The 121,896-nt window shown below is 44.0% G+C and overlaps 2 protein-coding genes across 2 annotated transcripts; one reads left to right on the forward strand and one right to left on the reverse strand.

The window, feature by feature from the left end:
• The first annotated feature begins 5,456 nt into the window (after positions 1 to 5,456).
• Positions 5,457 to 120,730, forward strand: SHC4 (SHC adaptor protein 4). The gene is made up of 12 exons (XM_070423334.1): positions 5,457 to 6,098; positions 38,596 to 38,666; positions 61,335 to 61,398; positions 65,946 to 66,065; positions 76,950 to 77,003; positions 81,066 to 81,117; positions 93,277 to 93,400; positions 94,900 to 95,071; positions 97,105 to 97,165; positions 104,434 to 104,613; positions 115,322 to 115,575; positions 118,352 to 120,730. The coding sequence occupies exons 1-12, from the start codon at positions 5,514 to 5,516 to the stop codon at positions 118,505 to 118,507; spliced, it is 1,893 nt and encodes a 630-aa protein (XP_070279435.1). The 5' UTR covers positions 5,457 to 5,513; the 3' UTR covers positions 118,508 to 120,730.
• EID1 (EP300 interacting inhibitor of differentiation 1) lies at positions 71,202 to 72,918 on the reverse strand. The gene has a single exon (XM_070423344.1). The coding sequence runs from the start codon at positions 72,847 to 72,849 to the stop codon at positions 72,283 to 72,285; it is 567 nt and encodes a 188-aa protein (XP_070279445.1). The 5' UTR covers positions 72,850 to 72,918; the 3' UTR covers positions 71,202 to 72,282.
• Positions 120,731 to 121,896: the final 1,166 nt, after the last annotated feature.

The raw sequence follows: 121,896 nt of genomic DNA on the forward strand, positions 1-121,896 counted from the left end.
GATGTTGCTTTAATGGCAAATCTGGGGCGAACAGACCTGCTCCATTTTTGTGATACTAGGCCCTGACTCTCAGACTCAACCCTTCCACACCTCTCACATCCCCACCCTTAAAATGGTATTTTGATCTCTGGTACGTGCTTTATATAAATACTAGAGGCCCGGTGCACAAAATTCATGCACTGGAGGCGGGGGTCCCTCAGCCCGGCCTGCGTCCTCTCGCAGTTCAGGAGCCCTTGGGGGATGTCTGACTAATGGCTTAGGCCCACTCCTTGGGAGAGCAGGCCTAAGCTGGCAGTTGGACATCCTTAGTGCTACAGGGGAGGCAGGATCCTGCCACCTCCACTTTGCTCACCAGCCATGAGCCCGGCTTCTGGCTGAGCAGTGCTCCCCCTGTGGGAGCACACTGACCACCAGGGGGCAGCTTCTGCATTGAGTGTCTGCCCCCTGGTGGTCAGTGAGCATCATAGTGACCAGTTGTTCCGCCATCAGGCTGAAACTGGCTCTCTGACATCTCCTAAGGGGTCCCGGATTATGAGAGAGTGCAGGTCAGGCCGAGGGACCCTACTGGTGCATGATCGGGGCCAGGGAAGGACCGCGGGAGGGCTTCAGGGCATGACCGGCCTGTCTTGCTCAGTCCAAATCAGCCAGACCCCAGCAGCAAGCTAACCTCATGGTCGGAGCATCTGCCCCCTGGTGGTCAGTGCATGTCATAGCAAGCAGTTGAGTGGCCTTAGCATATAATTAGCATATTACACTTTGATTGGTTGAATGGCCAACCAGATGACTGAACACTTAGCATATTAGGCTTTTATTATATAGGATTGTATTGTGGCTTCCCCCTGAAATAGAGCTTCCACAGTGTTTTCATTCCTCACTGATGAGCTGTTGGACTCGTCCTCAGTGAAATTCTTCAGGAGTAGGTCTTGCCCAGTTACAGTTCTTCAGGAGTGGTCTGCTCTGTGATAGAGATGGACTTGGTGTCTGGAGTAGGAGTCCTTGTGCTTTAACACTCTGATCCTACCTACTCCACTTGGTTCCAAAGTAGCAATTGGCCTACATCCCCTCAGAGTTATTTCTGTCTTGTTCTGTTTCCACCTCCTTACACTCCTTAGCACACCCTTTCCTTCACCCCAAATCCCACCTTGGGCAACCTTCCAAAGCTGGGCAGGCATTTTTGCCCAGATCCCTTTCCCCCTCACTCCTCTGAGAAATCCTGGCGGGACCTGGCTAATTCTATGGTGGCCCAGCCTGACCCAACTTTTCCTTGAACCTGCCTGTGCCACCCAAGAAGCTCAGCCATGGCAGGCTGTCCCTTTAAAAGCTGGCATTTTGACTCATAGCAGGTGCCCTTGGCATGGGGATGTCTCAAAGCAAAGGAGGCATACCGCAGTGGTCTGAGCAGAACCCTGTGTTCTGGGGCAGAGATGTGGGTTTATGGTACTCTGATGGTTTACTGACACTAATGGCTTTTCTTCTCTATTATTCATGTTTTTACTCCGGGCAATCCCGGGAAGTATTTAGGGTGAATGTTATAGATATGATCTCCAAGGATTCGGAGAGGGAGCAAGCACTAACATTTAGTGGGTGCTGAGTGTGAGGTAGGTTCTTGCTTGGCTGGCTGGTATCACGATGAACAGGGACATGCAGTTGGAGCGAATCAGCACTTGGTTCTACCCTAAATCCACCTTTAACTGGCTGTGGGGCTTAGATGAGCCAGTAAACCAGGGTGGCTTACTGTACCCTCGGAGCCTAGGGTTCTGCAACGTGGAGATGACAGGCCTGGGATGTAGGCTTGGGCTCCCTGGTGTCCGTGAGGCAGCCGAGTGCAGTGGCTACAGCACAGGCCTCACAGCCAGGCAGAGCTGCTGGAGGACCCCTGCATCATCGTTCAACCAGCAGGGACCTTGGTCCAGTCACTGAACTTGCTCTGAGACGCTTTTCCACATGTGTAAGGTGGCGATGAAAGTAGTCCCAGCCTCCAAAAGTTATTATAATGATTAAATGAGAACGCAGGTGTTAAAGGGAAAAAAAACCCACAAGCCCCAAATGGCGTCACTTGAGTTAAAAGCCCATGATACCAAACCTAGATTTAAGACCTGATCTAATTGCAGTTTCAACCTCTCCCAGAAACAATCTTAATCAACCAGTAGGGAATTTTCTGGTCAAGGACCAGTAAGGTAATATGTCACATAGGCCCTCTCCATCCCCCATAGAAAGAAGAGGCTCCCTATATAATAAAGCCCTTCCCCTTCTCTTTCCTCCAAGGAAAAGGTACCCCCCCAAAAAAGTAATCCTTCCTTTTCTTTCTGGCTAATAGCTCTCTTGCCCCCGACCCAGCTTCCTATAAAGACCCTCCATTTTGTACAACCCCTTGGAGCACCCTTCCAATTGCTAGTTGGGATGCTTCCTGAATTGTTTAATAAAATCAACTAGGTGTTCAGATTTACTTGGTTAAATTTTGTGGTTTTCTTTAAATATGTTTTTTTAAATTGATATTTAGAGAGAGAGGAATGGAGAGGGATAGAGAGATAGAAATACTGGGGATCTAGCCTGCAACCTCGGTATGTGCCATGACAGGGAATTGAACGGGCGACCTCTTGGTTCCTGGGTCTACATTGAACTGCTGAGCCACACCAGCCGGGCAAGTGCTGTGTGTTTTGTTTGTTTGTTTTGTTGTTGTTTTAACACAGGTAAACTGCCTTGTGTTCCATAAATAGTAGCTCTTCTTAATATTATTTTCATCATTATTATTTGAAAAGGATATTCTAATGTCCTGGGGAAAAGGGAACGGTCCGCTTTGCCTACACACCTACCTGGAATGGAAATCCACTCAACTAATGAGCCTTTTCTTGGGCTGTTGGGGCAGCTTCTCAGCCCTGCCTTTGTGCTGAGAGCAGCCCAGCTGGGCTGGCGTGGTCTCTGAGGAGGTTCCCCCACCCCCAGTTGCCGGTCTGGTTTCTTTCACCCTCACAAAAGGCCTGGCAGAGCTGCCTAGCAGAGTCAATATCTCCAGGGTCCCGTGGGACAGAAGCAGCCCACGGTGGCCATGGCTGCTTGTCCAGTCCCACCTGGTTCCCCTCCCCTCCAACTCTCTCCTAGGACTCACTCCTCCCGAGCCATGTGGCTGGTCTGAGGCCCTGGAGTCTGACTGGTGAGGTGCACACCTGGGCACCTGGCTCTCCTCCAGTCTGAAAGACCTCAGCAAGGGCCCACACAGCCAGGTGGGCTGCTATTGTTCCAGCCCACACCATTGTGAGGAAGCTGTTTCTTTGGACAGCGTTGGCTTTCTTGGCTTCCAATTTGTGCTAGTTTTTCTTTCCATTGCCTAGAATGGAGTAGAGTGTAGGGGGAAGAGTACCAGCTTCAGGGGCAGGTGGTCTAGCAGGTATTTCCGGGCCAGGCACTGTATGAAGCATGGTGCCAAGTGCTTTGCAGAAATTAGAATTATCTCAGGAGCCCTCATAACATTGCCATTAGAGGCCCCTCCTAACACATGAGAGCACGCAGGTGCAGAGTGGTAAAGTAACTTTCTCAAGCAACATAGCAAAAGGGGGCTGGGATAGCAAGGAGGGAGTCCGCAGGAGGGGAGGAGAGAAGGGGAAAAGGAGAGAGGGAGATTGCTTCATAATCTTGCCCAGAGCCTGATTTACAATGGATTTAGCCACACTTTCCCAGGGAGGAGGTCAGCAAGGACTGAATGGAAGGTTTAGGAAGATGCAAGGGGGCCTTCCCAAGGAAAAACACATCCTAACAGGAGATGTGCAGAGGCATTATTTCTGTGGGGGAGCAGGAAGCCAGTGAGCATGCCTTTTTGGGTGGTCACAGCAACCATTTAGTTCAGAACCTGTGCTTGGATCCCAAAGGACCCCAGGCCACTGAAGTCATGCACACCTGGGCCAAACGCAGCCTAATGAGCAATAAGACCATGAAGGCGGTGTCTCTGATTCCTCTGGTTGCCAGTGAGATTTAGTTTTTAATTTTTGAATGAATGAATGGACAGTTTCACACGCAAGAGCCTTGGCCCACCAGCAAATGTCACCTTCAGCAGAGGTCTTCTTGTTTCTTCTGGCCTGTGATTTCCACATCCTCCCAGTGTTTCAGCAGCTTCCTCTTCCCTATTCCTGAAAGAACCTGCGTTTCCCTCCCCGGGCTTCCTTCCTGGCTTCCTGTGTTGCTAAGCCTCTTGCAGTTGTCATCACGTCTTCGGCAAGCAGTTGATAGGTACAGGAAGTTGCACCAGACGGGAGATGAAACCAGCAATCAATAAAAAAGGGCTAGGTTTCTAAGAAAAATGCATCACTGGCTTCCCGCAGGAGTTGTGTACCATATGTCCTAATATCCGTGGAACAATGCATCTCCTTTTTAGCTCTTCTGCTTGGCTTTCCTGAACATCTCGGCAAGAAAGAAAACGGACCTTTTAACCTGCTGCTGCCCAGCTTACCGGTGACTGATAGTAAACGATGGCCTCTCCTTTTAACCCTTTCATCAGAGATGGCAACAGAGACTCTCTCCCTCCAGCCTGCTTTCTCCTGGCTACTAGCTTTAGTATATTTATGGTGCATGAGTCACCAAGCTGCCGCCTGATTGGATAAAAACCAAGCACCCCTGAGACCATCAGTCAATTACAGCTATTCTCAGCTCCATTCAGATTTATTAGCTTGCACACACAGAGAAATTCATTCAGCAAAGTTCATTCATAAAAATTTCAACACTCTGCGTACCATCCCGCACATCTCAGCCTTCCGCCGCCACCGCCGCGCTCCCGAAAGAAGCTCCGAGAGGGAGGGATGCTCTGGGCCAGGGCGGGCCGGCGGGAGGGGATGCGAGGAACTCGGAGGGACCACAAGTCCCTGAAATAATGCCGAGCAGCTCCGGTCACTAGTTCTCCTGGCTTGTGGCCCAGACGGAATGCAAGACAAGATCTTCCAAGAGAGGGCAGCCATTAGAATCAAGAAACTCGGGCAGAAAGCCCTTTGGCTCCTATAGACCTTTGCTTTTTTCTTTTGCTTTTTTAAATGGACAATCACTGGAACAAAGGGTTAATAGGCCAGTCATTGCCCCGCCCTGTGGGAGCCTGAGGGAGCAGGTTTGAAAGTTCCTGTGTGCAGCGGGGCGGCTGGGGGTGGGGGTGGGGGTGGGGGCGCTGAATATTTCTGCAACCTCCTGCACCGCAGGCGAGGCTGCGGGACCCGGGGGCCGGTGCGGGGCCGCGTTCTGCTTCCAAGAGTTGGCCTTGAGTGGTCCCCGCCGCCGCGAGCCGGGACCCAACCGAGGCTGACCCGGCGAGGAATCCAGGCGAGGACACCGGGTGCTGCCGCCCGGTCCAGGGGAGGGCTGGGAGCTGGGGAGCCGTCTTCCCTCTCGGCTGTCACCCCCAAGGGCTCGGCCGCCGAGCCGAAGAGGTGGCCGCCGCGAGTCGCACGGGGCGTGGAGACATTTGCTTTCCGCACCGGTTATCTAGCAGACGAGCGGCGATTGATGCCACAGTATCCAGTCTCAGCGCTGCCAAGGCTATGCGAGAACGCAGCCCGGACGGCTTGGCAGGACTCGCGCTGCATGTAGGACTCTTCGGGCACCCCGGGATGCTGCACAGGGCCAAGTACAGCCGCTTTCGGAACGAGTCCGTCACGTCCTTGGACGAAGGCAGTCCCGGAGGCTCCGTCGGGAACAAGGGCTCCCCGCAGCCTCCCTACCCCGCCCTGGCCCCTCACTTGCCGGCTGAAGATGCCCCCTCGCCGTCCCAGGAGAGCCCCACCCCACTGTGCACCTTGATCCCGCGGATGGCCAGCGTGAAGCTGGCCAACCCAGCCACCTTGCTGAGTCTGAAAAACTTTTGCTTGGGGACCAAAGAGGTGCCCCGGCTGAAGCTCCAGGAAAGCCAGGATCCGGCTCCCAGCAGCCCAGCTTCACCCGAAAACAGTCAAAATAGGTCTGGGTCTGCACCTCCGCAGCAGCGGGACGTGGTGGGGCGCAGGGCAAGCGCCCTAACTCCGGATGCCTGCCCGCTCCCGGGCCCTGGGGACCCGACCCCCGGGAGCAGGCAGGACAGGCACTTCCTCCAGCACCTGTTGGGGATGGGCATGAACTACTGTGTGAAGGTGAGTCCATTTCCATCTCGCTCTCTGCACGCCTGAGGGCTGCTGGGGACAGACAGGGGCCTCTTCTCTGCTTTCTGCGAGGGGCCGCACATCACCGGGCTATGGTCTAGGTTTGGACAGGACATTGTGCAACTGGACCCAGGGCAGGAGGGGAGCCGGGCTTACGGGCTCTGCAAATACCTGCCTTGTACTGGAGTCGCACAACTTTGGTTCAAGGGCATGAACTAGTGCTAACTTAGGGTAGTTGCCAGGTGTGGGGGCAACTTCTGATCGGGACAGCGGAGACAGCCCCTTCTTGTCCCCACTGGACCTAGCATTCTGGCCAAGAAGAGTCCAGAATTTCAAATCTGATTAGTGATTGAGACCCGGTAGGTTATACCGACCATTGTACTTGGGGAGAGATTTCTGTGCTAGAGGAATACATGCTGTGTAAGGAACTTGAATTATACTTTAAATTTCAATTTAGCATTTAACAAGCACTTCTCAAAACATGGCCAAGTCTCTAGTCTTGTATGAGGAGCCAGTCTTAGGTCTTTGGTGCGCATTTTTGCATGTATTGCCTGCACTGAGGCAAGTGCGACTTGTCCAGGAGCTGTGTGCAAAGCCAAGGTCCCTGTTGGCTTTGCATCTGCTCTTGCCCAGGCCAGGTCTGGGTGAAAGAAGTAGATTTGGTCCTTGCCCTTCTGGAGCTCACATTTCAATTGAGGAGATAGACGAGTGCATGTGAAATAAAAAGAGAGAGATACCTAGTAATAGATATCTAGTGTGAGAAGGCTGAGGGAATTCAGAAAGATGGAAGGTTGTGATCTGGGATTTATTCACGAGGCCCCTTCAGGGGAAGGTGCATCTTGGAAGAGAGAACACATCTGGATTGGCAGAGGGGAGGAGATTCCTAGCAGGGCAAGAATATGAGCACAGCCTAAAGGCAGGTGTGACTGTGGTGGCTGCAGGCCAGCATCACAGAGGCTGGGCTTTCCTGAGAGAAGGGGCATGCTGTAATGAGGGGTGGTACATAGCTGGGGCTCAAACAAATATGAGTCAGAAAGAGGTCAGTATAGATCCTGGGTAGCTTGGGGAGAAGGGAGCAGTTGACCAAAGAAAGCTCTTAGATGCCAAATGAGGAGTTTTTAAACACTGACTAGATCCCTTGTAGGTTTGCAGGTAAACTGGACTTCACCAAAGTGGTTTCAAAAAGATCAACCTGTGGATTTATTTGTGATGAATTGAAGCCAGGAGCTATTGGAGATGGGAAGGTCAATAAGAAAGAAAGTTCAGGAAAGAAGGATGAAAACATGGATGAAGGTAGCGATGAGAGAAAGGAGATGAGTGTGAGAAAAACTGTGAGAAGCCTCAGCAGCTTTGGGTGATGGGTCAGATCATTTCAGGTCATAATACAAATCACGGAATAGTCAACATTTATTGAGCAGTGGGCAGATTGGTGAGTTTGTGCTGGTTGTTTATGGAAATTGAGGGAAAGGCTGATGAAGGGGGTTGTGAGGAGTGAAAAATACCTTCAGACTTAAGTCTCAGAATAAGAGTAGTGAAGCCAGTGATAGAAGCCAAGTGAATTGGGGAGACTCATGCTAAGTATGACCTTGACATGTTAAATTTAAAGTGATGTTATCCAAGTGGCACTTATTTGTAGGTAGGCTGTCACATAAGACTAGCACTCAGGTGAGGAGTCTCATGCGAAGGTGTAAATTTCAGAGCTAGCCCGATAACTGTATTATAAACAGGCAATTAAGATCTCTAGGAAGACCAATAATGAACATTGAGAGGGCTACAAAGAGAGCAGGCTTGGGGCAGCCTTGGAAGATGGATAATTAAAACCTCTAAGGAAGATGAACTTATGGGACACTCAGCTCTTGCACTCCTCCGCAATGACATGACTCATACTGGAAATAGCTTCATGTATCTACTAAAAGTTCATGGGAGCAGTCTCATTTGCCAAGCGTAAGTGTCTGCTCGGTCCTAACAGGAAAATGACTGACTCTCCAAACCCATGGTCTTGGCACCTGCCTTCCCATCACCGAGACATCCCCTACCTTCTGCCGTGCCTTTCTTCTCCTCTGGTACCGCCTTCCCCCTCCCCACACCCATGCACCACCTGTACCATTTTAAATGGCAAGAGTTGCTGTGTGCTCTCCATGGTCCCTGGGGAGTGCCTTCACTGGCATTTTGCATTTTTAATGAGAACCCCATCTGTCTTTCCCTGGGATGATAACCGAGTCCAGGAAGAGTGCTGACCCATGACCCATCCTATTTTGCCATTAGACAGTGATGTGAGGTACCAGTTGACACCTCTCTTAGGAAGTCAAAATACACAGAAGAGCTTACTTTAATAATTTTTATAGAATCCTAACTTTGAAAGATGGCAGGGGCTCAGAAGTGATCAAGTAATGCCTCTACAGAGAAACTGAAGCCCAGATAAGTGATTTTGTAAAGGTCACACAGAAGTCAAAAGGACAGATCTAGAACCCCAGTCCCTTGCGTGCCATTCTGGGCTCTTTTCACCGCAGGTTTTCATCGCGGTTGAGATTCTGTTCCTCAGGATTCTTTGAGATGTGAACCCATTTTTAAAAAAATGAAATGGAAACCTATTAATTTACAGTGAAAAATACCAAACCAAAATTGTGATCCCTATATAGGAACAGGTACATAGGAAGACTTAAACCAAAGGTTACTCGGTGATGGTGGAAGCAAGGTATAGAAGTGACAGGAATATTCTTAATGGCGAGTCGCATAGGGACAGATTTTATAGGCAAGAGGCAGCCACATATTTCACTTCCTCATCCACATCATATGACTGGCCCCCTCCCCCCCAAAACTTATTTGTTTATTCATTCACTCATTTATTCAACGAATATGTATTGTGAACCAATTTATGTGACAGGCCCTGGGGATACATATGTGAATAAAAGAGACCAGGTCTGGGCCTTGGTGAAACTTACATTCTAGGAAGTAGAGATGGGCCCTGGTTGAATATTGAATAAACAAGTCAATATAATATGTCATGTGTAGTAGGTGTTAGGAGAGCAATACAGCAGGGGAAGTAAGAAAGGCAGTGGCCTGGGTGGGGATGGCAGGTATATTTTGCGGGTGCTGACAATGGCATAGTTCATTTTGTTTCCTTGCACATTTTATCTTTCCAATAGGAACTGTATTTGCCCTCTAAGTTACAGTTGACTTTGGGTTAAATATCCTTTTTAAAATGACTTCTTTTGGTCTCTTGACGTAGAATCAGTTATACAGCTGAAAATACTTTAGAAATCCTGAGCACCTAATTTCTAGTCACTTTCATTTAAGCTCTGGCTTTGCACACCCTGGAGGTCACTCAAGGAAGATGGTTAGCAAGTCATCCTTTGAGAGGTACTGGGCCAGAAACAGCCAGCCAGGTCTGAGCAAAGTAGTGAGGTGAGTGAGGTCTGCTCCACGATGCCAAATGGTTTATTTTCGCCATAAGATTAAATCTCATTTCTTTCTGAGGTCTCCCCACGTCACTTCACCCATCAGCAGACATCCACCTGGAGGCCTCCCAGGTGCCCCACATGTGTGTGGTGAGTGTGGAAAACATACAACGTGACGGGTGTGCTCATCTCTAAAATGAGCGGCTTGGTCTTCATGGCCTTCACGGTGCCCCCCAGCACCAGCGTTGGATGACTCTAGGCTCCTTTCTCCAGTGGGAAGTGTTTAAACTTTCCCATCCCCAACCCCCCAAATTGCCTGTAATTTAGTTCAAAGACTATATAAAGCAAAGACAGAGAACAAACGCTGCTATGACAGGTGAACATATTAGTTTTCACACCAACCCTCGGAGGGAGGCTGCCTTCTCCAAGTGAGGGCACTGAGACCCCAGAAGTCGGTTATCTGCCCTTTACAACCCAAGTAGCAGACAGGATTCAAACCCAGGTTTGTCTCCCTCCACTGCTCATCTCCTTCCAGGCGTCCTGGAAGTGTGCGAGTGGAGTAGTGTGTGTGGAGGACCGCACTGTGCAGGGGAGCTTTATTACAGGAACGGCCCTTAGAGCTTGCTGGGTCGCGTTCATTTGCATGATTTCAGTCTCCTCACTTCAGCCCAGCCCAGCCCAACCAATTCCTTAGACCGTGTTAGTGTCCTAGGGCTGCAGTGACAAATATCACAAACTGGGTGGCTTACAACAACAGATAGTTATTCTCTTGCAATTCCGGAAACTAGAACTCTGAAATCAGCAGACCTTGGCATTCCTTGACTTGTGGATACATGACTCTAATCTCTGCCTCTTCACGTGGTTTTCTCTCCTGTGTGTCCACGTTCAAATTTCCCTCTTCTTATAAGGACACCAGTCCCTGGGGTAGGGCCCATATGGATTCAGCATGACTGCATCTTAACCTGATTACATCTGCAAAGACTCTACCTCCAAATAAGGTCACATTCACAGGTTCTTGTGGTTAAGACTTCAACCTACCTTTTTGGGCGATGTAATTCAATCATAACGGTCCCCCAGAACATTAACTGCAATGTGTTTGCCCACATAGACATTCTTGGGTATTGGGCTCATCAGCTTTGTATGCAAATACAAATTTGTATTGAGGTATTTTCTTTACTTCCTTTGTAAATATCACAGCATACTCTTACTGTCTATCCTCCTGTGTCTAATGTTGTGTCTTAACACTGAGCTAATAGGTTAGTGCTGTCTGTTGTCTAGATTAGATGTAGTCCACAGAGCTACAATGTTCTGTCTGCCCAAGTATCTTTTTCACAGGAGTGCACAGGTCTTGGTGTGACAAGATCTGGGTTAGAGTAATGGCCCTCACATTAAATAGCTGTGTGACCTTGGGTGAGTCACCTTACCTCTCTGATTTTCTCAGATTTAAAACAAGAAGTTTGAACAAAATGCTGCCTGAGATCCGGAGACGCCAGGTCTCCTTTCCCACTGGTCTTAAATATCCTTCTCTTAGGATCTCTTTTGGTGAGAAAACAGATTCAGGACAGTTTCCTGAAGGAAATAACTTTTTATGTCTCTTTGTTAATAGAGAGGAGAAGGAATGCCCTTGGCACCCTCTTACTAACACTGAGCTGGCTTCACCAGTCAAGCAGAAAGGGGTGTGTTATACTGGCACGGGCGCAGGTGGTCAATTTCAGCGAAATAGTGAGAGAGGAGTCAGGTTGTGGAATAGCATCTGCGAGTAGGATTATGGGGGTGAGGGGTGGGGGGCAGAGGACAGGCTGGTCCAGGGCAGGCCAGGGTGAATGATGATGCCTGGGATCCTGAGAACTTGGCATCACTCACGTGGTCTAATCAGCCAGGCCAGGTTGGGGCTCGGTGTTCAACCTGAGGACTGTAGAAGCAGCCGGAGTGAGTTAACCTTTCTCTATTTTCTATAGACAAAGTGCTAAGAGAAAAAGGCCCTGCTACACACACAGGCAGTCTGGTACCTCTAACCTTGAAAGAGGGAGATTTGTAACTCCAGGAAATCCCTGAAGAGACAGTCCCACGGTCCATGCAAAATAAAGGCAAACCTGAGAGGTGTGGGTCAGGCATTCACAGCCCACTGCTAATTTCCCTCTGTTCTAAGTCATTGGTGGTTAAAAAGGAGGTAGAAGGGGTGGGAGGAAATAATTCCAGCTAAAACTGACAGTTTGGCCTTGAGAATATTGTGTTGTTTTTCCTCTTTCTTTCTTGGAGTAGATGTAGGACTTGATTCTGCTAGAGCTTAGGAAAACCCTGGCAGATCTGACCTGTTGTTCCTGTTATTCTCTCTCTTTAAAAAAAAAATAAAAACTTTTTTTTTTTTTAATTTCAGAGAGGAAGGGAGAGGGAGAGAGAGATAGAAACATCAATGATGAGAGAGAATCGTTGATCGGCTGCCTCCTGCAGGCCCCACAGTTGGGATTGAGCTCGCATCCCGGGCGTGTGCCCTGACTGGGAATCGAACCGTGACCTCCTGTTTCTTAGGTCGATACTGAGCCACGCCGGACAGGCCTGTTATTCTCTATAAACCCTCACACATGGTTTGATCTGTCCAGTCCTTGACCACCCCTGGCCACTAGAATGTTAACTAGAAGAAAAGAGTCTTACAGATGACCAAGTTCAAAACCTTATTTATAGTTGAGGAAACAGAGGGTCAGAGATGTAAAGTGACTTGCCCCATGCACACAGCAACTTAGTGGTGGAGCCCAGACATGAACTGTGTACAATGCTCTATTTTCTACCCTTATCTTGCTTCACCTTCCCCCGCTCCCTGAACATGCAATGCAGATGTGTCTGCTTGATTAAAATGCTGTGCGTGTGCTTTTTAAAGGACCAGAATGAAAACATTTTTTCTAATAGGAAAACTGTATTTAAAAATCAGTGAGAAGGGAAAAGAGAGCAAGGAAGGAGCGGCAAGGAGCCCAAAGTGCATTGCTTTTACCAAGTCCACCTTTTTGTTTATGGATGGTAACATGTCCTTGGCGGACCAGTACTTGTACAACATTTCATTCATCTTCCACAACCCTTTGGGCTTGTCTTCTCAGTATGGCTTGTCTCATTTCCGTTTTCATACCACTTTAAAGCCAATATCATGTCACCATGATTATATTGAATCAGCCCTGTTCCCAATACAGTTCCCAATGTGACAGCCCCATCTCGAGGACAGTGTTAAAATGTTGCACACAGCTCATGAAGCAAGGTGACTCCTCGCCCCTTCCTACCAGCAGCAGGAATGTGAGGTAGCTGGGGTTTCCTCCCCTCTCCTAAAAGATACAAGCTTTGGAGCTCAGGGATCTGGTCATATTTGCATTGACGTATTAAGATCATGAAAACCAAAAGGTACAGGCCTCGTTGCTGCCCATATAGAGTCGGTACATGCAGTGGTAGAGTTTTGCAAGGGGTATTTGGAAAAGTCGACAGGTCTGAAAGAACTGGACTTTTGATTGAGAACATTGGTTGAGGTCAGAATAACAGAAATTTATTGATATCATAGCAATGATGCCAAGTACATATAAATTTGCAACCATAAACTTAGGTGTACAAGATGACATTAAAATATATATTTTTGTTAATCCTCACTTGAGGATTTTTTTCCATTGATTTTTTAGTATTTTTTTTTTTTTTTTAGAGAGAGAGTGGAAGGGAGGGAGAAAGAGAGAGAAACATCTCTCACATTTCTCCTACATACACCCCAACAAAAGCTGGGGATCAAGCCTGCAACCAGGGTATGTCCTCTTGACCGGAATCGAACCCAGAACCCTTTGGTCCATGGGCTGATGCTCTATCCACTGAGCAAACCAGCGAGGGCCATTAAAAATATTATGAAATCTGGGGACTCTTTCCCCCTCCCCACTTGGGTGTCTGTGCTGTGAGATTTTTTTTCCCCTTCCCCACGTGGGAGTCTGTACTTGTTCTTCAATAAATTTCCATCTTTGCTATACCAAAAAAAAAAAAAAATTATGAAATCTAACACCAAGTCATTTCCTGCTTTAATTTTGGTCATTATACATCTCCTAACCTCTAACCCAGCGGTTCTCAACCTGTGGGTCGCAACCCCTTTGGGGGGTCGAACGATCCTTTCACAGGGGTTGCCTAAGACCATCGGAAAACACACATATAATTACATATTGTTTTTGTGATTAATCACTGTGCTTTAATTATGTTCAATTTGTAACAATGAAAATACATCCTGCATATCAGATATTTACATTACGATTCATAACAGTAGCAAAATTACAGTTATGAAGTAGCAACGAAAATAATTTTATAGTTGGTGGTCACCACAGCATGAGGAACTGTATTAAAGGGTCGTAGCATTAGGAAGGTTGAGAACCACTGCTCTAACCAGTATCACATAGTGAACAGGGGGCTCATTTTATGTCCCTAAATGGGAAAAAGGCCTCTGGCCTTCAGTTCATTGTTAAAAATGTTGATAGTTAGATGGGAGGCGCCCCTGGGTCTAGGCTCCATTTTCACACTAGAATCTCTACCCATTCTGAGAGCCCTTTGCTGAGAATTTAGCCTGGCTAGCTGCCTCTCCAGCCACTCCCCTTAGGAGGCCTGGCCACTTGCCTGGGGCCTGGCCCCAGGGTGCAGGTTGAGGGTTCATCATGGTCAGACACCACCAATATCAGCTAGCCATCTTCTTCCCACTTCCTGCCCCTGAAGGTAGGGAGGACAGATGGCTTAAGCTAGTTAATGGGAAATCCGGAAGCAGCTGGCAAACAAAAGAGGTGACAATGGTAGAGGGACACAACAGGAAGACACAAAGGAAAGGACAGCCCACTCATGGAGACAGAACACAGAATTCTCAGGCCCAAAGTGTCAATAGTACTACTGAGGCTGAGAAACCCCGAGTCCGTGGGACGAAGTGCATAAGCCTGGGATGTGCATTAGGAGGAAACAATGAATAGAAGAATAGACAATTGATTAGTCTGAAAAATCAACCTAAGCTCCTTCTAATTTTCTTCTTTAAACCCACAGATTCTCTAAATATTATAGTTCACTCTCTTACCCTGACCCAAACAATACTCCTCAGGCTTCCACATGGGGATCTCAAGCGATGGGAATGACCGTGGGGCTAATTAGCCATGTGCTGCTAGTGTTTACTTGTCGATCAGGTACTGGCAGCAGTTTCCACCTCAGGTGCCCTCTGGGCTAAAGGTTGTTTCCAGGCTAGCTTGGTATCCTAACCATGGCATCCTACTATTGTCCAGACCTTCATTTCATAGGAAATGCATTAAGATTTTTAACAACTAACTTATAAGTAAATTTTTAGAAGGGTTTGTTTGGGGATTGGAAACACCCTCTAGTTAGAAGGGAAGAAGTGCTGGGAAGCAAGCAACCTGAGGAAAAAGCCCAAGGGCAATAAGGACAACCTCAGAAATTGGATTTTCCCCTCAGTGTCGTCAGATCATAATTTCTATGAATCATTCATTAGGAAATGGCGAGATGTATAATTCAAACTTGATTTTTGTGTGTGTGTGTGTTTTACCTTTGCCAGCTCTAGGGCCTTGAAAAGCATTGCCTCCTCCCCCCCTCTCCTCAACATGGTTCCTTTAACCCTGGACTCGGGACGCAGACTGATATATTAGGCTGCAAAGTTCTGTTTCATGGCAAGCTGAGCTATCCAAGGTCACAGGGCTCATCAGCGGCAGAGCAAGGACTAAGATTCAGGTCTCCTGACTCCCAGGCCGGGCTCTTTCAGTACCTTTTCTGAATAAGACATAATTCTTGCATGAGGAGGTTCTAATATGAAAGGTGAGAGGAGAACAAAGATGTCCACACACATGTCTGTGATATTGGTCAGTGTATAATAAATGACGCCAAAATGATGCAAGTGAAGCCTGTGGGAGTTGAGGGAGGAAAGTGAACTCCTTCCATTTGAGGTGGTTAGAGAAGGTTTCATGAAGGAGGCGGCATCTTCACTGAGTCTTAACTAAATCATTTGTGTTTTCACAGGCAGAGATGGAGGAAGAGCATAATGGGCAAAGACACTGACAGGAGGGGAGGCACGGAGGTGGGAAGTGGAGGATGCGTTTGGGAAGGAGTGAGCAATTTGACTTGGTGGGACAGGGCATGGGGTATCTGTAGGAGGTCTGAGGGAAAATAAGATGAACGGATGCTATTACAAAGTTGTATAATGTCTGAAAAGTTGGGTTTTCCAACAGAAAACTATGGATTTTTTTATTTTAAATAGGGGAATGACAAACTCAGAGGTATGTTTTTGAAAGAGTATATGGGCTGCAGTGCTCAGAGAGGATCCAAAAGGAGAGTGAGTGGGAAAAGGGAGCTCAGATGCGAAGCCGTTTGGGAACAAAGGCAGTGGAATAGAATTGGGGAAAGATGTGAGACCCATCAGAGGAGGAGGTGGGGAGCAGGAAGCATTTGGGGGTGAGTTCCATTTTGCATGTGTTGCATTCAAGGTGACTTCAAAGCATCCAGGTGGGAATCTCCTGGAGAACATCGAATAGGTAGGGCTGAAGAGAAATCATTTTTGCTGCTGTGATCATCAAGACACCGGGAATGAACAAGGCTACCCAAATGAGGGTATGGAGCAAGAAGAGGAGAGGCTTAGAGCATGCCACATTTAGGTATTTCATGGAGGCAGAGGAACAAAAGGCATCAGGGACAGAACTAGCAGCGTGAGGAGCAGGATGGAGAGAAGATGGGGAAGGAGGGGAGAGTTTCGAGGAGAAAGAGGTTGAACAAAACTATGTCAGAACTCGGGGATTATTCAAGGAAGATGAGAACCGAGAAAGCCATGGGTTTGGCCTTTTATCTTCTTACTGCCACTCTCCACTAAGATATTAAATTTAACTGTTGCAAGAAAGACATCATTGGATACTGGCCCTCCGCTCCCTCCTTTTGAGTTCTCAGTGAATGGCAGTTCCCAGCTGTTCGGTCAGAAATCCGAATGTCATTCTAGACCAGCGGTTGCCCACCGGTGGTCAGTGGACCACTGGTGGTCCGTGAATTCTGAAAGGTTGGCGACCGCTGTTCTATACCACTCATTCTGTCTTACCCTCACAGCCTCCAGTTTTCAAGTCCTGCTAATTCCACCTTTAGACATTTATCATACACATTCATTTTTCTTCATCCGCACTGAAATTCCTAAGGTGGGGACTAGAGCAGGCAGCATTTTCAAATTTATTGTTCAGCTTTTGTCTGGAACTACTGTTTTGTCAAATACACTTTGTGAAACTCTCAGTTGAAACTGGGAGATGACTAATCATAACACATGGTAGAAAATGATGTATACCTACAGCAAATAGTCAAATCCATCAGTGTAATAAACTCTAAGAGGTAGAGACAGCTTCTAGCTGGGCAATGAGAAAAGGCTTTCAGAGCAGATTATGGCATTTGAGATGGTCCCTAAAAATGGACAGCAGTTACACCACAGGACATATCTATATATATAAAAGCCTAAGCGACCGGAATGACCGGAACGACTGGTCGCTATGACACACACTGACTACCAGGGGGCCGACGCAGGAGCTGCCTGCCCCCTGGTGGTCAGTGCACTCCCACAGCCAACCTCCCCTGGCTAGCCAACCTCCTGTGGTCCCTCCCCCCTGGCTGGCCACTCTTCCACAGTCCCTCCCCCTAGCTGGCAGGCCCCGATTTGCCCGCTGCCTGCCTGCCGCAGTGATGGCACGGCAGAAAGGGAAGGAGGGGGTGAGACAGGGAACCGCATGGTTTTGGGGTCCGTTTCTTTCACGCCTGGCCCAGCCCTGATCGGCCTGGCCCTGATCGGCCCTGATTGGCGGCCAGGCCTAGGGACCCCACCCATGCATGAATTTCATGCACTGGGCCTCTAGTATATTTATAAAAGGGCATTCCACATGGAGGAAATATGGTTTACATACAAGGGAGAGCATTGATTTTAGTTTGGTTAGAGTAGAAGCTGCTTGGAAAAAAATGGTAGATAATAAACTAAGATCTGAGCCAGATTATAGCAGACCTTAGATATCAGGCTAAGAAGTTTATTAGATATTTGAGAAGAGGCATCAGGATTCATTTGTGTAGAGAAGGGAGTGAGTGTCTGGAGGTGGGGAATCTGTTCAAAGGCTGTTACAGCCATAGTCAAGGTGACAAGTGTCTATATCAGGGTCTTCATAGAGGAAGTGAAGTTAAGAAACATTGGTAGAGATATTATGGAAGAAAAATTTGATGAAGAGGGCAAAGAGGAAGGGCAGTTTCCAATCCAACCTGCCTGAGCTTTTGAGTAAAAGGCTTGGGTTGGGGTGGGAAAACATGCCAGTAAAAGACCTGGAGGACCACAGGAGGAGAACAGTGTTGAGAAGGTAAGATGTTTGCTTTCTGATACATTGAACTTGATGTCGCAGAGAGTCACTGAAGAGAGGATGGTGTCCAGCAGGCTGGCAGAGTTAGGAGAGCCTTAGGCCTGTGTGCACTTTGTGCGCCAAGCCAGGTGATTGGGCATCTTTCCTAACCTGACAACTGTCCCAGTAAGGCAGGTAGATGTTAGGTGATTTTCGAGGGTAGAAGAATGGAGCGTTACTTAATACAATATAGTAGAGGCCTCTTCTCTGATGAAATTGTTCCATATGTTCTTTTGACACTTAAGTTAAACATATATAAATGTGCTTTTGTTTTGTAGAGCCGAGGCCTTTCTCTCAGTTTTGTAAATACAATGATTAATATCCCCTTTCATTTCTCTTGCACGAATTCTACCCATAGTTTCTTATCAACATTCCTCCTTTTAGTTTTTTTAAAGTGAGATCTTGGAGACATCCTCAAAGCAACCTGAGTGCAGAATCAGTTTTATTTTAAAATCTTTTTGGAGTTGTCTTATCCACACCTAACATTATTTTTTAAAGCAACTTGCCTTCATAAAGTCTTTCCAAAGTTTTTGACTTAAGTTTTATGAAAATGACTGCCTTTAAGAAATCCACACTCATATTTTATCAGTTTGTTTAATATCTACTTAAATCATGTGATTTCATTGGCCATTACAATTGCCATATAAGGGTACTGGTGTGGCACCAATTCAGTGGGATTCCTGGTACGTCCACAATTCAAATGGTGGCAGCAGAAGGTGTGGGCGTTCTAGCCGCCTGGTGGCCGAAGCAAATTGGTTAAATGGAAACCCAATCACAGCTTTTGTAGTATTGGGTGCTAACAGTTCAGCAACTTGGTTCTGTTGACATGTTTCACAATACATTTCTGATTTTTGGCATCACGTACAAAAGCTTTGCTGCATAGTTGTAATCAGTGAGTGTGTTTTACATTCTACATATTTCCCCCCACTAAACTTGACAACAGCATCTAGTCCTTGAAGAGCAGACAGTGTTTAATGAACACTCTTGTTCTTAGTCTCCAAACAGTTTCTGTTTGGAGAAAGTGCTATATAGAGTGTCCCCAGCAAACTGGAAAATATAAAACACAGTTAGGGATACAGCAGGTATCCGACTGCCCTGCAGAATCCTGTCCAAGACCCTGTTTTCAGAAGATGAAACTGAATCAGCAACTAGAGAGGTTTAAATTTAGAAACTCATCTATGACCCCAAGCCTTTCCCTTTGCAAAGAAAACCCACAGCCAACATAGTTCTACCAGCTTCAGACTAAGTGAAGACCCTCTGTTTTTTGTTCCTTTTAACAACAATCTGCATTTTATAGGGTGCCATTTGTATCTTCACAACATTTTGTAAACATTAAACGAATAGAACAAGTTTGTTACAAGAGTAGATGTAGTTTGTTATCAGCAGCTTTTATCTGTCATTTGGAAAAAAAATGCATATCTTTCTCAGATGAGATAACATTAACAATTGGAAATATGCTCTAGCCAAAACCGATTTTTACATATCGTCTGCCAGAAACCAAGGTACTTTACTCAACAAAATGCATCCTCTCTCCCGCCCACTGACCTGCATGGCTTTGCCGGAGAGGAGAGAACACAGGCGGGTGCTTTGGCCAAGATGGGACCTGTGGGTGGGATGGAGGAGAATGCTGACCAGAAGCGAGTCTATTTTCATTCTGGTTTTCTTTTGGTTTCTGAAATGATGTTAAAGATACTAATTCTGGCTAGATGAAGAGATGCTTGGAAAGAGTGTTTGATTTGAAAAGAAAATATTTTAAGCGTACTGAATGTTTGAAATAAATACCTAAAACTTTTCAGAGTAGCTTTAACTGCACCCCACCCCCACTGCCCAACATATACATCCTGGGTAGACAGCCTGTCTGCATAATGCTGGACTCTCAGGACCTAAGTTATCTCACGGATCTCTTCGCAATCCCTTCAAATACAGAGATACGTTTAAAAAAATATGTTAACCTATCAGGGGTAGCTGTGAGCTGTTCACTTAGAAACAAAGACACCCTTATTCAGCACCAGATCTTCAATTCTTTATCTCGTATGACAAGCAGTAATAAGTTGCAAAGTTCTGTGAAAAGAAAGACTAAGACTGCAAGCACCGTACCGCTGCACCGAGTTCAGTGACAGGGCTTTGAGGAGGGAAAGTTCAGAAAGTATTGCACAGAGAGCAAAGATGATCATTGAGGAGGGAGAGCGCCAGGCAGCAAACCCCAACGGGAAACCAAGGAGAGATTCTGGGGAGGAAAGGAGGAGAGGGGGTGGAGGGGGAGGAAGAGGAAGGGTGGGTAGGATGTCGGCATTGCTGCGGGAGGCCCCTGGGTCTTGGCAAGGAGTGAGTATTGATCCTGGAGGCCTCCAGGAAGTGTAATGTGCACACTCACGGATAATATATTTATTTATGATTTATAGCCTGCTGACTTCCAGAAAGGTTTGATGTGGCTCACCGGCTGGTGAGTTAATGTTTCCTGTACACACTGAGCAACTCTGAAAAAAGTGAAAGGGCAGAAGCTCTGTGAGTCATCACCCAACTGTTTAAGTGAGCTGAGAGGGCTGTTTCTCCTGAATGATGTGCCCACAGATGCTGTCAATGCCCACTGGTAGGAACCCTGATACAGTCAAGCTCATTGAGCTGACATCGCCAGGACATCATGGGGTTTCTCCAGTAATGGAAGCTTCCCCCTTTAGAAGTCAATCTTCTACAACTTAAATTTTTTTACTGACATGGGAACCTCTGTGTAATGAAGATTATAGGCTTCTTTCTCTTCAAAGATGTTTGATAACTGATTGGGAGGGAAATGCCAATTTTTTCCTCTAGATCAGCAGTTCTCAACCTGTGGTTCGCGACCCCTTTGGGCGTCGAACGACCCTTTCACAAGGGTCGCCTAAGACCATCCTGCATATCAGATATTTACATTACGATTCATAACAGTAGCAACATTCCAGTTATGAAGTAGCAACGAAAATAATCTTATGGTTGGGTCCCAACATGAGGAACTGTATTTAAAGGGCCAGAAGGTTGAGAACCACTGTAAATCTAGATCTATGTTTTATTTTTGTAACAGTTTTATTGAGATATAATTCACACACCATAAAATTCACCCTTACGGCTCTAACTGGTTTGGCTCAGTGGATAGAGCGTCGGCCTGCGGACTCAAGGGTCCCCGGTTCGATTCTGGTCAAGGGCATGTACCTGGGTTGTGGTCACATACCCAGTAGGGAGTGTGCAGGAGGCAGCTGATCGATGTTTCTCTCTCATTGATGTTTCTGACTCTTTACCCCTCTCCCTTCCTCTCTGTAAAAAATCAATAAAATATATTTAAAAAATAAATAAATAAAAAATATTCACCCTTACGGTGTATCATTTAGTGGTGTTAAGTATATTCTCAGAGTAGGGCAACCATAACCCCTATCTAATTTTGGAACATCCTCAGCACACCAAAAAGTAGCCAAGTACCCAATAGCAGTCACCCTCTAAGACCCCCCTCCACCCCTGGAAACTACTAATCAACTTTCTGTCTCTGTGGATTCAATTATTTGGGACATTTTATATAAACGTAGTCATACAATATGTTGTCCTTTGAGCCTGGCTTCTTGTACTTAGCATAAATATTTTCAAGAATGATCCATGTGGTAGCATGTGTTATACTTCATTTCTTTTTTAAAAAAAATATACTTTATTGATTTCAGAGAGGAAGGGAAAGGGAGAGAGACATGATGAGAGAGAATCATTGGTCGGCTGCCTCCTGCATGCCCCCTACTGGGGATCGAGCCCGAAACCCACGCATGTGTCCTGATAGGGAATTGAATCCTGACCTCCATAGGTTGATGCTCAAACGCTGGGACCTTCATTTCTTTTTATGGCCGAATAATGGTCCATTGGGTGGATATCCCACATTTTATTGATCCATTCACCAGTTGATAGACATTTGGGTTGTTTCTACTTTGGGGTTTTTATAAATAATGCTGCTCTGAACATTCACGTATAAGATTTTGTGTGGACGCGTGCTTTCAACTTTCTTGGGTCTAGGAACCGCCTGTGAGTGAATACAGTTTGAATGAGCTTTCACTCTTAACGGCCATGGTGCTGTGCTGGGAGCAGGGCAGACTTCTGGGAGCTAATGAGTGCGATGGGCTGGTTACCCCTGAACTCTGGGTCCCCAAATAGGAGAGCTTGAAAAATGTATATGTCTATATTTGTGTGATTTTTTGGATTCCTTCTGCACAGTCAGCTGTCACTCCTTGCTTTTGACAGCGAGCCTATCCCAAGGAGAACCCAAAACTTCAATTTGGGCTTCTGAGTCCTGAGAAGACAACCTGTTAAAACCGTATCTAAGTCGAGAGGACATGGGCTCTGAATGAAGGACCAAAGTGCTCTCCTAGGGAAAAACACACACATTTGCTTTAGTTAGAAAATCTGTTTGGGCAGTTACTTCTGAATTCTCAGTCATGGTTAGGACACTTGAAGTTGTCAAGTAGGAGACCTTCAGTTAAGGTGTTATGATATAAAATCTCTCTTTCAGATAAAAGAGATGACCACTTTTAAGATGTTACTTTTGCTGGTAGGTAGGAAAATCAATTGAAGAACTGCTGAACTGATTCTAGTCTTAAACCTTTTCACAAAACTCATTTGGTAGGAAGGGAGCCTCAGAGGAGCCCTGACTCCCAGACCATCATCTGCAAAACACAGGTTAAAAGGCCTCTGTATCCCTTCGGAATAGGTTTTTACAAAGACTCAAATAACTGGAGTTTAAACAAGACAGAGGTTTGCTTTTTGGCTCACGTAAAAGAAGTTCATAGGTAGGCAGGCCAGAGCTACATAGTGGTCCCACAGTTATCAATAACCCAGGCTCCTCCCATCTTTTTGTTTGGCCATCCTTAACCCATAGCTTCCACCCTCAAGCTCACTCAAGATTGCAACACGGCCACTGGAGCATCCCCCATCATGCCCATTTTCCAGGCAGCAGGGAATGAACAAGGACAACAATGGTGCACTTCAGGGCTGAGTTAGCCCTGGTAAGTGACTTTCCTGGAATCCAACGACATTCTTTACATCCCATTGGTCTCCTGGCTTCACGGGAAGCTGGGAAATGGTAGTTTTTAAGCTGGGTACATTGGAGATTCTATTAGTAAGGAACAAAAGAGGAAAGGAAATACAGGGAAAGGATAGAGGTAGGCAACCCAGAATCTCTGCCCCGACCTCCTAGGAGCTCATGGTTTAAGATGGTTGAGGCAAAGGCAGGTGATCACACAGTGTTACACCCCAGAACTGTGCAGAGCCTTACAACAGCCCATCCCTGGACCACTTCAAAGCCCGTAGGCTTAGATTGTGGAAAGGGTGATTTTTGGTGATGGTTGAATTATCCATCTCATTTCTTCAGTGGGAGGATCAGAGGAGTTTCTGGAGGATATGGAGTTTCAGAAGGATGTTAAAGGAAATGATGCTATGAACAGAGACCGTTAAATATGATGGGAATGGCTGGTTCAGAGCCATCTGCATGGTGTCACCTACTCTTGGTTTCCATTTGTGTATTCAATGAATGCCATCGGTCAGGAGTATTCAGGGCAATGGTTGGAGGTATGGAGTATAGTCAGTGGCTGGAAAAGGAAAGAAGCTTATTAATTTCCATGAGAATCTCAAACCTGAGGTAGACTCCCATTAGTAGCTGTTACCACTGATTGACCTCTTCCTACCTTTGGCATCGTTCTCACATGCCTGTCTTTCTGATTGCTTACATGGAACTACACATCCTTGTAGAAAATCATTACTTATTGTAATAACCAAGAGTACTAATAACCTACCTCATGCAAATGGACTTTAAAGGAAATAGAGATCCTCCTTGTACTCTATTCCTTGCATTCAGTTAAAAATGCTGAGATTTTGAAAAAAGAGTACAAGCTACAAAACAAGCAAATTAAACCTAAGATTCTATTTAAGTTGTTTTCTGAAGGTGTCACTAAGTAATGTACAGGCATCATTTGAGTTTGACTCACAAATCTAGGTTAGAATTCATTGGCAACTTGAGGTCTGTGATAACGGGAACAGGTTAGCAGTTTTCTACACTTGTTTAGAGCTTTGTGACGTTGCATGAACTTGTGGAAATATCATAAATGCTTCAAAAATAAGGGGGTTGGGGCAGATAGACCTTTCCAATGCAAAGGTTTTATGAGCTGGGTTTTGTGTTTAAATATTGATTAGCAGGTCACTTCTTTCTAGCTCTAATCATTATGCCTCTTCGATTCAATTCTAAAGCAGCCCTGTGGTTGCTGAAGCCATAGGACTTTGCTGCTATTCACCATAACGTTTCCATTTGCACAGATGATGATAGGAATATTTAAGAATCCCTAAATAGTATCCAGACATAGGAAAAGGGCAAATGTTCCTTCCAACGTTGAAAGCTATTTGATTTGGGCACTTGGGAGAATCTGATTCATGATTAAAAGCATTTATTTGAATCAGGCCTTACACATTTCATGAACAGTGTCCACTTCTGCCTCCCCAGGGACTGCGATCTCTCCATTCTCTCCCTCTCCTGTCATTGTCAACCTTTCTATCCTAGGAGCACGCGTAAGTCAGTTCCATCCTTAAAGTAACCTCCTCCCCTTAGCTTATCTTTCCTCTTTTGTTAAAATATAAATTCCTGAGGCATGTACCTGGGTTGCGGGCACGTCCCCAGTAGGGAGTGTGCAGGAGGCAGCTGAATCGATGTTTCTCTCTCATCAATGTTTCTAACTCTCTATCCCTCTACTTCTCCCTTCCTCTCTGTAAAAAATCAATAAAATATATTTAAATATATATATATATATATAAATTCCTCAGAAGAAAAAGTAAAACAAAGCACTATGCTCACTGGTTTACTTCCTTGCCTCTATAGTACACTCTAAACCACCGCTCTCTGGTTCTGCTCCCCTACTCTACTGCTATTGCTCCACGAACTCCCATGGTCAAACTCAGCAGTTGCCAAATGCCAGTGGTCGTTGTCTAGCTCTTCAGCACATTGATTCTCTCTGCTGCCCTCAATTCAGTTAACAATCTGTTCTCTTTGAAGCTCTGTGTGCCCTTGTCTTCCACCTCATCATACTCTCTGGTTCCCTTGTACATTTTTTTTCTTAAAAAAATGTTTTTATTGATTTCAGGGAGAGGAAGAGAGAGGAAGAGAGATAGAAACATCAATGATGAGAGAGAATCATTCATGGGCTGCCTCCTGGACCCTCCATACTGGGGATTGAGCCCGCAACCCAGACATGTGCCCTAACCGAGAATTGAACTGTGACCCCTTGGTTCATGGGTTGATGCTCAACCACTGAGCCACATTGGCCAGCCTCTCCTTGTACATTTCTGACTTCTGTTTTGTGTCTTTAGTAGCTCTACTCTGCATGCCCTTTAAGTGCCAAATGACATCAGACAAGCCACTTGATTCTTTAATCCCTGAAAAGTAGACGGGTTGGAATGGATAATCTCCAGGGCCCTTCCAAGTCATAATAGGAGTCAGAATGCACTGACTTGAGCTACAGTAAACTCTTGTGTTTCATGTAAAAAGAAGTGTAATGAGAGATGAGTAACATTTGGACTGCAATTCTGCAAAGGCATATTGTTGGCCGCTTCTTTCAGAGATGTCATAGACGCTGAAAACCAGTCCGACATCATTCAGCACTTTATCACCAGTGGGAGACTGACTAATGGGAGTTGTGGTTTTAGTGTAACACAGAACAACGGACCATTCACGTAAAACTCCAGTGCTGTGACTTGGAGGGGGGAGCGGTGTGAATGAGGTTCTTTGGCCACCATGACTTCCAGATATGACCACACACTGGGCATAGTTACTGCCTTAGAGAGCTGGGAAGATTGAAACCACTATCATACAGATGTTCTCACTGGGACCTAGTGTTTGACTAAACATGGCAATGGCTGACAAAATGGCCTTTTCCAATTGGTCTTTTTCAGTGACAATGAAATGGTACCCAGTTTGTAATAGTAATTTAGTTCTATATACTGCTATCCAAGATTTCAGATTATTCCCAGAGAGCAGTATTTAACTTGACAGGCAGGGGCAGGAGCAAAAGTTTAAGGGTATTTGAATTTTTAAAGTGGGGTGGCTGCAGACACTGCTGGTGGGGAAGGGAAGAGAAGAGACGGGTTGATGGAGCTGCTCAGTGTGTGGTAGCACTTGCACACGCCCTCCTGTGTGATGCATGCTGGTCCTCCAATAAGTGCTTGATTCAACCAAAACCTTTAGGTCGTGGAACAACCCAAAATTCTGGGTACTCAAGGCCGAGTCAGATTTGTGTTATTTTGGGATGAAGGGTGTAATTTTATTTAATATTTTTGAGGATCTCAAATCTGAGAAGTAAGGTCATAAAACCCCAAAGATGTAGGATTTTAATTGCATTATGGGTTGGCAAGAGAGACTGACACACACCATCACTATTAGATTAGATTAAGTTTCCAACTTAATTAGACAAGGATACAAAATATAATTGGTAGGTCATCTGCGAAGCCATTCTGCAAAGGTGTTGCCTTGGCTACAGCAGTAACCAAATTAAGGTCATAGTCAACACGATGGTGGATACAGTAGGCAGGGCTCTTTGCCATGCTCTTGAGCGCACACCCAGGGCACCCCTGTTAGCCTCTGTGGGGACGCACAGGGCTGCTGCCCCTGGCCCCTCTGGATACCAGGTGGGCACCAATGGCAAGCCTGGGGATTGCATTAGCTTTACCTGCGTAGCAATCGTGCTGGCGTTTTGCCTTACCTTTCAGAGCAAAGGACATCCGGCAATACTCTCCTGGGAAGCCGATTAACTTCTGTGAGTCACTGCTTTTCCATCTCATTTATGATTCATGACCTGGGCTATATTTTTAGCTTATATTTATTTGGATCTGAGAAGTGGGCTGGGTGGAAGTGTTGTTTGGAAACTTATGGGAAAACGAGGAGAAATTGGCAGCATGCTGAAGCTTACGTGGTCTGAAATGTGGTGATAGTCCTCTGACAGTCTGTGATCATTTACTGAGAGCCTACTGTGTGCCACATACTGTGCCAGACTCTAAGGATGCAAGGTAAATGGCCCCCTGAGAGCTCATTGAATTGTGCGAACAGACAGTTACTAGATAACTAATGTACTGTAGCTCCTGCCTGTAACCCCAGTTGTATCCCTGGACTCCAGTCATATTGAAGTTTTGGAGCACCCCTTATTCTTGCCTTACCTCTTGCACATGCTGTTCTCCTTGCCCAGTCTTTCCTTAGTTGCCCTTCATGACTCAAAGCAGGATCCCTCCGTCTGAAACATCTTCACTGATTCCCAGAGGCTGGGTTGGAGACCCTCCTATCTACTCCCATAGTGCCTTGCATCCCTGCGTTTGTCACACTCCTGTCAAGAGTGCTCTTGATTGAGCTCCCTCCACGGTAGAGGCTCATCCATCAGCTCCCCAAACTAGGAGCAGGTGAAACTGATCTGGAAGAAAAACATTGTCATCCCAGTGTAGTCGCTGCCATTTGCTGAGCCTCTTCCACGTGCCGGGCACTGTGCTCAGCACCACATCACGCATTACCTCCTCTGAACCTCGTAATAACCCTATGAAGCAGGTATGTCTCGGTGCCTATTTTATAGATGAGGAAATGGAGGCCTTAGAGGTGAAGTGATTTGCCCAGGGTTCTTTCCCAGCTGGTGCATGCAGAGCTGAGACACCCAGGCCCGCCTCTCCGAGCTCATGCTCCTACACTATGGCACGGCCCTGCTTCCCTGTCATGTTACTGCACCAGTCAGGGTAGACTGGGTCCTGCTGTGTTGATAAGCAACCCCAGCATCCCAGTGGCTTAGACAAAAATGGTTTATTTCTTGCTTACGCCATGCATCCACAGCAAGTTGGCTGGGGGCGGGGGTGAGGGCTGGGAGGGGGGGGGCTCTAATCTGTGTTATTCTCCCTCAGGACTGGACTGAGGGAGGCTCAGGCTCTGGGCTTCCCAGTGACAAGAGACAGGAAATGTGAAACATCACTCCCAATGGGATAGGCCACTTGAGTATCACTGACTAAATCACGAGCCACGCCCAACCTCAAAGGAGCAGTGGAAGTGCCCCTACTATGTGCTGGGAAGGGGAAATATTGGAAATATTTGTAGAGCAGCACTAATAATGCCCACATTGGATTATATAAAGAAAGGATTGGGGCCCTAGCTGGTTTGGCTCAGTGGATAGAGCATCGGCCTGCGGACTCAAGGGTCCCAGGTTCAATTCCAGTAAAGGGCATGTACCTTGGCTGCAGGCACATCCTCAGTGGGGAGTGTGCAGGGGGCAGCTGATCGATGTTCCTCTCTCATCGATGTTTCTAACTCTCTATCCCTCTCCCTTCCTCTCTGTAAAAAATCAATAAAATATATTAAAAAAAATAAAATAAAATAAAGGATTGGGGTAAGTGTACAGATGAAAATAAGAGAAAAATAAAGTGAATAGATGGAGCAATGAGCACCTTTCAGGGAATAAGAGGAAGCTCTTGCCTTTTTACCCCTAGGTCTCTAGTTAAACGGCTGTTGGGATCAATTATTCAGTGGTTCTTCCTGTAAGCAGCACCGTTAAGGCTTCTCCTCTGGATGCATTAACGCTTTGACACAACCTGGGGTTTCGCTGGGTCCATCAGGAGAGAGGAGTCCATTGCTATTACAAAAGCAACTTAGTCTGAGCAGGGCCAGCCTCCCACGTCTCACTTTCATCATGGGGAGCAAGTCCCACCAGGTTAGAGACTTTCTCCAAGAAACACAGAAGACAGCATTCTTGGTCTCCTAGGATTGTGCCTGCACAGGGATAAAAATCCCTTCTGAGTAGGCTGGGACACAGTGTCAACACTTGTCACTTTCCAAAAAGGACTTTGCTTAAAGCTGTTGGTTGTGGCTTTTGAAACTCAACATTAAAATTGAATGTAAGATACAAGGCCCCTAAGGAATTTCTGCAAAAAGTGCACTTGGTCAAGGAGAATTCACCCTTGTACTATACAGTCCTGGTCTTGGAAAACAAAGGGTGACCGATGGAGTGCAGAACAGAGTGCGGCACTGACTGTCTCAGGTGGTGGGTGCAGCAGCTGTTCCTAAGTTCCTCTTAGTTTTATAGAACCGAACACATCTGCCACCTAGAGTGGATGCCTGCCTTTACCACTCTTCTTTTTCAATTCTTCATGGGGAAAATACACACACACACACACACACACACACACACACACACAGAGTATATATCTATCTATCTACACTAATAAAAGAGAAAGATGCAAATTGACCATACCTTCGTGACGCCCACCAGCCAATTGGGAGTGAGTATGCAAACCAACCCAACAAAGATGGCAGGTTAATTTGCATACACAGGTGCAGAGCGGCTGGGGGTGACGACGCAGGCATTCTGTACAGCTCCAGCCGCTCCGGGCCTCTGCATTGGGCCATATATATATATATATATATATAGAGAGAGAGAGAGAGAGAGAGAGATTGAGATGGTTTGGGTGGGTAGAGGAGAGATACAATGCATTATCTTCAATCCAGAAGTTTTTAGTTTCCTGAATTCATTTTCATTTTAAATATCTCTACCAACTCTACCATGGTGGAGCATGGGGCACTGCAGGGGGTAAGCATCAGGGGGAACTCCTCCTGCCTCACCCAGGTACCGTGAGGGAATTGCTGTCAGCACATCGCGTCCATAGGATGAAACACACTTGTGTCTGTTAAGCCAGTGTTCAACATCACTGCGTGCTGGTTTGTATATTTCATAGAAGCAGGGCTTGGTGTCTCCCCTAGGTGGTAAACTTCTCCAAGTCAGGTACATGACATGGAATAGCACAGCCATAAGCATTGAAACAAACATCGGGGTTCTTCTCCATTAACCAGGCCTGTGGCCTTTGAGCAGACCACTGCATGTCTGGGAGTCAGTTTTCCCATCTGTAAAAAGGATATTATATGCCTGTTCAGGTTCTGTCACAGTTTCACTGTGATAACACTCGTGAGAACAGACAGTATAAATCTCTGTTTGGCCAAAAGCTCATGACCACAGAGGCTGACTTTTCTGCTGTGCCCAGCAACAGAAAGAGCCACTCGTGTCTCCCAGCACAAGGGTGTAGAGTTGTTCCTCGGAGAAGTCACAGCCTTCCAAATGCTGTCAGGGTGGTTTTGCCACTGGAATGACCTCCATCTGAGAGACTATGTCTGTCCAGTGGTTCTCAACCTTCCTAATGCCACGACTCTTTAATACAGTTCCTCATGTTGTGGTGACCCCCAACCATAAAATTATTTTCGTTGCTACTTCATAACTGTAATTTTGCTACTGTTATGAATCGTAATGTAAATATCTGATATGCAGGATGTATTTTCAGGGGTCGCGACCCACAGGTTGAGAACCGCTGCGTAGGCAGAAATGAAACCTCTCTCAGTTCAAACAATCAATGGGAGTAGGACTGTTGGTATGAGACACCGCATAGCTGCCTCATGGGATACAGATGGTTGTCATATTTTTCTCGCCCACAGACAGCCAGTATGTTTTTTTCAGATTAATTAGGTGGGTTTTTTGGACACTCGTAGACAGCCTGTATCCTAGTATATTCGAGTGTCTCCAAGGTGTCAACCAGACCAAGATCTTTACTGTTTAGCTGGGCTTCTGATACTCAATACTCTCCATGTGTGGGATCCTGGGGTGCCCACTGTCAAAGAGAAACTTTTCTTCTGAATCAACTTAAAACTTCCCTCATTTAATTCTAAAATTCCCCAGGAGATATGCTGACATGTTACCAGTTCTGCTGGCCTTCGAGGGACTAGGGATGGGCTGTGGCCCAAGGGGTCCGCTTAGCAGGGACAGTGCATCCAGGTGAGGGCTTGGGCCAGTGGGGCAGGCGAGCTCCCTTCCCAGCCCCGCCTTGGCTTGCTCAGGCACCTGGGGGGGGGGGGGGGGGGCAGGGGAGCTGCCTATGGAAGAACCAGCAGAGCACACAACTTACATTTAGAAGGTTCCATCTTTGTGAGCATGAAGGACTCAGAGGGTTGAAATTCCCTGGTGCCAAGACCTCAAATGTGAGTGAATGAACAAATCCAGCTTTCCAGGCTTTTGAACCTGGAGCAGAAGAGCTTTCAGCAGAGTAGATGTATGTTTGGATTTTAAAAAGCATGTTCAGCCCAGCCAGTGTGGCTCAATGGTTGAGCATCAACCTATGAACCAGGAGATTGCGGTTTGATTCCCAGTGAGGGTGCATGCCCGGGTTGCAGGCTTGATCCTCCATGTGGGGCATGCAGGAGGCAGCCAATCAATGATTCTCTCTGGTCATTGATGTTTCTCTCTCCCTCTCCCTTCCTCTCTGAAATCAATAAAAATATATTATAAATAAATAAACAAACAAATAAATAAATAAAATGTTCAATTCGACCAATCAAAGTTTATTTTGAGGGGCTACTATGTGCCACACAGTATTCTAGGTGTTGGGGATAGTGCAGTGCGGCTCTCTGCTACTAACCTTCCAGTGCGGGAGACAACAAACACAAATGCACAGTACAGTCAGCACCAAGCACTCTGAAGAAACACACCAGGGAACAGAGAACAGTGAGGAGAAGGAAGCGTCAGCAGCCCTGGGCTCTTGGATGGCCAGTTTCAAAGGTGCTGTCCAATCATTCCACGAAAAATCAGCAAGACACCCACCTGTGCCTCTTCCACGGAGGCCTGCCCTCCTGTTAGTCTCACTGAATGCCCCCTAAACTTGCTCTCCCACTGAGCTCCCGTCCCAGAGGTGGGTCCCCACCCCCACTGCCCACCTGCCCGGGCTTTCATGAGGTCAGTGCAGCACTAAAGGGGAAGGACTTTCCACTCCCTTCCCGCACCCTGCACTTTCTGACCCAAACTTGGCACGAGGAGGGCTTTGACCAGCTTCACGTCAGAGTTATTTTAACTGGCAAGGTATCCCTTTAAGAAGGATCACATTACAGATGGTCCAGTTGGGATGCAGGTTATTTCGAGACTTCCTGAACATCATTTCTTGGCTACTTCATTCAAATAAACCATTGATTGCCCTGGAAGAGGTGCCGGGGGTAATGATGACTAAGACTCACGCCCTGCCCTTGAGAAGCCCACAGTCCAGCAGTGGACAGAGGCATTTGAACAGATCAATTGCAGCACCACTGGGCGAGTGCAACCTTGGGGTGTGACCAAGGTGCGCTGGGAGCCCAAAGGAAGAGCAATGAACTCTGCCTCAAGGGTGCTGAAGAAGATTTCCAGCACCTGTCATGATTCCTGATGCCTCACCCATTTATTCCTCATCCAGCCATTCACACATATTTCCTGAGCAGTTTATATCAGGGCCACACCCTGCCTGCAGATATTATTTGTGTGGCCTGTTGTTGTTGTTGCTGTCATTGTCTGATAATAGCTATACTGAGGTATATAACTCACATACCATACAAGTCACCCTTTGAAAGTTCACAATTCAATGGCTTTTAGTCCATTCACAGAGTTGTGCGACCACCACTGATATTAGAACACTTTTACCAACCCCCAAAGCAATCCTGTATCCTCTGGCAGTCAGACCCCGACCCCTCAACCCTCTAGCCCTCCTTTCTAGCTCTACAGATTTGTTGATTCTGGACATTTCATATAAGTGCAATCGTGCTATACGTGGTATTGTGTGACTGCCTTCTTTCCCTTAGAATAGTATTTTCAGGGTTCATCCATGTGATTGCACATATCAATACTTCGTGCCTTTTTATTGCCATTGCATGATATACCACATTTTATTGATCCATTTATCCATTGTGGATATTTGGGTTGTTTCTACTTTTCCACTGTTCCAAATAATGCTGCTCTGAATATTGGTGTGCAAGTGTTTTGGGTGGACATATGTTTTCAGTTTTCATGGGTGTATATCTAGAAGTGGAAATTGCTGGGTCATATGACAATTCCAAGCTATACTTTTGAGGACCTGCTAACCTATTTTCCTACTGACGCCACCATTTTACATTCCCCTCAGCAACATAGGAGAGATCTAGTTTATCCACATCTTTGCTAACACTTGCTATTTTCAGCTTGTGGCTTTGTTTTTTAAATTATAGTTAGCCCAGAAGGTGTGAATTAATATCTCATTGTGGTTTTGATGTTCAATTCCCTGGTGATGGACAATATTGAGCAGTTTTTATGTGCTTATTGGCCAAATGAATATGTTCTTGGGAGAAATGTCTATTCAGGTCATTTGTTCATTTAAAAATTGGGTTACTTTTTAACCTAAAATGCTCTAGAGGTTCAGAGGAAAGGGCAGGTGGCTAGAGGTCGGCAGCGGTGGATGCCCTAGAGTCGAGGGTGAGCCAAAGAACAGAAGCAGCAGGTCCCTGGAGTGGACGATGTGGGGCGGCTGGCGAGCTCAGGCAGTGTCAGTAGAATCTGGAGGCAGAAACTCCTGGAGTAGCTGAAGCCTGAGTGGAAAGTAACAAAGTAGAGACAATGTCTCATGATTATGAAGAGAACATTCTCTCCCTTCTCCCCCGCCCCCCTCCCCATTTTTTTTTTTTTTTAAATGAGTAGGACTAGAAGTTTCAAAGGTGGCAGAAAAGTCTTGCAGTGTCTTCGGGCCACATTGTCGGCCTCTATCATTCTGAACATTTATTGCATGAAGGTCAGACCCTTATTGTATCGTCCTTGATGATATACTGTTCTCAGTGTTTGGATGGCTTCAAAGTGCCTTTCCTCCTTGTCTTATCAAGCACAGGGCCTAGGTCTTAAACCTTCTCTTGAACAATATTCCTCCATTCTCCTAGGGCAGGGGCAGGCACTGTCTAAGGAAGGGGCTGTGCCACTGGGGAAAAAAAAAAAGGTACTTAACCCCACTAGTAATTCATAAACTCTGATTCCTAGAGATTAATTTAATTTTTAGGCTTTATTTAATTGTTTCACTCCAAATAATATTACCTACGTATTTTTTATAATATAAACAACACAAAAATATTAAATAAAAAGTGAAAGGCTGCCTCTCTCCCAGGCCCAGAGGTAACCACTGTGAGCAGTGCCTATGTGTCCTGCAGACACCCTTTCTGAGGCTATGAGAACGTATTGTTCCGAAAGAGAGTCAGGGTGAGAGGTTCCCATAAACTAGCTCTCATTCCTCTTCTCCGAAAACCCCAATAATTCCTTTTCTGGCATGCAGAGCCCAAGATACACACGGCCATCAATAGGCTGTTCATCTCTCCCGGGGAGCTGGGGGTGGAGGCTCAGACAGTACAACAATATTATGACTGCCCGGGGGCGAGGAGAGTGAGCTTGGAGTTAGGAGGGCGTTTGCCAGGTGCTGAATGGGAAGGTTGTCTGAGCTGTGCTGAGACCCGCCCCTTTCTCATCACCCAGTGTGTCTCTAATAAAGGTCTTCAGTGTCCTCCCCTCATCCCCTGGTCAGGAGTTAGGGAGTGTCTTGTCTCCTGTGCCGCCTCCTGTTGTCCCCAGGGGAGCCTGGTTCCTGCCTGTTCTTACCAGGTGGCCCCAGGCTCGTCCCCTCCTTATCCACCTGGGTGCGCGGGGCGGCTGGAGGAGCCCTCTCGTTTGGATGGTTCTGTTATACAAACTTACACACAGAGCCCAGAAGTGGACTTGGGCTCTAGAAGAAACCCTGATTTCATCTCACTGAACAAATGAAACGGAGCCAGGCACTGTTCCTGCAGAGGCCTTAATTTCCTCATCTACTCGATGGAATGAACAACAATGACTAACCTCATAGAAAGAAAAGTCATCCCTTTCACAGTTCTATCCTTATGGAGCTGATTTTCCTAAGGACAGAGACTATGTCCGGTGCACATCTGCCTTTAATAAATGAATGAGAGGTATTGTCATCCCTAGTTTATATCTAAATCAACAAACTGAACTTCTTCCTCAGGCATTGACATCCAGCCACCATCCACTTAGGCAGCCAGCAGGTTCCTAAACAAAGAAGGGAGGAGGTTATTTTTATGTGCGCTCGCTCCCTGCTTCCTCACAGCCATGGTTTCTGAGTGAAATGGACTGTGTGAGCCAATGGGGAGGCCAACCCCATTCTGGTTTTGGGGGTAATTGTGGCAACAATCAGGCATTGATTTCCCCCCTTCACTCTGCTCAGAGTGGCTTCCTCACAGTTCTTAGGGTGGAGAGGATGTACTCATTGTCTTGGTCACCACAGGCCTTCCTTCCTTCCTTCCTTCCTTCCTTCCTTCCTTCCTTCCTTCCTTCCTTTTCCTCACAAGGATATTTTTCCCATTGATTTTTTAGAGAGAGTGGAAGGGAGGAAGAGGGGAGAGAGAGTGAGAGATGCCAGAGAGATACATCGATTGGTTGCCTCCCACACACGCCCCACTGGGTCTGGGGATCAAACCTGAAACCCAGGTATGTGCCCTAGACTGGGAATGGAACCCACGACCCTAACCACCGGCCAGGGCACCTCAGGCCTTGCTGAGAGGCCTACGGGGAACCTTCCCTTCCCCACCTCATGACTCACGTTTCTTCAGAAACTTCAGTTTATCTCAGTGAGGCTACAGAAGGTGTCACCTGTGCTGTTGCCAACAGACAAGTGTGTGAAGCAAAATGGGTTTCGGTGGAGGGGCCAGGGGGGGATCAGAAGCCATACCATGGTCTGCCTTAGAAGGAAGGAGGTGGTCAGCACCCTGAATAGTGACTAAGAACCAAACCCTGGAAGGTCCACTCTCTCCCGGCCCTCTACCCCCACTCTGCACTAACCCCTCTCCCCCTTGGAATTGGCCCATTTAGACACTGTCCCACACATGGGAGCTCATTATCATTGTGGGCTTCTCCCCACAACACCTGAGGGTAGAGCACTGTTCTTCCCCCATCCATGTCACTGCAAAACCTTCTCAGTTTAGGTGGATGCCAGTCTCTGAGGTGGGGGGATAACAAAACACACATAGAGGAAGGAACAAAGAAATCTAGAAACCCTCCAAAGGCTATCCTCCTGGCCTACAATTCCCGAGTCCTCAGTTCTCCTGTGCTCCTCGCTAATTCTGGGTCAAACCTTCACCTCCCTCCCTCTGCTCACTTGAAAGATACTGTTGGAGTTGAACAGTAAAAGCCGGATTCATTCTGTCATCAGTATTTACCTGTCCCAGGTGATGGGGACACAGTGGTGGTCGTGGTCCTTACCCTTATGGTGCTTACAGCCAAGGGAAGGGAGACAGGGAACAAGCAAATTAACAGGTAAACCTGACAGTCGGTCAGTGGCATGAAGGGGACAAATAGGAGCTGTGATGAAGGGCGAGGGGAGGGGCTTCTGGGGCAGTGACATCTGCACTAAAACCTGAGGGATAAGAAGGAGTCAGTCCTGCAGAGCAACAGGGGAAGAGCTGGCAGTGCAGGGCGAGGAGCCGCAATGCAGAGGCCCTGTGACTACAAAGAGTGGGTGCATTCGAGGACTAGAGAGAAGGCCCGTGTGGCAGCAAAGAGCATGGGGGTTGGGGGTGGGGGAGTGACACAGATGGAGTGGAAGGGCAAGCAGGGCCAGAAATCCTGGGGTCTAGGTTTATAGGATTGCGGTTGTTTTGAGAATTCGTGTCAGGGATTTTAAGCAGTGCAGGGGCCTGTTCCGCTCTTCACTTTGGAAAATCACTCTGGCAGAGTGTGAAACATGTAGGTGCTTGGTCACGGTTTCAAAAACTGTACCCTGATAGGTGGCGTCACCTCATCTCAAATAGATTCACACGGAAGGGGGAAATGACCTGTGCACTGGCCAGGGCCTGGAGGCGTAGCCCAGACCCTCTCCCAACCTGTGTGGGGAGGCCATTCTTTCCAGCGTGAGGCGTGCAGGAGATAGGGAAGCGGGAGGAAAGTTCTGGAATAGAAAGAGACACCGAAAGGCAGGAAAAGTGGGAGCAGCCAGTGAGGTAGGAAAACCGTCTTTTCAGTTCACCTTGGCAGGGAGCTTAGAAACCTGGCTCATTTCACGACAATTCTGAGACGGGCTTTCTACCACACCCCCTGACCTAGCGTTCCTTCCCTGCCTCTTCTTATGGTTCATTGACCTGGAATTTCTAGACATCACTCACTTCCCTGAGGTGCTCAAGCCTTAGGAAGTTAAGTGTGATGGGGACAGAATAAGACATTCAGAAAAGATGTGTGTGTCAGTTCTAGAGACCCCCAGAGAAGTGTGATGGACAGGAACCTGGCCGAGAATCGCCAGGCGATTGTCTAGGCCAGCACGCCCTCCCCAGCCCTAGGCTCGCTCTTGGCAACCCCGGGAGACCGACCAGCTCTTAGGATGCTAAATCTACAGAATTTGTTCAGAATTGATATGCGAAGTGTCTGGAGAGGCACTCCTGGCCCCCACCACCTTTCCACAGGGTTCTCCAAGCAGAGGGAGGCTGGACAGTTTGCAAAGGAAAGCTAACAGGAAGCATATAATTTTCAAGGAGCCGACAGATCACTTGCAGTCAGACCACGTGGCTCTCCTAACGTTTCTGAGCTCATTCTCTGAGAACCACTCTTCCTCAGCACCTAAGGCTCTGCTAAGAGGACTCACTCCCCCGGCCTCACCTGGCAAAGCTACCCAGCCGGCTACTGAGTCTGCCTCCCAGGCTTCGTTCCTCCCCATGCTCCCCGAGCCCAGCTTTCATCCGCCAGCTTGTCATTTCCTGGATGCCCCACCAGGGCCTTCCAGCCAATGGGTCCCCAACCAGCTCATCTTCCCGGCCCCGGCTTTCCTGTTTCTGTGGATGGAATCACTGCTCCCTCTGCTTCCCCGCTGGAAATGTCTGAGTCATCCTTGACTCATCCTTCTCATTCTCCAGATCAAACCAGCTCCCGAGTCACGAGTCACGTAGTACCTATTTCCGTGATGCCACTTGACTCTGTCCCCTCCTTCCGACGGCCCCCATCCCATTTCGGTGTGGGCTGTCATTGCTTCCCTCCGGGCAGGCACATCCTCCCTTGTTCCCTCACCATTTCCCGCCTCCACACTGCTGCTGACTTAGGCTGCGCACACTGATCGCCTCGCTCTCACAGCAGCCTGACGCGGCTCCCTCTGCTACCACATTAGATGGAAACCAGCTTTGAGCTTCCTAAGTCACCATTCCTTTTCTAATACTGCGTGTTCAAGTTAAATTTACTTATTCTCAGTGTAGGACATAATGTTTTGTCTTTTCTTGCACTTTCTTATATGATTTTGCAAAAAATAAGATCTTCTATTACAAAATCCTATATTATCTGCATTTATAGGCTTGTTTTATCTCCTTAGATAATTCAGTGTTTTTGTATTACTAGTCTCACATTTGCTTATACTTCCTCTACTATGTGAGCACATGCGTGTACCACACGCTGCTCTCAGGACACCTGTATGCAATAATATACTCTCACAACAATTCTGATTGTGACACCATTTCGCTGATGACAAAACCGAGATGCAGAGATGTTGAGTAACTTGCTGAGGCCCCAGACCTAACCCGTGGCAGAACATGGGTTCTCAATCACATGGTCTGGCCCCAGAGCTCAAGCTGTTAACCAGTGAATTCATATTTGTCTTTGTTACCTGCATTCCTGATCTTATAGTTTGGCTTTAGCTGATGTTTAAGGCGTGTGTCCATTATTGGTCTGAAATATCAATGGCAGGCCGGGTGTGTAAATGTAATTTGATAGCAGGAGCTGATTTAAGGTGTTTCCCAGGAAATCACTCTAAAGTTAAGAGACATCTTTGTGCTATTGTTTTTTCCTACCTGTTCTTCTTTTTTTCCCCCTTTTCTTATTCCAGTACATGGGCTGTATTGAAGTGCTGCAGTCGATGAGGTCACTGGATTTTGGAATGAGAACTCAAGTTACAAGGTAAGAGAACGAGATTGGGAGAGGCTCTGAGGTTTTATTTTTCACTTTGTTATTTTTTTTAATAAGAGAAAGTGTATTTAGGAAGTCACAGAGGTAGGAAAATCGGCCAGCTGGGCTGTGTGGGTTCAGGAAACAAGTTACAGAGAGGCAAAAGAAGAGGACAACTCTTGTTTGTTTGTTGTTGTTTTAAAGAGGACTGTTTTTAAAGTCACAACAGTTTCTCCCCACAGAAATGTCATGCAAGCCTTTAAAGTCCTCATGGGCTGTTATTCAGACACCTGGAAGCTGGAACACAGTCCAGTGACTGGGGATAAGTCCCCTTGTCTCGTCATGTGGAAGATTTCCCAGTTCTGTGGCAGAGCACCTGCACTGTGTATGAGAGCTGGGAAGGTGATGCAGTCGTAGAAATAGCTGGTTTCCCAGGTACCAACAGTTTTTAAAATTCTGCCTAGAAATAGGGCCTTACAGAATCTGAGGCCGGTGGAGGAAGTAGCTGAAAAGAAGACGAGAGCTATTTCATCTTCCCAATTTGAAACTCTGTATTCATTAAACCTAACTCCCCAGTCCCTATTCCCCACCTGACCCCAGCCCTGGCAGCCATCATTCTATTTCATGTCTATGAATTTGACTACTCTGGGCACCTCATATACGTGGAATCATACAGTGTTGGTCTTTTTTTTTTTTGATAGCATAACGTCCTCAATGTTTATCACTAGACCAAACACTATAACTATTTTGAAGGCTGCTAGATTGTTGTACAGAAGAACTGCACTAGATGGTGTCTCCCAGCCATGTACCCATCTTTTGTTAGGGTCTATTTTTTAAATCGTTGTCAACTTGTAAGTTTATATTTTTCCCATTGTTTAATAAATGGTAAAAGACTATTTTTTTTCTATGCCATGAAGTTTCAGTGTGTGACTAATGTACAAACTTAAGGAAGGTTCTGCCGTGGTTTCTGGATAGTATTCCTTGCAGATGTGTCTGTACGTGATTTGGGCATGGCCGACTGTGCTCTGGGCAGATTCGCAGAGGCTCGAGGGTGGTGGGTTGTTGTTAGATTTGGTGGTGGGGAAGGCCTCTCTGAGGAGAAGATATTTGAGCTAATCTCTGAATAAAGTGAGGGATCCAGCATGGGAGTGTCTGGGGGAAGAGAGCTCAGGCAGAGGGAAGGTGGCATGTACACCATTGGTCCATAGCGTCAACCCTGAGAAGGCCCAAAACCTGGGCAGTTGGCCTGTCCAGTATGAGTGTGAAGAAAGTGCATCTTCTTCCAAGAGTGGATACCAGACAGTGACCAGTGGGCTCCAACTCAGGGGAGGGAGAGGCTGGATGGGAGATTCAGGGTTCAAGATGCCCTATGGTGCAAGTGGTCTGCCTTGAAGTCAGGAAACTCCAGCCACGTTAGCCCAGGGACCTTGTCTGTGGTTTGGCTTAAAAGCCATGAAGCTGATTTCCATGCACCAGGGCTGAACATGTCTCCTTGCTTCAAAAGCATATGTTCCAGGCTGCCCTCCCCAGCTCTCGAACCCATTCTCTGGGGCTTGTAGAGTTTAAGGTGCTGTATCTTGTAGCTACCTGGGCTCAGCAGCAGTCCTGAGACTCCCTGATCCAGATGGGAGAAGGAGAAAAGCCACCAAGGAAAGTGAGGTAGAAGACAAGGAGAAGAGATAAAATAGGTATGTCCCACTTTAAGGAATTAACCAAAATCGAAATTTACTGAACAGAACAGTTACCATGCAGAGTGCACCCCTGGATTCCTTTACATAATGAATTCCTTGCTGGTATTTCGAAGGCAATTCAATATAGGAGAGAAAGTGTTTTTACTTTTTCCCCCAGGAGCTCACATATTGCTGAAAGTGGGAGTGATCTTTGAAACTCTAAGGTAGGTCCTATAGGACATTCTACAAGAGGATGTAAGCGTAGCCGTAGGTATTAGTGCACAGCCATAGAGCTCCCTGTATGTTACCTGGGTGGGAACATTCTATTTGGGACCGGGATCATTTCTTTGGTCCCGCTCGCCCCTCGATATTAGACTGGTGTATTCTATGAAGTGTGTACCTCAAAGCCACATGCATGTTGCTGGGCATAGTGTTCTCATGTGACCAGCATAAGAAAATGGCTCACTTTCCTCCAAACCTCTTATTTCCACCCTACTTCCCAAATATTTACTCTTCTTCTGTCTCTTTTAATTTTTCCTTCTTTATCTCATTCTCCTTTCCTCTCTCAACTTCTGTGTATTTTGACATTCACCTACTACTCAAGTTGCTTTATTACCAGTTGTCCTAGATGTTATTATTAAAACATTACTCTGGAATCAGGCTTCAAATGGTTTTAAATTTAACTTTCACATATTCACAAAGTTTCACTTTGCTCATATCTTACTGAATGCAAGAAAATAATTTTCAGTGGACCAGTTAGAATTCCAGGAGAAAAGACCTTTGCTTCTTGTGGCCGATGTCCCACCCTGATAAGTGGTCTTACCATGTCTATCCTAGTTCACACCTTATTCCAGATAACAGGGCGACAGCAACAAGAAATTCCTGGTAATCAAGGGGGAGCTAGGATTAAGACACAGGGATTGGGTCAGCATTTGAAGCAGAGGAGGAGGGTGGGGCACAGTTCTTGTCTTTCTGAGGGACCTGCCTGCCCCTTGGTTGGGGGCTGAGTCCACAGGGTCTGGAACACAGAAAGGACTCAAATAGAGCCGCAGAGAAAAAGAAGAGAACAGGAGGCACCCACTTCATAGCCCCACTGAACTCTGTCCCTCAGTCCAGACTTAGTTCCCGAGGGAGCCCTGTGGTGGCTGTTACTGTTGTTCCTCTGCAAATTCTCACCCACAGATCTTGACTGATTTAGGACCAGATCTCAATCGTTTGTAACTGAGTATTCATGCAAAAGGGCAAAGGAAGAGGTTTTCCACCACAGAAACACAATCATTAGGAAAACAAAGGCTCGCAACTACAGTTGTCTTCAAATGTCTGGAAAACAATACCAAGGAAGTAAAGGAAAGAGAGGGGCTGCAAATCATGCTAAGGATGATCTAGTCATTTGTTCTCTCCCGTAAAAATGTTCTCATCATGAGTTTAAAAACAAAACACCTCACTTAATCTGAAACACACACACACACACACACACACACACACACACACACACACAATCAGATCACTAAACCCTAAAGCCCAGCTTCCATCCTTTGAATAAGCACCCACATCATGCACAGAAGAACTTGTCCCTCTCCCCCTAAGATGCCTCCTTCCTTGTGTTTGGGTGCCTGAGGCAGGCAGGAGGAAGAAGCCCATCAAGGGCAATCACCTAAGTGGAGCTGGTGGGACAGGGCCTGGCTTCCAGGCCCGAAGAACAGAACTTCATAAGAAACTGTCATTGGTCACATTTAGTTCATCACCACAGAACATAATACAGGGGTGGGCAAAAGTAGGTTTACAGTTGTATGGAAAATAATACAATGACTAATAAATAATAATCCAAGAATAAACTGTATTCTGTGTACTCACAATTGTAAACCTACTTGTGCCCCACCTCATATATCCCAAGGGTCAAGGCATACTGCTGGTGGGAGGGACCTCCAGATCACTGGCTTACTATTCTGGCACCCTCCTGCTTTTTTTACCTTATATTTGTAACTCTTATTTGGTAAAAAAGAAAAAAGAAAAAGAAAAGAAAGAAAGAAAGAGAAAGAAAGGAAGGAAGGAAGGAAGGAAGGAAGGAAGGAAGGAAGGAAGGAAGAAAGAAAGAAAGAAAGAAAGAAAGAAAGAAAGAAAGAAAGAAAGGAAGAAAGAAAGAAAGGAAGAAAGAAGGAAAAGGAAAGGAAAGAAAGGAAAGAAAAGAAAGAAACGGAAGAAAAGAAAGAAAAGAAAGAAAGAAAAAATCAGCCAGACAAAGTGCAAGGCACCTAGCACAGGATCTGCCCACACCACACTCCAGGACAGCTGGGAAGCCGAGGCAGGCGCTGGGCTCACCTCATTCTGTGACTGCCATTCCCAGGCAGGGAAGTGGGGCGGGGGGGGGGGGGTGTCTGTGTATAGAAATGGGGAGCTGTTAGAGAATGAGTGGCGAACGTTCCTTTTGGGGTCCTGGTCTAAGACTCATTTACTCTAGCGGATCCTAAGGGGCTGCATGTTGTGGATTATTTATCTGCCCCATCCCATCCCATGGGGAAGAAAACCCTGACCCGCGTTTTTCTGAACTGCTGCCGCAGACATTTGGCAAGCTGTTGGGGTGATTTGGTACCAGGTAAAGCAACAAGGATGCAGAGATCATAATTCAGAGGACACTGTACCTGGACTAATTTCCTGTTTGGAACATTACTGCTCCTGAGCAGTGATTAGCTTACTAGCTTGAAGGTTTCATTCTTTGGCTTCAGCAGGACATTAAAGGCAGTTCTTCAGAGACAAATGCATACTTCCCGTGTGTGTGTGTGTGTGTGTGTGTGTGTGTGTGTGTGTGTAAGAAATGTGGACATTAGGAGGGAAAGTATTCTATAGAGGTCAAATATTTTCATGTTGGGGAGCTAAGTTAATATATCTTTGAGTACACGTTGGCATTTATCTAAACTTCCTGAGAATTGCAGGGATGGGATTGGTGCAGCTCTGTGTGGATAAGTGTGTGCATCTCCACCTAAGACTTGGAGTAACTGTATGGCACCAGGTGTGTGTTGAGCTGTGAGGAAGCCGTGGAGGTAGGAGTAGGATTGCAGCCCACATGACATGCCAAATGAAGACCATGAGAAGAGGCCAAGTCTATTAGCTTGCCAGGCAAGGGAACACTCCCAATGAGGAAATTACTGAGAAGAGTGGAAAGGAGGTTTAAGGTTCACAGTGGTTATGCTAAGGATGGAAACATGAGCACTCTGGCTGAGACGGATGTACGTGATTGGATAAAAAAAAGTTTCATTGTTCATTGGTCAGGAAAGAATGTTAAGGTGCCAGTAAGGATCTGCTGTCTCAAGGTCAAGGTTTATGACCTTTACCAGCTAGTAAGAATAGCTACAATAAAACATAAGAGTGAAGCCCGGCTGGCGTGGCTCAGTGGCTGAGTGTTGACCTATGAACCAGGAGGTCATGGTTCGATTCCCAGTCAGGGCACATTGCCTGGGTTGCAGGCTCAATCCCCATTAGGGGGCATGCAGGAGGCAGCCAATCAATGATTCTCTCTCATCATTGATGTTTTCATCTCTTTCTCCCTCTTCCTTCCTCTCTGACATCAATAAAAATATATTTTATTTTATTTTATTTAAATATATTTTATTGATTTTTTACAGAGAGGAAGGGAGAGAGATAGAGAGTTAGAAACATCGATGAGAGAGAAACATCGATCAGCTGCCTCCTGCACATCTACTGGGGATGTGTCCGCAACCCAAGTACATGCCCTTGACTGGAATCGAACCTGGGATCCTGTAGTCCGTAGGCCGACGCTCTATCCACTGAGCCAAACCGGTTTCGGCAATAAAAATATATTTTAAAAAAATAATAGTCAAATGCTCCTAGACACATTTGATGTAGTAGAAGTACTTCCTTTCACACATGTAGATGTCAGGAAACCCTTGCAGGAGGTTTTGATGTGTGTGTGTATAACCACCACTTCTTCTAGCTTCAGGTTCTGCTGCTTCTCAGTTCCTCACAATCTATTTGGGACTGAGATCTCACTTCACAGATATCTGAGATGAAATTGCCAATTAAATTCCTTTTAGAAGACTTCAAACGTCTAGTTAATAAAAAAAAAAATGTTTCCAAGCAATTGGGAGGAGTTTTGAGAGCATGTCAGAGTCAGGTGAAGAGAGAGAGGGCATGAAAGTCAACAGTAGTACGTTTCTGCTCAGTCATTTAGCACGTCTTTCACATACAGGTGCACAGTTACTATTTGAATGAACAGGTGTAAGGTCCAGCAGTGTAGTTCCTAAAGCAACACACAGAATGTGCAAATCATATATACAATAAAGGATGCGTATCCAGAACATATAAAGAACTCTTACAACTCAATAACAAAAATGAAAACCCTATTAAAAACTGGGAAAACGCCTTGGTCAGGTAGCACAGATGGTTAGAGTGTCACCCCAATATACCAATATTTGGGGTTCAATTCCTGTTCAGGTCACATGTAAGAATCAAACAATGAATGTATACATAGGAAGGACAACACATCGATGCCTCTCTCTCTCTCTCTCTCTCTCTCTCTCTCTCTCTCTCTCCCCAATCAATAAATTTTTAAAAACTGGGCAAAGGAATTGTATGGAACATTTCTCTAAAGAAGGTATACAAATGGGCAATAAGCACAAGAAAAGATGCTTAACAACACTAATCATTAGGGAAATGCAAATCAAAACCACAATGAGATCGTACTCCACACTCATTAGAATGGATATTATTTTTTAAAAAACCATAAAATAACAAAAGTTTGTGAGGATGTGAAGAAGTTAAGACCTCTTGTGCATTACTGGTGGCAATGTAAAATGGAGTAGCCACTGTGGAAAACAGTATGGGATTTCCTAAAAAAAATTAAAAATAAAATTACCATTTGATCCAGCAGTTCCGCTTCTGGGTATATATCTAAAAGAATTGAAAGCAGGGACTCAAACAGATATTTGTATACCTATGTTCATAGAAATGTTATTCACAATAGCCAAAAGATGGAAACAGCCCAAGTATTGATTGACAAATGAATGGATAAACAAAATATGGTGTGTACACACACACACACACACACACACACACACAGTAATATTAATCAGCCTTAAAAAAGAAGGAAATTCTGCCCTGGCCAGTTTGGCTCAGTGACTAGAGCATCAGCCCATGGACCAAAGGGTTGAGGGTTTGATTCCCAGTCAAGGGCACAGGTTTGATCTCCTGGTTTGGGGGGGCGGGTGTACGAGGGGGGGCAACCAATCGATGTGTCTCTCTCACATTGATGTGTGTGGTTTTTTTTTTTTTTTAATATATTTTATTGATTTTTTTACAGAGAGGAAAGGAGAGGGATAGAGAGTTAGAAACATCGATGAGAGAGAAACATCGATCAGCTGCCTCCTGCACACCCCCCACTGGGGATGTGCCCACAGCCAAGGTACATGCCCTTGACCAGACTCGAACCTGGGACCCTTCAGTCCGCAGGCCAGCGCTCTATCCACTGAGCCAAACCGGTCAGGGCGATGTGTGTGTTTTTTTCTCTTCCTCCCCTCCCACTCTTCCACTCTCTCTAAAAAATCAATGGAAAAAGGGTATCCTCTGGTGAGGCTTAACAATAACAACAACAAATAAATAAAAGAAGGAAATCCTGCCAGTTGTAACAACATGAATGAAACTGTAGGGCATTATGCTAAGTGAAGTAAGCCAGACAATGCATGGCATCACGTATATGTGGAATCTAAGAGAAGTTTGACAAAAAAGAAATCAAGTTGAACTTATAGCAACAGAAAGTAGAATGGTGGTTGCCAGGGGCTGAGGGTTGAGGGTTGGAGGATATGGGGAGATGTTGGTAAAAGGGTACCAACTCTCAGTTTTATGATGATTAAGGTCTGAGGATCTAATGTAGACCATGGTGACTATGGTTGATAATACTGTATTGTATAATTGAAAGTTGCTAAGATACTACATCTGAAGTGTTTTCACAGCAAAAAAAAAAAAAAAAAAAAAAGGTAAATATGTTACCTATGGTGGTGTTAAGTAATCTGATTGTGGGAATCCTTTTGCAATGTATACGTATATCAAGTCATCACATTGCACACTTTAAATATATTGCAACTTTATTTGCAATATATTTAAAGAGGAAAGAGGCTTGTGAAATGGAGGTAGTAGATACAGTACAAAATGGACTTCTACCTCAAAGGGAAATGAAGACATTAGATCACTTTCTTTGGACACCTTAAAAGAGAGAGAGAGAGAGAGGAAGAAAGAGAGAGGGGTGTGTGAAGGGGGGAGAGGGGGGTGAGGGAGGGAGAGAGAGTATGGGACTATTTAATTGATCACTAAAATCTAAGGCTTGCAAAATTGTTAATGTTTTATGTTATTATAGCTAGTGCATTAATTTAAGAACATAATTCAAAGGAGCTGTATTTTTATGGAGTGAAGAAACTTAGAGACTACATGGATAGGTATTGTATATGTATATGCTCCTTTTCTAGGACTTAGAGCATTGTTTTAATACTTTGGATATTTGTAGAGGTTTGTAAAATGGTTATTATTTTTGTTCCACAGCAGGCTGTTTACAGTGTCTATATTTTATTTGCCAAAAAGCCCTTGGTCAGGAGTGAAACTCCAAATTATAGTGTCTTTTCCATGAAAATATGATCTACTCTATGGAGTGGTTTCTAAAAATATGTGGTAGATAAAATCAGGGCCTGCTTATTTATCATATCTATATATCTATGAGTATATATAAACTTACAGATGTGTAGATACTATCACACAAATACATACACTCACAAACACACACTCTCAACTAGACAATTTACATACATTCACTGACCCAAGCGAGAACAGTTAGCTATCTGTCCATGTCCAATATGCATGGCAGTGAACTGGCCTCAAGTGTTTGAGGAGAAACAAATTAATTCAGTGTTTAAAAATGCATGAATGTTGAAGCCTATGGGGAGACCACAGTATTTTTAGCTCTGATTTTAGAGTGAAATAGCTTTTTCTGGTAATCCCCCCACCCCACCCCAAGCTTTCTTTACAACTTGTAGAGCTAGATGAGAATGCATTCAAGTATCTCCCTTTTGTGGTCCTTTTTTGTTTCCTTTAGGAGTTAGTACTAAATGTTTGTGGCATCCCAAGCATTCTCAATTATACTCTGCAGATGTTCAACAGGAGCAAGAGAGAGGGTTTCTAATTTTTGTTTTGATGGACACAATGGTCATCCGCGGTCTGAATCATTTAACAAGGCAAGTAGAATAGGCCTTTGGAACCATTGTTCTTGGAAACATTCTTACTGTAGTTGTATGAGAGCCTCTTGAGAAAACTCAGAGGGTACCCCAGAGTGGGTCTGGCCTAGAAGGAATTGGGTCAATTATAAGGAGTGATGCTTCAATGGAGCAATCATAAGGGCTCCATCATCCATCATCTTTGGGCTTGAAAGTTCTCTCTGATCCATGGGCCTAGTCCATGGGTCTGGCAGTTTTCAGAGCTACAGTCCTTGGGGCATGGTTGAATTAATAAATATTTATTAACAGAAAGGAGTCAGGGCTTCTAAGAGATTTTGAGATGATTCTGGAGGTCTTGAAGGCTCCATGGTCACTGCTGGCAGTCAGAGAAAATATGCAGACAGTCTATACCAGCCGTGGGCAAACTACAGCCCGTGGGCTGGATCCGGCCCATTTGAAATGAATAAAACTAAAAAAAAAAAAAAAAGACCGTACCCTTTTATGTAATGATGTTTACTTTGAATTTATATTAGTTCACACAAACACTCCATCCATGCTTTTGTTCCGGCCCTCCGGTCCAGTTTAAGAACCCATTGTGGCCCTCGAGTCAAAAAGTTTGCCCACCCCTGGTCTATACACATGGACTCTGGTATCTTGAATGAGTCCAAATTCTAGAATGAGGCGCTCTAGACAAGTGGATCAGGTCTCTGCTTCCATGATAGAACGCTGGCACATGGACACCATCTACACCAGTGGTTCTTAACCTTCTGGCCATTTAAATACAGTTCCTCATGTTGTGACCCAACCATAAAATTATTTTCGTTGCTACTTCATAACTGTAATGTTGCTACTGTTATGAATCGTAATGTGAATATCTGATATGCAGGATGGTCTTAGGTGACCCCTTGTGAAAGGGTCGTTTGACCGCCAAAGGAGTTGTGACCCACAGGTTGAGAACCACTGATCTACACTAATAAAAGAGAAACATGCAAATTGGTGTCATTCCGCTACGCCCACCAGCCAATCAGAGCGACTATGCAAATTAACCATACAAAGATGGTGGTTAATTTGCATATGCAGGCACGGAGCGAAGACTGAAGGCTCTGGCCAGAGTGAAGACTGAAGAGACTTGGCTTCTCTGCTGCAGCCGGACCAAAGGCCTGGGTCCTGGGTGCCGGAGAAAAATCAGTGCTGGCAGCCAGGGGAAGGAAGGCCTATTGTGTGAATCTTCGTGCAATGGGCTTCTAGTTTGTATATATTACTGAACAAAGGAATAAAAATACATTCACTGAAAATACTCATTTTGGTTCAGAGAGTGTTGGGGTCCAATGAGTTGGTTCAGATAAAAAGTAGAATTTCTCAAAGAATTGGCTAAACTTCAACTCTTTCTAGTTTCAGGGAGTCAACCATGATTTTCAACTACTAACACACAGTCTATAGAGAAGTTTATTATTAATTAATAGCTACTGTTATCAGCATTGTCCTCATCACAAAAGTTAACATTTATAAAATAGATACTACTATTTACCCTATTGTGCCCATGCGAATACTTTACTTACAGAAATTACAGAACTCACCGTGGTTGTCACCTAGCAAGTGATGGAACCAGAAATCATATCTGCTTGGCTCTTGTGCACCATGTCTCAATTAGAATGAGAGAATATTAAGGAAATGTTTAATCCATCTGGATTCAAGATGCCAGATTCCTGGTTTGTGAGTTCCCTCTGAGAGATCTTCATTCAGATGCTCATAAATCTGTAGGTGAGGATAGTTTCACTGTCCTTTGCTCAGCTCTCCTGAGGAACAATAGAGATTGTGTCAGACAATGGTTCTCAAATATTAGCATGCAAGAGAATCAGTCACCTGGAGGGCTTCTTAAAACACAGCATGTGTGTGTCTAACAAGTTCCCAGATGCTGCTGATGCTGCTGGTCCATGGGCCACACTTTGGGAACCACAGATGTAAGGGAGGCCTACCTAGTGGTTTCAAAATGAGGTCTCCTGTTGGACCACAAAGCATATGGGAAACCTTAGTTTTAAAAAGTGGTTCCCCAGAAAATCCCCCAACGCATGAGGTTTTTATTGTTTTGGTTTTGAAAAGTTGAGGGCAAAGCCTAGGGAAAGCCAGAGCAGTGAGTTTTAATTCTGCTATATGTATATGTATGTATACATGTATATATGTATACATGTATATATGTATATACTGTATGTATATATGTATATATGTATGTAGAGCCAGAGAAGTCAATATTACATTTCTTCTGGGGAAGAGTGGAGTTAGAGGGGAGGCGCTCAAAACTCCTTACAGGCTAATTCAGCCTGGGAGAGTCCTTTCTTAGACAAAAAGGGAGCTTTTGGTCAAAGGAAATGTAGGACAGTTGGTGCATCTCTTCACCTGCATGCAGATCTTTCCGTTCTCATTGGTATTCTCCTTAGGAAACCTGAGAAGTGCCTAGTGGAGTAAGTGCTCAGCTCTGACCCCTCTACTTAGACATGAGTTGTAGCTTGTGAGAGCTGCACCGACTCTTGGAAAATGTGTATGTTCACACATGCTTGAACAGGACGAAGGTGGATCTTTTGATCCAGATCATCCAACTACTTATGAGAATTTCTCTGAAAATGATTTTTTCACAGTCAACTGTGACAGCACAGACTCTTAAAAGGAACGTTTTGATCATTAAACTTCCTGCTTAAGTTGAACTATAAAAAAGAGAAAGACATCCTCTACTGAAGTGTTTATGCCAATGTAAAGTAGCATAATTCTGGCAGCAGCTCCTTTGCAGGAATTAGGCTGGATCTAGAAACAGACTCTGAGATGGAGAGTGAAAGGCAGAAGATTTGCCGGGAGGGCTCTCGAGATCCTGAGGGAGTGAGAATGCAACCCTGGGCAGGGGGGAGGTTGACTAGTGGTGCCATGTCAACAGAGGCCTCAGCAGATGTCATGGGCAAACAGACCAGGCCTTCAAACCTGTATTGACTTGTCACAGGTTGCCTGCTGCCTTGGGGGGGGGGCGGGGGGGGGAGCATATCTATAGTCAGGGTAACTGCTTTAAAGAGAGGACAATTTCTGGGAACTCAGCTGTGAGCCTTTAGTCCTGACCATTCCAACAACTGGGGCATTGAACATCTCTGTTCTGCAGGGGGATGTGGGTTACACAGCGGGACAAGGATCATACTTTGTTTCATGCCACAGAGTTGTCTAAAGGCCTATTAGGTGCTCTGGGTCATCCAAAGAAGATCAGAGAGGCATTCTATGTTTCTAGAAACGTGTATTATCCATTACTATTTGCATGATAGACATAATCAGACCTTTACAGCATACTGTCTATAGCATTTCAGTTATAACACACAAGAGGACTCTGCTAGGTCCCAGGCATTGTAAAAAGTAGGCTAGACACAGTTCTGAAAGCAGATGGAAATGATAAGGATTGAGCAATGATAATGGCTAGCATTTCCTGAGGCCTTGTTTAAAGCTCTATTATTATTCCCACTTTGTAGACTTAAGGACCGGAGACAGAGAGCTTTACAGACTTGCTCAAGGTCACAGAGCTCATAAGAAGCAGCCAGATTTTCAACTCTGACTGTCTGGTTGCAGAGCCCACTTAACCAGCTTTTCTTCACTCTGTTATCCTAGAGGAGTTATAGAGAAATTACAGCCCTCAACTTTTTAAAAAAATATATTTTATTGATTTTTTTAGAGAGGAAGGGAGAGAGAGAGAGAGAGTTAGAAACATCAATTAGAGAGAAACATCGATCAGCTGCCTCCTGCACACCTCCCACTGGGGATGTGCCCGCAACCAAGGTACATGCCTTTGACTGAAATCGAACCTGGGACCTTTCAGTCCACAGGCCGACGCTCTATCCACTGAGCAAAACCAGTTAGGGCACAGCCCTCAACTTTTTTTTCCTTTTCTCATTTACTATAATTTTGCACTTTTGCTTATTTCTGTATCCCCCAAGCACTTTGTACTGGATTATGCACATAGTGACACATAACGAAGCTGAGTTGATATTTTAAAAAAGAGTTTTAGTTCCCCACTCCCTCCACTGAGTGTTGGTGGGAGGGACAAAGGATGAAAGACAATAATTTGCAGTTTGTAAAAGGAATTTTAGTAGGAAACTCATTTCTTATAAAATCCAGCTTCTTGTACCAAGGAACTGAACAAGACCAGGTCCAAAAGACATAGAAATAATCTTTGTCTGTAAAGATTAAAGGTGGAATTCTAGTAGTTTTTTCTGCTGCACACAAGCCAATAGCAGACCTGACCCCACAGCCGCTCACATTACTTTCTAGTCTGCTCCAGAAGGAGGGTCAGCAAGTCACAACCTGCCCGCCAACCCAGGCTGCTACACTTGAGTTTAAGTTTGCCACCTTTTGAGCCAGGAATGGCTTTTGACATTTTTTTTTAATTGTTGGGGGTGGGGGGTAATGATCAAAAGAAGAATATTTTGTGAATGTGGACATTATATGAATTAAAATTTCAGTATCCATACGTGTTACCAGCACATGAGCATACCCATTCGCTTATGTATTATCTGTGGCTGCCTTTCGAGATACAAGTGCAGAGATCAGTAGTTGAACAGAGACCGTATGGCCCGCAAAACCTAACATTTTTACTACCTCGTCCTTTACAACAAACGCCTGCCAAGTGCTGCTTTGAGTGGTTCTCAATCTTAGCTCTGTTGGAAACACTTGGGGGAGCGTTAGGAACTCTCAAGCCCCAGCCTGTACCAGCTAAATCAGCATGTCTAGAGGTGAGACCCAGTCTTCAGGATTTGTTAAAGCTCCTCCATGTTTCCCTGATGTCCAGCCAGGGTTCAGAACCACTGCCTCGATCATGAGTGCCTTTTGAGGGGCAGGTGGACTAGGCCTCTCACCATCCAGGCTGCCAGATGGACGGCAAATGCAGATCACTCCTCACCACCTGTGTGTGCTGGGAGTGATGTGAGCAAAGAGGTTCCGGACCTCCAGACACCCTCTGGTGAAAGCTCTTCCCAAGGAGGGGATGGCAGGGCTGAAGGGAACCAAGGGGGGAGGAAAGGATGGGTTATACCAGATACCTATTCCAGCATATTGAGTGACTATATTGAAGACAGATTTTCGTCCAAATGGAGCATCATCAAATGTACAGGTGGTGTAGCCTTCCTCCCCTCCCTTCGCCACGAGAAACAGGTGACCTGATTCCTTAACATCCACTAATACAGTGGTTCTCAACCTTGGCCACACATTAGAATCACCTGGGAATCTTTTTAAAATCCTGAGCAATGAGTCCAAGTAGAAGTTTTAATCAGCTCTGTGGTCCATGAACCGATCTGCTTCCCACCCCAGACGTATAGAATCAGAATCCGTAGGAACAGCCCCAGGAATCTGCATTTTAACCAGCATCCCAGTTGCTTCTTAAAACTTTCAAGTTTGATCATCACTTATCTAAATGGTTAGTTTAGGAAGTGATGATCAAACTTTAAAGTGAGTGCTTAGATGTGCAGGCACAGTTGTCCTACCTTGTTTCCCACAGTGGACTTGACTGGCTAGGTCAGCTGTGATTCCGTCCAGACAGGACACTTTAGCACACCCACAATGAAAGAGATGGAATTACCAAATCAAATCTATAATATGCGCAAAGACCAACCGGCCTTTAAAAAAAGTTGTTTTTTAAAAAAACAAAAAAACAATAGTGGAAGTCATACACTCATCCCACCAACTGCTGTCTTCCTCAGTGTGACGGGACCTCCATGGCAAACTGTTTTAAATATCTAAATAGTGCCCATCTTCCTTTTTAGAAGACAGGCTTAACTTTTGTAAGTCGATAAGCATCATTTGTCGTGAAATGTGGCGACTACAGTGGGTGATTCAGTTGGATCTGTTTTCCTTAACCAGCTTTGGCTCTGAAGTGACCACGCTGAACGAGCAGTAAGTACACTCCCCAACTCCAAAAGATATGCCTTCTTAAGATTTTGAATATTTTGTCTAAAACAGAGTTGTTTTAGCAGATTCCAGTTTACCCTAAAATCAAGGAGAACAGTCTTTGGGATTTACAAATTCCAGTGTCTTTTGTATGAAATCAACCCCATTTCTCCAGTGTGATTTTCACAGGGCTTCAGTATTGTGAAGGTGTATAAGCCATCAGTTTGTGGGGACAGGTGTTTGAATTTTGAAATACGTGTCATTCTATTACAGCAAATCATTGTGGGGACAGGAGAAACTTTTATTTCTGTTCATCAGGGGGGACTTGTAGGGAGGTGCCGTACTGGGGGCAGGGTGGTCTTTTACTTCATTGAAGTGCAACGGGATGGGTCAACATTTGCATCAGAGCCAAAGGGCAGAAGCGGGAGCAGACAGAACCACCTGTGTTTGGCGGCGGCTGGAGCTGGGTAGAATTGCAAATGTACTTTAGCTTCAGGTTTTAACTCTGAGTCAGGTCGAATGGAGTGGTGCCAAAAGTCAGTGTGAGAGCCAGTGCCGAGGGCCGCGCTGAGAGGCTTTACTCGACCACCCTGGGACCCAAGTGCCTGTTTCTGAAATGAAAGGCTAGATTTTATGGGCTGAGTCTGCCCTCCCAGAGTGCCTGGGAGATGCCCCTTGATGATAGCACAAAGGGAGTTTGGAGCTTTCGCTTCTCAGCCGGCCTCTGGCCTTGACTGCGTCCATTGTGTGCTTATCGGCACGGAGGCAGGCTCCTGTTCTAAAGTGTCCTGTCTGCTGGCTCGCACAAGTTCTTGGGTGTCTTTGATTTCACCAAACTGAACAAAATTGAACACACAGATCACTGAGCCTTGATGTTCTAAAGGCAGAAATTTAAAAAAAAAAAAAAAAAGGTACTCGTTTCCCTAGAACAATTAGAACAACATAATACCGCACTGACGTGGAGTCTGAATTGCCGGTCCCTTCCATCATGGATATGACACATTCAGGTGACAACTTGTCCCTTCTCCACCCATCACTGGTTTCTGTAAGGATTCGTGTTGGAGGTGATACGTAAGGGAAAGTCCCTTGGGAAAGACAGGTGGCTTTGTTTGCCTGAGTCTTTTTGAATATTATTTTGGAAAGGCTCTTTTTTTTTTTTTTTTTTAATATATTTTATTGATTTTTTACAGAGAGGAAGGGAGAGAGAAAGATAGTTAGAAACATCGATGGGAGAGAAACATCGATCAGCTGCCTCTTGCACATCTCCCACTGGGGATGTGCCCGCAACCCAGGTACATGCCCTTGACCGGAATCGAACCTGGGACCTTTCAGTCCGCAGGCCGACGCTCTATCCACTGAGCCAAACCGGTTTCGGCTGGAAAGGCTCTTTTATGGGATTAAAATGTATCCTCATTTCTGTTAGCCTGGACGAAACTGAAACCACTCCGTCCCTCCGTGTGTGTGTGTGTGTGTGTGTGTGTGTGTGTGTGTGCGCGCGCGCGCGCATGTGTGCTGGGAGCTGGAGGGAGCTGCCTTAAACGGTTCCAGTGGGCCATTTGCTTGGTTTCATGTTACACATTCTCTGGCTTTCCTATTTACTGGAGGACTGCATTTTGACATTCCCTGGAAACGATCTGTCCCACAGCCCCTCCCCCATGAAATGCTCCCCTTGGTCCCGGACTGTGCTATTGCCTTCTAAACTTAAACATAAAGGGGGGTGGGGGAGGGCGCGGTTCGGCAACAATGCTTCTCGGGCAGCTTAACTGTTTAAGGGTTAAAGACACAGAAAAGTTATAACTTGAGGACTGTAGCCACCAAGGGTTGACGAAGAAAGGGGCCTTTGTGTGCATGATTAGTTTGGACTCCGTTAAGACAAAATATCTTTTTTCGGTCCTATGGTGTCGGCAGGGTTTTATAGGCTTAAAAGCAAATGTTCAACTGCATTCTCATTCTCTTACATCAGCCCACTTCTCCCCTTCCTTCTCATGTGGCAAAAACAATAAACAAAGTGGCCACTGTTGGTACTGTGGGGCGTTGCCCCTCTTCCCTTCAGTGCAGGCTCCCAGGGTGGAAATCTTCAGCCATTTCAACTCCAAAAATTCTGCTCCCCTCACAGCAGGTCAGCCCCCAAAAGGGTTATGCAGGAATGCAGGCTGCCTGGGCCGCTGGGGCGGCGGCGGCACCCAGCCCTGCGACCGAGCCCTGCTTGGGGTTCTCTGTGTTCTTTTTCCTCAGCATTTGTCAAGTCAGCGCTTTAGGTCAAAGGGTGTAGCTGAAACTTCAGAAAAGCGTTGGAAGTACTATTTGTTCTTGAAAATATTACAGTTAATCTCTCAGCCCCAGTCAGAGGGGAAGAAAAGATCTTTGTAAAGAAAGGCAACAAAATGCAGGCATCTATCTGTCTTCCCTGGTGGGAGTTTCAAGAGATTTGTTAACACTGATATCAGCGAAGAAAGCAGAATCTGAGAGGTTATTTTAAAGCAGGGACCTGTGGTTCCCAAGAGGCCTACAGATGGTTTTCTGGGGGTGCTGGTGAGGGGGCCCCCTCGAAAATTAAATAGGAAAGTTTGTGCAAACAGGCACAAACTTTATTGGAGAGAGAGTGTGACTCTCTTTACAGCCTCAAATTAATAAGTACTTTTGTTGATTTTTTTTGTGGTAAGATATACATAACATAAAAGTTACCATCATAACACGTTTTTACCTGTATATTCAGTGCTATTAAATACATTCTTAGAGTTTTGCAGCTGTCATTACCATCTAACCCCATTATTTTTTTCACCTTGTAAAACTGAAAGTCTATACCCATTAAACAATAACCCCTCATCCTCCCCTCCCCCTCAGACTCCTGGCAGCCCCCATTCTACTTTCTGCTTTATGATTTTGACCAAATACCTCACATAGGTGGAATCATGTAGTATTTGTCTTTTTGTTACCACCTTATTTCACTTAGCACAGTGTCCTCAAGGTTCATCCATGTTGTAGCATGTTGCAGAATTTCCTCCCTTTTTAAGGCTGAATAATATTCCATTGTGTGTGTGTGTGTGTGTGTGTGTGTGTGTGTGTGTGTGTATGATCACATTTTGCTTTTCCGTTTATTTGCGGATCGGCACTTGGGTTGCTTCTTTGTTTAGCTATTGTGAATAATACTGCTATGAACACAGTGTACAATATAACTACTTCTTAAAAGCAAGTTCATAGGCACAAGTGTCCTCTTTTTTCTTCTGAGCAAAGTTGTATGTCAAGAGATTTTCAGAATCTGTGTAACTTCCTGTGCCTCAACTGACTGTAAAGTTCTGAGTGAGGGTGCCAGTGCACACACGTGTGTGCTTGCCCGCTTGGGCATATGGACAGGCTCTGAATAACATAAGACGGTAACAGCCAATGAATGGAAAGCAGAGGGCTGAGAAAGGGTAGGAGCATCCATGTGAGCCATTTCCAGAGTTGACCCCTGCCCCTGTGCCCTGTTTCCTTGGCAGTTTACCTTGTTATAGAAGACAGGAGAAAAACCAAGCAACACTTAGAGAAATGGAGTTACACAGCTTTATTACACTGGCAGACACAGAAGAGGTTGCCTCTCAAATTCTGAGCAAACCAATATGGTAGAAGCCCCTCTTTTATCCCCTTTTGGTGTCTTTGTCCCCCAAATATGGATTATACTTCCAGATCTTTCTCAGGCTTTGCAAAAAGCCCCAGGTGTTGGGGGTCTTGAGACCATACCTAAGGGCCTGGCCTGGCACCAGCGCTGATAACCCCCCTCCGGGGGCTGTCTCATGGTTTATGGCCTCTGTAAGATGTGAGCATTTAGGTAACAGGTCTTGCAAGACCAGTTTCTGGGAAAGGGGCAGTGACTTAATTATAGGTTACCAAGAATGTACATTAGGTTGCTGGCACAAATTCAGATGGCTAGTCCCCCCCTGCCCCCCCCCCCCCCCAAAAAAAGAAATGTCTTATTTTCCCCATCAACCTCAGCCGCACTGGCATAAGGATTGGTTAAAAAGCCCTTGTGGCCCTGGCTGGGTAGCTCAGTTGGTTAGAGCACTGTCCTGTTACACCAAGGTTGTGGGTTTTATCCCCAATCAGGGCACATACAAGAATCAACCAATGAATGATAAGCAAGTGGAACAACAAATCAACCAATGAATGCATAAACAAGTGGAACAACAAATGTTTTCTCTCCCCTCCCCCTCTCTTTCTCAGATCAATAATTTGTTTAAAAATAAAGGAGCCCTCTATATGTTGGGAAGTGAGCAAGGGAAGGACACCAATATATTTGCTCCTGTAGATCCAGGAGCCTAGGACTCTGTCCTTTCCATGCACCCCCCCCCCCCGCCCCCGCCCCCTCCCCCCCCCCCCCCCCCCCCCCCCCCCCGTGCCTTCAGGCTTTGAATTCAGAGCTGGATTTGCATGTTGTCTCTCCCAGTATCGGCTGCATTTTTTTGGAGTCAGGTATTTAAATTCTTTGGCTTTTAGTTTACTCATTTGTAAAAGGGGTAAAGTACCTACCTGAAAACGACATTGCTAAGACTGAATGAGATGCTTCCAGCTGGGCCTGGCCATGTACATAGGAGCTGCTCCTTCCTTAAAACCCTGACTTCCTGCTGCAGCATTCTGAAGTAGGCATTTCTAATGTGAAAGGGTGGCTGAACCTGGTCAAGATTCCTTTTTCTTCATGAATGTTTGGGAAATGGAAACAGGCAAGTCTACCAAATAAACTGAAAAGATAGATCTGGATGTAGTGAGCTACCCGGCCACGGCCATGAGGGCTTCTTTTTGACCAATCCTTATGCCAATGTGGCTGAGGTAAACTGCCAAAGAAATAGGGAGGAGTTAAAGGCTAAGGTGGGACGTGACCAGCGAGAGAAATAAAGGTCTGTTACTATCGGTAGCATGAAGGTTGTCCCACCTCTCTGTATAATTTTGCTAACCAGTGTCACCCCAATAAATTCAATAAAACGGAAAAGAAAGCTAAAATTCAGGTTTAAAAAAAAATAAAGTTGTGACTTTAATTCAAAGTCACAACTTTACATTTTGTTAGAGGGTATTGGAAAAGGAATTTTTGGACTGGAACCCGAATTCTTTGTCCGTTGGAGTCGAAGAATGAATCCACAGACAGAGGGTTGTATAGCAAAAGTGGAAATTTATTAAAGAACAAGTACGGACTCCCACGTGGGGAGGGGGAAGGGTCCCACTGAGTTCCTTTTCCTTAGGCTTATAAAGGCTGCAGATCTTGGTGCCTTGATATCCCCTCTGATTGGTCACTATTCCCTTAGACTGGTTACTATAGTAACTCCTGGGCTCAAAGGTTGAGCCTCACATGGGACATGTGAGGTTCTCCCCCTCCTTCCTTATTGTTTTCCTATTCCCTTTGGGCTTTCTTCTTCTCCTTCTGAATGAAGGGCTTCCTTCCCTTTATTTTGTAAATATAGACCTTTTGCTGTTCCCAGCTCCCTCATTCTATGGAAATGTGCCTTTTGCTGCTCTGCAGCCCTGTGCTTCTTCCATGGTTCTCTTAATTTCTAAAATTTCCTAAAACCTGTCTTTTTCACCCCCAAAAATTCCTGTTTCAGTGTTGACAGTTGGAATGAGAATAAAAAACAAAACAAAACAAAAAACCCCCCCACAGCCCAATGTCTGGGAAAGCACTTTGTAAAACTACAGGGTCCTATATAAAAAGTAACAACTTCGAATAATTACTATTATTAGACGCAGCAGCAGCAATGCTCATCTTTGTTTTTACTTTTATTTCAAACCATTTACAAAGAGCTTTTTAGACCCAAGCACTCCAGGAGAACAGTAGGCACTCACGGAGTAAAGGATCTGATAATGCCTTCCGTATAATACATCTTTATTAAATACCAACACCCTAGTGGGGTGCCTGCACTAGTTATTTTGGCAACACCAGAGGCCAATTTGGATCAATTATATGTGTCTTGTCAATTATTGATTAATCATTAAGATGACTCAAACATCAATCAACCAAACAAAAGAGCCCAACCCTCTATTTGACTCCAGAGACAAAGTTTGAAATCCTAGAAAAACAATAAATATGAAATCCTGAGAAAATACCCTAAGCCCAAAAGCCATTCTATCTTTTGGTGGCAGGTATTTATGCAAAAATCAGACAAGATAATACCTTGGAGAAGAAGCACTTTGTAAAACTACAAGGTCCTATATAAAAAGTAACAACTTCGAATAATTACTTATCCAGAGGGAAAAAAAAATCGGAATCCAGAAAAAAAAATCACTTATCCAGAAACACAAAAGAATCGGAACTAAAACCTACAGTATAAGTCCAAAGTAATATCTAGAATCTTTGGAAAATCTTTTATTCTTCTGTCTAAAGTGTCTACTAGAATTGTTCTGCCTCTCTTGCTCTCTGTCTGTCTCACTCTACCTCTATCTCTGTCTCTCCTCTCTCTAACTGCTCCTCCTTTTGAAAACATCTCAGAGAAAATATTTTCCTGAAATAGAATAATAGATATAAAAACTGTATTGTGCGTGTTAATATAGTTTACTAATTTGAACAGCGATCTCCGGGGAATCTGGGGAAGAGCTTAGAGATTTCCATTTGCTTTGTGAAAAGTTTACTATAAGTATTGAAAGCCACATGGCGAGGGCTCAGATTACGCGAGTGAAAGCTTGGGCGGTTGTGAATGCTGAGGCCGGAGACAGAAGCTCTTAGTTCTAACTGCATTTCTAGGGAGGAGGGCGCCAGTGCGTTCACCACTTCCATTAAGGAACAGCTACTTGTTTTAGTGGAGCCTTTCTCTCAGGAAGTGCAATATATAGAAAGGGCAGAAAAATAAGCAAAGGAGGAAATTTGTTATTGATTTTCCTTTCTAATGTGAAATTACGTGAGAGCTCAATGACTCGTAGCAGTAGCTTGGTCAATAAGGCTCCATTTGAGACCATGTTGAAGTTCAGTCTCTCCCTTTCCTTTCAAACTTCCTCTAGTGTCAGGTTCTTTTGTATTTAATTGTCTTTGGTGCTGAGCTACTATGAAGCTTTTTATTCATAGCACCACAGAGAGGGTTATGCTAAAGGTAAACTGTGAAATAGTCTCAGACAATAAAGTTCTGCCCCTCCTTGTTGGTTAAAAATCAACAACACTAAAAACCAAACCTGGCCCTAGCCGGTTTGGCTCAGTGGATAGAGCATTGGCCTTCAGACCAAAGGGTCCCAGGTTGGATTCCAGTCAAGGGCATGTACCTTGGTTGCAGACTCTTTTTTTTTTTATATATATAATATATTTTATTGACTTTTTACAGAGAGGAAGGGAGAGGGATAGAGAGTTAGAAACATCGATGAGAGAGAAGCATCGATCAGCTGCCTCCTGCACACCCCTACTGGGGATGTGCCTGCAACCAAGGTATATGCCCTTGACCGGAATCGAACCTGGGACCCTTCAGTCCCCTGGCCGACGCTCTATCCAGTGAGCCAAACCAGCCAGGGCTTGGTTGCAGACTCTTACTGGGCCTGGGTCTTGGGCGAGGCTCATGCAGGAGCAACCAATCGATGTGTTTCTCTCACATTGATGTTTCTCTCTGTCTTTCCCTCTTCCACCTTCCCTAAAAATCAATGGGAAAAATATCCTTGGGCAAGGATTAACAGCAACAACAACAACAAAACACACACACAAAACCAAACAAACCTGAAAAACCTAGGAAAAAAAATGATTCTAAGGCGAAGGGTAGGACTGCTTATTATAAAGCAGTTTTTCAGTGTTAGGGAGTTGCTGGAAGTACCAAGCGTGTTTTCTCCTATGGGAGTGGGGAAGGTTGCTTATGTCAGACTCGCCACGATGTGTGTAGTATAATACTTGCTAACATTAATTGAGCATTTACTGCGCACTAGACAGTACGCTAAGTCTTCATATGGTTTCTGTTCCATAGGGAAGCAATAAGCCGTCTGTGCGAAGCTGTCCCTGGGGCAAACGGAGCCACTAAAAAGCGAAAGGTAAATAAATATTGGTGTGGTTTTCTTCTTTTATGTTTCCCCAGCTATGAGAAAGATGATATCAAAATAGTTGTTAGGTCATTCCACCATATGACCTAAGGTCCCGAGTGGCCTTTATTAGTTGGCATGATAGTAGAGATACAACTCAAAGTCGCTCTGGCCCCTCAGATTTTTCCGACTTGTCTTAAATGGTTGGCACCTGGAAGGACAGAGCAGAGAAAGCTCCTGGGGTTCAAGTGAGAACGTCTGGGTTCCAGGCCTGGGTCCTTACCTTCTTTCTAACGCAGTATCTTCTGTGTCTGAGACTCTTTCTTATTCCTGTAAAGTGAAGTTGTTGAACCAGATGGCCAGTTTGGTATCTTCCAATTTGAATATGATCTAATATCTGTATTTTTAACATTTTAGATGTTTTAAACTCCTTGGCCAATTTTCAAATGCAAACACGGGTGCTGGCAGAGATGAGATAATAAATAACACATGGGGAGAAGGAACTTTTCATGCTGAAAGAGCACACGTTTTGGTGTTAGATAGACTTGTGTTTAAATCCTGCCTCTGCCTCCTACTTTTAAAGAACAAAAGTTCAGTCAAGTAAATTTGAAGATCTAATTGGCTTATTAAACCGGCCAGCATCCCGTCGAATAAATAGAGAGGTGCTCCGAGAAACTGTACAATATAGAAGGCCTTTCTAGGCAGAAACTGTGCCAGACAAGGAAGTGATTAGCAAAAGAAAAAAAAAAGGATTGTTTCAGGCAAGCTTACCTTCCCTTAGGGATAGGCGGGGGCCTTACCAGGCAAATTGCCTCAGTTTCCTTTCGGATGCAGAAGGCCCATGTGAGAGGTTACCTCACGGGTACTGACCGGAACATTCCAGATTGACTGATTAAGATTACATTCCTGGAAAAAGTTGAAACAGCAATTAGGTCAGGTATTAAGAGTAGGTTCAGCCCTGGCTGGTTTAGCTCAGTGGATAGAGCGTCGGCCTGCGGGACTAAGGGGTCCCGGGTTCGATTTCGCTTAAGGACACATGCCCAAGTTGGGGGCTCAATCATCGGTGGGGGGTGTGCAGGAGGTAGTCGATCAATGTTTCTCTCTCATCGTTGATGTTTCTCTCTCTTCCTCTCTGAAATCAATAAAAGATATTTTTTTAAAAAAAGAGTAGGTTCAGTGACATGGGCTTTAGTGCAAGTGACTCCATTTGGAGCCTGTGGTTTTCTCTTTAACACTACCACCTGTGTGATCTTGGACAAGTCACTTCACCTTTTGGATCCTTGGTTTCCTCATCTGTAAAACGGGAGAAAATTGCACTTACTTTACAGAGTTGTATAAGAATTAAGTGAAATGATGTCTACAGAGTGCTTAACACGGTGTCTGACACCTATTAGACTTTCAACAATAATGGTAATTAGTATTACTGTTATTAAGCTATTAACTCTAGGATGTTTAGTTGCTTTGAAAAGTCCAAAGGGGACATAAAGGCTCTGAAGATAACTGTGTAAGTCTTAGAAATGGAAACTGTTTCAAAGGGAAGGAATGTTTAGGTATCCTCCAGGCTGACCCTCTCATTTTGCCAATTACTAAACTGTGGCTCAGAGAAGAGATTTGTCTTGAGTCACTAGGATCATGAAGATCAGAGCCAGCTATAGAAGCCAGGTCTTCAGATTCCCACCTTAGAGCTCTATTTCCATACCACCCTGCCTCATTTGTCATCATTCTTCATCATTTTGCATAGAGCTGAACCCGGTGTAACCCAGGATGACTCAGATGAGCCACATGGTATGGAAAACTCTGATGCTTGGCTTTGAATTCTATTAGAAACCCTGATCACTAGTTTCTTCGACAGAACCCATGGCCTCAAAGTAGCCGCCAACATCCTACTTCTCAGAACCTCTGTGACTAGGACGCTGCAACTGGATGATCCCACCAAACAGGCCCATTCATTTAAGGTTTTCTCATTTCAGGAGTAGGGAGTCCATACCCCCAAACAAAACAAACCAGGCTATTATTGTTCCAGAAAGTATACCTTTAACAAAAAAGGAAAAATTTGAGTTAATTTCCTTTGACAGCTAGCATTTACTGAATACTTAATACATGCCAGGGACTCTTCTAAGCACTTTATATTTTTTATACTCTTTCCCCCACAACTTAAAAAATTGTGGTAAAATATACATAATATCAAGTTTGCCTATTAACCATTTTAAGTGTACAGTTTAGTGATATTAAGTACATTCATATTGTGCAATCATTACCACCATCCATCTCCACAACTCTTTTCATCTTCTAAAAACCAAAACTCCACTACCCATTAAACAATAACTTCCCATCCCTCTCTCCATTCTAGTGTGTGTGTGTGTGTGTGTGTATGTGTGTGTGTGTAACTCTCAAGTCCTTTTGAACATCACAAATATTTAAAGATGGAATCTTAAGACCTGGCTTCCACAGCTTTATGGGAATAAAGATATTAGGCAATGGGAATCACATTGCATCCACCACCATACTTCCTATCGCCATGACTTGGACTACTCTAAGTACTTAATTTAAGTGGAATCATACGGTATTTGTCTTTTTCACTTAGCATAATATACTCAAAGTTCATCCATGTTGCAGCATATATCAGAATGTCTTACCTTTTTAAGGCTGAATAATATCCCATTGTCTGTATATAATGCATATTGCTTGTCCATTTATCTGTCAGTGGACACTTGGGTTGCTTCCACATTTTAGCTATGAAAATGGAAGTCCAAATATCTGTCAAGTCTCTCCTTTCAATTTTGTGGGGATATATATCAAGAAGTGGGATCGCTGGATCATACAGTAATTCTATTTTTAATTTTTTGAGGAACTGTCATATTGTTTTCTATAGTGGTTGTACCATTTTACATTCCTAGTAATGGTGCACAGGGTTTTATTTTCTCCATGTTCTTGTCAACACTTAAAAAAATTGTGGTAAAATATATTATGTTGTGTGTGTGTGTGTGTGTGTGTGTGTGTGTTTTGTGTTTTGTTTCCGACTAGTTGTAGATCTATCCAGATTTTCTATTTGTTCATGATTAGTCTTGGTAGGTCTAATGTTTCTAGAAATTTATCTGTCTTGTCTAGGTAATCCAATTTGTTGGAATTCAATTGTTTATAGTACTCTTATAATCCTTTTATTTCTGTTGAATCAGTAGTAATGTTCCCACTTTCATTTCTGATCTTAATAACATGAGTCTTATCTTTTTCTTAGTTTATCTAACTAAAGGTTTGTCAATTTTGTTCTTCTTGAAGAACCAACTTTTGTTTTTGTTGATTTTCTCTTTTATTTTTCTAACCTCTATATCACTTATTTATGCTCTCATCTTCATTTTTTCCTCCCTTCTGCTAGTTTTGGGTTTAGTTTGTTTTTTTTTCTTCAAGTTCTTTAAGCTGTAAAGCTAGGTTGTTGATTTGAGGCCTTTCTTTTTTAATGTGTTTATAGCTATAAATGCTGCTTCCCATAAGTTTTGCTACATTGTGTTTTTCATATTCTTAATCATCACAAAAAAACTTAGACAGCAACTTTTTATATTTTTAATACTTGTGATGTTCAAAAGGACTCGGGAGTTCAGTTAATCCAAACTCTCTCAGGAATTCCTTTTATATAAACCAGGCCTCTACTCCAAATACTTGGGGAGAAGGGAATGTGTGAGAAAAGTTCTGAGGGCTCAGATTTAACTGCTGCATTCCATTTTTAAAATCCTCACTTGTGGATATATTATTATTGATTGATTGATTGATTTTTTTAAATATATTTTATTGATTTTTTACAGAGAGGAAGGGAGAGAGATAGAGAGTCAGAAACATCGATGAGAGAGGAACATCGATCAGCTGCCTCCTGCACATCTCCCACTGGGGATGTGCCCGCAACCCAGGCACATGCCCTTGACCGGAATCGAACCTGGGACCCTTCAGTCCGCAGGCTGACGCTCTATCCACTGAGCCAAACCGGTTTCGGCTGATTTAAATATATATTATTGATTTCAGAGAGGAAGGAGAGGGAGAGAGAGAAAGAAACATAAATGATGAGAGAGAATCATTCATTGGCTGCCTCCTGCATGCTCCCCACTCAAGATTGAGCTTGCAACCCGGCATGTGGCCTAACCGGGATAAAACCGTGACCTTCTGGTTCAGAGGTTGATGCTCAACCAATGAGCCACACCAGCTTGGCTTATTGATTTTAGAGAGAGAAGAAGGGAGAGGGAGAGAGAGAGCAACCTCAATCTGTTGCCTCCCATAGGCACCCTCACCCGGGATCAAACCTGCAACCTGGGCATGTGCCCTGACTGGGAACCGAACCTCCTACTTTTCGGTGTGCAGGACGACACTCAACCAACTGAACCACAACAGCCAGGGGGCATTCCAATTTTTTAAAAAGTTTTTATTTAAAAGATCATTTCATCTCATTTGATTTATGTAGAGTGAAATAAAGAGGAAGGGTATGTCTGGGCTTTGACCCATTTTTAACATGAAAAGAAACAAACATTCATTCTGTAACAGAATTCATAACTTAGAGTGTTTTGTTCTTTTTAAAGCCTCCAGTTAAGTTCCTATCAACAGTTCTTGGCAAAAGTAATCTTCAGTTTTCGGGAATGAATATAAAACTGACCATCTCAACATGCAGCCTTACACTAATGAATCTTGACAACCACCAGGTAAGATCATGAATGTCATTTATGGCTTAACATATTATCTATTTCTCTGGAGAGCCTGAGCATAATGAAGAGAATAAAGTTTCAGGCAGTGTACCTAAAATTTACTAAGGCATGGGGGGGACATCTGCCAAGGATTTATACATAATAATAATTAGAACAGCATTTCTAATCCATCACTGGGGCATTTAACTGCTTGCATACTTGCCCCTTACCTAATTGGCTTTGTAATAAGAACCAAAGTGCAAAGAATATAAAAAATACCATTTGGTAACACCTATTTTTTATATTTTTAAATGTGTTTTTATTGATTTTTATAGAGAGAAAGAAAAAGGGAGAGAGAGAGAAACATTGATGAGAGAAAAACATGTATCGGCTGCCTCCTGCACACCCCTTCCTGGGGATAGAGCTCGAAACCGGGCATGTGCCCTGACTGGGAATTGAACTGGTGACCTCTTGGTGCATGGGACAGCACCCAATCCACTGAGCCACACCGGCTGGGCAACACCTAGTTTTGAATCAGTCATTTATTACTCGCCACCAACCCTTCCTGAAGAAAAAGCAGTTTCACCCTGGCCGGAATGGTGAACATTGTTCCATGCACCAAAGGTTGCTGGTGAAATTCCCTGTCAAAACATACTTGGGTTGTGGGTTTGATCCCCAATTGGGGAGCATACAGAAGGGCAACCGGCTGACTGCAGGTGAGGATTAAAAAACAGAACAAGCAATTTCATTATCAGAATTAAGCACAGAGGAAGGGTGATGTTAGGGTTAATGTTCTAGCTAACTGAAATTTAAGCAGAAAACATTTTCTTACAAACCTTGAGGTTGAAAGCTTTCTAAAATGTTATTGTATAAACATAATTTTTTCAACTTTGATGACTTATGATACTGAGTTTTTATTGTTCCTTATTTCTTAAAGAACAGCATTGCTTGTGTCCTAGTCAGTTTGGCTCAGTGGATAGAGCATCCACCTACGGACTGAAGGGTCTCAGATTTGATTCCGGTCAAGGGCACAGGCCCAGGTTGCTGGCTAGATCCCCAGTACGGGGTGTGCAGGAGGCAGCCAATCAATGATTCTCTCTCATCATTGATGTTTCTATCTCTCTCTCCCTCTCCCTTCCTCTCTAATATCAATAAAAATATATATTAAAAAAAAGAACAGCATTGCTGAAGCAAATGTAAAAGACATAGAGGCATTGAGCTAAATGTGTACCTTAAAATAGGACACTTTTTACTTGCTTTATATTTTTTTAAACTAAATTCCTTGTATCAGGTTATTTTTGTGTGTTAAAGTCTAGTTTTTTTGAGGTCACATATAGGTTGAAATCCTGGCTTTGCTATGAATGAGCAAGTTACCCTACCACTCAATTGTCCTCATCAGTGAAAGAGGGGTAGAGTACCTTTTCACAGAGTTTCTGAGGGGATGGATTTAGCAATAGTATGACTCATGGGGTTATTTAGAGGACTAGGTGAGATCATGGATGTCAATCCCTTAGCACAGTGCCAGTCACATGGTATCTATGGTTATTATTTACTCAAACATTCTTCTTTGAGACCTTTACAGTTATATACATTTTGATTTCCTTTTTTTTTTGCCAAAAAACTCACTTGTGTTTTTGAGGGCTGTTTTATTTTTTAAATTCAAAAGCAGAATTAAGTACATTGATCACACAGTAGTATAAACCATCATAGAGGAAAATGCAGGCTATGAAGCAGTTCAAAACAGAGTCCTGTATCTTTGGGTCCTCATTGGTTATCCGAGAGAGGTGACACCACCGTGATAATGACAGCAGAACCCTTGGGGCTGCACTTGGGAGATGCAACATATCTGGGTGGAAGGTAAAACATTCTTTCAGTTCTTCAGATGCTTTGTCCTCAAGACATTTGTAGATTTAAAATTTATTTTTAGTTTTCAACCTCATGTATGGTACCAGGGATGATCCATGCTTTTAGTTATGAGATTTCATTGCGTAGAGGAGCCCTCGAATTATCTCAGAGTTTTGTAGGGAAGGAAGAGCGGGCAGAGCCCGAGCCAATCTGGCGACAGCCTTATGTGCAGAGTCTAAAGAGCATTTTTAAAATGACTTGTTCCACAGGGTGACGGAGGAATGGGGAATTTAGGAAGCATAGGGTCGTGTTGTGTGTGGCATGGGTTCTAGTTTATTCTCAGCATTTCCTCATCCTCCATTGCCTTTTTTCCCCCCAGGCCACTGCAATTAGCGATGATATTGCCACACACCCATCATCTTTGAAGTAGGAACAATGGGCGTGGGCAGCTTCCACTATCAGTGGTTATGGCAATGGGTACCTTTGGGAGCGAACCACATCTTTTCTGCAGTGGTGCCATGGACTGGGGTTGTGTTCAGCTCAGTGCTGGAATGGTGACCAAAGTTAGGATCTCCCTGATACACCACCGTTCAAATAATTTTGAACTATTCTGCAGGCCTGGGGGAAATGGCTTGGGGGCAGTGTACAAAAAGATATGCCTCACTCCAGATGCTTAAACTCAGGAAGCTTTATACATTCCATCAAAAGGGCAACTTAAATGTTCCAGGCATGAAGGCAGCAAAGAAGCAATCTTATGGATATAAGCGTGAGAAAAAGATTTTGTAATTACATTCTCCTTTTAACAAGCTACCCTTTGAAGTTCTAAGATAAATACAAAGATATACTAATGCCTTCCCCCTCCCTTAACTTCTAAGATATACTTTGGACTGAAAACATAAACAGGCTCAAGTTTACAGATACATTCATAGATGACAGAGTTTTTATGGGTCAGATGGTTCACATTTATTTTCAGCCACTGAAACTTTAAAAATATAACTAGCCATTCACTTCCAGAAAATGTGTCATAGAACTTCAGAGGCAGGAAATAAAACTATATTAAACACGTAATGCTTGCAGTTTTTAAAACTTACCATATTTTGGGATGGCAAAGTATATTTTGGAAAAGCAAGTCATAGGGTTTAAAAATGGTTTTTGTATCTTCCTTGTTTTAAAAATTCTGCCGAAACCGGTTTGGCTTGGTGGATAGAGCGTCAGCCTGTGGACTGAAAGGTCCCAGGTTCGATTCCCGTCAAGGGCATGTACCTGGGTTGCGGGCACATCCCCAGTAGGAGATGTGCAGGAGGCAGCTGATCGATGTTTCTAACTCTCTATCTTTCTCCCTTCCTCTCTGTAAAAAATCAATAAAATATATTTAAAAAAAATAAAAATTCTAACAACAGACCTCATTGACATACTTTAATATACAGTATTTTAGGGCCTTAAGCAAAAATGTCAGTCTCAGTAGTTTCCATTCTTAGTATTTCTTTATTTATTTTTACATCTCCTACCACCAGCTCTAACACCTACTGAAATTGAGAAGAGTAATAAAGAGGTAAGGAGGGTTCAAAACAAACAAACAGGAAATAGAGACATTCTTTAGTCTCAAATATTTAGAGTCCAGGCAGGTAATGCAGTGTTTAGGCACAAGGAAAACCAGTGTTGTGCCAGGCCGGTGCGGCTCAATGGTTGAGCATCGGCCTATGAAACAGGAGGTCAGGGCTCCATCCCCAGTAGGGAGTGTGCAGGAGGCAGCAAATCAAATGATGCTCTCTCATCATTGATATTTCTATCTCTCCCTCTCCCTTCCTCTCTGAAATCAATAAAAATATATTTTAAAAAATTTTTAAGTGGTGCAAGCACAATAAACAGTGAGTGCCACTTGGACTCCTGTTAGAGACAACACTGGGGGACATGGCAAACAGAATACCTCCCCTATGTGAAGGTGAGTAGGTGCTTTCTCCATGTCGGCGTAGGTCAAGGACTGCCAGATCTCCTATCTGATTTAAGCAAGCGTTTGTAATGTTTATGAACAGATGCAGAAAATGCTCCCCAAATCTCACACTACATACTCATAAGCTTAAGTTCCCTCCCCACACAAAACCAGGACCAGAATTTCCCCAGAATCCTTTCTTTAGTACCCATTAAATGAAGAGATATATTGTTTTTCCTAATTTCTATTACAATGTATCCCTTTAGTTTCCATTAGATGAAGATTATATATATATAATTATCCCTATTTTCAATTCAGGACTGAGGCAGAAATATTAAGTAATTTGTCTACTTAGAAAGCTAGTAAGTAGTGGAGCCTAAATTTGAATCAGGTGGGTTGGGTCCAGTCTGTGATAAGGTTTATAATAGAAATACAAGTGATTTTACACTCCTAACAGGGGTGTTAAAAATGGTAACATTTTATATCTTCAGTAAAGTGACAAGTATTAATTTCAGTGTGTCTCAGTTCACTGCCTGTTTAAGACCAACAGACAACCATTAGGAGTCAGTTGCAGAATGCAGGTCTTTCTCCCCCAAACAAGCCTTCAAACCCAACAGGGATTGGTTTTCTCTCCCCCTCCTCTTGCTCCCCAGTCAGTCCCAGAGAAATAGAATCACATCTCTGGGTTCGTGAACCTGTTTTTTTCTGTGTCTATTTCCTATCGCGTGTTGGCATCCTCCCTCTCCCCCCTCCCAGTACCGTTCATTCACATCACACAGGCAATTGATTACTTACCCACAGACTCACCTAACTGCAGCTATGAGCTGTCTGAAAATGCAGTGAAAGTGAGGCACGCAGGAGGCAGGATTAAGAAGTTTAAGTTCTTTCCCCATCTCTCTCTTCCTGCCCACCAAGCTAGTGTTACTATGATCATCCTTGTCAGCCCCCATGTTTTACAGAAAACCACCCCCCTCCCTACGGCCCCGAGCTGTCATGTTGTATTAGATGTGTCTTTTATTGCCATAATGGAGCAGGAACACCTAGTATCTCTTTATTGGTCATAAGACCTGCCGATAGACTGTTTCACTGGCCACCGCCTTCTGACAGAATTATCATAGAACTTTAGAACCTTAATAAAATAACCACAGTAACGTGCTCACCTATAGGGCAGGTTTTCCCAGGTTGGCACATTCTCTTATAGGAATTTACTAAATTTAGTTTCCCCAAATCAATTTGCAAATCACATATTTGAAGCTGGAACACTTTCCCTTGCAATGGTTAAATTTAAATCCTAAGTGGCTGCAATAATGCAATGATTTAGAATACAGTAAAAATAGTATATAAAGTGTGTATGCATACTAATTATTAGTCAAACAAAATACACAGAACAAGAAATTTTATTATCTCAAATGCTGGTGCATAACCAATGACAAGCTTAATTAGAGGAGGAGACAGAGGGAAACTTCAGAAATTTCTGGATAGGTTTGAAACCTTTAAAGGTTGATGGCATAACTGTCCATAAAGTCTTTTTTAAATGTAGGGCCTTTCTTTTACTTGACAATTTTCACTTAACAGTTCTTTCATGATGAAGTCCCACCAGTCTTTTCCCTGTAAAGTTAAAGGTAAAACAAAATTCCTCTAGGATATGAAGGTATTAGAAATAGTTTTTATACTTTCACATACATTTTAATGTCTGAATTTGAAAAATTTACTGAGAATTTCTTCATTTTTTACTTTTAAAAATAATGGTCAAGATAATGAATTTTCTTGAATTACAGATCACAATAGCTTTATAAATGATCAAGATACATGTACAAATAAAATTTCAGATGCCCTTGGAAACATGTTAAGATGTAGTACACATGATACATATTTCTTCTGGGATTTGCTTATACTTCTGGGATACTAAGAATATTCACCTTATTATTATACACAAAAAATTTAGCCTTTGCTACCTACAGCTTGAACAGATCACAAAGCGGAATCTTCAAAGTTTTCTCAATAGGCTTTCTGTCCAATAAACTCAAAAGACATCTGGTGTCCACGGTGGATACATTACTTTTTCTCACGAAATTAGCATCAGTGGGCTCTTGCACTGGCTGGCAGTGTGTCTTGGTCACGATGCATTCTTGCAGAAGCATTCCTCACAGTGGCTGTGGCAGTAATTTTTCCCGACACAAAGAAGATAATCTGGATCAATCGCGAAGTCAAAGCCATAGGTGTTTCAGGATAAACCGGTTTCAACAGTCCTAAGATCCTTTTTCCTTTAACAGCTTTTTTTTTCTTTCTCACAACTGTGCAGTCACTGCCCTATTCTATTCTGAAAAACAAAACCAAAAAAAGATTTTTTTTTTGAAGATGAAGTTTTTCATTGGCACGGAACCATTTGGAATAAACCCAAGAGACAGTGGAATGCTGGGCGTCTCCTCAAGTGGCTTCCTCCTCTTTCACCGCATTTGACTAATCTTTGTCAATAATCTCATCACAGCCGAGCTCTTCGGTCAGACGATTGACAACCATCAGTGAAAAAAGCTCTTCGATAAAAGCCAGCTGATCAAACGGGGTCTTCTCGTAATGCATCTGAAAACCGCCGTCCCCGGCCGCCTCCCCGGCGCTGGACGTTCTCAGAAATATCTTGTTGGCTTCGTCCAGGGCCACGGAGGCCCCCCGGTAGCTGGCACCGCGCCGCTGCGCCTCCTCGGGGTAGTCGTAGTCGTCCTCCCAGTCGTCGAATTCCTCGGCCTCAAACTCGGGGCCGGCGAATACGGCCGGCAGCTCCCCGAGGTCGGGCCGGCCTGCAAGGCCTCGGTCCCCCGCGGCCGCCGCCATGGCCTGGGCCCCCTCCTCCTCCATCGGGCCTTCCTCCTCGGGCCCAGGCGGGCCCCGGTGGCGGGGGTGGTTCGGGGACGGCTCCCGGTTCCCGCCGCCTACCTCCATCTGCGGAAGGTCGCCCTCGCCGGGCATCACATCCATCTGCAGGTCGTTGCTCTCTCGGTACAGCTCGGACAGCTCGTGCATCGCCGCCATGGCGCCAGCGGCTCAAGCTCGGGCAGGGCGTGTGCTGCAGGATCGGAGCGGCGGGCCGTGCGGTTGTGCGCGTGCACCGGCGGCGTGCGCGCCCCCTGCGTCAGGGTGACCCCCAGACACCGCCCCCGCCCCCCGCCCCGCGCGCCGCTCGGCCCACCGCCTGCTGTTTCGCGGGGAGGTGTCTGCGTGGCTTGGAGGTCTATGTTTCGTTCGATCAAATGAATGTTTAGAAAGACTGTGCATGCAAGAGCGTTACTTTGTCTCCGGGTCACCTAACAGTGTTGCTGCTTATGATGCTACAAACTGGGAAAAACGCGCCTCTGTAGCCACGCATCCTCCTCCTTCTTCCCGCTCCCTTCTCTCCTCCTCCTTCCCGCTCCCTTCCCTCCTCCTCGGGCTCCTCCTCCAGCCTCCACCCCAGGCCATCGCGCCTGCTCCGGGGTTTCAACTACCTTTTGTCTGCGCAAAAGACTTCCGAATCCACGCCTGCAAACCACACAGTGTTCTCAACCACAAAGCAACATGCTAAGAATGGGTCCTTTTTTTTTTTTCTTTCGATGTTCCTCATTAGGAAAAGTTAAATTCACAAATAAGCATATTTTCCGTGCTCTTTTAAAGAAGTTCTAGTGAGGATATATTCGGTCCCATTTCTTTTTGCAAGAGGTAACTTCCCATTATTATCAATCTGATGTGTATGCTTTAAATTCTTTTTCTTTGCATTTACATGGATCTTAGGTCCTCGTGGGAAAAATCTTACTTTTTTAAATGTCTCACATAACTGTCTTCAATTTACAAACCAAACCCCTCAGCAATGTCTTAAAGATTTAGCTTAATAGCATTTCCTTTGTATAACTATACTATGGTTGACCTAGCTATGCAAAAATAACTTCCAATGTTTTGATGTTATAAACTAGCTAAATGAACGTCCACATATGCCAGTTTCTCTAGAATAAATACAGTATTTGGAAGTGGAAAGGTGGAATCATAGGGTATGCATACTTTAGTTTTAATAAATACTGTCAAATTGCTTTCTAAAGTTGCTATGCAAATTTAAGTTCTGGCCAGCAGTGTTTGAGAAAATCCAACCCTTGCCACACGTGATTTTGTTGAACTTGGACAGTTTTATCAATTTAATGTCTCTTGTTTTATTTTGAATAGTCTTGATTTCTTAGACATTGATTATTTTTCAATATGTTTATTGAACATTTGTATTCTGAAAACTGGTCTTACTTTGGGTTTATTTCTTTTTCTTATTGATACATAAGAACTCCTTATGTATGACTATATGAATACTTTTGTTTTACATGTTGTAAATATATTCTCTCTTCCTGTTTGTCCTGTTTCAGGGGTGTCTTCTAATACAAAGTTTTAAAATGAGTTTTTATGTAATCTAATTTGAGGGGATTTTTGGTTTGTCTTCTGTCTATTAAGATGGGATTTTCCTATCTCAAAGATCACAAGCATAATCTTTTATCTGCCTTCTGATGTATTTGTAGATTTTTTAATGAATCAAACATTTATTAATATAGATAGTATGACGACAGGACTTATTTATATATTTTTCCACATAAGCCAGCCACTCCACTAATTTAATCACTTATCCTTTTGTCTGTTAGATGCCACATTTATCATAGATTAAAAGTCCATGAATATGTGTCTGTTTTTAGACTTTGTATTCTAATGAAATCTGTAGTTTTATATTATGCCTTGCTTATAAGGAAAATCTAGTCTCTTTGTTCTTTTTTAAAAAACACATTTCCATTGATTTCAGAGAGGAAGGGAAAGATAGAAAAAACATCAGTGATGAGAATCATTGATCAGCTGCCTCCTGCACGCCCCTCTATTGGGGATTGAGCCCACAACTTCGGTATGTGGCATGTGCCCTGTGCCTTGATTGGAAAAACCATGACCTCCTGGTTCATTGGTCGATGCTCAACCTCGGAGCCACACCGGCCAGGCTAGTCTCTTTGTTCTTTAAAAATTTTCTTTAGCTTTTTTTGCATATTCTTCCATGTGAATTTTAGAAGTGACATGAAAAGTTTCCTGAATGACATTGATGGAATTTTTAGTGGAATTGCATGGAAATTACAGATTTATTTGGGGGAGAATTGGCATCTTTACAATATTATCTTCTAATCCATACAGGTGATATGTATCTTTTTTACTTTTCACTTATTCATGTAGTATTTATACCTTCCAATGAAGTTTAAAAAAAAAAAAACTTTACACAGTTCTTTTTAGATTTATCTGTAGTTACTTTTGTAAATGTACCTCCTCTACCCCCAAATACAGTGTCTAATTGGCTATTGCTGATATAAAGGAATGACATTGATCTTTGTATGTTGATTTTGTTTTTAGTAATCATTTTAACTTAAATGTAAATATAATAATAAAAGTGTAATATGCTAATTAGACCTGACAGCCGAATGACCTTCCGGACGACCTTCCGGACAAAGCTGGGGCTGTGAGGGCCGAGCTCCTTGCATAATTTCGTGCATCGGGCCTCTAGTACAAAACATAAATATAGAAAAGTTGCACACATAATAATGATTTTCACAAAACGAACATACTTGTGTAACTATTACCCAGATAAAGAAATACCAGATAATTCCAGAAAACCATTTTCTCTCTCTTCCTTTGCCCCAGAAGTAACCAATATCATGATTTCAAACAGGATAATTTTGGCCATTTTGAACTTTATATAAATGAAATCATTCAGCCTATATTTCTTTGTGTCTGGCTTCTTTTGCCCAAGAAACATGTTGTTTCTGTGTAGTAGTTCATTGCTTGAATATCACTATAGTCATCATTGTGACTGATTCCAGGTGTGGGCTATTACGAACAGGGCAGTGCTTATCTTCTTAGCATACCGTTTGGTGCACACATTTACACAATCCTGTTGTATATACATTTAGGAGTAGAATCGCTTGGTCATTTTATATAAGCTACTTGAGTATATTCTGTTAAACACTTTTGAAGACAGGACTAGTTAATAGGTGCCCAGTTGATATTTTAATGAACCCTCAAAACAGTATGACAAATACATTTCTGCAAATAGATCATTTCACCCTGGAGATTATGAACAAGTGATCCTAGAATCTCAAGTAAAGAGACAATTTTTCTTAGTTAAATAATGCAGTTCACTTGAATAATCTTACTTCATATTGGAAATATTAGTGTTAATTTCTTAGGATACTTTTGGTGGTGAATGACTGAAAATCCAATTCAAACCAATTTATATAAAAATAAATTAGAAAAAATGATAAAGGGGGACAGGAATTGTATTGGTTGAAATGATGAAACAAATGTTACAACCAAAGTATGTATGTATGTATTTATTTATTTGTTTATTCTTATTGAATTTATTGGGGTGACATTGGTTAATACAGTTTTGTAGGTTTTAGGCATACAGTTCTATAATACATCATCTGTACATTGTACTGTGTGTTCACTACCCCAAGTCAAGTCTCCCTCCCCCACCATTTATGCCCCCTTTCCCCTCTTTTACCTCCCCCCACCCCCTTTCCCTCTGGTAATCACCATACTGTTGTCTATGCGGTGTTTGTTTTGTTTTTTGCCTTAATCTCTTCACCTTTTCCACCCAGCCTTCCCACCCCCACCCCTCTGACAGCTGTCAGTCTTACTTTTTTCTATTTTCCAATTGAAAGCTGATTTTCTCCAGAGGGAAAGCTTAATTTTTCCAGTAGGATTTTCCCACATGCCAGCAAAAGATGGCTCACAGAAGCTTTGGGCTGACATGGTCCCTAATGGCAGAGAGAGATGTATTCTTTCCTGTTGTCCATATCAGTTTCTCCCCAAAGACTTAGATTGGCTCTCCTACATCCAGATGTTTTCCGATTGGCTAGGCCTGGGTCATGTGTCCACCTGCAAGGAGAGAGGCAATGAGATAGGCATGTCAAAACCACCTGAAATCTCATGGTCTAAGTGAGATTATTATAAAATATGGGTGGAGTGGTTTCCACGGGGATGCTGTCCAGGCAAAAACAAAGCAAGTGTATGTCCATTACTGTTAGGTTGTATGTAACTAGGACTAATTAATTTATAGCATCATACATGTTTAATTTGTTTATGTTTTCCAGATTATTGCAAATCATCATATGCAGTCTATTTCATTTGCCTCTGGAGGGGATCCTGTAAGTATGGATTCATTAAAGTCTTTTTTTTGTAAGAGTTATAAGAACTTCCATGTAAAGCATGTTAGCTACAACATGTCCTCTCCAAATATCTTATTAGAATTTGTGAATAACTACATGTAACAGGTAATTAAAAAGTTGGGTTTGACAAAATATATCCTACCACTGATTTTTAAAATAGTTGGATTAGTAGGCGAGCGAATAGTCAGGGAGTTATCATCTGAGAAGCTTCTTGCCGGTAACATCAAAGTCATGAAAAACAAACGTGTCATACATGTGTTGCCCCTCCTTCCTCAGAATTCTTCTACACATAGAGTTCCAGGCAAATGCTACTCATCCGTTGGATTTGGCCTATGAGGGGAAGCCTCTCTGCCATCCATGGCAACTAAGTGCAATCTAGAATGAGCAGCCAGGTTTGCAGAAGCTTATGGCGGTAACGCTCAGGTGGGGAGAGAGAACTGCCGTTTCTCGCTACCAGGAGGCCACATGGTGCTCATTTCCCGTGAAGGGTGCAGGACTGAGCCAGCAGTGCTCTCTGCAAGCCTACGGTGCAGTGGGGAGAGTCATTCCCTGATTTGGTGCTGCGCCATTTCTGGACTACGGCAGAAGGGGAAGGGCACGAAAGCTAAGAAGCCTGTGGCTGAACAGAAAACAAATCTGTTCAACTGAGAGAGTAGAAGGAGGACTTTGCTCCTCTTGGCATCGTGACGTTCTTCTACCTGCACACTTGTAGAATGCTCGAGGAGGGCAGAGTCTGACTTTCATGATGACTGACCATCAGGCATGTCAGGAAAGTATGGGGACCATATGAAGACCTGGTCCTTAACCGACAATACGTTATCTTCTCTGCATTTATTATTAAAGAGCATAGCCTTCAGAAATGAGGCAATACATCCACTTGAACAGATGATTTTTTCCCTCTCCACCACATTTACCTTCTCTCTTCAACTGAGGAATAAAATTTAGGGTCATAAATGATAGGACACATAACCCAGAAACCCAAGAGAGGTATCGAATGGTAGAAAAACACTGAAACTGGTAGCTGTTGTCACTGCAGAGTTTTGATTGATTTTAATGTCGAGGTCAAATATTTAAAGGAAAAATAAGTCTCTCCTGAAAGGAAATGAAGTTCTGAAGATTCTGTGTAGAATCATTGCTTCCTGTACTGGCATCTCATGTATTTAAGCAAGTTCCTCCTCTTGAGTACTGCCATAACATTTTATGTATAAAAAAACATAGTTAAATGCCATTTAAATCAGCCCATTCTTTAAAACATCTCAATAACTACTTGTTTCCCCATTGGCTACCAGTGACTCCAAGTATTTAACTATGTCAAATGTAGACAACTTGCCTTCAGAGCATCCTTGAAGCATATGGAAGAAAAGCAACCTTTACAGGGTTTTAAATCACTGCTTCTTTTCTTTTATTGAAGAAGTACTTCATTTCCCCATTAGGCTTCACTACTTCCTCACCTTTTAGCTTTAGGTGTAGTTATTTTCAAATGAATAATTTAGTTCCGTGGTGCCACCATTTAAGAATAAACCGAATGATAAGAGTTCCACCTTTTCCCCAAGAGATTTCACAAAAGGCTCATAGCGGATTCACTAGCAAGCAGGGGACATGCTGGGTGCCTGCCACCTACCAGCTGCAGTGTGACCCCCAATCCTGAATCTGAAGCCCCATCTATCCAGTCTTATCATCTGGCCTCCCAGCGACACGAAGGGACACGTTTGGTACTGAATCCAGCCTGGAAAAGCCAGCCCCGTCTCTTCTCTCTCACACCCATTCTAGTTTGATCATCCATGAAAGAACTCCAACACGTTCCTTAAGATACTTAAAGTAATGAGTTCTATAAGTGCCGTGTGAAAAACAATCGTTGCTGTTTGCCTTAAGTTTCCCCTTTTGAGTTTCAGGGGTTCCTGTCACTTTTAGGATTTCCCATGAGCATTTACCATAAGCATGCCCTGCGGGTGCTGATCGTAGTTCTCCAGGATCCCCAGTACTTTTAGACCGTCTCCATGTGCCTGTAGTTCTGTAGCTCTTTCAGCCCACCAAGGGGCATTGCCCTACCAAAAACAGACAGCAAAGAACTTGTAGCCCCCGGGACAGCATTTACCTACTGAATGGCGTGGGGCTTCTGTGCTCCCTGCCGCTGGGGCCGCAGCCTGCTGGTTGGAAATTAAAACTGGAGCCTTCATAAACACCGGCACGAGAGGTGAAGTTTACCCTCAGTCAGGGGAGTAGAGGAGTAGAGGCTCTGGCGTCAAGTAGACTTGACCCATTTATCCTCTCTAAGCTGCAGGGCCCTCACCCGTAAAATGGGGAGGATCCCCCTTGCCCAGAAGGGTGAGAACTGACTGAAATGACGCATGGAAACTGACGGTGCTTGGCACAGAGTGATGCGAGAGAACTAGCACCCATGTTGCTAACACATCCATATTTGTTTAGGACACTCACTGAGATAATGTACAACTTCACAGCTGACTGGGCACAAGGGGTAGAAGCTAAGTCGCCATGGCCTAATGTCGGGCCCTTCTTTCTACCTTATTTTCTCCAAAGTTTAACAAATTCTGGGTGTTCTTCCTTCCTTCCTGACCTTTGCTCACCCTCGCCTTTACTCTCTTCTCAAAAACGGCTTGTCTTCCTTCTGTCAGCCCTGGAGACATTTCTCCGGGATGCTTCTGTAGCTACATACACTTTCTTCATTTCAAAAGCCCAGTATGACCAGGTTCAATACATTTTCTCATAATGCCCCCCGCTATTTGTGCTTAACTTTTAACATGCTTTAAGTTCTCCCGGATGGTCACAGTTACTGAGTCTTAGAACTCAGAGACTGTTGGACACTCTGTTGAAGATGAGGAAACGGGTCTGCAGAGATCCCAGGACCTCTATCCCATCATCCAATATGCCAGACACCATTGTCGGCACCACAGTGCCTCTTTAACTTTCAAAAGAGCAGCTGAGCCCCCAGCAATTGTGGCCTTCCTTCTAAACTATATTAAAACAAAGCCTGGAGATATGAACTTCCATATTTACAAGACAGTTCAAACCTTTTATCTGTTTGCATAAGAGAACTTTACCTAGGAGTGTGTTGTTTTTTAAAATGACTCAAGAAACGTTATGCAGATCCTGAGATCCGCTTCCTGTATGATTCACGGCGGGTTATTAAATGATTGTCTTTGGTGGAATTACAGACACGGGCTTTTATTTCCTGCCAGTTGATTGCATCTTCCCTCCAGAGAGTCGTGCTTCTAATCTTCAAATGGCAGAGTGTATTTTTTCCCTGAGAACCGAGATAACAAAAAGCATCTTTAATTATTCAAATGTTATCATTCATCAGCTTACTGTTTTCAATAAAAATCAGAATTACCAAGTGGCTTTTTGTTTGTTAGTTTTTACAAAGCCAGCAACACACACATCTCTCTCTCTCTCTCTCTCTCTCTCTCTCTGTTTAACTCCTTAGGTTTTAATGGGTTCTCTTTTTTAATAAATGACTTTTCCTTCCTCTATCTTGATCAAATAAATGCTTGTATTTCTGCTTTATTGTTCCTTAAGTTAATGTGCACTGCACGCAAGCAAGCCAACAACCACAAAATGCAAAGTGTTTCGTTAATGGAATTATTTTCTGATGCTCATGGTGTCTGTTTGGACAACTGGGACATCATGATGCCACCCACATCCAAGTTTATGACACCTTTGTGATTGGGTAATCCCTGGTATTGACTCAACACAGGATAGAGTCTCAGCCCCTAATCATTTTTTAAGAATATATGCCCTAGCATATTACCTACCTGTATTCTCTTTTATTCATAGTGACATGGTTCTGCCTCTAAATTTTCAATCTTCAGATTCTCTCCACAAGGGGCAGAGAAAGTAGACCCCACAAAGTCTAAATCATATAAGTGTATATTTATGTTCCCTCCTAAGATGCTTTCCGTTTTTTCTTTAACAAAGAAACCTTAATATTTAAGTCCTTGACTTAGTACATGTCCTAAATGTACTTTTATCTTTCAACAGTACAATCCGTCTGTTTTAAATGCAATCATTTTCCCTTTCTTATAGGATACTACAGACTACGTTGCCTACGTAGCTAAAGATCCAGTTAATCAACGAGGTATGGAAAGCAACTTCTAGATTTTCTTAAGAGCTGCTGTATACCAACTTTAAAGAGCGATAAACCTCTATTTTCAATATACAGTGTGATGAGGATCACTAGAGTGCTGTACTGGGTTCTGGAAATACTATGTAAATTTGAGTTGGAAATAAATAGTAGAGCAAAGTAAAAAAATATGTATATAGGTCATTTGAGAGACCCATAAACCAAAAGTCTTATCTATTTTTTAATCAAAAGAAAAGCTGTTTTGACTACGATAGAAAGAGCTGGACACCTTCAGTGGACAAATGAATTACAGATAATTAGCCTCAGTGTAGCCGTGTGCATGTGTGTGTGATGAACCTGTGCACTTGCTGTTCAAGAGCCTGGCATGTCACTCTGAGTGCCTGGCTTCTCCTCTTTTGTTCTTAGTTTAAATGTCTCTCCTTCAGAGGGACTTTGGTTGAGCGCCTCCTCTCTCCAGTCAGCCTATCCCACTCTGCTGCACTTTATTTCTCTCTTTTTTTTTTTAATTAAATCTTTATTGTTCAGATTATTACATTAGTTACTCTTTTTTCCCACCATAACTCCCCTCCACCCAGTTCCAACCCCACCCTCTGCCCTCACGCCCCACCCACTGTCCTCATCCATAGGTGCACGATTGTTGTCTAATCTCTTCACTCACCCCCACACCCCTTTCTCCGCCCCCCCAAGAATAGTCAGTCCATTCCCTTTCTATGTCCCTGATTCTATTACAATCACCAGTTCATCAGATTATTTATTCACTTGATTTTTAGATTCACTTGTTGATAGATGTGTATTTGTTGTTCATAATTTGTATCTTTACCTTTTTCTTCTTCTTCCTCTTCTTACAGGATACCTTTCAGCATTTCATATAATACTGGTTTGGTGGTGATGAACTCCTTTAGCTTTTTCTTATCTGTGAAGCTCTTTATCTGGCCTTCACTTCTGAATGATAGCTTTGCTGGATAAAGTAGTCTTGGTTGTAGGTTCTTGGTATTCATCACTTTGAATATTTCTTGCCATTCCCTTCTGGCCTGCAAAGTTTCTGTTGAGAAATCAGCTGACAGTCGTATGGGTACTCCCTTGTAGGTAACTGATTTTCTTTCTCTTGCTGCTTTTAGGATTCTCTCTTTGTCTTTTGCTCTTGGCATTTTAATTATGATGTGTCTTGGTGTGGTCCTCTTTGGATTCCTTTTGTTTGGGGTTCTCTGCGCTTCCTGGACTTGGAAGTCTATTCCTTTCACCAGGTAGGGGAAGTTTTCTGTCATTATTTCTTCAAATAGGTTTTCAATATCTTGCTCTCTCTCATCTTCTGGCACCCCTATAATTCGGATGTTGGTACGCTTGAAGCTGTCCCAGAGGCTCCTTACACTATCTTCATATTTTCGGATTCTTTTTTCATTTTGCTTTTCTGGTTGGGTGTTTTTTGCTTCTTCATATTTCAAATCTTTGACTTGATCCTTGCGACCCTCTGGTCTGCTGTTGGGAGTCTGTATAATATTCTTTATTTCAGTCAGTGTATGCTTAATTTCTAGTTGGTCCTTTATCACAACATCGAGGGTCTCATTAGATTTCTTGAGGATCTCACTACATTTATTGGCGGTCTTACCAGTCTTTTCGAGGGCTTCTAAACAGTTCTTTAAAGACCTTAAAAGTGTGGTTTTGAACTCTATATCCAACAGTTTGCTTTCCTCCAATTCTGTCGTTTGTGTCCTGTTTCTTTGTCTCGGCATTTTTTTATGCTTCTCTGTGTCGATAGAGTGCCTTTCTGTGCTAAGTGTCCCAATTACCTAAGGTAGACACTCTTGGTGCACCCCCTTGTGGGCTTTGTGCACAGTCTTGTTGTGGTTAAGCCTTGATTGTTGTAATTATCACTGTGAGGAATTGACCTCCAGGTCAATTGGCTGTGAGAATCAGCTGTGTCTGCGGTGGGAGAACTTCTGTGCTGGAGACACCCCTCTGGGGCTAGACTTGCTTCGATGGGGCTTTGGTGCTCACTGAGTCTGCCTCCTGAGTGTGTCTTTTATGGTTCCACGGAGCTTAAAGCTGGATGGTCCCACTCTGACCTCTGGGCTTCCTGGCTCCTGGATCTCTAGGGAGGTGCTAATCTAGCCTTTGCCTGAGGCTATCCAGCAAAAGCCTCCCTACAGGGCTTGGGCGGGGCGGGTCCCACGGGATCAACAGGGCGGGGTTAGCAATTATGGCTGCTCTCAGTCTTGCCCTCAGAGGCTCTGCTTCTCAGTGTCCCAGTAGTCGCTGCAAGCCCCACGGAGAGAAAGCTGCCCTAGGGTTCTGAGCGATGCCAGACAGTCCCGCTTCTCCCGTATGAGTCTGGGTCCTTAGAGACTTGCCCGGAACTGGAGCTCAGAGCCTGAGACTCCCTCCCGATTGAAAACAACCGCGCCCTCAGCCTCCAGCCTGCTCCACATGCACTCCGAACCTTAGTATTTTACTTCAGCACTGCGCCTCCTCTGAGCCTCGGTATGCTTTTCTCTTTCCTCCTAGTTGTAGAACATCCACTCAGCCAGCTTTCCTGTGGTTCTGGATGATGTCCGTTTCGTCTTTTAGTTGTATTTTTGAAGTGGTTGTTCGAGGCAGCAAACTCCCGTGTTTACCTATGCCGCCATCTTGGTTTCCCCTATTTCTCTTTTTATTAACACTTCCTCCACATTTTTATTCTTTTATTTTCTCACTTATTGATGTGTTTTATGTCTGTGTCTCCTACTAAAGGCTCCATGAGGGCAAGAACTATTTTTTCCCCTGAGCATTCATCGCAATGCTTAGCACATAGGTACCCAATAACTTTTGTTGAATGGCTGAGTGAATGGAAGAATGAGTTGATTGGATGTCTTGTCTCAGAATTTAGCAAGGGATCCAAGAAACTCATATCCTAGCAGCACCTTGGGTCAAGGGCCTGATGTTCCTTAGGTCATGGGACTTCTCTAGACAGAATGGTTCGTACTGCTTCTCATCCCTAACTCTGGATCATTCAGACTCCGCGCAGGGATGGGTGTGAGGACGCTTCTCCTCCTTAACCAGAACCCATTAGTTGGGCAGCATCCTCTGCCATCCCAGCGCTAAGTTTGCCCCAAGATGTTTATTAAATACATATGGAGTGGAATTTGGAAATTCAAAGAGCTGTGAGACTCAGAGGTGGAAATCTATATGGCATGCTGGGGAGCAAGTGAATAGGAGACAGTAGAATGTAGATTGTAAGCGAAGAAACATGTCTAAAAGGCATCGAGAGGGCACGTAGAAGAGAGCTAATAAGCAGGACTTAATCCTGCAGGCACATGGGTGGGGAAGGCTGTTGACAAAGCAGAGTTTCAGGAAGATTGGGCAGCAGGATGCAGTAGGTGGAGTCAGAGTGAAACCTCCAGGCAGGGGGATCCTACAGCAGGAAGCTGTTGTGATGGTCAGAAATGATAGTGTGGGGACCAGCTGCTGGCACCGAACCTGGCACCCGGAGGATGCTCAGTAAATGCTTGCCAGAAGAACAAGGCCCGGATAAGATGGAGAGGAAGGAACAGGTGGTGAGTACTATGCAGCACTTCATTGAAATGGACTCACTCTGAATGATATAATGAAGAACAGATAAGTGGGCAGGAGAGACAGGAACCAGCGAAGGGAGACGGGGGTGTAGGAAGGGAGCACAACAAAGGATACCAGAAAAGAGCAACCTCTTTGAACTAAGCCTGGACTTCCCAGCGAAGAACGGCCTCCTATTTTTAGGAAGGCCCCTGAACAACAAGGCCTTTGATCTTCAGCTAAAAAGGACAGGGTGAAAGGAAGAACAAATCAGGAAATCTAGATGTTGAGTAACTTTGCCATCCGGCACCGAATATCTCTGGGCAGGTCATTGCTCCTCAGTAAATGGTGGTGAGAAATTCAGGGATTGATGCCGGTTGCTGAGGGCAATGGCTGAAGAGGACCTGCCTGCTTGCGGATATCCCCTTTGCTTAAACGAGACAAGAGAGGCAGAGACAATGGCGATGTGGCTCATTCATGCGGAGAGATCCTGCTCTGGTGTTTGAGTAGCTCATCAGAGCCCAGCTGCTTAAATGGGACCCTGCTTAAACAGAGACCCTGGCTGGGGATTCTGAAAAGGCATTTGTGGGAACTGTTGACTGAGTTCATGGCTGGGGTTTGAGAGACAGTCCAAACAGGGTTCAGTTTTTTTCTTTCTTTAGCCTCAGACTTATAGAAAATAAGAAAGATGCTGGAGCCAGACAGTCTGGGTGGGAATCCTAATTCTTCCATCGTCCCACCATAGGACCTTAGTCAAGTGGTTTCGCATCCTTGGACCTCAGTTCCTTTAAGTGGGAATAGCACATCTACTTGCTGGTGGTGTTGGGAGGAGTGACTGAGATACCACACAGATAGCATCCTTTTCTTTCCATCCTCACCTCATCATTCCTGTTTAGGGAAACGGGTCTATCTAGTAGATAAATGACTAAAAAACATAGGGTAATTGTCTTGGATTGAAAGTTAGTACCTCTCCATCACTTATTGCTCCTTTTCCTATCCCTTTGTTCCTTCTCTTATCTTGGTTATAGAACCTCTGTGAGTAGCCATTCTGTTCTCTACATACCCTGCTCGCATACCCCTGCAGGTTAAATCCTGTCCCCTCACCTGAGCCTCTGGGCTTGACTTTCTGCCCAGAGATACTGACAGTTACTGATTACATACAAATACACAAGAAGCTGAGCTAATCACTGTGCAAGAAAGACAATTCCTGGCCACCATGGGCTCAGCATTTAGTGGGAGAGAGAAACATAACCTGTAGGATGTGCACAGAGAATGGGATGGGGGCGAGCCTAAAGGACAGTGCCTGGAACATAGAGGTGCTGTCAGAATTTGTGGGAGAAATGAATAAAACACAGGCCACAGAGCCGGGTAGCGAGAACTTGGGATTATGTGTTTGGATGGTGTGTGTGTCCGTGTGTGTGTGTGTGTGTGTGTCAAGGTGGGGTTGCAGAGAAAAGGTAGAAGGAGGGGAGCTGTGGCTGAGCAGATAGGCCAGAAACAGATTATGGAGGGGTTTGAATGCTGGGTCATTCAGAACATTGCAGATTCCGAACTTTATAAAAATTACTCTGGCTTTTGTCATCCTATTGCAATGGTAAAATGATAATTTTTCTGGCGTTTATATCTGTAACAGTGATCTTGGGCAGAAAAGCAGTCTGGAACCGTAGAGTCCAATTCAGAGGCCATCTCACTAGTTCTAAACTGCCCTGGGGAGGAAAGGGCCTGTTTGGGCAAATTGGTAAACGAATACTGTAGTACTTGGGAACTGTTCAGATATGAGGGCCAATGAAGAAATAGAAATCAGGCCCGGCCAGCATGGCTCAGTGGTTGAGCCTCGACCTATGAACCAGGAGGTTGCAGTTCAATTCCCGGTCAGGGCACATGCCCGGGTTGTGGGTTCAATCCCCAGGGTGGGGCGTGCAAGAGGCAGCTAATCAATGATTCTCTCTCATCATTGATGTTTCTATCTCCCTCTCCCTTCCTCTCTGAAATCAATAAAAACATATGTGTGTGTATATGTATATATACACTAGTATATATATAAAAGAAAGAGAAATCAGATAGCCCTGAGGATTTAATGAGCTACTGTATGCAGTGCAAGTATCTCAGTGCCAGGCTTATAGTAAGTATTAAAAGAATGTTAGTTATTATTACTATCCTGTGTGGTTTGGAGTGGCATTGCCACTAAAAAAACAGGGATTTTTACAAATAGAAAAAAGACAAAAACCCAGTGAAAATAGGGCTCCCAAAAAGGGGAAAAAAACCTACCATTTCTTGCATGCTCTCATATGCCAGGAGCGTTTTGTCTGCACTGTCTCATTTCCTCCTCACAGCAACCCTGGAGGGTAGATATTACAATTATTCCTTTTTACAAATGCAAATACTGGAGCTGAGAAAAATGAGGCAGCTTTCCTAAGCTCACCAGCCAATAAGCACCGACCGACTCCAGATCCTGAGCACAGCTTTATACAAGGACATTGCGTGGGTCCAAGAAACATTTACAAATTTAAAAAATTTTAGCCTCGTTAGCAAGCAAAGCCACACAAATTATAATTTGATATCATATTTCATCTTCAAATTTCAAACATCGCTAAAAGGTAAAATGTGGCGTAGAGGAGCAGTTACTCCTGAACACTTTTAGCAGGAGTGTGGGTCCATATGTTTTGCAGAGCAATTTGACAATTTCCATCAAAACTTTAAAAACATAATTTTGAACCATCAATTTCACTTCTAAGGGAAGAATGAGGGCATGCACAAAGATTAAGCAGTAAAGATCATTGACATATATTATTTATGTAATGGGAAAAATTCAATATTAATAAATAGCAAATTATTTAAATGAATTCATAGACTGTCCTACTGTACTGCAATTAAAGCTAGTGTTATATAAGAATAAATAATGACATGGGGAAATATTCACAATATTATTAAGTGCACAAAGCAGATTATGAGACAATGTGTATAATATGAGCCCTGGTAAATTTTTGGAAGTAAATACACATAGAAAGAGATTGGAAAGGCACACGCCAAAATATTAGTTGTAGTTATCTCTGAATAGTAAGACTTTATGTAATTTTAATTTATTCTTGGTGCCTTTTTATCTAAAACAACTACAATGAATATTTGTTACATTTATAAAAGGTAAAGTGTTTTGAATTCATAATTAAATACAAAAATAATGGAAACAGAAAGACAATGTTAAGAAATTACCCAGTGGGTTTGGTTCATCCAGGGGGAAATGTTTAGCAGACAGGAGAATCCTGGGGGTGAGAGGGTGATAGTGGTGGGTAGAAGCAGGCAGAAAGAGAGAGAGAGAGAGAGAGAGAGAGAGAGAACACCATAGAGAGAATATGAATTATGCCTTCTGTAGGAGCTTGGAAAAACTACAGCTTCTTTGCTCTAAGGATGAGTGAGGTCACCAAAGGAAGAACCAGGAAGAAGAGGCACAGGGTGTCAGGGAGCGGGAGAAGGCAGAGGGACAGTGGAGAGTCAGCAATGAAGAAGGAGGAAGAACAAGGTTCTCTGGGAGAGGACAATCTGGAATGTCTCATGCTGAAAAGGAATTTAAAGTGGGTGAAGGTGGAAAATGCCATCAGGCCCACATTAACAGGCCATGGTCACCTGGGAAGCATGACGTCAGTAGGCTGATAGCCGCAGGAGCCGGGCCTCAGGGATGAGCACGTGGCTGATAGGAAGTGGAGCCGGGCAGAGGAGACTGGCTTCATGCTCATAATCTGGAACGTCCTCACTGGCTCCTGCTTGCGTGGTTCACTTTTAGCATTAGTGCATGCAAGTCGGAGCAGTTGCCACTTTTTTTCCGTCTTGGCTAGGACCCTTCGATGAGCTCCTCATTTTATAAAAGGCCTTTTCTGTAGAAAAGGTAAGTTCCAGTAAGAATGTTTTGAGTTTACTTAGTGACTAATACAGCCTGCCCCTGTAATTGCCACAAATGAGGAAGTCACTTCCCCTCTTATCCAGGAGAGTTAACATTTTCTTTGGATCTAGTCTGTGAAGAGGCCCCAGTTTACCTGGAGTACCTGCCCATATAGTAAGGCCATGGTTCTGAGTCTCTGAAGAAAGTTAAAAAAAGAAAGAAAGATAGTAAAACCAATTTAACTTAACCCATTTATTTAGGTTTATGTTTATAGTTACAGAAATACATGCACTACTGCCCTGCTCACAGTAGTCGAGTATGGACTGACTGGCTTACTTCTGCAGGCTGGTTTCTTCCGAAGAGATGGTGGACCCCATGCTTCGGCTCCACAGCACCATCTGGTGGTTAATCTGAGAAGCTGCACTTTTCAATTTCTTGTTTTCTAGTAACAACAAAAAACCCCAGAAACAACCCAAAAAACCTTGTGTATTAAAAACAAATATAAATCAGGAAAGAATAACCTGCTATCCTCAAAGAATAGCATCAGCCTTTTGTTCATGACTATCTCATTAGGAAACCCAAAGTAAAAGACAAAAGAAAATGAACCTAAGACTCTTTTAAATTTTACTTAATATAGTACCTGATACCCCAGCGTCTATCTGGCTGCCGGTGGAGTGAAAAGAACCCAGGTTTGCATCTGATTCCAGTCAAGGAGATCAAAGCTCAGGCCTCCAGGCAAAGTTATCAGATCACTGGAAAATTCTTTTCTGGGAATTGGGACTTTTTATAGGCTTGTCTTTCTTCCTTCCATTAGCTAAAGACTGGGCAATTCTTGGCCAAACTGGCTGCTTATCTGAGCTTTTGGAGGCCTGTCTCACCCTGGAAAGTGGGCATATTTTTTGTTTGTTTGTTTGTTTTTGTTTTTTAAATATTTTAAAAAATATATATTTTATTGATTTTTTACAGAGAGGAAGGGAGAGGGATAGAGAGTTAGAAACATCGATGAGAGAGAAACATCGACCAGCTGCCTCCTGCACACTCCCTACTGGGGATGTGCCCGCAACCAAGGTACATGCCCTTGACTGGAATCGAACCTGGGACCTTTCAGTCTGCAGGCCGACAACGCTCTATCCACTGAGCCAAACCGGTTAGGGCAAGTGGGCATATTTGTATGTGATTTAAAGCCCATCCCTATTCTGGCCCATGACCAGCTTAAAAAAGAGCCAAGACCATATCCACAGAGCAGCATGTCCTGTCAGCAGTAGCGCCACCAAGACGTGTGTTCCCTGAAGCGCTGAGGCAGCACCGGACTTCTGCACAGGCCAGCCTTTGGTCCAGTGCTGTTTCTCTCATGGAGACAGGCACCACTGGTTTTCTTTCTTTCTGTTTAATCTTCTCAAAAAAGTAATATGGCCGCAGCAAGGTTATCCAAAGTGAAGCAGACACTTAGATTGGTAGCCTCAGCCTGGGAACAGGACCAAACCCTCAACGTATCAGAACGAGAAAAGTTGAGAGACATGAAACATATTAGCGGTATAAGAGAAGTGGTGGAGGACGTGGTGGGGTTGGTTGATGCATTCATTCCTGAGTGCCCCACATGCCTTGCCCTGCTCCATCCGCAGAGGGTGTAAGGGACTGTGACCCAGGAAGGGTGCAATTCCTATAAAGCAGCAGGAACTTCAGAGATCCCCCAGCGCCCTGCCGCTCAGGTGAGGGCCTTGCTGTAGAGCAGCTTATTTGGGGTCACACAGATTGTAGTGTAATCAGAACCTGAACTTGGGTCTGAATCTTTTCGTAGAGTTCTTTTAACCATCCTTGTTCTCTCATCCTCTCATGGGAGGCACGCTTTAGTCTCCCTCCCTCCCTCCCTCCCTTCCCTTCCTCCCTTCCCTCCCTCCCTCCCTCCTTCCTTTTTTCCTTCCTTCCTTCTTTCCTTCCTTCCTTCCTTCCTTCCTTCCTTCCTTCCTTCCTTCCTTCCTTCCTTCCCTCCTTCCTTCCTTCCCCCTTTCATTAATTCATTCATTTATGTTTGAATTTTCTGCCTCTCTCATTATCTTCCCCATGTTTATCTCTAGATATCTGCTTGATTCTAAGAAATAATAAACTTACAAAAATTTTTGTCTCCATTTCCTGTGATTTCTGGTCTTTTCTTCATGTTTAATTGGACAAAGAATTTATGAGGTGAAAAAAAATTCAAATGAATTACCTTTTTTTTTTTTTTTTTAAATCACAATGTAACACACATTTTTTTGGCTCAGCTAGAGGCTACATCTTCAAGGGGACTTTGTAGGTTTGAGACTGTGAGGCCTGACCAGGAAGGAGGAGAGCATTCCCCAAAGATCATGCAGTCACTTGCGCCACTCAATGCTGGAAGGACCTGCCCCACTATTGGGGCTCATTGTAGGTCTTATTTTAATAAAAGTGGAGATAATTTCTCACAGTAGAATTATTTATGTAATTCAGGGAAATCAGAATTTATCCCATCAAAACGCATTGGTCGCTATGTGAAGCTACTGTAGAGAAAAAGAAGGGGCCATAAAGTGTCAGTCTAAAGATAGATCAAACGTTTTCCTTTGGTAGAAAGGATATAAATTTATAGATATTCTCAATTGTGTTTTCAAAATTGTAAATAGCTCCTAGTCTACTTCAGGATCCAGGTTGATCTTTAAAGGGACAACTTTATAAGAAATGATCAATAACTTTTGGGGATTTGACACCTGAGCGTTGTTTGATTTTGTAATAGCACCCTGCCCCCCATCCCTTCCAAAAGTATTCAAAGACATAAATCCTTTAAATTAATGTTAAACTAATCTAAAATGACAATTATCTGACATTTCTCTTTTTAAAAAATACATTTTTATTGATTTCAGAGAGAAAGGGAGAGGGAGAGAGAGATAGGAACATCAATGATGAGAAAGAATCATTCATCGACTGCCTTCTGCATGCCCCCCACTGGGGATCAAGCCCGCAACCTGGGCATGTGCTCTTGACCAGAATCGAACCCGGGACCCTTTAGTCCGCAAGCCGATGCTCTATCCCAATGATGGTGAACCTTTTGAATTCGGTGTGTCAGCATTTTGAAAAACCCTAACTTAACTCTGGTGCCGTGTCACATATAGAAATTTTTTGATATTTGCAACCATTAGTAAAACAAAGACTTATATTTTTGATATTTATTTTATATATTTAAATGCCATTTAACAAAGAAAAACCAACCCAAAAAATGAGTTCGAATGTCACCTCTGACACACGTGTCATAGGTTCGCCATCACTGCTCTATCCACTGAGCCAAAATGGCTAGGGCAACATCTGACATTTCTTGACATGATTATCAACGCTTCACGAAGAAACACCAGTGTAGGTTCTACCATAACCTACTATTATAGACTCTGCAAGTTCAAACACAGGTGAATGCGTTGCCTCTTACTTTAAGTGAATTCAACATTCTTTCCAAGACAATGCAAAGCATAAAATCTGGCTTCCACGTCAACACAGTTAAGCCCTTCCATAAAGTCAGGCATCTCTCCTATCCTCCTGTGTCCCCTTTAGTCATTCTCTCATTCTCCCAGGGTTGGTTTTAGGGTTCCCAGGACCTACAATGCTTCCTCAGTATCTAACCCGATTCCCTGTGCAATCAATCCTTTCCTGTTCTCAGAGAACAGCTGACAGTTTTTACAACATTCTTGTACCCATTTAACCATTATCAAGCTTTTCCTCAATTGTTCTGGCTATACTAACCAATATATATCTTAAAAAATTTCTCACAAGACATTGCCTCTATCTTAGAAAGAGTCATCCTTAGGACTCTTTCTAAGCCATTCTTATGAAACCTCAAATTCAATGAAACCTTCATATTGCAAGGCCTTAAGCGTGACGCCGACCTCTCGCCGAGGCTGGGATGGTATTCCTGATGGAGGGGAGAGTGATTTCCAGCCCCGGAACATGAGCTCCTTTGTTGGTGGCATTCCTGCAGCGGCCCCCTTCACGACTGACTTCTCTAATTTGCTTGTGAAAACTAGCCTTTCCCAGGAACTGCTTCTCAGAGAAGGTGTCTACTAAAACTTGTAATATATTCTGATAATGCCATCTTCACAAAACCTTCATTCTGATGCTTATTGGAGGAAGTTTTTCCGTAGGGTTCAGTGATGGGGATTCCGGACCATCACTGGCAGCAGCAGGGCAGAGGGTTGGCTAGAGGAGGGGGTATTCCTAAAGCCTCTGTCTTCACTAGTTCATATCTCTTTTGGGGGAGAGGGGTGGGAGGTTTGGAAAGTTACCTTTGGTCAATCTTCTGTGGCATCCCATGCCAGGACAAGGCTGAAAACCCCATCTTCCCTGCGGATTGCTGTCCTAAGCCTTTCCTGTATTGAATTCCAGAGCTAACACTGACCTTGAGTATTCGTCAAAATCGTCCTACTTTTATGAAAATGTGAGCCCAAAATACCTGCCTTGAGACCGAAATTTGTGTTTTGAGATATTTAGATATAGACTATGCAGTGTCAGCCTTTTGTTCATGACTATCTCATTAGGAGAGGCTAGGTTGGGAATTGGAATTTACTCCAATTCCCAACCTCATGCTTCTGCTCTCGGATGCATATGAAATATGAGGTCTTGTTATACCACTTCAGAGCTGAAGAGAGCTTGTACCTCCTCCTGTTTATTCAATTACCAGGCCATATTCTGGAAATATTTTGACTCTACATAATCTTCTCTTATTGAAAATTTGTTATAATTTTTTGTATATCCTTTTGCAGCCTGCCACATATTGGAATGCCGCAACGGAATGGCCCAAGATGTCATAACTACCATAGGGCAGGCTTTTGAGCTCCGGTTTAAACAATATTTGAAAAATCCTTCTTTGAGTACTTCCTGTGAAAGGTCAGCCAACAGTTCTATAATTATTTGACTTACTATATTTTGTTTCATTTTAAAATGAATAGGGCATTTTAAAATTGACTAATGGAATTAGTACATTTTTTTTCTTACAAATGGGCACAGTGTCAGTACAAACTACTAGTAACATTTTCCATTTTTCTTCCATTCATATTTGTCCAGATATTTCTCCTTGGTTTCTAACAAAATGAAAGAAGAAACTAAAAGCGAGAAGGGATCAGCCATGTTTCTCTGATGTTACACAGCACTATGAATTAATTAAGTAGCATCATAAAATAATAAACATCAACAGATTTCTCAGATTTATTTCAACCCCAAAGCCCTAGCATATCAGTAAAAACAAAATACGTTGAGAAAGAAGAGCAAAATAGTAAGAGTCAAGTGTCTATTGCAGGAATTCCTGTTGGGTTGTTGGTTTGCAGTGTAAATAGGTCAGCTCCAGCTAAATGGTGGCTGGGGTGACATACACCGTGACCCAAGCAAGGGTCTGGTTGTTCTGTCTCAGGCACAGAAAGGCTGCAGTGAAAGCCGATGGAATGCGAATGCGGTGAGGCCCCTGGCTCGCAGAATTCACACCTGAGAAACAAAACTCTTGGGCACTTTTAAATGCATCTCTCCCCCTAATTTGTCATTTTGGGTATCAACAAACACTTTGTTTGGAGCTCACCCTTTATGAGGTGGGTGAGGGCAGCAAAGGAGAGATGGTTACCAGAAGGTGCAGATGTTGAATTTCTCCCAGGGTAGCTCTTACAGCCTTAGTGCTGTCACTGTGTTGACATGTAAGGAGCCCAACAAAACTGTGTGTGTTGTCAGTGGAATCGGTTCAATCCAAAAGGACTTGATTTATTCTTTTCCATAAGAAACTTTTACTAATTCCAATTTGGAAGGAAAGTACATGTGTTTTCTTGCCCTGTTTCATTTTTAAAAACAATGCATGTTTACATCAATCTACCCTCTTGCCGCATATGGTTCTGATATTTATTTATGAATCCCACATACTCCTGCAGCCTTATGCAGACAAGGTAGCTGGCCAGAGCTTTTAAATTATTTTCCTCTTGGTTTACTAAACTGGGCCAGGCCCTCTGCCCAATATCTACATTTCCTTTGAGCAAAGCATTTGTGAAATGGTACAAAGCATGCTGGGGGTACCTGGGAAAACTTTGTATTTTTATATACCATTGACAAAAATGTCTTACATTCAGGGAGTTCATATATATATATTTCCTGGGCTGGAAGGGAAACACAAAAGCATCACCCTTGTCACTTTGGTTGGCTTATCCCACTTTAATTGTCCATGAAAATCTAAACAACTCGGCCATCTGGTTGCTCCCATCCAGATGTTTGACATCGTTTAAGCACATCTGTAAAATTACAACATGAATGCAGCGTTTTTCAGGATGATTTGCGTTGTTCTGACCCATCTGCATCCCCTACAGCATTTGAATTCCCGCCCAGCCTCTTGGGGATTCTTTTTTGCCTTACAGTGAGGAGGTCCATATTGACGGCCATGCGGACGAGAGAGACGATCATGAGTATTACAATGAAATACCAGGAAAGCAGCCACCCATGGGTGGTGTTTCAGACGTGCGGGTCAGAGTTCAAGCCACAGAACAGATGGCTTACTGCCCCATACGGTGTGAAAAGTTGTGCTATTTGGTAAGTAACGTTTTATTATGATTGGAACTAGCAAAGTGATTCTGTCCTTATCACTAGAGAGTTTAATTTGTGGGTTTCCAAATGCTAATTTAGAGAAAGTATCATCTTCCTCAGTACTGAGCCAGAGAGTGAATCATTGACAGGGCCTGGAGTAGATCATTTTTACTCCAATTCCCAACCTCCGCCTCAGCAGCTGACCTCACATCTCACTTCACTGGAACCCCAGGGCAGTCCAACACATTATCCTCAACTTCACCCTCTCCCGTCTCCAAGTCTTCCTACGTTCTCCTTGCCTCTCTTCCTTAGTTACCATCTCCACAGCTAGTCTTTCCCTTGGGCTCCTGATCCCACCCACCCATCCTACCAACTCTGTGCCCTTGTTCTGTCATCAACCTCTGTCTCGATCTGTATTCTCTCTCTGTCTACCAGTTCTTTCCCTTCTGTCTGCATATAAACTTGGACTCCTCCAACCCAACTAATAATGTCCCACCTCCTCCTCTTTCTTTAACCCACAAACTTCTAGAAAAAAAGAAAAACAACTATCTTTACCTATACTTTTAAGATCTGAACTCCACTTGACAACTTGAGAGAAATTACTTATACAGTAGTCACCCATTTATTTTTTTTTTAGTCACCAGTGGTTTAATTGCTAAATCTACTTCCTTCCCCAGTATTCTGAATTTGTCTCCAGCATTTGATACCTGTTGGCTGCCTTGTGTTTTCTTAGACCTCGTCTGTTAGCTTCTAAAACATTTCCATTGTGTGATACGGATCCCACATCTCTAGTTGCCGTTTTTCTTTCTTTTGTTTGGCTTTCCAAATTTTATTATGAATATTTTCAAACATACAGAAAAGTTGAAAGAATTATACGGCGAACACTCATAGACTCACCATCTAGATTCTACAATTAACATTTTATTATATTTGCTCTGTCATCCTATGTAGCCATCTATCCTCCACCCATCCATCCATCTTATTTTTGATGCATTTCCAAAGTAAGTTGCATCTTTTCTTTTTCTGTCTTGTATTCTTGCATCCCCTCCCCTGGGAAGCCAAGCCCTTGCCTCACCACCAGGGAGGCGCTCTCCAATGCACTGCCCTGGCCCAGTTTCTCCTGTGGCCTGACACCTATGTGTGTAGTCCTCCAGCCTCTTCTCCCAGCTCCTACCTCCCTCGGCTGTGATGCCACAGGCATGAAGTTGCTGGTTTATATCAAGACTGAACTGAGCGTTTTCTCCTGGACTCCAAACCAGAGTCCTCTACTGATTTACTCATATTATAGAATGGCATTGCCACTCTTTCAATAATCTACAGTTTTTTGTTTTCCTCACACATTGAGCCCTATAGCAACTCATCTTAGAGACCTGGGATTCTATGTCTTTTGAATATACCCAACCTTTTCCAGTCCTAGCGCATCTTTCTAAGTTCTGGTCCTCACTTGCCCGGATGATTCTGAAAGCCCCTTCTTTATCTCTAATTTCATGCCCCCCAGACGCTCCCGCACGAAATGGCTGGGTTATCTTCCTAAAGCACAGACACCCCTTCTCGAAGGCATCCCTGGATCCCATCCCAATACTGAAGTGAGCACGAGATGTTTAAGGATGAAAGTGAGCCTGGCACCAGCCCCAGCAGAGTAGGGCCGCAGTCTGCCATTCACGATTAGGTAGAGGTTTGCCAAGTGGCCGGTGTTTAGACAAGTGTCCTGGAAATCACACCTTCTCGCTGAGCCTTGGCCTGAGTCCTGGAATGTGACCTCCCAGCAGAAGCAGTGCCCTCAGGATGCGCCTGGTGGTGGCAGCTGTGACGACCCTCACCCCCGTCTCTGCAGCTCCCAACAACGCACTGTGGAAAGGAGTCTACACTCCTCACCCCAAGCCCGTTTCCTTTTTTCACCTGCCAGGCACTTCCTGTATCAGAAGGTGAAGCTGTCTGCTGTAGTCTGCTGGGAGTGTTATTCCTGCTTAGTTTATTCTGGGGAAGTTCAGGAACGGATGCTGTGATTATAAATGTCTCACGATCTGTTGTCCCTGCAGCCTGGGAACTCGGACTGCAGCAGCGTCTATGAGAACTGTTTGGAGCAAAGCAGGGCAATCGGTAGGTACAGTCGCCCTTCCCCATCGGCCACTCTCCCTACTCTTTTATGTCACGTGGTCACATTGCTGTAACACTTGATGGGAAAGGCAGGTGCATATTCTGAACACATACTGCCTCGGCTACAGGCCTCCGCGTTCTGAGAGACCCAGGAGGCCACGGGCGGGTGCCTGGGGAGGCTCCTGTTTCTCCCTCTGCCGCACTGTCCTCCTTCCCGGGGCCTCTCACTGCTCTGACACAAAGGCTCGCACTGGAAAGGTGCTTTCTCCGACTCCCATTTCAAAGGTCAGGCAGTAGGCGAATGTGAGAATGAGTGCTTGTCAAGTCCACCAGGATTAAGAGAAAACCTTTATTTCTGCTTGGCAAAGGGAACAAAGAAATCTGAAATGTGAGTCCTGATCCCGGTCCCACCCACCCCAGACCTGCCGGGGCGTTAAATGGCTGATGACTGCTTGTGGTTACTGACATAGGGCGCAGCTTTTCCACAGCACAGGTGCAGGGCATCCACTCTCAGATTGGAAACTATTTTCATAAAAACAAGGTATACTGACAGGTCGTTTCATTCTTACAAATGGTTGAAAGTATTTATCCATTTATGTACTCATTTGGGAAGGAAAGTTTTGCAGCTTTACAGGGGGAGATAACTGGACAGTGAAAGTAATACAGGGGAGGGTAGACCTGGATGACCACATGTAGGGATGCTAAGGAAATTAGCAGGAACTTGTCCTGTAGAAGGTAGTCACTCCCAAGGATGCTTTGGTATTTCTGATGGAATTATGCCAATGTAATCTATTGATTTTATTATTTTTATGCAGTGGGGAAAGCATGAGGATTTATTGTTTGGGGTACAGCTATGATTACCACCTTCCTCCAACCTGAAAAAATAATAAGAGTAGTGAGTAATGCAGTAATTAAAATTCTTCAAAAGTATGGCTTCTTTTGATAGAAATTAAAATGTCATGCTATTCTTTAAAGTTGTTTAAATTTTTAAAGGAATTCTTAATGATCTGACTAAAACAAATTAGATGAATGGTAAATGTCTTTTTAAAACTATGCTCCCTGCTCCAACCAGTTTGGCTCAGTGGATAGAGCATCGGCCCATGGACTGAAGGGTTCAGGTTCAATTCCGGTCAAGGACATGTACCTTGGTTGCAGGCTCCATCCCTGGCTCTGGTTGGGGTGCGTGTCTCTCTCACATAGATGTTTCTCTCTCTCTCTGTCTCTCCCCCTTCCTTCCACTCTCTCTAAAAATCAATGGGAAAAAATATCCTTGGGTGGAAATTTAAAAATAAACAAAACTATGCTCCCTGTGAGCTGTAATTGCTCCCTCCCTCCCTCCTTTCCCTTTCTCTGGAAACCCCTCACCTAAGGACCCCGTTTTCCACCTGTGCTGAAGCTCCCTGAAACTGTCTCCACGCTCTGCCTTGATCTCATTTTATAGTCTTCACTAGAGACCCGGTGCATGAAATTTGTGCACTCGGGGGGTCTAGGGGAAGTCCCTCAGCCCGGCCTGTGCCCTCTTGCAGTCCAGGAGACCTTGGGGGATGTCCAACTGATGGCTTAGGCCGAGTAAGCCATCAGTCGGACATCCTTAGCACTGGTGCGGAGATGGGAGAGGCTCTCACCAGCCATGAGCCCAGCTTCTGGCTGAGCGGTGCTCCCCCTGTGGAAGCACACTGACCACCAGGGGGTAACTTCTGCATTGAGCGTCTGCCCCCTGATGGTCAGTGCACGTCATAGTGAATGGTTGTTCCGCTATCGGGCCAAATCTGGCTCTCTGACATCCCCTGAGGGGTCCCGGATTGCGAGAGGGTGCAAGCCAGGCCAAGGGACCCCACGGGTGCACAATATAGGCCAGGGAGGGACACGGGAGGTTGGCCAGCCGGGGAGGGGCCGTGGGAGGGCTCCAGGGCATGTCTGGCCCATCTCACTCAGTCCCAATCGCAGTACCAATCGGCCAGACCCCAGCAGCAAGCTAATTTACCAGTCGAAGCGTCTGCCCCCTGGTGGTCAGTGCACATCATAGCGAGCAGTTGAGCAGCCTTAGCATTTTATGCTTTGATTGATTGAACAGATGACCAGACACTTAGCATATTAGGCTTTTTTTATATAGGATTTCTTCAACAATTCACTCAATGCCTCTTTACTGTCCTGTGGGTCAAGCACCGAGCTATAACATTGTTTCTTTTAAAAAGCAGGTTCCTTACTTTCAGTGGGAACCAGAACACTAGGCAGCTACTTCCCCCGACCTCAGCCACTGAGACCATGGGGCTAGAAAGAGTCAGCCCTGCTCCAGGGGCCACGACAAGTGTGGTTCTTCCCATTGTGGCAGGAAGGACGTCCCTAACTCGGTATCCTTTCATCCACAGACACACAGGAATCAGGTATTCCTACCTTGGGGCCTGAGTTGGACATATGTTAAAAAGTGATCTGAAATTCTTGACCAGTGAGCAAATTAATAGCAGTTGCCAGAATAGCAAATAGACATTTTTATGGTTTTTCCCAGAGATTCATACATAAGCATTTGGGAGACACCTATACAAATATTTTCAATAAGGTTTGGCTTTTTCCTCCCAAGACATTGATTTATTCAAATATTGACATAAAACTTGAATCCCAGTGTATTATAAATACTGCACTAGGCTTCTGGTTGTTGAAGGAGTTAATTGTATTTATTGCCAGATGTATAAAATATCCCTATCCTTAATAATAAATTCCCTTATGGAAAGAAATAGTTAGCAAAATAGAATAATGTTCCCCCAACCTTCAATTTAAAATGGGAATGTTGATATTTTTAATCAAAAAGACATTAAATTCCCACAAACCCTACTTATAAACGTTGGTACTTACAGCGTACACACTGTGTATGTACTTACTAGTATATTCTGCCAGAAACCGCCTCTTGGGCTGGTTGGGTGGTTCTCAGTCGTACTTGGCACAAAGGCCTTTTGGCCTGCATAGCGGCTAGCAGGTGTGGGTCAGCTCTCATCAGCCACACGCTTCTCCCTAAAAAGATTTTAAATTTGGGTAAAGGGTGAGATATCTTTTTTTTAAAATTTAAGACAACATTGCTGACTTAAATATAATGGCACACTTGAAATAAAAAAAGGAATGGTAGTTTTCAGGAGAGACTGGGTGTGGACATGGGCGCTTCTGTGCCAGCCTGTGGGATGGCAGACTTGGTGTGGTCAGCGCATGCCAGCGCGCCGAGAGGGGCAGACGAGCAGCGCCCTGTGCCGAAGGCCGGCTCTGGGTCTTTAGGTCGTGGTGCGGCCAGCCCGGGTCGCACTCAGTCATCTGCTCATTCAGCTGACAGACATTTTTCTTTTGGGCATCTGCTTTTGGCCAGACATTGAAGATGCAGAAGGTACACCGATAAGTGGGTTCTAGTCTCTCCTCAAGGACTCAGGGAATTTGTAGTCTTAAGGGGAAGACAGACAAGTAAGCAGACGCCTTCAGTGCATCAGAGAGTGGCACCTTCCTGACCCAGCCTGGGGAAGGGAGGAACTTACCGGAAGGCTTCCTAAAGGAGGTGGATTCAGAGCAGAATCTTACTAGATAAATGGAAGTTAGGTCAAGAAAGGGATGGGGCCCAGCCAGCGTGGCTCAGTGGTTAAGCATTGACTTATGAATCAGGAAGTCACAGTTCGATTCCCGGTCAAGGCACATGCCTGGGTTGGGGGCTCCATCCCCAGTAGAGGGCGTGCAGGAGGCACCCAGTCAATGATTCTCTCTCATCATTGAGGTTTCTATCTCTCTCTCTCTCCCTCTAACTTCCTCTCTGAAATAAACAAAAATGTATTAAAAAAAAAAAAACAAAGAAAAGAATGGGGTGGCTATTACAGCAGGAACTAAGCACTGTGTGCAGAGGCCCAGTATCAATGAATAAATACACCCTGAGCATTGATGGGAACTTCCTATTGCAGTGATGGCGAACCTATGACACGCGTGTCAGAGGTGACATGCGAACTCATTTTTTTGGTTGATTTTTCTTTGTTAAATGGCATTTAAATATATAAAATAAATATCAAAAATGTAAGTCTTGCCCTAACCAGTTTGTCTCAGCAGATGGAGCATCAGCCTGCGGACTCAAGGGTCCCAGGTTCGATTCCGGTCAAGGGCATGTACCTTGGTTGCAGGCGCATCCCCAATGGGGGGTGTGCAAGAGGCAGCTGATCAATGTTTCTCTCTCATTGATGTTTCTGACTCTCTATCCCTCTCCCCTCCTCTCTGTAGAAAATCAATAAAATGTATAAAAAATGAAAAAAGAGAAGCTTAAAAAAATATATATATATAAGTCTTTGTTTTACTATGGTTGCAAATATCAAAAAATTTCTATATGTGACACGGCACCAGAGTTAAGTTAGGGTTTTTCAAAATGCTGACACGCCGAGCTCAAAAAGTTCGCCATCACTGTCTATTGAATCCTACTAGGAGGCAGGCTCTATGCTCAGTGAGGGTCTCGGCCACATTCTTTAATTTAATCCTCACAGCCATATTTTAAGCGAGGCACCCCCCATTTTACAAAACTGATACTTGGAGAGGTTAAGTGGCATGCCTCACGCCACACAAATAGTAAGCAATAACACAGGGATGTGAAGTCAGGTCCCTGTTCATTCAGAAGCACACTGCTTGCAAACACTTTTGATCATATTCTACTTTCAGTAAATTTTTAAGAGCAGGCACTCCTAAATAAATGGTAATTTAATCAGATGTAAGTTTTTGACACATATACTAATATATTATGCAAGTATAATAAAACACACAAAAATAGAAATTTTCGAAGTTAGAGTTAATGATAAACATTTTCTAAAAATGTCTTGCTAATTACATTGACTGAATACTGTCATTAAATAATATCTCAGGGCCCAATATACATTTAAAGCATTTATTGATCAATAAAATTTACATAAATCCACATTTCAAATCTCAATAATTCTAACTTTTGGTAGATTAAACTTTGCATTTAATTATATTATTCTTATAAGCTCTAATGCAGCCAAGGAGGAGCTTGTACTAAAAAGAATAATCTTCAGTTCTTGATTTATTTGCAGGGATCTTTTAGCCACTTAAGCATTTGTGAAAGTAAGTTTAGATTAAATGAAATAACACACTTCATGAATCCACTTCACCAAGCAGTTGCAAATTGTCATGTGCTGCAAACAAATGAGGTGCCTTGCCAACCTCTCCCTCTAGAAATTCCACTCCTCCCTCAGGGTCGCCCATGTATAGAACATGACATGGCACAAGGTGACATGTGACACCGATAGGCAGACAAAGTGTAAAGGAGGAGCAGGTATTAAGAGCTGTTGTCTTCCGGTTGGGCTTCCCTGAGTCGGTGCACTCTTGGGTTTCCATGCTTTGCATTACGTCATACAGCTATTCACCATGATGTGAAGTCCAATATGAAGTTGGTCCCTTTTGGACCACATGGGAGGGGTTTAATGACTGAAACAATAGAAGGACTGGTGTTGTTTTGTGGTGGGATGATGGAATGCCACTGTCCCCACTTCATGTGCATCTTGGTGATCTCGTAGCACATGTGGCCCAAAACTATAAATGTACTGGTTTTAATAGCAAAGCAAAAAAATTCCATCCTGGCATTCTCAAGACAGAACCATCTGGATGGTACAAAGTACTTGAACTACCTGCCATCAGGTAGTGAACGATGGTGCTAATATCCATTCATCCAGTAACTGCTGTTGATGTCATTTTATGTGCCCGGCATGTGCTAGGAGCAGGAGTAGCAGCCGTGAACAAGACAGACAGGATCCCTGTCCTCATGGAACATGCAGTTCAGATATAGTAAACACCTTAAAAAATAATAAGCAGCCAAATCGGTTTGGCTCAGTGGATAGAGCGTCGGCCTGCGGACTGAAAGGTCCCAGGTTCAATTCCGGTCAAGGGCATGTACCTTGGTTGTGGGCACATCCCCAGTAGGAGGTGTGCAGGAGGCAGCTGGTCGATGTTTCTCTCTCATCGATGTTTCTAACTCTCTATCCCTCTCCCTTCCTCTCTGTAAAAAATCAATAAAATATATTTAAAAAATAATAAACAACAAAATATATTACTTTTTAAAAATATATATATTTTATTAATTTTTTTACAGAGAGGAAGGGTGAGGGATAGAGTTAGAAACATCAATAAGAGAAACATCGATCAGCTGCCTGCACACCTCCCACTGGGGATGTGCCCGCAACCAAGATACATGCCCTTGACCGGAATTGAACCCGGGACCCCTCAATCTGCAGGCTGACGCTCTATCTACTGAGCCAAACTGACCAGGGCAAAATATATTGTTCTTGCGATACGGGCTTCAAAGGCCAAGTACAAACTCCTGGGAAAGCAGAGACTGAGCCTAGTCTGAGAAGGTCAGAGAAGGCTCTCTTGAGAAAGTGAGGTTTGAACTGACACCTGAAGGATGAGGATGCTGGAGAAGGGGAGAGAAGAGCATGTCAATCAGAAGATGGCCTTGCGGTGGGGATCATTCTGCAAGAAGGCCAACGTGAGCCCAACGGGACAAGAGGGGTTACCAGGGAAGCTGGGTGGCCAGGAGGAGGGCCACGGGCTTGTTGAAGACTTTGAGCTTTGTCTGAAGATGCAATGGAAGGAATTAAAGGGTTTTGAATCTCTGAGAAATATGATGAGATTTTCAGTTCTAAAAAGGTCATTTTGGCCATAATGTGCAGAATCGAATGGAGAGGAGAAAATGGAGTCAGGGAGGTGGAGGAGATAGTCAGGGGAGTGGAGGAGATGGCCTGAGGGGTGAGTCCATTCTGATAAAAAACAGCGGAAACACCAGTCCTTGCTGCAAGGCTGAGCTGGGCAGAACAAAGCTGAGCATAGAGAGAAGAGAGGCTTCCCACTCTAAATCATTTTAAATCAAGGAATGAGTTTTTTGAAAAGGAGTTTGAATAATTGGTATTCAGGTTTCGTGTGGCACATGTGTTTTCTTGGTCTGGACTGCAGCTCTGAGCAATGTTGTCTGCTGGTTGGTCTGTTTGCTGGACAGTCGGCCCTTTTCCTGCCGGGCTGTTCTCTGGGATCTTCCTGCTCCTTTTCTGTCTGTTTGAAGCCATGGGGCAGGGAGACCAACAAGAGGGAGCTTTTCCTCAAAGACCAGAGCTTATCTAATTTCTATAGGTTAATATTCAATCCTTGTAGGGGAGGAGGGTGGCTTTTGGCTTCCTATCAATTCTAGACTCTAATATGATTTCATTTATTGTTTGCAAAGCAGAACATGATACACTGATCTCAACTAATCACTACAGGTAATGCCCACGAGAGAGCAGTGCCGTCCCAAAGGGACACTGCGTTAATGAAGCACACGTGTCGAGTGGATCTCTTCGACGACCCCTGCTACATTAACACGCAGGCTCTTCACAGCGCACTGGGCTCTGCCCGGAATCCAAGCTCCGCCCAGCTGCTGGGGAGCCTGTGGCACCGTGAAAGTAAGTAGCTATTTTCTGTCTGTATTAGTCTCCTGTAGGTGCTGTAACAAATTGCTGCAAACTGGGTGTCTTAACACAACAGAAATTCATTGTTTCACAGTTCTGGGGGCCAGGAATCCTAAATGAACATGTTAGTTGGGGTGGTACCTTCTGAAAGCTCTGGAGAAGAATCTGTCCCAGGCCTCTCCTAGTTCCTTGGCTTGTCTTCACCTCAGTCTTCACCTGGCCTTCACCCTGCGTCTCAGATCTCCCTCTTCTCTCTCTTATAAGATAGCAGCTTCTGAATTTAGGGCCCACCTAAACCCAGGAGGAGCTCATCTAGAGAACATCAATGACATCTGCAAAGACCCTTTTCCCAAATGAGGTCACAGTCACCGGTATGGGGGGTTAGGACTTGAACCTAATCTTTTGAGGTTACTATTGAGCTCACTACACTGTCTCACATGAAAGAAGGCTATTTCCTTGGCCTCATTTTCAGGAAGCTATAAGGATTCTTTCTGACCTCAGCCCCTCACCACAATAACAGATAATAACATAGTTATTAACAGAATTTTGTGGAGATAATGAGTGTCAAAATGTGGGGACTTTGTGATATGGGCTTCAAAGGGAAAGTACAAACTGCTAGGAAAGCAGAGAGACTGAGCCTGGTCTGAGAAGGTCAGAGAAGGCTCTCTTGAGGAAGTGAGGTTTAAATCATCTTTTCACATACTTTCAATTTTGCTATGAGCTCTTGCTGAAGGGAGGATGTTCAAAGCCAGGAGATAATTTTGAATTTGTTTGTTTGCATGAGAAACAATGGCCATGACTTCGGTTCTGTTTATTGATGATGTTAATTTTACTCTTTTCACAACCCCTTGGTAAGTCATCTATTCAGCACTAAAATAAGATGGCTCCTTTTTAAAAGTGTATACTGTGAGTAAAAACACTAAGACTTTACTTAATCTTAAAATACATCACTTTCTTGCCAATTGCTTCCAGGGATAAATGCAGAAGCAGGAATATCTATAATAATAAAAGCATGATATGCTAATTAGACTGGACAGCCAAACAGCCGAACAACCATCCAGACGACAAAGCCAGGGCTGCGAGGGCCAGTCCTTTGCACGAATTTCGTGCATCGGGCCTCTAGTAAATAAATAAAAGCAAAAACAAGCCAAAAGCATACAATCAACTGAAATATAAACAAAACATGCTTCTCATAAAATGTTGATGTGTGTTGGGTTCAGAGATTGTCTTGGTGTCAAATCTGGTTCATTCCAAGGATGGAGAACACACTGCTGAGCAGGTCCTTTCACTGGCCCAGGAGGCCTTTCCCGAACTGCCAAGGGAACTGCACAGCTGGCGTGGCCAGGTGGCCAGATGAAATGCAAATGGAGACTTTGCTGAGCCTTGGCTTAACCAGATCACCTGAACTCTCTAGACCAGTGGTTCTCAACCTTGGCTGCACATTAGAATCACCTGGGAATCTTTTTTTTTTTTCAAATATATTTTTATTGATGTTTTACAGAGAAGAAGGGAGAGGGACAGAGAGAAACATCGATAAGAGAGAAACATCAGCTGCCTCCCGCACACCCCCTGCACAACCAAGGTACATGCCCTTGATTGGAATCGAACCCGGGACCTTTCAGTCCGCAGGCTGACGCTCCATCCAAAGAGCCAAATCGGTTAGGGCGATGGGAATCTTTTTAAAATCCTGATTTCTGGGCCGCATCCTCCAAAAATTCTGTTTCTTTGTTATTAATGTTGTGGCCCCACCCCATAACAAAGAAACAGAATTTCCAGAGGATGAGGCCCAGAAATCAGGATTTTAAAAAGATTCCCAGGTGATTCTAATGTGCAGCCAAGGTTGAGAACCACTGCTCTAGACCAGTGGTTGGCAAACTCATTAGTCAGCAGAGCCAAATATCAACAGTACAATGACTGAAATTTCTTTTGAGAACCAAATTTTTTAAACTTAAACTATATAGGTAGGTACATTGTTATTAACTTAATTAGGGTACTCCTAAGGCTTAGGAAGAGCCACACTCAAGGGGCCAAAGAGCCGCATGTGGCTCGCAAGCCGCAGTTTGCCAACCACGGCTCTAGACTAAAAAACAGACGTCCTCGTGGCCGGACAGGTGGCGAATGGGCCGTCTTCTTACAAGCTTTCCAAGATCACTCTTGGCTCCCAAGCATCCCTGCTGGGTTGGTTCTCTGGAAGCAGACACTGAGATGGGGCTTGTCATGCAGGGTCTTTATTGGGATCAGTTATCTGGAAGGGAGGGGCAGGAAGTAGGCTGGGGCCGGGAGGGATTGGCAAAGCCTCAGCCAACCCTGCAGAGAGCTTATGGGCCTGTGAGAGTGCCCCACATTGGCCCCACTTATCTCAGTCTTTGGACGTGGGCCACATGAGGGCTTGCCTGAGGGTAGGACAGCTCCCTGCAGCTGAGGCAGACCCTGCGGGATGGTTGGCTGGAGGCTGGCTGCTGACACCTGGGCTCTTGGTCCTTCCCTGAAGGGGGATCTGAGTCGTGTATCTCCACATCCATCACAGGGGGACCTGGGTAATGGGATATGCAGTGAACGCAGATTCCTGCGGTGAACTTAGCTACACTGGAGAGTATCCTGTTTGGATCAGGTAATATTTGTTAGAGGCACCGCTTTTTGAAAACAAGTTTGTGGACCTCAGATTTTAAAAGTCACTTTATAAGACTTTACATTGGTAGCTTCCACGTCATGGGCTGTTCAGAGCAGCAACCTATTATTAGAAATATGGCCTGAGTCAGGTGATCTGACCTAGTCCTTGATTCTCAACTGCAGTGCCTTTATAACCAAGTCTTTAATGTTAAAAATGCTCACAACTCAAGCAAAGGAACTTTGCCTTTTATCATAAACAATTTTATAATGTGAAAAGGCAAAATTAATCCATAACACCATTCCTGACATTGGTGGAAAGTAAATAAGTCTTACTATATCCAAAATAGTAATGTCAAATGTGTTCTCGCTGACTCCAGCCTTCTTTATTCATCCTTTTCCCCTCTCTCTGCCTTGGAGGCAACAGTTTTAATAATTTAGGCCTCTAGTACTCTCTTACTCTTTATTCCCATTAGGATTGGTTGTACCATAGCCCTCCTGGGCTTCTTGCTACCCCCTCCAGGTTCATTTCAGCTTATCATTACTCCCTCCAAAAATTTAAATCCAACTCCAAAAATATAAATAATGTTGACTTAAGAAAATTTAGTAGAGATGGAGTAGGGATAACTTTGGACATACTTTTCTGCAAAATATCTTAAATACACCTTTTAACCTTTCTCCCCTAATGTTTCCTCCTATTTCTTTCTAGCTTTTTGAGGCATCCTTAGCCTCCCTTATTCGTACAAAAGCTCACAGATTAGCTCAGTAAAATGAGACAATTACCTAATAGCTCTCAAGCATAACATCAGGGCACCTCAGTTCATCCTGGCATACAGCCAGCATAGGAGAGCTCTGGCACAGTCCTTACTCTTATCACACACGGCAGAGGAATCATTAGTTCTCATACTGTTTAATTTTTGTAACAATTTATGTTAGTTTCAGTCGAAAGCTGCCATAACAAAGAAATACCATAGTGTAAAAAGGACTGAAGTTCATTCATTATACCTATTAGCCCCCCAAATTGGTGGTACAGGTCTGATAGGAAGTTTGTCATTCTTAACACCTGGCTTCACTCTCTGGTCTAAGGTGGCTGCTTGGCCAGTCACCATCATATCTGTATTCAGCCAGTGGGCAGAGAGAAAGGCAAGAGGCATACATACACATACATTCCTTAAAAGGACATGACTCAGAAAAGCAGGCATCATTTCTCCCCACCTGCTATTTGTGGGACTCGGTCATGTGGCCATACCCAGCTTCAAAGGGGCTAACAATGTTACTCTAGCTGGGTGGCCATGTGCCCAGCTAAAACCAGCATGTAATGAAAGGGAGGAGAGGTATTGGTGAACAGCTGTCCCTGCTACCTTTCTGCCACCCCAATGAGCTCTCTTCACATAGAACCCATTTGCCCTCTCCCAAAGGAAGACTTTGAAAATACCCCATCCGGTTAGAGCATGCAGCTTAAAAGTCCATGACATCTGGGTGGCATGAGTCCCCTCGATCAAGATTGGGTAGGGATTCTTATAATTGCCAAGTTGTCTGCCCTCCTGCACAACCAAAATTGCTGGTGGAATTGGAATAAGATAACCGCAGTACAAACCCACACTTACAAAAGGGAAGCACGCAAAACACACCGCGACCATTGGTTCTAGTGACTGCCTCATCCTGCCAGGGGTGATGTGCAGGCTCCCTGAGCTGGAGGTGGGAGATGATGATCTGCCTGGACTCTGGTTCTGCTTTAGGAGAGGACTCCTCATCTGTTGTTATCTAGGGGCTGGACCTGTGCCTTCCGGGATGTTTCTGCCATCATCCTCCGTGTGTACATTGAAAGGAGATGCTGGAGAATGTGTCTTTCTTGGGAGCTTCACAACTTTCACAGCCTATTCCTGTTGGCATGGGCTCAAGAGATTGGAGTTTGCTCAAGAGGCCAAACAGCCAAACCAGAAGAGACTGTGGTTTCTTCGGCAGTGCAATTTACCGAAAAATGTAGTAGGATTGTGCTTTATTCACTTAGAGTCAGTTCTACATGAAGTGCCCCATAATATTCCTTTATTATCCTCTTATTGCCTGAAGGATGCCTTCTCTCTTTCTTGTTATTGGTATTTTCTGTCTTCTCGTTTCTTTTCTTGATCAGTGTTCATCAAGATTTATTCAGCTTAATTGATCTTTTCAAAGTACCTAAGTTTTGGTTTCATTTTCTCTATTGTTTTTTATTTTCTATTTCATTGATTTCCATTTTTATCTTTAGTATATCTTCCTTCTATTTGCTTTGGATTAAATTTTTCTCTTCTCTATCCAGCTTCTATTACATTTTCTTCTATCAGCTTTATTGTTTTATTTATATAATAAAATATTTACTCAACTTGAAATTTATATTTTATATGAGGTAGGGGGAGTCTAACAGTGTTATCTAACACTCTGCTCACACCTTTATATCCCTCTTCTAGTTTACCTTTAGTTATGTTGCTATCTGATATCCTGACTTTTGTATACATTTTTAATTCTGTAAACAGTTTTTTCCAGTCCTTTGATAATAGTCGATATTATCCAAACATCCTTTTACGTGTTCTTTTAAAAACTGACTGTATCAATAAGCTGTCTTCACAATTCACATTAGTTTTGTTTCTTTAAATGTCTCATCCCTCCTTTCTCATTGACATTACTTGCAATTGCTAATTCTAGACTTTGCATGTTAGATTTTTCTTTTAGACTCTATCTATATATGACTCTGTTTCTGAGCCTTTTATATACATGAATACTTTTCCTGATGGCTTATTTGTCTGTTCTATACCAGTATATTAATTACTATATACTAATTACTGTGGCTTTGTAATATATCTTAACTAGGGGCCCGGTGCACAAAGATTCATGCACTGGGGGTGGGTCCCTCAGGCCGACCTGCATCCTCTCCAATCTTGGAGCCCTCAGGGGAGCCCTCTCCAATCCAGGAGTTTCTGTCTGTCTTTTCAATCATATGAGCGAATTGTCTGAGACCCCCAACCCAGTTTGGTTTGTTGCTCACAGAATAATAGAGGCTTTTTTTTTTTTCTTTGCTTCATTGGTGGAGATTTCCTGGAAGTTTTAGGATATCTTCCCTTTAATTTTTCCTAGACACTCTGGTTTTACTTATGTCTCTCACCTTTGCTTTCCCTCCATCCCCCTCCACAACAGTAACTTGCTCCAGGCTCACTTTGCTCTAGTGCAGTGATGGCGAACCTATGACATGCGTGTCAGAGGTGACATGCAAACTCATTTTTTTGGTTGATTTTTCTTTGTTAAATGGCATTTAAATATATAAAATAAATATCAAAAATATAAGTCTTTGTTTTACTATGGTTGCAAATATCAAAAAATTTCTATATGTGGCACGCCACCAGAGTTAAGTTAGGGTTTTTCAAAATGCTGACAAGCCGAGCTCAAAAGGTTCGCCATCACTGCTCTAGTGTCTAGGAGATCCATCTGCCACCAGAACTACGATTCCTAGCATTCCTGGTGCTCCCCGTGCTCTGGGCTTCTGCTTCTGGTCCTGGGGCTGCCACCAGAACTACTATTCCCAGCATTCCTGGTGCCCCCTGTGCTCTTGGTTTTCCCTTCCAGCTCTGTCTCTGTCCCATGGCCTCCCACTCTGCCAAGTCCTCCAAGCCGCCAGCTCTCCTTCTCTGCTCTCCGTCTGGCGGTTTGGGGAGCCAAGTTCCCCAAGCCGCTCCACTCTCTGCCAGCTCTCTGCCCAGTGCTGTGTATGCAAATTAACCCACCATCTTTGTTGGGTTAATTTGCATACTCACGCCTGATTGGCTGGTGAACATAGCAGAGGGACTGTCAATTTACATGTTTCTCTTTTATTATATAGGATAGACATGTGCATTTTCCTTTATATTACAGATAAGTTTTCTCTGGGTAGTATTTCAGCCCTTCATATATGCTTAACATTTTACGTTGACATATTTTACTAGCAACTTTTAGACATCTTATAGAGTGAACATATTTTCCCCTCAAAATGCAAATAAGTCCCTATTTTATAATTTTCACATGCCCAGTAATCCATACTAATAAACAATATACTGTTGATTCTCATTGTTCATGGATCCCGTATTTGAGAATTTGCTCACTCACTAATCCATACCCCCAAATCAACACTCACGGCACTTTTGTGGTCATTTGCAGGCGTGTGCAGAGCAGTGAAAAATTAGAGTTGCCCAAGGTGCACATTCCCAGCTGAGGTGGAACAAGGCAGTACTCTGCCTTCTTGCTTCAGCTTTCATCTTGTAAGCAAGTGTCCTTTTCCTGTCTACATGGTGTCATGCTTTTCACAGTTTGTGATATTTCTCCATGGTTTTGCTGTTTCAAATGGCCTCTAAGTGTAGTGTTGAAGTTCTGTCCAGCATTCCTAAGCTCAAGAAGCTGTGATGTGCCTTACCAAGAAAATATGTGTTAGATAAGCTTCATTCAGGCTGTTGGCCATGCATTAACGAGTCAAAAATATATACTATGGAAGGTGTCTTTAAACAGAAGCACGCATAAAGCAAGGTGTTGTATGACTGATGAACATGTGGTGACCTGAGGCCTGGAGGAACTTACCCCTGCATGACCCCCAGGGACAATGGCTCACTTTTCACTAATTCGGTGTTCATGGCAACGTTATAAAATATAGCTACCCGAAGGAAGAGAATTCACTACTTAGCGTCCTCCTGAGTCAGAGATGGAGTCATTATAACACTTTGCGGGGAGACAAGGGTGGGCTTTTCCTCTCACAGCAGAAACCTGAGGATTGTCCCCAACCTGGACACGCTTCTCACACCTTTATATCCCTCTTCTAGTTTACCTTTAGTTATGTTGCTATCCAATAGCCTGACTTTTGTATACATTTTTAATTCTGTAAACAGTTTTTTTCCAGTCCTTTGATAATATAATAGTCAACATTATCAAAACATCCTTTTATGTGTGCTTTTAAAAGCTGACTGCATCAATATGCTGTCTTCACAGTTCGCATTAGTTTCATTTCTTTAAAGGTCTCATCCCTCCTTTCTCATCGACATTACTTGCAATTGCTAATTCTAGACCTTGCATGTTAGACTTTTCTTTCTTTTTTTTTTTTTCTTTTTTTTTAAAAATATATTTTATTGATTTTTTACAGAGAGGAAGGGAGAGGGATAGAGAGTTAGAAACACCGATGAGAGAGAAACATCGATCAGCTGCCTCCTGCACATCTCCCACTGGGGATGTGTCCGCAACCCAGGTACATGCCCTTGACCGGAATCGAACCTGGGACCTTTCAGTCCGCAGGCCGACGCTCTATCCACTGAGCCAAACCGGTTTCGGCTAGACTTTTCTTTCTTAAGCTCTATTTCCCTTTTCAGGTTTGCCTGTCAGCTGCATATGGGTATGGAAATTCACATCTATCGTGTGATTTCCTGAAGTTTTAATTGTGAACAATGTGTCTCCAGTTACTAATGGGAACTCCAAGATGACATGCTGATTCTCTTCCAGGATTCCTATCACTTTTTTCTTTTTAGGTCTCAGTTAAATCTAGAGCGGCTTTCCTTGTTGCTTCTTTAACCCTCACTACTTCTGGGAAAATATATCAAGTCAATCATTTATTAAATATTGTGTGGGAATTACATATAAAAAACTACATTGAAATTATGATTATTTTTCTCAAAGTAAACTTTAGGTAAGGGAAGGATCAAGATAATAGATAATGCACCACCATGTTAAGCGTGGTTGTATTTGGTGATAGAGCCAGAGGTGATCCATCTTCTTTGTTTTCCCAAGATTTAAAAGAACTAGCCTGGGTAACTTTTAAAATCAAAACTAAAATTTACAAAAGTCTGTGAGATTTTCTCTTTCAGTAGAATTAGATTTTCAGCAAATGTTTGGATGACTGAAATCTCCTAGCACAGTGTATCTTGTGAGAAACTGAGTTAGGAAAATATTGTCGAGGCCCTCTGGCTGGCCCATGGTCTGTTGCCTCTTTTCACGATGATATAATGTCTCCTTTTCTTTTGTTGTGTCCTTGTCCAAAAGCTCTCCACCATACTCTCAGAAGAAACCAAAACCACCATGCACCAAGATGTGTGTGCCTCACACATGCATGCTCCTCCCCCACTCTCGCACACTTTTTCACAAACATAAACACACACACAGCTACTCATCAGAAGTTCCCTGTTATGCCTCAAGCAGGCAGCACTAAGCCCAACTACAAGTATTATCAAATCTAGACACATTACTTCAGGCTTCCCCCAGAAACAATAGAGGCGAATATTTATAGGCACTAGACGGACTAAAGATATTTTTTAAATAGTGCTGCATTATAATTGTGTTATGTAGAGAAGTTCTTAAGCAAGGACAAAACTATAACATATTAACAGGAGAACTGGATTGTGCCTACAGGGCACTGATTTCCTACATCAGTGACTTCATAGGATTGTCTTGTGTAAGTTCTAAATCTTAGAAGCCAGAGGATTTTTCATGTGAGACCCTTGCGTAAGGACATGTAAACACCCCCTTTGCATTTATAAAGGTGAAGGCTGGTTTCTATGCAAAACGTCCTTTGCATTTAAAGACAAAGCCTGATTTCTATGGTTATTTTCCTGGTAAATTTGCCGTAAGGAATCGTATGACTTTTACCTGGATTCAGACCTAAGAATTTTATGTTATTCCTTCTGGAGATGCTGTATATCATCCTGACAGCCTTGTTATCTTCTAAGGATCCTTGTGGGCACTACAGGAATGGAGTGGATAGACCTTGTGAAATGGAAAGATTTTCCCATCAAAGCAAGGAAGTCAGTCACCTTAGAGCAGTGGTTCTCAACCTTCCTAATGCCGCGACCCTTTAATACAGTTCCTCATGTTGTGGTGACCCCCAACCATAAAATTATTTTCGTTGCTACTGCATAACTGTAATTTTGCTACTGTTTGAATCATAATGTAAATATCTGATATGCAGGATGTATTTTCATTGTTACAGATTGAACATAATTAAAGCATAGTAATTAATCACAAAAACAATATGTAATTATATATGTGTTTTCCGATGGTCTTAGGCGACCCCTGTGAAAGGGTCATTCGACCCCCCCACCCCAAAGGGGTCGCAACCCACAGGTTGGCAACCCACAGGTTGAGAACCGCTGCCTTAGAGTGTGGTGATGAATTACCTGGGCTTTGGAGTCAGACCTTGTTTCAAATCTCAGACCTGCACCATATTAGCAGTGTGACTTTGCACCAGTCATTTAACCTTTGTAAAGATCCATTGCCTTGCCTACCTAATTATGAGAGTGTAACCAAATGGTATACTAGTATATAAAGCATGAGCAGTGCTTGTCATACTTGGTAAATGGAACTACACAGTAATTATTATCACCAAGAGTATCAATGGTATTATTAAGTGCTGCCTGGAGATGCCTTGTCATCCCAGTGCTCTCAACTCTAAATAGGACTTACTCTGCAGAGACTTGGGCCGCTGTCTCAGACCATGCTTCCCTGATGTTTTGCCTTCTTTTACCCGACTGACTCTGTTTTGTCCAGGCCAGTTAATGACACAAACAGAGTAGTCATTTAATAGGAATACTCTGAGGTTCAGCACAGCTTTGAAGTATTTGGTTAGAAGCATCTCTGAAGCACATTGGTAATGTGTTGTGTTTTCTTAAAACTAAATGCTAAAAAAATGGCATCGCCAAAGTTACTGTAGGCATTTTCAAAGAGCTTGGGAAAATCTTAGAAGTTGTCTGTAATCCAGATACAGCATAAGCCTCTTTCTCTTTGACAAACAGCCCCTGGGACATAACAAGCCTCTTGCAGCAGTTCTAAAAGCAGTTCTCGTGGGTCAGTTCCATTCCTCATCAGAAGGAAAAACTCCTGCACCTGGGCAAGCCTCTCTTGGCAACAGAAGCCAAAGGCAGTGTTTGCATCTACCATTCAATTAGAGCCTGTTGGAAGTCCCCAAAACAAAACCCTCATTCGTTCCAGGAACAGCATTGTTCAAATAGCGCCTGGCACGTAGTAGGGGCTCAAGTTATATTTGCTGAGTGAGTGAATGATCGAATAAGTGGATGGATGAGGAGTTAACTTGGTGATGTCTCCTTTTGTATTTTGACTTCAGAGGCCCCTGAAACTGTTCAGCCAGGTGCCACAGCCCAGCCTGCCAGCTCCCAGTCTCTGCCGTACATTCAGCAGCAGCTGCGGAGTGAAGACTGCTACCACGGCAAGCTGAGCAGGAAGGCAGCAGAGAACCTCTTAGTGAAGGATGGGGACTTTCTGGTTCGAGAGAGTGCCACATCTCCTGGCCAGTATGTGCTGAGTGGACTCCAGGGAGGCCAGGCAAAGCATCTTCTTCTGGTGGATCCCGAAGGCAAGGTATTATTGCCTTCTCTCTGTGGCCCTTACAGAATGTTGTGATTGGTTACTCTGAATGACAGGTCCCAAACCTATTGATATTGTTGAAGAGTGTTCAAGGCTAAGAGTTTACTTTTACTTGAAGCCTCCAACTGGGGCAGCAAGTCCTAAATAGAGGTTAGTGGAGGGATTTGAGTAGAAGGCACCTTATAGGATTAAGTAGAGGACAACCTCTTTCTGCCTCTCTCAATTCAATTCAGTGAATTAAATGAATTCCTCCATGGAAGTTCACAGTTGACTATTCACAGTGGCTATTGCTCAGTATCAGCAATAGCTCAGTATCAAGAACTATTACATAGTTCTTGCTGTCAGGGTGCTTATGATTTCATAAAATAGATGCTTAAGTAATTATAAGGATGAATGACATAAGAATGGTTCAGCTAAAGCATTAGGTGTTCCTCAGGATAGAGGAGTTCTCTGGATGAGGCACACAGAAAGGCTCCCTGCAGGGTCTGGCATATAAGATGAACCTTGAAAGAGGGCAAAATCTTTAGAGGGGAGGGCATTTGGAGTGTAGGAAAGGAACCACAGGAGCAGAGCAGCAGAATGGTGTTAAGCCAATAAAAGATGTATGGCTGGAGCGGAGGCTGCCTGTAGACAGAAATGATCCTGGATTAAAATGAAAAAACTGTCAAAAGAGACAAAGAATGATTTTATCCCATCTAATAAAAGAGAAACATGGTAATTAGCCGTACCTCTGCTACCCTTCCCATTGGCTAATCAGGGCGATATGCAAATTAACTGCCAACCAAGATGGTGGCCGGCAGCAGGGCAGCTTGAAGCGAACAGGAGGCTTGCTTGCTTCAGTGACAAAGGAAGCCAACATTCCCCGCCTGCCGCTGCCGGCCTCTGAGCTTGCAGTTTGAAACATTGTTACAAATATAGAAGCTAAACAAAACCCCAGAAACCTGCTTTCAGCCAGCCGGGATCTCAGAGCTGGAGTTGAAACAGTGTTTCGATTATAGAACCCAAACAAACCAGATACCTGCTTTCAGCAGCCGAGGCCTCAGAGCTGGAGCCAAGCCTCAGAGCTAAAGCTGGACCAGAATTTTTAAAAAAAGAAAAAAAGGACAGGTTGGGAGCTTCAGTCACCCGACAGCCTGAAAACAGCCCTCAGCCCCTCACCCAGGCTGGCCAGGCACCCAAGCGGGACCCCCACCCTGATCCAGGACACCCTTCAGGGCAAACCAGCCGGCTCCCACCCATGCACCAGGCCTCTATCCTATATAGTAAAAGGGTAATATGCCTCCCAGCACCGGGATCAGTGGAGCCGCGAGGCCTCCCGGCACCGGGATCAGCGTGACAGGGGGCAGCGCCCAAACCCCCTGATCGCCCTGCGGCTCTGTGTGTGACAGGGGTGGGGCCACAACCTCCCTATCTGCCCTGCTCTGTTCATGACAGAGGAAGGCACCCAACCCCCTGATCGGCCCTGCTCTGTATGTGACAGGGTGCAGTGCCCCAGCCCCCTCCCCACCCCCACCCACAGGCCCTGCTCTGTGTGTGACGGGGTAGAGCCATAACCTCCCCATCGGCCCTGCCCTGAGTGTGACAGGGTGTGGTGCCCCAACCCCCTGATCCGCCCTGCTCTGTGTGTGACAGGGGGGTGCTCCAACTCCCCTATTGGCCCTGCTCTGTGCATGAGAGGGGGGAGCTCCTCAACACCCTGATTGGCCCTGCTCTGTGCGTGACAGGGTACGGAGCCCCAACCCCCCTGAAGGGCCCTGCTCTGTGTGTGACAGGGGGTGGCTCCGCAACCTCCCCATCGACCCTGCCTTGAGTATGACGGGGGAGGTGCCCCAACCCCCCAATCGGCCCTACTCTGAGCGTGACTGAGGGTGGCATCGCAACCTCCCGATCTGCCCTGTTCTGTGCATGACAGGGGGCGGCGCCCCAACTCCCCAATCAGCCCTGCTCTGAGCCCGACCAGGGGCTGCACCTAGGGATTGGGCCTGCCCTCTGCCACCCAGGAGCAGGCCTAAGCCAGCAGGTCGTTATCTCCCGAGTGGTCCCAGACTGCGAGAGGGCACAGGCAGGGCTGAGGGACCCCCCCCCCCCCATCCCCCAGAGTGCACAAATTTTTGTGCACCGGGCCTCTAGTATATATATATATGCCTAAGTGACCATTATGACTAGACAACTGGATGACCGGCTGTAGCTATGACATGCACTGACCACCAGGGGGCAGACGCTCAATACAGGAGCTACTCCTGGTGGTCAGTGCACTCCCACAGCCAACCTCCCACAGCCGGCCAACCTCCTGTGGTCCCTTCCTCCAGCCAGCAGGCCCTGATCAACTGGATTAGGACTGGGCGAGATGGCCCTGATTGGCCCGGATCGCCTGCCAGGCAGAGGGGGTGTGGTGCGCCCCCCCCCCCCGCCCATGCACAAATTCCTGCACCAGGCCTCTAGTATAATGATAAAAGAATCAATTCACTAGAAAGATATAACAATTACCAATATATATGCACACAAACATATGACACAAACATTGATACAACTGAAGGGAGAAATAGATGACAAGTGCTTACCATTTTCCAAACTGGGAGGGGCAGCTGTTTTAAAAAGGTATTTTTACTAAGGGATACAGAGTTAAAAAGTATCTTTTCTTTTTTTCATTAAGCAAAATCTTCTTCAGGGTTATGTGTCACCCCCCTCCCCCCCCCCCCCCCCCCCCAGTTGTTTACATCTGTCAGGAGAACTATTATCATTTAACATACTTCTGTTCCTCCTTTTCAAGGTGAGGACCAAGGATCATATATTTGATAATGTCGGCCACCTTATCAGATACCACATGGATAATAGTTTGCCAATCATCTCTTCTGGAAGTGAAGTAAGCCTTAAACAACCAGTGAGAAGAGATAATATTCCAGGACTTTTGCATTTAAACAAATGATAATATGGAAATACCATCACACTGGTGATTCAAGAAACTCCATTTTGTGTTAGGACACAAGGATGATTCAAACTTGGTTTCTAGATAAAATAGAACAGAAACTATGAAGTGCATCTTTCGAGACCATCATGGACTAACGAAAACTGATCTTCAGAAAGTGGAAGTCCGAAGAGGAGAAGAGGATTGGTCCATTTGAAAAGTTATACAAATGCACGGATGTCACTTTTTAAGGCCATATTGCATTGATAACAAGCTAAAAGCACAATTAAAATCTCACATGCTAAAGACAACTTGAATGAACTGCTGGGGCAGTGGTATGTGCCTTTCAAATTGATCATTAGGGGACATTTTCATATTGGGGAGATTAGTTCTAAGTGTCTTCATATTCTATAACTACTGAACCATTTGCCAAAAATAAATCTTTCCTCATTACAAAAGTAAGGAGCAATGTGCTTGATGGATATTGACTTGCATTTTTCTGTTTATTAGCACTTTCACTGCAATGTTAAAAGAAATTTGACATTGAATCTGGACTGTGTCTATGGCAGTGGAATCAAATCAAAAGCCACTGAAAGCATTGGTCTGTTGCATTGACTTGCCCCATTTGCTGGTTAAAGGGTTGGGGCCCAAATTGTGTGGCCTAGTATTTCTCGATTTTTGCTATTTGGACTGTTTGTATGCAGCATGTGACAAGCTGAAGAGGCCAAATCTAGTAGTCATTTCTGATTTCATCATATATCTCCCTCCACCCCTCTGCCCACCAAATAAAGCTCATGAGTACATGGATTTAAAAGACGGCAAACAAATCAGTGTTCTTCATAATTAATATCCAAATTGTTTCTATTACTATTTAAAATGCTGAATTTATTTGAAAGGATGGGGAGATCTCCTCCTGATTGGCTATGACTGCATGATGGTCCCTCACCTTTTCTACATAGGATCAGGCCTAATGCAGAAGGGAGAAAACATAGTGAATGAAACAGTGGGAAAGGTTCGCCACGTGGAGACGCAGTGGTAAAGTGATGGTATAATTAAGCGCTGTGTAGGGGAAAGTGCTGGGCTGGCTGTCATCAGGGGGACCACGAGCAAGTTGCTGAACCTGTCTGGATTCCCATTTCCATGTCTCTCATGTGAGAGAGCTGGGTTAGGGTCCATTTCAGCCCTCACATAAGTCTATAAAAAGCAAAATTTCCATTTAGTGGCAATGTTGATCGCCAGTCTCTATAGTTAAGGTGAAAACTTCAGTATTCTCTTTTAGTCTGTCTCTATACTCAGAATGAATGGCACAACTGAGATCAACATTCAGATAGTGGACACCCCAAGCCTTTCAGTAAAAAACATTGAAACTGTGGCAGAACATAAGTAAATATGGTAGAAGTGGATTTGGTTATTTTGAGTAGCAAGAAAACTGCTTCAGTCCTTCACTTGCCTTTGCATGTAGACATATGGCCATTACTATAAAGTGTTTTTTCTTCCTCAGTTATCTGGATAATAGTCTTAACTCCACTTCATTTTGGCTACGTAGATACAACTTAATATTTGTAATTGTGATATATTTGCTAAGTTATAAATAAAGTATGGAAAACTTCTTTTGGATAGAAATAACCAGAAATCAAGCATACTGAACTCTAATATTTTTATGAAAAGGTTTATCATTTTACTTTATTCTATTAATTTCTTAGACAGGTTTGTTTCCTTCTATACAACTAGGAAAGAATGTATTTTTCATCAATTTTGCATACATCTTAGTTCTTGATTATCTGTCCTCATAAAGGAAGGGGTTCAGGAGGGTATAGAATAGATCATAGAGACCTATGGGTGATCTAATCGCCCTTATCAGAGACAGAGAAGGGCTGTGGTGTCAGTCTGCAGAGCAGTGTTCCCTGGGTAGCAAGAAAGAATTCCTGGTCCAAAAAATGCAGAGTATAAAGGATGTGAGCAGTGCACATGGAAAATCAATATTTGACTGTGATGGTATCTTAGTTGGATGAGCAAATACCATACTTACAAACACCACAGACTCTGTGAAAACAGAAAGAAACAACAAAGGGAATGTTTGATTGCATGCTCGTTTACTGACACACTCTCATCTTCACCTGTCTTAAAGTGGAAATCCATTTGACTATAAATACCTGTAAATGTCTTTTCAGAAAAATAAATGATTATTACTTTGTGACTATCGACAGTATATGTCTGATGTTTGGGATTTGGAAAATGTGTCATTTGGGGGCTGTGAGAGTCCCGACAGGAAACAGATGGCTGCCTAAAGTGGGTAATTTGAGATGTTAATAAAGGGACTCTGTTTTACAAAGGTGTGGGCAGAGTGTGGGAAACCACAGGGGAGGACACAGCATTGGGGCCAGGGAAGGGGAAGGGAGGGGACAGTAGCAGAAGGTGAGAGAGCTGTGGGAAGGCTGCTTTTTAGGAGCTATGGCTACCGTGGAGGGACTCAACCAGTCTTGGTGGCTCCAAAAGCAGGGTCATTATTCCACAAATGGTGCTGGAGCAATCGGACCTCTGGGGGCAAAAGAACGAACCTCACGTTTTACATAAACATTAACTCAAATGCATTATGAGCAGGAATGTAAAACTTTTATGAAAGAAAAAATAAGGGCAAATCTTCAGGATATAAGGCTAGGCAAAGAGTTCTTAGACTTGACATGATCCATTAAAAAAAAACACTGGTAAAAAAAAAAAAAATGAAGAGAAAAAAACCTAGTGTATTACACTTCATTGAAAATACAAATTTTTGGCCTTACTGCTGTGGCTCAGTGGTTGAGCATCTATGAACCAGGAGGTCAGGGTTTGTTTTGATTCCTGGTCAGGGCACATGCCTGGGTTGTGGGCTTGATCCCCAGTGTGGGGCATGCAGGAGGCAGCCAATCAATTATTCCCTCTCATCATTGATGTTTCTATCTCTCTCCCTCTCCCTTTCTCTCTGAAATCAATAAAAATGTTTTTTAAAAATTAGCCTGCTATATTTAAAAAATGTAATTTTTTTCTCTGTGAAACAATGTTAAGAAGATGAAAGATAAGCAATAGACTGGAAGAAAATACTTGCCAACCACATATCTGAAAAAGGGCTAATATCTAGAATATATTAAAAAAAAAAACTCTTTAAGCCCTGACTGGTTTGGCTCAGTGGATAAAGCGTCGGCCTGCGGACTGAAGGGTCCCGGGTTCGATTCCGGTCAAGGGCATGTGCCTTGGTTGCGGGCACATCCCCAGTGGGGAGTGTGCGGGAGGCAGCTGATCGATGTTCCTCTCTCATCGATGTTTCTGGCTCTCTATCCCTCTCCCTTCCTCTCTATAAAAGATCAATAAAATATATTTAAAAAAAAAAACTCTTTAAAACTAAACAGTAAAAAATCTGATTAGAAAATGGGCAA

The sequence above is a fragment of the Myotis yumanensis genome, unplaced genomic scaffold (genome assembly GCF_028538775.1).
Source record: "Myotis yumanensis isolate MYYU_CA2020_CCGP unplaced genomic scaffold, mMyoYum1.0.hap1 SCAF_1, whole genome shotgun sequence".
Lineage (NCBI taxonomy): Eukaryota > Metazoa > Chordata > Mammalia > Chiroptera > Vespertilionidae > Myotis > Myotis yumanensis.

Excerpts from the sequence above, each read along its gene's own strand:
- EID1 (XM_070423344.1), bottom strand. The coding sequence starts at position 72,849 with ATGGCGGCGATGCACGAGCTGTCCGAGCTGTACCGAGAGAGCAACGAC.
- SHC4 (XM_070423334.1), top strand. The coding sequence starts at position 5,514 with ATGCGAGAACGCAGCCCGGACGGCTTGGCAGGACTCGCGCTGCATGTA. Across the intron at positions 77,004-81,065 it reads TTGCCTCTGGAGGGGATCCT|GATACTACAGACTACGTTGC; the intron begins GTAAGTATGGAT and ends CCTTTCTTATAG. Across the intron at positions 81,118-93,276 it reads AGATCCAGTTAATCAACGAG|CCTGCCACATATTGGAATGC; the intron begins GTATGGAAAGCA and ends ATCCTTTTGCAG.